A 134,419-nucleotide genomic window follows, 5' to 3' on the forward strand; every position below is an offset into this window, starting at 1 on the left:
CCCGAATCTGAACGGCTTGAGCTAGATGATTCAGCCTCTGCGTGCTTTGCCCGGTCTAAACCGTTCGCCCGATCAACAGTAGCATGACCCGATCCGAAGGTCAGCCGGTCCGGTCCTGAGCCTGTGCACAAACCTGATATGGTTCGGTCCAAGTCAATCCACCATTGACTGAACCGGTCTAGTCTGACCAGACTGATACAGATCTAAATGGTTCAACCACCCTTGAACTTAAGTGGTTTAAATTGGTCTGACCGGTTTTGAACCTAAGTGGTTCGGTCAAACCCGGAATTCGAACATAGTCAAATGGCTTCGCCACTTGTGTAAAAATAACATAAATGTAATGTGATTTGAACCTTCACCACTTATGTAAATAGTAACTATAATAACCACCAAGCTACAACCAACTTATTTGTTAAGAGAGGGAGAGTTTCTTTTTTAAGTCAATAAATATAAGATTAATGGGTTTGGGCGGGTTGGATTGGGTTAAAGCGGGTTTGGGTTGAACCCAACCCATTTAATTTTATATAACTAGGTCATTAATGGGTTGGCGGGTTAGATGGATTGGGTTGAAACTCAACCCAAACCAAACCCAACCCAACCCGCCCAATTGCCACTCCTACCAATGCCTACTAAAGACTAGTTCATGATGGAAGATGCCGGTCCATTGCTAAACCTTGTTTATATCTGGCCTAATTAAGATTACAGAAACCGGTTTTTTGGGCTCAAATAGTTCTCTGATGTAATCTTAGAGGAGAGCTAATATTTGCAGGCTAAATTAGGAATAAAGTCTAGAATGTCATATCCTAAAGCCAATGGTTATTGATCATCACCATGTACTATATATTTTTTACAACGTTGCCCCGTGTACTATATAATTTCTAACCCCTGACGGTGTTAAAGCTGAGCTTTTAAAGCAAAAAATAAACGGAGAAGTACAGATAGGCCAAATGCAGATTTCTGATTTCCACTGCAGAGCTATAAACATTTAAAAGGTCAAAAACCCACACTCTATGCACTCATACCTGCCTGTGTATTGGCATCAATTCCAAGCTGGCACCTACCCCAAATGTACTTTGAGCCTACAAATTCTTACCCTGGGCTGAACCATCATTCTCCAAAAAAAAATAAATAAATAGCTGAGATGGTGAAGTTTGATTTTGGTTGATGGCAAAATCATATGTTTGATAATGGGAAATTCAGTGTTTAAAGTATTGATACACCCAATGCACAAACATGCATATTATGTGTTTCTGTATAATAAAAAACCTTTAATAATAATAATAATAATAATAATAATAATAGTAATAGTAATAATAATAATAACAATAACAACAACAACAATAAACCTTTATTATTAATAAAAAACCTTCATCATTATTATAATTGATAAAAAACCTTAATTATAAACAATGATTCTAATAGGTACATAACTTGTAACTATGTTCATTATTAATAATTAATGAAAATTATTATTATTAATTATTAATAATTAATGATAGTTATTTCTTATTAATCAATTAGAATAACTATTTATAAACTAATTGCATAATTATTAATGAATTAATTGCCAATTACTGAACCAATTAATCATTATTAATTAAAATGAGTAATTAGTTATTAATAAATATTTAGTACATAATATTCTATTTTATGTAATAAAAATTAAATAAGTAAATAATAATTATTCAATAATTTATAATATAAATAATAAATAATCACCAATATAAAATAATTATTTTAATTTATAATGTTTACTAATTATTTATTGTTAATATTTATAGGTATGTTTAATTAATTAAGAATTAATCATTAATATAATCATCTTAATTATTAAAATAATTAAGAGTTTTAATATATTAATTAAATAATTATGTAATTATTATTTTTGTTATTAAATATTAATATACTTTAATAATTTTTAATTTGTTTAATTATTTAAATAATAATTAATGATTAAAAAGGCTATTTTAATTATTAAAAATAACTATTTGAAATATTAAAATTGTTTTAATTATTAAAATAATTAATTTTATAATCCATTATTAAATTAAATTAGACAAAACTATTATTGTTGTTGTTTTTGTTGCTCTTTATTATTATTATTGTTGTTGTTTTTAATTATTAAAAATTTAAAATAAAAGGTTATTGTAATTTGAAAGCTATAGTCCATGTGGGTCACAGGAAATGGGTACCCTTGTGACATGCAGAAGATAGCTAATGGGGCTTCGTTAAATAGTTAAACAAAGTAACAAACTTTTTCATATCTAGCGTTAAAATGCTTAACTGCCTTTGTTCAAAATAGAGCATTCAAATTTCAAAATACCATGTCAAACTTTAAAACCAAGAAAAATTCATAATTCAAATGCATCTCTAAATGTAATTATTATAGTTTTTAAGTCATTCAGATGTCAAATTTCAATGCAAACAAACAAGCCCCTAAACTCAACCACAAACTGTGTAAAACCTAATGACATAACGAGGAGATCACATTGGCACCCAACAGAGGGCGCCCCACATGCACATCCCAGCGGGCATTTGGAAACATCTCCTGGGAGGTGCAGTGGGGCACTTGTGGGGCGCCAATATGATATCAATAACGAGGAACGCATACCAATACAAGGGTGATTGTGTGGTCAGAGGTCATTCTCATGTCATAAAATTCACAAATTCTAGCCTTTACCTTTTCCTTTTGATAGATAAAGAGTTTTTGGAAACAGAGTTGGGTGTGCTCAATTGCAGGGGTAAGGTTGTATACGTGACCCGCATTGGCGGGGCTGCCTTTTATAGAAGAAGAAGTTTATAGTATATAGTTGAAATAAGAAGTTTGGAACCCAGATTTTGATTTGATTCTAGTGTATGGTTGAAATGAGACCTACATCAGATTAAGCATACAGAACTTTGGAATCAACTTACAATCCAAACAGATTCTGATGAAGGAAGATTTGACTCGACCTTGCAATCACGCCACGTGGCAAAAAATAAGTAGCTCGACACTTAAAACAGCATACCCAGGGTGCAAACACCAAAGGGAAGAGACCAGTAGTCTGAACTCCCCTCGAGGAGACCGAACTCCCCTCGAGGAGACCAACTCCCTAAGAGGAGCCCGAACTCCCTACAAGGGGCCCGAACTCCCTAAAAGGAGCCCGAACTCCCTACTAAGAGCTCGAACTCCCTAAAAGGAGCCCGACTTCCCTACTAAGAGCTTGAACTCCCTACTAAGAGCCGAACTCCCTACGAGGAGCCCGAACTCTCCCTTTGGCCCCGAGCCACACAAAGTAGTGACCCGAACTGGCCCATCTCATGGCAGTTCGGGACACCCCCCTATCCGAACTCAAGACTTCGCCTCGCACACCTGTCCAAGCACTTCGCCTCCAGAGCATTGAACTGGACAAACCACACCGTACCTGACACCGAAGGAGTCCGTATCCAGGGGCGGCGCACCTGACTGACTTGGGATCTGACGCTTGACGGCCGCACTTCAACGGCCACCTGCCACCGTCACCTGCCACCGCCATCTCTAGTTACAGAGACGGCTCCGACAAAAAGAGCAGTGATGGTTTTGCCCCAGTAGAGGCAATGACGCCCGAACTGGCAGAAGCACGGAAGTAATCATTCCTGACATGACAGAAGTCTAGGAGTGAGTGCGCGAGGTGGTTATAAAAGGCTCTCCACCCCCTAAAGAGGAGGTATGCAAACTTTGCGCTATCTGGTTTTATCTTGCCTTCGAAGGATTCTAACTTGAGCTTCGGAGCCTTTACACCGGGTTCCCCCGGAGCTTCCTCATCTCCTCCGTTTCAGGTTCCCTGCTACTCAGTTCAGAGGCGTCGTCTGTGGGAATGCTTCAAAAAGCCTCCCTCCAAACTCTCATAACCTCTTTTCTTCAAAAAAACCCAACACTCATGGCTTCTTCCAACAACGCCGGACGTGGCACGGGGACAAACACCACTGGGGAACAACTTCAAGTCCCCGTGGTGTGCGTTGGACAGTTCACCATCCCCCTTTCGGTGGATGGGATCCCCAGCTTGAATGCACCACAAGCAGTGGCACCCGTAAACCTTCCTGCCACGAGCATCCCCTTTCCTCCCCCTATTGAGACAACCTTTACTGAACCAACTGTCGTCCCCCTGGCAGCCAGCCAAAACCAGTTGGACGACCTGATGCAATGCGTGCGGGCAATGCAAGCCCAAATGCAACAGTTCCAGCAACACCAGCTTCATCAACACCAAGTACTGCACAACATCTCCCAGTATCACTATCAACAGCAGTTCCCCCAACTACTGCTGAACCAACCACTACTTCCACCTCGGCACCCTGCTCCGAGGCCAGTTAAGGCCTCCCCGCAAGATGGACGCCCCCACCAAGGAAATGCCTCCCGGCCCCAGAACCCCCCTAACAGCCAGGCCTCGTCCCCAGGCCGAAGAGAGAGAAAAATCATCCCCGCCTCGCAGCTCGTAGGCGGGTCGGGAACCTCGCTTGCAAGATCGGCACCTCGACGCTCCAAGCCCGAGTTTCCGCTCACGGAAAACCGATTCGGCGCCCTGGCAGCAGACTACTAGCATTCCGAGCCCATCGACCTCGGCAACACGGAGGCCAGCAGCGCCAGTACCAGGCCCACTCAACAACGAAGGTGCCAGCGAAGTCGCCGAACTGCCACCCGTGTCTTGTCAGAGCTCAGAGTCAAAGAAGAGACGAGCTCGGACGAGGTAGGAGCTGCCCCGATTCTCTCAGTTCCTTCCCCCCTCGCATCAGAACTCCTGGCGGTCCCCTTGCCTAGAGATTTCAAGCTCCCACCTTTGGACAAGTATGACGGGTCCTTCGACCCCAACGACCATGTGGATGCTTTCCAGTCCCAAATGCACCTCGCCAGGGCCAACGAATCGTGCATGTGCGTGGCCTTCACCACCACCTTCAGGGGGGTAGCCCGCACTTGGTACAGGAACCTGGTCCCCGGGTCGATAAAGTGTTGGGCCCAGTTCGTGCAGGTCTTCAATGCACACTTTGTCACCAGCAAACGGTGCCCCAGAACAGAGGAAAGCATCTTCAGAGTAGTCCAGAGGGAAGGAGAATCCATCCGGGGCTACATCAAGCGATTCAATGAAGCATGCTTGCAGATACCGCGGTTAGACCCCGCGGTGCAACTCGCGGCGGCCAAAAGAGGAGTAACGCACAAAGAGTTCAAATGGCACATGGTAGCTAACCAACCTACAACCGTGGCTGAATTCTTCAAGCTCGTGGACAAGTTCATGAGGACAGAGGAAGAAATCAACCAATGAACCGAAGGTGGGAACGAGAAAAGAAAGAGGGAAGGCGAGCCCTCCAACCCAGTCGACAGGAAAAACCCAGCCCGGGAGCAGAAGCCGAACCATTCGTTTCGATCTCCCCTAGCAGTTTGGACGGATTACACGCCGCTAAAAACGAGGCGGACCGAGATCTTAATGACGATCAAGGACGCCCTATACGTGAAGTGGCCACCTCGCCTAAAGGGAAATCCGAAAGAGAGAAATAAGAATTTGTATTGTGGTTTCCATAGAGACCATGGTCATAGTACCGAGCAGTGTAATAATCTCCGGGACGAGATAGAGGGACTCATCCGTCGTGGATACTTAAGAAATTTTGTACAACATAACAATAATAACAATAAGGCAGATCGGCAAGGGGAGCACGAAAAGGATGCCCCCGAATCTAGCAACAGACCTGCCGAACCGTTGCAGCGACAGCCTCGGGAAGAGAGGCCAGTTCGGGGAACCATCCATGTAATTGTGGGAGGTTTGGTGGTAGCAGGGTGTACCTCAGCAGCAGCCCGGACTTTAGTTCGCGAAGTGGCCCTCGAGGAACGGAACCCCCCAAAAAGGCCAAAGACCGAAGAACCAATCTTCTTCACGGAAGACGACGTGCGAGGAGTCCACTACCCCCACGATGATGCGCTTGTCATTAAACTAAGGATCAGCGACTTCGAGGTCAGACGCGTACTCGTAGATTCGGGCAACTCAGCGGACATCCTCTTCAAATCAGCATTTGACCAGCTACAGTTACAGAGGAGCGAGCTGAAGCCTGTGAAAACTCCTCTGGTGGGTTTCAGTGGAGAGGAAGTCAGGCCCCTCGAAAAAATAACAGTACCTGTGGAAGTCAGCACATGGCCTTGTGCGGTCAGACTCAACCATGATTTCCTAGTGGTCGCGACCCCCTCCCCATACAATGCCATAATAGGGCGGCCAATCACGCATATCCTACGGGCGGTGGTCTCCACCTACTATTTGGCCATGAAGTTCCCTACGGACTTCGGTGTGGGAGTAGTGCGGGGCAACCAGCTCGAGTCCCGTAAGTGTTATGTTGCCGCCCTGAAGGGAAAAACCAAGGTGGCCGACGACCTTGAACTGGAGCGGCCTGCGGAGCAAGGCGAGGAACGAGCTTCGCCCACAGAGGAAACGGTCGTAGTCCCAACTTCGGCTACGGACCTAGCTCGCACACTACAGATCGGTGCTTCCGTTGAGGAACCCTTACGAACCAAACCAGTGAGTTTTTTTACTTCAAAATTTAGATGTTTTTGCCTGGTCCGTGGCCGACATGCCCGGTATTAGCCCTAGCCTGATAACTCACAAACTTAATATTGACCTTGTAGTCAGACCCGTTAGACAGAAGAAACGCAACTTAGCCCCAGGGCGCTGGAGGGCGGTCAACGAGGAGGTCGAGAAGCTCCTCGCAGCAGACTTCATAAGGGAAGTCCATTACCCGAGCTGGGTGGCCAACCCAGTGCTGGTAAAAAAGGTGAACGGCAAGTGGCGCATGTGTGTCGACTACACCGACCTAAACCGAGCATGCCCAAAAGATTGCTTCCCCCTCCCCAAAATTGACCGCCTAGTGGACGCGACCTCGGGACATGAGTTGCTAAGCTTCCTGGATGCCTACTCGGGCTACAACCGAGTTCGGCCTGTACTGCTACAAGGTCATGCCCTTCGGATTAAAAAATGTCGGGGCGACCTTCCAAAGACTTGTAAATAGGCTATTTCGGCCCTTGATTGGCACGAAGATAGAATGTTATGTAGACGACATGGTCATCAAGACACAGTTTTCACAGGAATTAATACAAGACTTAGATTCTATCTTCCAAATCCTGCGTCAATTTAGCATGAACTTGAACCCTAACAAATGTGTCTTCGGCGTCACCTCGGGCAAATTCCTAGGGTACATTGTCAACCGGCGCGGTATTGAGGCCAACCCGGACAAGATAAAAGCCATCCTAGATATGAGACCCCCTCGGAAAGTAAAAGAAGTTCAGAGGCTAAACGGCCGCATAGCCGCTCTAAGCCGCTTCATGTCCAAATCAACAGACCGCTGCCTACCTTTCTTCAAAGTAATCAAAGGCAAAGGGTTCGAATGGACCCAAGGCTGTCAGCTCGCGTTTGACAAGCTAAAAAGTTACCTCACTAGTGTGCCAACCTTAGCCCGGCCCGAGGAGGGCGAAGTCTTAGAACTATACCTCTCGGCAAGCGACGAGGTGGTCAGTTCGGTACTAATAAAAGAAGCAGACCGGGTCTAGCGACCCATCTACTATGTTAGTAAAATTTTGTAGGGAGCAGAGACAAGATACCCGCAGATAGAAAAACTAGCATACGCACTGGTGATAGCAGCTCGGAAACTCCGCCCGTACTTCCAGGCTCACACCGTCATCGTCCTGACTGACAAACCTCTGAGGCAAGTTTTACTCAAACCCGAGGGTTCCAGTCGACTGACGAAATGGGCCATCGAACTCAGCGAGTATGACCTCCAGTACAAGCCAAGAACTACTATTAAGGCCCAAGCCTTGGTAGATTTTATCGCCGAGTGCACGTTTAGCCTCGAAGCCCCTGAGTCGGTCGAGCCCGAGATCCCTAGTTCGGGCAAGCTCAGAGCTCCCAAGCCAATAGAGTCTAAACTCCGTGAAGTAGCAGCCAGTGTAGCATCTCTCCTGGTTAGGCCAAACACGAACTGGGATGAGGAGCCCTGGATCCTTCACTTAGATGGCTCCTCGAACCAGCAGGGCAGCGGGGCTGGAATAATGCTACGCAGCCGAGCGGAACAAAATTGGAATACGCACTACGCTTTGAGTTCGCAGCATCCAACAACGAGGTGGAGTACGAGGCACTGATAGCCGGGCTGAACCTAGCACACAAGGTCGGAGCAAAGCACGTAGTTATCTGCAATGATTCCCAGCTCGTGGTCAACCAAGTTATAGGCGAGTACGAAGCACGCAAGCTCACTATGATTGCATACTTGGCAAAAGTAAAGGAGGTTCTGCTCAACTTCCAGTCACACTTCATCAGGCAAATCCTGAGGTCAGAGAACACTGAGGCCGATGCCCTGTCCCAGTTAGCCAGCACGAGTCACAACACCAAGAGAACTGTGTACATAGAGGACTTACCTCAGCCCAGCATTCTCGATGGGGCAGAAGAGGTCGCTCCCGTCTTTGAAGCAGAGCCGAGCTGGATCGACCCACTCGCGAGCTTCCTGATAGATGGTGCAGTGCCAAGCAGCCAAATACGTCATAATAGACGAACGGTTGTACCGACGATCCTACACGCTCCCCTACCTGCGTTGCTTGCGACCTGCCGAAGCCGAGCTCGTACTCCGCGACACTCATGAAGGCTTGTGCGGCGGACACCTGGGGGGCAGAGCCCTCGCTAAAAAGGCACTTCGACAAGGATACTACTGGCCAACGATGAAGGCAGAAGCCGTCGAGCTCGTCAAAAAATGCGACAGGTGTCAGAAGCTTGCCAATATCCACCATCAGCCAGTTGCCAACCTCAAGTACCTCACCAGTCCATGGCCCTTTGCACAATGGGGCATCGACCTTCTGGGGCCATTCCCGCCAGCAACAGGTGGGAGAAAGTTCCTAGTGGTGGCAGTAGATTACTTCACAAAGTGGATAGAAGCTGAACCTCTGGCAACAGTTACAGCCCGAAACATACAAAACTTCTTTTGGAAGAACATAGTATGTCGCTTCGGGCTACCTCGGGTACTGATCTCCGACAACGGCAAACAGTTTGAGGATATCAAGTTCCAAGAATGGTGTCAAAGTATGGGAATTCGTCAGAACTTCACGTCGGTTGCACACCCGCAGGCAAACGGTCAGACAGAAGTAATGAACAGAGCCATCCTCCACGGACTGAAAGCACGACTAGGCCGAGCTAAAGGGTTGTGAGCGGACGAGCTACCAAGTGTCCTGTGGGCTCACCGAACCACGGAAAAAACCGCTACGGGAGAGACCCCCTTTAACCTCACCAACGGCACCAAAGCGGTAATCCCGGCGGAAATCGAAGTACCTACGCTACGACTAGAAGCATACGACAAGCAGACAAACGGAGACGAGTTACGCACCAACCTCGACCTACTAGACGAGGTAAGAGACCTCGTGCACATCCGAACTGCGGCCTACCAGCAAAAGGTAGCTCGGTACTATAACACCAGAGTAAAGAAGAGGAGCTTCCGCGTCAACGACCTGGTTCTCCGTAAGATCATGGTACCCGAACCCGGCGTGGGAAAACTCGGACCAAATTGGGAAGGACCCTACAGAGTAAAGAAAGCACTCGGGGGGCATACGAGCTCGAAACCTTAGAGGGAAAACAAGTACCCAGAGCATGGAACATCGTCAACCTAAGGCGATACTACCTATAGACCGCCAAGCAAAGTGGATAAAATCACCACCAAAATAGGCCGCGCGAGTGCGGTAGCCCGGACAGGAAATAGATCGGACGTTTGATTAGTTCTGCAAATATGCTCACTTCGGGAGAAAGAACAACCAGCAGTTAACCAAAAGTCATTCCATTTCAAAAGTAAGGTAGTACATAAAAAAAAATTACAAGCCCGAAGCTATTTCTTCATTATCAGAAGGCACTTCAACAATACCCGAAGGCCCCACCTCACCATCGGAGTCTGGCTCACCGTCAGCAGCATTGGCCATCTCCTGAGTTATGCGCGAAGTGGATATGGCACTAATATCGAGCTCGGGGTATGTATTCCGGATCATCCATCGGCTTAGTTTAAAACCCCTCCTGTATGAATCCACCATCAGATCATCAAAGCCCGGCGAAGCAATATACTCATCGACAGCCTTCTTCTTGGCATCTTCGATACCTTGAGAAAAGATCTGCGTCCTCTCCCTGATGTCCTCCTGAAGGTACTCAACCTGATGCTGCAGATCCAGCCTCAAGTCCGCCATGTGCTTCACCACCACTCCCATGGCCTCGGCATCTCTCTGAGACCTCGCTTGCTTGATCCATGAAAAACGAGCAGTCTCTTCGGCAGCACGAGCAGCCTCCTCGGTAGCACGACGAGCCTCTTCGACAGCTCGCGCCTGCCTCGAGCTCCTCTCCACTTGAGCCGCCAAGGCGTGAATAGAAGAATTCACCTACCAAAAGGAACCGAGTGATCAAAAGAACCAACAAAACGAAAGCCAAAGAGCTCTAAAAAAGGGAGAACACTTACCACCATGGCATGGGTAACGGCACGACAGGCCACTTGATGCAGAGGGAGATCAATCCACGCCGCGACCTCCTTGGGGAAAATAGTCTCCTTACTCTTTTGAAGAGCATGGGTCGGCGATAGCACACCCCTGAAATCCCTCGGGGCCCCCGAGCCCGAGGGCCCAGCTCACGTATGAGCAGACCCGGAGTAAGCAGGAGCACCGGAGTATGTAGGAGCCCCTATGTAGGTAGTCTCAGCATAAGGGCCCCCTGCCGGCTCCTGCATTGGAGGAACCATCTCGGGCTCCCTGGGCAAATCTTCTGGCTGATAGTCCAGCACCTCGGGCTCCGCATCCCGGGGCATCTCGGTGTGAGTTCGCTTGGCAACCCGCTTTCTCCTCTTCATGCCTTGGAACAAGTGCCCACCCCGGGTCCCTCGAGAATCCATCACACCTGCGAAAAGAAGTTCACCGTCAGTAAAAAGCAAGAAAGACAGTAAGACAAAATCTCTAAGTGAAGAACCTACCCGAACTCAGGCTGGCCGCAATGAGCTTGGCCTCCGTTAGATACTATTGACACTTCAGCCTAAGCCGCGCCCATTGCCGGAGGCCCTTCGCCGTCTCTTTGTCAAGCGTGACCCCGGAGTCAGGAGCGGCCATCCCCCACCCGGTCTAAAACGGCCACTCCAGCACACTTCGCACCCTGAAATTGTCCCGCTTCCATGCTGGGACTTTGTTGGGGAGCTCATGTAAAAGCTTAAAGCCCGGGCGAGGAGACAAGTAGTATGCCCGCCTACACCCGAGGAGGGGACCCGCTTGCTTCTTAAGCATCAAGATTGAAGAAAAAATCTCCAAGTCCAACGGAAAGCTCTCTTCACAAAATAAGGAGATTGTCCCCACCAAATTTCGAATGGAGTTCGGGTGAAGCTGGCCGATCGTCATGCCGAAGTGGTTCAAAACTTCGACAAGGAGGGGATGGAAAGGCAATCGCAGCCCCGCGGCGAGCTGCTCCCGGAATATCACGATCTCATCACGACCGTGTTCCCAAGGAAAGCTACCTGAAGGTATGAAATAAGCGTACTCCCCGAGAAAGTTATAGTAGGTAATGAGGGATTGGAGCTCCTCAGGCGTCATGGTCGAAGGACCAAACTTGTCTAACATCCGACCCCGACGAGAGGTGGATGCCAAACTACTCGAAGCGCCTCGGCCTACGAGCTCGAACTCTTCCTCGAACTCTACCTCGAGCTCTAACATCCGACCCCTGCTGAAAGGACTATCTGAGCCATCCAAGCTAGACATCGGGGAGTGAGATGGGATCCAGGAAAGTACTCACCCGGAAAAAGGTTGTAGACCACAGGAGCTCGGACGAGCGGAAGACCTTGAGTGCGAACTGAAAAAACCTGGACGCGAACTGGATGCGAGCTGAAACTTGAACGCGAGCTCGAGAGAAATACAGAAGTGACAACAACTGGGGTCCCTCCCGCTATTTATACTCATAGTGACCGAAAAGCGACGGCTTGGATCAAAGCCAATCCGACGGCCTACAACCGCACTGACCGCACGTCCCCTGAGACTGAGACGTGATTGGCGCACGTCTTTCTGAAACTGACAGAGTGCCGGCGCACATCTTTTCGAAACTGACGGAATGCCAGTGCACGTCTCCTCAATAAAAGCGGCAGCGGCATGTCTTTTTCAAATTTGAAAAGATGCCCGCTATCGCGCCTCCCAAGTGGTGCGCTTTTTTTAAATTTCGAAATAAAGCGCGCGCCGCCACATCTATCAGCGTTTAGGCAGGCCGGCGCGCTTCCCGCTTTTTGGACGCTCGAAGAAACCCAAGGAACCCTGACAACGCACCTTGCGCCGTCAGAACCAAGATTCAAAGTGCAGGGAAAATCTACCTGGCACCTTACGAACTCCCCGCGCCAGGGCAAGACCCTTAGCACAAGGAGTGGGGGGGGGCAATTGATGAAGGAAGATTTGGCTCGATTTCGCAATCACGCCACGTGGCAAAGAACAAGTAGCTCGGCACTTAAAGCAGCATGCCTAGGGTGCAAACACCAAAGGGAAGAGACCAGTAGTCCGAACTCCCCTCGAGGAGACCGAACTCCCCTCAAGGAGACCAACTCCCTAAGAGGAGCCCGAACTCCCTACAAGGGGCCCGAACTCCCTAAAAGGAGCCCGACCTCCCTACTAAGAGCTCGAACTCCCTAAATGGAGCCCGACCTCCCTACTAAGAGCTCGAACTCCCTACTAAGAGCCCGAACTCCCTACGAGGAGCCCGAACTCTCCCTTTGGCCCCGAGCCACACAAAGTAGTGACCCGAACTGGCCCGTCTCATGGCAGTTCGGGACACCCCCCCTATTCGAACTTAAAACTTCGCCTCGCACACCGCTCCAAGCACTTCGCCTCCAGAGCATTGAACTGAACAAACCACACTGTACCTGACACCGAAGGAGTCCGTATCCAGGGGCGGCGCACCTGACTGACTTGGGATCTGACACTTGACGGCCGCACTTCAACGGCCACCTGCCATCGTCACCTGCCACCGCCATCTCCAGTTACAGAGACGGCTCCGACAAAAAGAGCAATGACGGTTCTACCCCAACAGAGGCAATGACGCCCGAACTGGCAGAAGCACGGAAGTAATCATTCTCGACCTGACAGAAGTCTAGGAGTGAGTGCGCGAGGTGGTTATAAAAGGCTCTCCACCCCCCTAAAGAGGAGGTATGTAAACTTTGTGCTATCTGGTTTTATCTTGCCTTCGAAGGATTCTAACTTGAGCTTCGGAGCCTTTACACCGGGTTCCCCTAGAGCTTCCTCATCTCCTCCGTTTCAGGTTCCCTGCTACTCAGTTCAGAGGCAAAGTCGTTGACAGCTAAGACCGACCAGATTGCGCATCATCAGATTCCTATGTACATCCTTTTGCTTTGCTTCTACCAAGGACTACTAGATTGCACATCATCACAAATTGCGCATCATCACAGACACCACCAATTCGTCCATTACTCAATTGATCATCAACAAGTCTGAAGCAATGGGCCCTCTATTTTTTTTTTTTTTGTCCTTGAGTGTGTCGGAATAATTTGGGCCAGGGTCTCAATCCTCACTAGAATCCCTCAAAAACTTCTCAACTGTCTATGATCACAAGCCTTCCTTAACAAACAAATAAACAAACATCCATCCCTCACAATGCTCACACACAATTCGATCTCACTTACAGAAAAAAAAAGTTCAGAACTCTCAATCAAATTATAATGCTTTTTTTTTTGTTTCTCTTCTTCCCGTGTATAAACCCAATTACAACAACTTATATCTTTGCTGTATAAATTTTCTTTTATTCTTTTTCACTTCTTTACAGTCTCCCCAGAAGATAAGCAAATTTTTCTCATCTGCTTTCAGTTAGAACCTGGAGAATGCTCCATTTGATACTTAATTAAAATCAATTTATTTGTCCTCTATCGATGATGATGATTTTCATGTAGGAGTTTATTCTGCAGAGTTGTTAATAGGGCATCCCGCTTCTCGGCTCGGCTCTCTTCTCTCATCCTCCTCTGCTCTTCTCTCTCCCTCCATGCCTGTTCCAGAAGCATTCTCTCCCTCTGCTTTCAGTCTGAAGCAATGGGCCCTCTATTTTTTTTTGTCCTTGAGTGAGTCGGAATAATTTGGGCCAGGGTCTCAATCCTCACTAGAATCCCTCAAAAACTTCTCAACTGTCTATGATCACAAGCCTTCCTTAACAAACAAATAAACAAACATCCATCCCTCACAATGCTCACACACAATTCGATCTCACTTACAGAAAAAAAAAGTTCAGAACTCTCAATCAAATTATAATGCTTTTTTTTTTGTTTCTCTTCTTCCTGTGTATAAACCCAATTACAACAACTTATATCTTTGCTGTATAAATTTTCTTTTATTCTTTTTCACTTCTTTACAGTCTCCCCAGAAGATAAGCAAATTTTTCTCATCTGCTTTCAGTTAGAACCTGGAGAATGCTCCATTTGATACTTAATTAAAATCAATTTATTGTCTCTATCGATGATGATGATTTTCATGTAGGAGTTTATTCAGCAGAGTTGTTAATAGGGCATCCCGCTTCTCGGCGCGGCTCTCTTCTCTCATCCTCCTCTGCTCTTCTCTCTCCCTCCATGCCTGTTCCAGAAGCATTCTCTCCCTCTCCAGCTTCGCCATCGACTGCCGCCATTCCTGCTCCAACATCTGTCTCTCTTGTGCCCGCCTCTCCACCATCTCCCTCCATTGCATATCCATCCTCTGCTGCTGCTGAAAGAATTCTTTAAGCATCTCTTGAATGCTACCAGTGTTAGAATTTGACCCTGGTAATGATTTGTCCAACGTAGTCGTCCGCCTATCGGATTTTCTCTTCCGGTTGCTCCTTGAAGGCCGCTCCTCTTCGCTGTGATCTTCATCCGAGTCGTCGTCCTCTGAGAAACCATCGGAGGATTGATCACCACTCAATCTCTTTGTCTTCTTCTTTGCTTGCCTAGCAGACACAGCCTCAGATTCATGGAGTAAGCGCTGCAAGTTCTTTGCTCGTTCTATAAAAACTGCGTGTATCTCCTCAAAGAAGGGGCATTGCCGGCCGTTCTCTGGATCTGATGTTTCTTTACCCTGTTTGTAAATAAATCAAATTAACTAATTAAATCAAATAATTGGGGTCTGAAATCTGGACAAGTTAGAAAACTTACAAGAGAAATTAAAAAAAAAAATCCAGTTATTTTACCCACCGAATTGCTGAAAAAGAATCTTAACTTTCTCTTGTCAACCATTCTCTAATGTAAAAAGTCATCTATTCAAATATCAAGTCTAAATCCCGAAGATTTTCAAAGCTACAATAATGTACTAAAATCCAAATTTGATCAGGTTCTCTTTTATTTGTCTTATTTGATTCAAAGAAGAAGCATGGAAATCGAGATTCAAACAAAAAAGAAGAGCCATTTAAAAGATCTGCGAAACTATTTCCGTTGCAATTTATGCTCTTCAAATGAAATTTAATGCATAGAATACAGACCTTATAGCGATTAACGAGGTTCTTCCATTTGCATTTGCACTGATCAGGGGTCCTTCTATATCCTCTCTCCTTCATCTTCGCCGCGACAATCTCCCAGAGCGTCTTATTCCGCTTAGCAACCGTGAAATCCCTCTCCAACTCAGCGCGAATTGCAATGAAATCTCTGGTTTCTTGATGGCCCCATTGGGGAATTCGGTCCTCCTTCATAGGCATGCTCGGCGTCGAAACCTCGCCGGAGATCGCCGCTCGATTCAGTTGCAACGGCATTACTGACATCATGTTCATCCTACCTAGGGTTTCGTTATCTCCGTCTCTCATCATCATCTTCACCCTCTAGGTTTAGGGTTTCAGTGGAAGCCGATGCCTTGGCGTCTGCCTTCAGTTTTCCCCCTCTCAGAGTCCCCTCTCTCCCTCTCCCTCTCCCTCTCCCCCCGCAAGAGACAACAAAGTCCAATTTCATCGGTCTCTTGACAGTCGTTTATTTATAGGATCCTGTTTTTAAATTGCCAATGGTCTTGGACCAAATTACAGCAATGCCACTGTTACTACCTCTTTATTAATTGGATCGTGAGGTGAGGCATAAACCGACCGACCCAATCATATAGAATGGGCCAGGACCGGGTTTGGTTGTTCTAAACCGATTAAGCCTCCGTTAGGGAGTGTTTATATGCATTTTGAAAAGTGCTTATTGCATTATTTTGGCCTGTTTTAGTCTATTTCATTATTTTTAAAATGAATCGGGATATATTCTTCACAGAGCGCACCTCGCATGGACCTCACAGCCCCATCCCATCATGTACTGGGAACATCTCCCCATGAATAAGAACACAAAAGATGGAATGTTCCCAATATATGGTGGGATGGGACTGTGAGGTCCATTATAATGTTTTATGATACGGATTGATTGGTCACAAAATTTTCAGATATTCAAACCCAAAAACTCATATATCCAATAAGCACTCCCAAAGGGATGCTTAAGACTGAAACCAATATAAATCATATTGCAAAGATACCTTTCTCACAATGTGTAAATCATGTTTTTGAAAACCGGACTGGATGACCTGAGAATTGGTGAAGATTCTCACCTATCTGTTTCTAATTCTCACCCACAAAATCTCTTTATATTTCCTCACTTTCTTTTGAAAGACAAGGACAATGGCGAAGCTTAAAGATGAAACTAGAAATGAGTTATGGTACTTTTGGAATCTGAGAAAGGGCTTCCCCTAAGTTTTAGAAGTTTGGTTGATTCTCTGTTTCTAGGTTTGGGTCAAGTCCGTATTGAAGATTAAAGATTCCAAAATTTTCAATGAGAGATACTCAATTTTCTTTCTCTTCTTGCTTTTGTTTTTCCATACGTGTGAAAGCCATTTTTCTTCATCGTTTAAGATTCCCACACAATTGACTAAATTTTCTTTATGCCTGTGTGAACACCTCTTTCCTAAAACAAAGTTAATTTTTCTGGGTTGAATAAGATTTGGAACTGTATGTGGCTTGACTAAGATGAATAGTGAGTTCGGATCTACTCCTCACACAAACTTGCAGCAGATAGTCCTGCCTCACGCCCACACTCACGAAAGACAAGAGCGCCTACGCCTTGAACTACCAAGCAAGGGATGAACCATCTATCCCACAGCAGGCACTAACACGAAAGAATAAGCAGCCTTAGCGTATCCGGCAGCCAGCCCTATAACATTTCTGCTGTGAGGTTGGTGTGAGATGCGTTCTATGAAAAGCAAATCTGAATTCTCTTAATGGGTGCCCCCAATGTTCAAAGTATCGATACGTATCATATCGAGGGCTTTTTGATACATTCTTACAGGGGGTGTTTTGGGGTCTCAACTGGTTCAGAAGGTGGTCGGACCTTAAATCGATCCCTCTGAACCAGATTTAAAGAAAAAACTAAAAAAAAACAGGTACTGATACACACTAATACACCTCTACCGACATGACGGATGTATCGTGAACCTTGGGTGCCCCATCATAATAATTTGGGCCTTTGGGGCTTATTGTTAGGATTGAATTGGGAGTCTCCGAGATTAGGAAACTCCGCTGAGTTAGGATCGAATTAGGAGTAGGAGTCTCCGTTTTGCTGTGTATGGCTGTGTATATATATCTGAATCTTCAATGAATGAAAACAAGAAAAAAAAGAAGAAACCATAAAAGCTCTGGTTTTACATGGTATTAGAGCCATGGCACTCTGGAGATCAGCGGCAGCAGCAACAATTGTTCAGCGCCGGCAAAGGACCAGTGATTAGCGGCGACACTCCTTTGGTGATCAACGGCAACACTCCTTCTCGTTTCATCGAGGTCGCCTGCACCCGTGGTTTATGAAGTATCATTGTTCATCGTCTCCTTCGGTGAATAGCGGCTGCACTTCGGACCAGTGATCAGCGGCGACACTCCGTCTGGTCCGCTGAACTGCGTTTTCCTCCGAAGGCAGCAGTTGATCCGTTGAATTGCATTTTTCTCTGAAGGCAGACTGAATCCCTATAGCAGAGCCAGATTGGAACCCCCGAAATCTCCACCGATGTTCATGGGTTGATTGAACGATTGGAGGGCTGCCAAGGAAGACAAAAACGACCCCCCACTTGGGTGGTACACGGAAGACGGGTTTGGTACCAACTGAGGCATCGGAGAAGAGATCATCGAGTCTGCGTCTTTGGTCCTCAGATTAGAATTACTACCAGTGGTGGTCATGACAATTGAAGAGGAGGTCGCCGTGGAGCTGAATTGTTGCTGCTGTTATGATTGTTGGGTTACCGACGGGGAGTTGACTCTGTAGATTATCGGCCGGAGAAACTTCCTGTGTTGAGTGCAAAATTATTTCCGTCTGCTTCAGAAATTTTACCTTTCTCGTGAAGAAGAAAGGTTTCATTCTTCAAAAAAAAAAAAAAAACCGGGTTGTCTTCTCGATTTCTTATCGAACAAAAAAGGTTTGATTATGTTCCTTGTCAAATTGACTCGAACAAAGAAAGGTTTGTCTTCTTCGTGTGGCAGGAGAAAAAGGTTTTCATTCTCTGTTCCTGACGAACAGAGAAAAAGGCTTTTGCAGGACAAAAAGTTTGGATTTTTGCCTCACCAGGTAAGAGTAGAGAACTCGGGGGTTCATTCTCGATCAGAACGTCCTGATCTTTAACAGTTCCCGACGAGTCGAAGTTCTGCGGCAGGTATTAAGGAGATTCGGAGATCGGTTCTCTGTCTTTTGTGGCGATTCTGCCGCCGATTGTGGGCTTTTAGACACAATAGTCGGCATGACTGAAAACAGAGAAAAAGGAGCAGGGGCAACAGGAAAAGGTCATGGCGGCCAAGTTAAGGCCAATACAACCAAAGCCTCTATGCAAGGCAATGCATCTCAAGGAGATCCAACCAATATTGGGTTAAATGGACTGAGTAGTGAGCAGTGGAACATGTTGTTCAACCTTTTGAACACATAGAAAGAGGGGAGCCAACGACTAAGTGGTAAGCAAAAATTGTCAGAATGGATAATAGACACAGGGGCCTCTCATCATATGACAGGAAGCCTCCAGTCGATGAGAGACATAAAGAATGTCATTCCATGCTCTGTCGGGCTACCAGACGGTAAAGCGACAATAGCAGAGAAAGAAGGCACAGTTGCACTGGACGATCATCTGAAACTGACTAGTGTTTTATATGTGCCTAATTTGAATTGCAACTTACTTTTTATATCGCAATTGATTGAGGAATCAAATTGTATTGTTCAGTTCACTAATAAATTATGTGTGATATAGGACCGCACTACGAGGATGCTGATTGGAGCGGGTGAGCAGCGAGAGGGACTCTATTATTTCCGAAGCATTGCATCAACAAGAGCAATGAAGACTACAGAGAGCAGGACATGCGATATTTGGCATCAAAGGTTAGGGCATCATTCTTATAGAATTGTTAAGTTTCTGCCTTCTATTAGTACTAAGAATAATAATGATGACAGTATTAAGGGTTGTGATGCATGCTTCTGAGCTAAACAATGTCGAGAAGAGTTTCTTTCTAGTAATAATAAAGCATCCGATATTTTTGAGTTAATTCATTGTGATTTGTGGGGTCCTTATAGAACTGCAGCTTCTTGTGGTACTCATTATTTCTTGACCATAGTAGACGATTTTTCTAGAGGCGTTTGGATTTATCTTCTGGTTGATAAGACGGAAGTGGGACGAGTTCTTCGAAATTTTTTTGCTATGGTTCAAAGGCAATTTAACAAACCTGTAAAGGTGATCTGTACTGATAATGGGACTGAGTTTGTATGCTTGGCTAGTTATTTTGTTGAAAGTGGTATTATTCATCAAACCACTTGTGTCAGGACCTCTCAACAAAGTGGTATAATACCACTCAATGTTGCCCGAGCTTTGCGCTTCCAAGCCAGCTTGCCTATTGATTTTTGGGGGGAATGTGTCCTGATCGCATGTTATTTGATCAATTGAACACTGTCCATTATGTTAAAGGGAAAGACTCCCTATGAAATGTTATTTGGGTGACCTCCTTCTTATGATAATGTGCGAGTCTTTGGTTGCTTAGCATATGCGCACAATCATGGTCATGAAGGGGATAAATTTGTCAGTCGAAGCAGACATTGTATTTTTGTCGGGTATCCTTTTAGGAAGAAATGATGAAGCTTGTATGATTTAGAGTCCGGCATGTTCTTTGCTTCCAGAGATGTTACTTTCTTTGAGCATGAATTCCCGTATGCACACAAAGAGGATGCACAACTGAACAAAGCACAAGATTGTGGAATAAGTGGGACAGATGAGGTGTTGGTACCATCCACTTATTCACCTGGACTAGCAAATGGTGAGATGGAGACTAACCAGCGAGGTGAACTCGCAGAAGAAGGAACCCACGTAGACTCGAATGCCAATACTAGTGAACCCATGCATTCTTTTGACGTCATCACAGAAAATGCAAGCGAAAACAGTCCTGACGTCAAGGGGGGTGGCAATGTTGAGCAACAACAACACTCTGATTCTCATTTGGGGCATGGGCATCGACAGAAACAGCAGTCCACAAGGTTAAGAGACTATATGCTTCACACCACACAGTGCTTGAGTCCCTCTCCGCGTCCCTTTGCAAGCTCACTCGGCCAATCACATCCTGCAGGTAGTCCTTATCCCATAGATAACTATGTGAATTGTAACAGTTTTTCTTGTCGACATCATGCTTTCTTGGCAGCTATTACTGCAGGAGTTGAACCTACTTCTTTTGCTGAGGCCGTAAAGGATGAAAAATGGAGGGATGCAATGCAGAAAGAAATACAGGCACTTAAGAATAATCAGACATAGATCATAGAGCCTTTGCCATCCGGAAAACGAGCCATAGGATGCAAATGGGTATATCGAATCAAGTACAACGTTGATGGGACAGTGGAAAGATACAAAGCCCGTCTCGTGATTTTTGGGAACAAGCAGGTTGAGAGAATTGATTATAATGAAACTTTTGCCCTAGTTGCAAAAATGGTTATTGTCTGTACTTTTCTTGTAGTCGCAGCAATTAGAAATTGGGAGTTTCATTAAATGGACGTACATAACGCACTATTGCACGGTGACCTTCATGAGAAAGTCTACATGAGAATGCCTCCTGGTTTTCAGTCAGATAAACCAGGTATGGTGTGTCGGTTGCGAAAGTCTCTGTATGGCTTGAAACAAGCGCCAAGATGTCGGTTTGCTAAATTAACCGTAGTCTTGATTACATATGGGTTTCAGCAATCAGGTTCTGATTACTCCCTATTCACCTTTCGTCGAGACAGGGTACATGTGCGTGTCCTCGTGTATGTGGACGACATTATCATGTCAGGTAATGATCGTATGGCAATTCAAGTCTTCAAGAAATATTTGAGTGACTATTTCCATATGAAAGACTTGGGACCATTGAAATATTTTTTGGGCATTGAAGTTGCCCGAAACTCAACAGGAATTTTTCTGTCTCAACGAAAGTATGCTTTGGATATTATCACTGAAGTTGGATTACTTGGTGCAAAACCTACTCTTTTTCCTATGGAGCAGAATCACAATCTGGCCTTGACAGATGGGCCTCTCTTATCTGATCCTAAGCGATACAGGCGCTTGGTGGGCAGGCTTATTTATCTCTCAGCAACTCGTCCTGAGTTGTCTTATTGTGTGCATGTTTGTCCCAATTCATGCAACAACCGCAAGAAAGACATTGGGAGGCTGCATTGCGAGTGGTGCGCTATTTGAAAGGAAATTCTGGTCAATGAATTCTCTTGCGTTTAGATTGTGACTTGCAGTTATATGCATGGTGTGATTCAGACTGGGCGAGCTGTCCTTTGTCCCGACGTTCCCTATCTGGGTGGTTTATTCTACTTGGGAAATCGTCGATTTCCTGGAAAACTAAGAAACAACACACTGTGGCTCGTTCTTTAGCAGAAGAAGAGTATCGGTCTATGGCCACGGCCACGTGTGAGTTAAAATGGCTGAAGGGATTGTTATTGGCTCTTGGAGTGACTTATTCGAACCTAATGCGATTATATTGTGATAGTCAGGCAGCCTTGCATATTGCAGCAAACCCAGTGTTTCATGAGCGTACGAAACATATTGAAGTTGATTGCCATTTTGTTCGTGATGAGATTCAAAATGGTTGCATTCATCCTGCTTATGTGTCGACTACCATTCAGCTGGCTGACACTTTTACAAAGGCACTGGGTCGCAGAGAATTTGAGTATTTTCTCCGCAAGTTGGGCATTCACAATCTGCATGCTCCAACTTGAAGGGGGTGTTAAGATTGAATTGGGAGTCTCCGAGATTAGGAGACTCCGCTGATTTAAGATCGAATTAGGAGTAGGAGTCTCCGTTTTACTGTGTATGACTATGTATATATATCTGAATCTTCAATGAATGAAAACAAGAAAAAAAAAAAAAGAAGAAACCAAAAAAGCTCTGATTTTACACTTACTGAGGTGAGGCCAAAGGCCTAAGGACCTCGATGGTCTTTTGTCTTTGTTGCCAAAGGCTTAGGTCTTGAATTGTTAGAGGTTTGGGCTTTTAAATGTCTGGCCCTGTGATATGTAAAGTGTGAGACTTAAATAAGGGACATATTTTGGGGAACATCGTCCATAGAAATTATTGTTAAATTATTAATAGAAATAATAACTTTTTAATTAGTAATTAATCAAAGTTTTGTTAATCTTGGAAATGAGTTAAAAACGTAGAAAACAAGCGCAAGAGTTACCTGATCCAAATAACATCTACTATGTAAGCTAAAACTCAGAAGTCTATAACGAACCAATAGAACTGCGAATCATTTTTTATCAATAATGAAATTGCAAAGAATTAAAAAAATAATAAAAACTCAATAACTTTGGACCACAAGGAGAATAATCAATTCACAGAAAATTAAAAAAGAAAAGAAAAATGATAAATTTGGCACTTTGGACATATATTTTTTTCAATAACATATTGTTAGCTAGCTTGGTCGCTTGATCGAGTCAAATTCAGGTTGGGTTGGAAAATGAAAAAAAAAAAAGAGTTATTTTCCTTCATTCATTTTCTCTAGTAAATATTAGGTACAAAGTTTTTTTTTTAATATTATGCCTCAAAACACACTTTGGCCTAGACCTGGCAATTGGGTTGGGTGGGTCGGGTTCGGTTTGGGTCAAGACATTTCAGGTTGATTTTGGGTTGGGTTGTCATATATTAGACCCTAACCCTAAATTTTCAGGTTAGGATTGACCCATGGATCAATTCGGATCATCTCAAAAACAATAATTGAAATTTAAAAAATAAAGGAAAAATACATGAAAACACCAAAATTAAAGAAATTAACCTTAAAATTCCAAATATAAAACCCTATTTTTTTGGGTTGGCTTGGACAAAATCATTTCCAAATTCAACTAGCTAAATATGAGACCCTAACCCTATTTTTTCAAGTTGGATTGAGTCGGGTTTGCAGATTGGGTCAACTTTTTGCCAGATCTACTTATACCTCATCCCTTTCACACCCAACTGCCTCGTCTCCACTTTTAGCCTTTTAAAACCTTAGTTTGAGACACCTCAATCTATCATACGTGTCCAACATTCATTAAAGTCCTGGACCCATGATTGTCATGATCAGATCATTTGATCATACTGATTTTTGCTGGGCCCTGATTTATACATGGAGCTAAAAGTTGACGAGAGCACCTTATTACTCTTCTTAGCGGAAACAAACAAAGCACATTCTGGGCCTTAGACTTTGTACTAGTAAAAGAACCATCATCTGGGCCTAAACTTAATATTGAATTCTCAAAAATAAATGGGTTAGGCTTTGGCCGAAAATTTGTAATAGCAGACAATGGACTGGGGTTAATTATGAAAGAGCGGTCCAGCTCAAATATCAATTTGACATTGAGGCCTGATTTGGTTGCATGGTTTTCAAAACCGGACCAAACCGGATGGTCGAATCAGAAAAACTGGGAATCGGTCACTTGACCGATTTCGTTTTCCCCCAAAACTGCTTTTTTTCTCAAAACCGTTGATTTTGGTCAGTAAACCGCTGAATCGGTTAATTAATTGTTCGAACGGTTTTGATTGTTTCCAATTTTTTTTGTCAGAACAGGCTGGCCATTCGGGTCAAATGGTCGGACCGTTCGAACCGATAACCGGACCCCTGACCGATTCAATCATCGATTCGTTTTTAAAAACCATATTTGGTTGCAGAGCAATTTCATCTGCACTGATTCAAGAGGAGTGTAGAAGCAAAAGTGATTTGGGTGTCAATTCTGATTTATTTCGGTATCCTATCTTATTTGCAATTTCATGCATTTGTCAGCAAAACAAAATGATAATGTAAACAAATAGAGCCTTAAAGAATGCAAATACAAATATATACAGTACAAATATAAGATTTAAAAATACTATATGAAGTTTTGCATTGAACATATTTGTATTCACACTCTTCCCAAACTGAGCCTAAAAACCTTTTCTCAAGGCGAGAGTGAATCTGAGATGGATGCAACTAAATCCCAAGTCTCATGAGAGAGAGAGCCCATTGATACCCCTGATTAAGATAGAAAAGGATTCTTGCCTTATAGCCATAGCAAAGTTGATGGTCCAGATTTTGTGCTATTAGTTTTTTCTTTTCTCCCCTTTCATCATACTATGCAACATTGATACTAATCCACGTTGGCCAGGCTAGTTATAGATCTGCTACACTAACAATCTCTCCCAATACTATCCCAACCATCAATCGCAGTCGCACATTGGGAACATCTCCCCATGAATTAATAGGGAGATGTTCCCAATGTGTGGATGCAACGATATGTTGGGATTAGGGGTGAATTTGAGCCAAGCCAAGTTGAATATATGGTTATTTGAGCTTGGTTTGTCATTTGATCTAGAGACTTGAGCTCGAATTTGGCTTGAGTCAAAAGCATGTAAGTTCAAGTTCAGCTTGGCTCGGCTCGAGCTCAACTGTGAGCTAAACGTTTTATAAAAATAAAAAATTGTACATATGAAAAAAATATTTTTTATTTGACATATAAAAAATTGAAAATTATAAAAACTAGTTATTATTATATATTTAAAACATAAAATATTATATATATAATATTTTTATTTATACATATATTATTTTTATATGTATTCATATATAAGCTCGATTAGACTTACAAGCCTCACAAGCTGAGTTTTATTGGGCTTGAGCTTGGCTCGAAACCTGGTTTAAACCAAGCCAAATTGACCTTTTCACGAGTCGAGCTTGAATAACTTGTAAAAAGCACGTGTCATGACCACCCCTAGTTGGAACATTGTTGGAAGCATTGTGTTTGGTAGCAGATCCCTACCCCACTTGAACTGCTATGTAGTTTGAAGCGTGGCATTATTATTGGTTCCACAGCCTGTTATATAGTGCATTGAGTTCAGCTAATCTGGTCTCATTTTATGCACCTAAACCAAACCCCCATTCTTATTACTTGCATACAAATATGGACTTTTAGAATTTAGACTATTGGGTTATTTGGGCAAGTGGTGTTAATGGAGCAGTTTTGGATTGGACCCCGTCCAAACCAAAATCAATTTGGACGGAGAGGACTGACCAACAAGACATATTGAGTTTGACCAATCCAGACTTAATGGTCAATATTTATTGGATTGGATTTGACCTGGTCCATCCGTAATGAATTTATATTGGATTGGATTGAGCCAACATCTAGTCCATTGATAGAAGATAAGAATATAAGTGTTAATAGACTAGGTTTGGATTAGAATCAATCTAAATTAAAACAAATTCCAACAGATTGAATGGTCCACACATTGAATTGGACCAATCCCAAATGGTCCAAAATATTCAATGGATTGGATTGAACCTGATCCATTTGTGATAGACTAACATTGGGGCCGGATCGGATTGGACCAAATCCAGTCCAATTGACACCCCTAATTTGGGCTTAAATAGATTATACTTGTAAATCATATGAGAATATGGGTAATTCAATCCATTTGATCGATGGGAAACATACATAAATTGAATATGCATTCAACTGGATGTTTCCATTTCTCCATGACCAAACAGGGGAGGAGGTAATTGAAAATAATTATTGGGCATTACAAGGTATTATTTATCCTCCCCAAAGCAAATGATGGAGAAAATCATGGAAATTCCCCTTCCCAAGGATGATACCATTTTGGGCAAATCGATATGGAGATTTTTCAAATACTAGACTTGACCATCATCTGAATGCCTTTGTGGAAAGCCTATCCCCAGTATAAAGGGTGAATGCCTTTGGGGAAAGCCTATCCCCAGTATAAAGGGCCTGAGTGAGAGGGTTAAAATAAGGATTCAACTAAGCTGATCAACTGCTTTGAAGTTTCCCAATAAGCTATTCAAAGAGGCTGATGTGGACCCAATTTGGGCTCTCTCGATTTTTCACCAAACATAGCTTATAAACTGTTTGTATGGGGCCCACTTTGGGAAGCCTGAATCCAGCCCTTCCAAATAGGCATTAAGACAATTTTTTTGTCTCTACCTTTTCTGGTCTGTTAAGCTGCCTAAATGCAACTTGCACAAGAGTAACATTGTTCAGCAAACAAAATGCTCTTTATGCGAATCTCAGGAAAAAAAGACTAATCAATTAATCATCCTTTTAGGGAATGTTCATTTGCAAAGGACTTGTATAACTTAAATAACTTCCCCCAACATCGAAATCTAGCCCTTAGGCTATGTTTGGTTTGAAGGAAAAGGTAGAGAAGTGAAGGGAAATATGGGGAAATCTATATAAGGTTTGCAAAGATTTTCCTACATTTCCCTTAATTCTTTGCCCTACTTTTTCCTTCAAACCAAACACAGCCTTAAGGATTGGGTTTGGGATAACTTATAACACCCCTACTAAATTAAGAACATTGCACCATATTATGTTGTACAATTTTGGGTTCTATTCAAAGTTTGAAACCAATACATTTTCAGAATCATCAATTGGCAGACCCACTACTAGCACGCTTATTGGGAAAGAATTACAGACATGTCTTAGAAAGCAGTTTGTTGGGTGCCTCCTTCATAGTCCCATAGCTATGGGTCAAGATCAATTCCACGGAACTGCTAAAGGAACTACGGGTTTGGTTGCAAGAAGAGGACTTATTAAAAGGAACACCTCGATAGGCAAACAAAACATGTTCCAACAAAACATGAGACTGGCCAGTTTACAAATGATATGGCAGTCATTGAAGGAATATGGGATCACCTACCAACAAAACATGTTCCAACATTCTACCAACAAGATTTGATACCACACATTTCACCATGAGACTGGGACCCATTATGTGAGAGATGTGTGGTGTCAGATCATGTTGGTAGGGTGTTGGAATGTATTTTATTGGCAGGTGATCTGGACTCAAATATGAAGGCAATAAAGTGTTTCAACATGTCATTTTGAAGCCCAAACTCTCCAATCTAGAAAATGCCCTAATTGAAAAGTCACTCGCATGTTCAATAGAACTTTGGCTCTCACAAACTGAGATTAATTATTAGAATATCTAGATCCAACACCACTATCTATAAAAGTGCTGATGCTAAGTGAAAGTTTTTTTGGACTATAATTACCATTCATTTCATTGTTTGAGAAAGTATATAAAGTCATTTGTTATAGCTTTAATGTTAGTTTTAATGGCTACTAAAATGCCCATATTTGTATATTTAGTCAATTTATAATTGTAAGGGTTGAAAATATAATTTCAATTATTACTTTTCACCTCATTTAATATCCTCTTATTAAGTCTTGTAGTTAAAGTATTACCTCTTATTTTCTCTTATTAAATCCTATACTTAAGTTATTATTCACTAATAAATGCCACTAATTATATCCAAGTCAATATTTTTAACAATATAAATACATATATTTTAAAAATGACTAAAAAATAAAACCATTATTTATCCAAGTGGTGGCTAAGCAATTAAACCATCCAAATCAAATTAATCAACCTATAAAGTCATAGTTAGGCAATAAAATTTTTAAATTCAAAATAAATAAAAAAAATTACAAAAATGTAGAAAAAATTAGACTCATTTATGATATTTTATAAATCAAATTAAAAAAATATGTGTAATAAACAATAATTCTTTTAAAAATAAAATACATAATTTTGAAATGAATTATTTTATTGTTTAACAAATATCAATAGTTCAAATTTTGGGTTAAATGTGTTAACATTTAATGTTATAAATAAATAATAAAAGTTAATAAAATATAAAAATACATAAATTTTTCAAAAAAGAATTCAAGCACATGTACAATATCATATAATTATCATATTAAACAAAAAGTAAGAGTGACATATTAGAATCATTTTTACATACATAAATACAAAAAAAATTATAAAAAAATTGAACACATCTATAATTCTATGTTTACACTATTAAAAATATGGATAAGATTGCGGAACTTTCTTTTGACAAAAATACTCATTTTTGAATTTAGTCACTATTTAATTGTGATGTTTAAATTGTAAAATGAACTACTTCTTTTCATCTCATTCAATTCCCTTTATTTAAATTTTACATCTTTTGATAAATGAACAAAAAAAAAGATACACCAAAAAGATAAAACATTACAAAAAGAAGAGTCTAGCCAAGCAAGTAAGCCTAATCAATGATACTTGAACTTCACAACTTAATCCAGTTATAACATATTTGGATGAAGTGTTTATGTAATCAAATTTGAATTTTGTAATCTACATCTAATTAATAATAAAAACAAAAAAAATAAAAATACTGAGTTTATAGAAATTTTGGATACATTATTATTATTATTATCATTATCATCATCTAGAGTTGCCACGTGCAAAGCACGCACACACACTTAATAGTAGGAAGCAATTAGGTATTCTAAGGGTTCATTTAGTTTGTAGTCAAAATTTGAATCGAAGTTGGAATTAAAATCACAAGGAATCAAAATCGGCATGGTCTATTCCCATAGTCTATTGGTTCAAACATGAATCTAAATTGGAATTGGACTAAGTTGGAATGGGATTTCATTCTCAAGGGAGGATGAGAGAATGGCCATTCCTTAAACTGGGGGAGTGCCACCCGCGAACCAAACAAACCCTAAGTATGTTACAAGAATTTATGCCAATTGTAAGACTCCATTGATCATGGTTTTTCCAATTAATCAGTCGATTAGCCCATTTAACTCATGAAAACTGTCATTTTAATAGGACCAAAAAAGCATTGGTTTTTCATAGTCCAACCATCCAATACCATCATAATCTTTCTACCACTGCTATAGGCTTGTACTTTTTTATTCCCCTCCAATCAATGTTAGGTAGTATCTAATTGTTGATATGTATGGTGCTTCAGTTTTGAGAGCATGTAAAAGTAGGGTTGTTAATGAACTAGTTTTAGGTTGGACTCCATCCAAATCAAAATCAATTTGGATGGATTGGATGGACCAACAAGACATTGAATTGGACTAGTCCAAACTTAATGATTCAAAGTATTTATCGGATTTGATTGGACCTAGTCCATTCATAATAGATTTATATTAGATTGGGTTGGATTGAACCAATATCTAATCCATTGGTGGAAGATAAAAATACATGTGCCAATGGATTGGAAGCAATCTAAATTAAAATCAATTTGAACAGATAAGATGGTCTAGATGTTGAATTTGACTGGCCCAAAGTATCAATCGGATTGGATTGGACCTGGTCCATTTATAATGGGCTCATATTGGACCGGATTGAATTGGACCAAATCTAGTCCAATTGGCACACCTATGTAAAAGATGGTACTGGTTGATAAATTTATCATTTGCACCAGGAAAAAAACACCAATAGTAGCATAATAATGAAAAAGTCTATAATAATATCTTGGTAGTGACCGGGAATTTTGGGTTGGTCTCATCTACATATTTTAGAGTACATTGACCAAAGTGAAAGTGATGGAAACATGATTTCAAGTAACTCATTTCTAGGCACAACAAAATACTAATAGTTCACTTCATTATCATCATTGTCCAAGCCTTTACTCAAGCATACAGTTTGACTATATAAATGTTGTTTCACCATTCCATTTTATTTAAATGTCATATCTATTGTTAAATTACTTTGACTCGTGTCCTTTTTTGGATTTCCCTTGTCCCTTTTAGCCCCTTCAACTTGTAATTCATCACCTTTTCCTATAAGTGCCATAAGTGGTCTTCTATAGACATGACATAACCATTTAAGTCTACTTTTCTCATTTTATCATCCATTAGAACTATTCCTATGCTCTTTCAAATGACTCCATTCTTTGCCCTATAATTTCTTATTTTTTATTCATTCATCTTGATATATGCATTTTCCACACTTACTTTTTGGACATGATACATAACCGTGGAACATTCTCCTCCATACAACATTTTTGACATTACAAGTATTTTATAGAATTTTTGTTTTAATCTAAATTTGCCTATTTCCTAAGACTCTGATGCACTCTTGCATTTTGCAATCCTACTCTAATTTTATGGGTGATATCCTCCTTATTCTTAATCAAGGAGTTACCCATGAGTTTTCTAAAATTTCACCTAAAAGCATGAGGCTATCCAATTCAATGTTCAAAAAATCATCAAATAAATAAAGATAAATATTTCGGGTGAGTTTTTTTTCTCTCAAGAAACTATCACATATCAATTCTCTTTTGGAATATTTTGACAACATGCATATATGTTAGAGGTTATACGGCCAAAATTCCTCTCTTCAAAATATATTGAGGAAAAATGTGGCCTAAACATAAAAGTTAGGGAAATTGATAAGATTTTAAAACACATTTATATTTAAGGTTCAAAGTGGGTTGTGTTAAATGTGGATTGTGTTAAGTAGATAGCTGTTAAGAGTGTTATGTGCAATAACAAACAATAGTTTGGATTAATTGTTTAAAGGAGATGCTTTAGTCTTATGGCTTTCAATATTTATATCTATACTACTATTAAAAGTGTGAAACTTTTGTTTGACTAAAATACCCTAATTTTTGGATTTTGTCCCTCTCATTAATTTGAACTACTACATTTATCTTCATTCAATTCCCTCTCACTAAGTCTCATATTTAGGGTATTAGCTCATATTCTTTCATTGAATCTTATATTAATTAATTATATTAAAAAATATGTGTGATAAAGAATAATTATTTTTATTGATGACAAAAATAAAATAGAAATTTAAAACCAACCCAAACATGGAGTTGTTTTCTTATTTCATGGCAAGTCAACAATTCAACCTTTTGAGTCAAATGTGTTAACGCTTGATGTCATAATTAAATAATAATAAAAATAAAAATATGGAGATACACAAAAGTATAAAATATAAAAAATGTAGAAAGCATTTGGACACATCTCTAATATCATATATTTATCATATTAAACAAAAATAAGTGTGACAAATAAGAATAACTTTTATATACATAGAAGTATAAAAAAATGTAGAAAGATTTGAAAATATATTATTTACTCTCATCATCATCATAAAAAATTGCCATGTGCAACACACATACATATTTACTAGTATAAAGGTATTGTTAAGATTTCTTTCTAAGAGAATTAACAGGCAATGATTTTCTGATGAATTTACCAAAAGAGACCTTTTCGAGAAGAAAAAACTCAATAAAATAATTTAACTAAGCTTTAGAAAATAAATTTATGGAAGATCTTTCAATAGTAAAATATTTCGTAGAGCAAAAAAAAATCCAATACAAATACACTAACTAGTAAAACCAATGATCCAATAACAATTTTAGTTTGAATCATCCACTAACCCACTATTTATAAAAAAAAAAAAAAACTATCAACTTAGTTAACAATTCATTGATCCATATAGTTAAATTATTGACTTAGAATTCTGGTTTTTTATATTCTTTTAAATTTTTGAATTTTTTATAATAATGATTGCTAGTTTACCAGTTGACTTGAACAATTGAACAGCTTACCTGATGACACACACAAAAAAAGTGATTCAACATATGGACTAGGCTTTAAGACAACACTTTTAGGTTGTATTTGGTGCCATTGTTATTTCTACTTGTAATGTTTTAGGTTGATCAATATAAATTCGCATACAATGTTATTTGAGGCTATTTATGACTAAAATAAGCATACCTTAAAAATGCATGTGAGAGGGGATGTTTCTAGGAACACCAAATTGGTGTTTCTTGCTCCAAAGGGTGAACTCTAAGCATTCTAGCTAACGTAATTTTCACATGTAATGTAACAATACATATCTCTCACTAATTTGTATTAATGAACCCAAAACATTTCATGTAAAAACAACAATGGTACCAAATACAACCTTAGGGGGTGTTCAATTACATGGTTTTGTTTTTTAAAATAAAAACAATTGCTACTTTAGAAAAATTATATAATCTTTGTTGATGTGGCAATTGTTTTTGTTTTCAAAAATAAAACCAAACTTGTTGTCGAACACCCCCAATGTATTTTTGAGTGCACAAATAGAACCCCATTTTCTCATACAATCTGAAAAGTGAAACTATGTGTCCTTTACTTGTTCTTTTTTCCCCTCTTCATGTGAATATGTGCATGTACAATAAAACCAAAGATGATTAATTGTGAAAATTTGGATGGATAAAAGTAAAGAGTCAAGAATGATAAAAAGAAATAGAATAAATATATCAACATTGTATACTAGTTTTTTTTTTAATGAAGAAACAGTGGATACAAGTTGTTAGACGCTTTACGTGTTAGGTGGGGGCAATGCTTTGCTGCTTTTTTTTATTACTTGTTAGCTCGAGTTGTATACTTGTATATTAAAATCTCAAATCAATGATTAGGTATAATACATGTAGTGAAGTATTATCATCTAATGAAAAAATTATTAAACTAAAGGCTAAGTTTTGGAGTGCTTAAAAGTAAGTGTTTATTTGAATAAGCACTTATTTTGGGTCAAGACCACACCGATAAGTGCTTATTCATGAGAATAAGTATTTATTTCAAGAAGCCCAAATTTTGGAAAATAAATCCAAATAAGTGCTTATTCTTGAGAATAAATGCTTATTCAAAAAGCCCAACATTTGGACTTGTTTTAAAGTATTTATCGTTGCCTAGTTTCTTAAATCTTTAGGGGGGGGGTTGAATTGAGTATAGCTTAAAACTTTACTCAAATTTTAGAAATCTCTAAGCCCTCTTGAATGGTTGAAACATTGTGCAACGAAATGAAAGCTTGGCATGTGCATTTGTATGCCTTGGTCGTCATAGATAGTTGATCATACATTTTGGGATAATTAACTACATCTCTCATAAACTAACATTCCATGCCTCAACTGCCATAGGTAGCCGACTTTACATTTTATGGTAGTCAATCACATCTCTTACTATGGTGTATTTTGACTATAAGAATGTGCAATAAATAAACAATAGACTCAAATAATATAGTAGGTAGATATAAGTGACAATATATTGCAGTTATCAAAAGGAAATGAACAAGGTACCAAAGTAATAGCTACAAACACGATATCTATGCAAATGTATCACAAGTAATGAAATTCAAAGAATGATAACTATAGTAACTTGAAAGCAATAATAAAGTAAAGAACAAAAACATAAGAAGAGATAATGCAAACAGATCTTTATAGAGGTTTGGTAGAAACCCCTGCTTACATCCTCTACCTCAAACCACCCCTAAGGAGTTACATTAAATCAACCAATTGGACTTTCTGAGCACTAACAAAGCCTTCAAACTGTAGGTTTTTAAAGTCCCAATCACAACTTTGGATAGACTTCTGCCTTGGATAGAATTCTGAGTGCTATCCAAAAATAGTAGCACTTATGGGTGCTTGCTAGACTTAACATGGTAGAACATCAAGGTCTCTACCAAACATTGATTGGTCTTTCAAGTCCCAATCACAACTTTTCCTACTGTTCTTCTCATTCTTGAACACCACTCTTTTATGTTAGGTATTATATTTGAAATCAAATACATGAATATGCCTCTTAATAAATTGATAAAAGAATTAAACTTAAAAACTAACCTAGGTGCAAGATATATTATAAAGAACCGGGGCTCAAATGAGTCAAACCTTCTCTCATAAGCTTTAGGGTTTTCACCTTCTAACCCAAATGAAACATAGAAATTCTATACTCTTAGAGGCACAGGAATCCCTTTGGTTTTCTTGCAAAGAACTCTTCCATCTCCACGTGGTTGCTACACATTCTTCATTTTCTCACACATTTTTATTGGCTCAAGAAATTAGTTATATTTTTACCATTATTTGAATATTGGAGATCATTAACCCTTTGGAGGTATAATTTGAAAATGTTTTCCAACTTGTTTGAACCATGTTCCAGGGAGGATAGAGTTGTTAGAGCTCCAACAGTTGAATAAAAATCATGTGAGAAGTTTTCCTTCGTGTATTGACCAACTTATCAATTGGCTACAATGCTCCCAAACCACTACTATAAATGGTAGTCAATTATAGGTTCATGGGTAGTCGACTATGTAGTAATTGTGCTCTTTGCTGTCAAGGGTAGTTAATTATATATTTCTACATACTCCTATTCACCTTTCATTGCATTTTACTATGCAAAGTAACCTATTACTTTCTCAAAGTAATCTAGTATTTTCTCAAAGTAATCTAGTACTTTCTCATAGTAGTCTACTACTTTGACAATTCCAATCTTAGAATACTTAAAGATTTTTATTCTAAATGCTTATAAATCAACCTCTTAGGTTTGAGAAAGCGTAAGAACCAAACCCAACTTTAGCCATTTGATCCATAAGGTTGGTTAATTAAGCATGATTTAATTTAAGTCCATGTTGTATATCTTGCACTTGGTTTACATCAAATACTAAAAAAATGAAAACAAATTTAGTACTTTGGAGTTTGACGTCTTCTTTTTCTTCTTCCTTTGGTAGCAAAAAATTGTTTTGTAAAATGTGCTTGATGCCTTTATTTTTTCATTTGAAGCATCATCTTCTTTAGAGATTCTTGAAGTGTCACCATCGCATCATTGGAATCAGTAACTCTTATGGTTTTCTTCATCTTTGTTTAGCACAAATGAAGATTGTCAATTGTCCTTTCTTTCTTCATGATGCAAATAATTTCTTCTTCACCCTTGTTAAGTTTAAACTACAATTGGTATTATGCAGCTACACATTTAACCATTAATACCTTCAATGAATTTGCTATCATCAAAACACATAGGGTCAACACTTATTCAAAAAGTGTTTATTTCCTTTTTGGCCTTTCTTGGCCCGTCACTTCATTTTGAAAATACCTATACTATCCCTATTTGAAGTAAATGCTTTTTTTCACCAAACACTAATGAGCGCTTATTAGAATAAACACTTATTTTTAAGAAACTATTCAATAGGAATTTATTTTTCAAATAAGCACTCCTAAGCTCTACCTAAATTGTTGAGATGGTCATTTGCCACCCCTCCAAATAAGAGACAAGAGACATGGTATCAAATCCAAGAAACTACAAACTCTCCATGGTATTAGGGGTGTTCACAATCTAGTTTGGTACAATTTGGAAAATATCTCACACCAAAACGGTAAATTATGGTTTGAGAAATTTTTAGACTAGACCAAACCATTTTAGCATGGAAACTGAATGAAAACGGTTTGGTGCAATTTCTAATACTTTATGGGGACATTGGCCCCTTCTATAATTCTATTGGGTTCAATCCAATTAGAAAGCCCAAATAACACCCAAAGTTAAAAGTTAAAACTTTGATTTTATTATTTTATTATTTTATTATTTTATTATAAGATTAAAGAGCTTATTTTATATTTATAATTTTATACATCCAAATATTACATATATATTAATTTATATGTAATATTATATATTTATATGATTATATATTATATATGCATATATAACTTCAATTTACTGGTTTGATTTATAAAATGCAATAAACCAAATTGAAACTGTAAACTACAATATCAGAAAATGTCAAATCAAGCCAAACTATTTTTAAGTATAAACCAAATCAAACTGCAAATATGATTTAATTTGGTTCAATTTTGTTGTTTGAACCATGCAATAAACACCCCTACATGGTATGATCAATGTGCACCTTGATATGTAATGTTTAAATTCTTCTATCTACATTTAATATTAAAGGGGTCTCAATGATGATGAAATACATGACATGAGCTTAGAGGATCAAATTCTACAAGCTGAACAAGTTATTGTTGTGGAGTCTTCTACTTTGAATAGCCTTTACAAGGACTATGATACAACAACACATGGCAAATTGAAAGCTTTTGGAGACAAAAATCTCACCAAATTTAGCTGCACTTGGGTGATAAAAACACAAATTTTTTCCATAAGAGTACTCTTTTTAGAAGGAGAAGGAATCATATTGAGGGCATCAAGGATGCACAAAATAATTGGATATCTTTCCATAAAGACATTGCCCAAATTTTTGTGGATTTTTTTTCAAATCTTTATATGTCTAAGGATCCACATGAAATTGAGGAATTACCTCATCTAATTAATCCCATTATTAATGAGGAGGAAAACAATATGCTTTTGACAGTTTCATCTGAAGAAGAAGTAAAATTAACACTTTCTAGTATTGGAAGTCTAAATTCTCCGGGTTCGGATGGAATGCCAGCTTTAGTCTTTAAGGAATATTGGGATATGATGGGATCAGAAATAGTAAAGGTAGTCCAAGATTTCTTTCTAAATAAAAAACTACTTCAAAGGCTCAATCACACTTTTATCTGTCTGATCACAAAAAAAAAGTAGATTGTATGAAAGTACAAGACTATCGACCTATCAGTTTATGCAATGTACTACATAAAATCATAGCAAAATTGATAGCTACTAGACTTCGTACTCTTTTAGATAAATGTATTGCTCCAAACCAAGTGGCTTTTGTCCTAGGACATCAAATGGATGATAATTCTATTATCACTCATGAGATGTTCCATTTTCTTAAACACAAAAATTGAGGTGCAGGCTATGTTTCCCTAAAGCTAGCTCTAAAGCCTATGACCGTTTAGAATGGGGTTTCCTCCTAAAAGTCTTATCTCTCCTTAGTTTCTCTAAATATTTTAGTATGATGATAAAAGAATGAATCTCCATGGTCTCCTTTTCAGTTTTAATTAATGGTACTTTGGAAGGACATTTTTGTCCTACTAGAGGCCTACGTCAAGGAGACCCTCTTTCCCCCTATCTGTTCATCTTGGCCATGGAGGGTTTATCCTGCTTAATCTTGCATGTAAAATAGGAAGGAAAATTGCAAGACATCAAACTAAACCCTCCCTCTCCGTCCATCTTCCATGTATTTTGTGTGGATGATATTATGTTGTTTCTTCGTGCCCATAGAGAAGAGTTAGATAATTTGAATAAACTTCTTCTTCAATTTTAATCAGCTTCAGGTCAACTGGTAAATTTTGAAAAGTCAAGCCTCTAGTGTAGTAAGAATATTCATCCAAGACATTAAAGAATGATTAGGTGACAGCTACATATAGGCCCTCTTAATCAAAATTCTAAAAACTTGGGTCTTCCTCTTTTCTGGGCTAGAGATAAACATGCTAAATTAAATTATGTCCTGGAAAATCTAAGTTTCGAAATAAATAAATGGAGAGCTTCGGCTATTAGCCAAGCTAGAAAGAAAGTTTTAATCCAATTTGTTCTTCAAGTTATTCCCCTCCATTCTATGAGTCTTTTAAAATATCCACAAAAAACAATTAATAGTGTTGAAAAGATTATCAGAGATTTTTGGTTGGGTGTCTTTAACTCTCAGAATAATCCTTATCGTTGGTGTTCTTGGCATAAAATCACTTTACCAAAGGTTTTTGGAGGTCTAGAGCTTAAAAATCTGAAATTGGTAAATCTAGCCCTTCTAAAAAAAATTGCTTGGCAGTACCTCAATGAGCAACATAGATTATGGGCTCAAGTTTGAAAATCAAAATATTTAAAACACCACACTCCCATACCTTATTCAACTACTTCCTCAGGCTCCTTTTATTGGAAATCCATAAGCCCAAAGATTATGGAGCTCACTTTGGAATGTGGCCACTTCATTAATGAAAATTCCTCTTTTTTTGTGGACCAAGTCCCTTCGCTTCATTCTCACAACGAATTCTCTTGGATTCCTTTCCCTTTGGCTCCTCATATTAGAAATCTGGATATTTCAAATCTCCTTTCCTCAAGTCAGTGGAATGCCGTTCATAAATTAGGCAAATTCTTAGTAAAAGAGGAGTATAAAAGAAACCAACAATAGTATCACACACCTATTTCCTCCCATCTTAAATTTTGCTTAAATAAAATTTGGAAACTCTCTATTCACCCCAGATAACAGCTATTCTTCTAGAAAGTACTTAACATTTTCATTCCAGTAAAAGACATGATTTGTCTTAATCCTCAAGAAAAACTTTGTGTTCTTTGTCATGAAGCAATAGAATTCTTTTGCATCTATTTATTTATTATCAATATGCTCAAGCTATTTTCTTTGTAGCCCCCTGTTACATCTTAATAATATATTTCAAGGCTCCTGGGTGTCTTGTATAAATAACCTTTATACTTTGATTGTAGACAATCAATTATTTTTACAAATTTTAGGGTGAATTGCTATTGCCTGTTATTATATTTGGTATGTCCGAAATGAGAAACGTTTCAAAAATTGACAAGTACTTTCCCAAACTATCATTACTATAATAAATCAAATAGTCCAACATACTCAGAATAATTCTCATGATGTGCATTCCATAACTCAAAAGTTTTTGCTTCCTATCAACCAATCTACTGATTTAATTATCTTTATTGATGCAGGGAAAATCCGATAGTTGATTGGGAATGAATGAGGTTCCACAAGAAACTCCAATACTTAAAATCACAATTAAAGGAGTGGAATAAGCTGGAGTTTGGAAAATTAGAAGAGAGAAAACAAGTTCTGGTGGAGCAAATCGATGATTTAGACCTGAAGGAAGAGAGAGGTTCCTTTGGAGAGGAAGAAAAGAAGTTGAGATGGGTTTTGAGGAGGCAAATTGAGGACATCTTGGTTAAGGAGTAAATCAGTTGGAGGCAAAAATCCAGGTGTAAGTGGCTAAAAGAGGGAGGCAGAAACACAAGGTTTTTCCATTCAGTGGCAAATGGGAGGAGAAAGACGAATTTCATCTCTAATTTGGAAGTTGATGGAGCAGTGTTGTCCCACTCGGCAGAAATTGAAGAGGCTCTAGTAAACCACTTCAAATCTATTTTTAGAAGGCCTATGAATGGGAGAGTGTGGTTAGAGGGATTGGATTGGTCGACTCTAAGTGTAGAGAAGAGAGAGTGGTTAGAAAAAAGTTTTGATATGGAGGAGGTAAAGGAAGCAGTATTCTCAATGGATATGACAAAAGCTCTGGGTCCAAATGGGTTCACAATGGCCTTCTACCACGACTGTTGGGATATTTTAGAGATGATCTTAAATTAGTTTTTGAGGAGTTCCACAAAAAAGGTGTAATAAATCCGGGCTTGAACTCAACTTTCATTGCTTTGGTCCCAAAGAAGAAAGATGCATCACAACCAAAGGATTTTAGACCTATGAGTCTAGTGACTAGCTTGTATAAAATCATTGCAAATGTGCTGTTTTTCAGGATAAAGAAGGTGCTTCTTCCCTTTATTATTGCACCCAACCAAGGTGCTTTTGTGGAGGGAAGACAGATCACCGATTAGATTCTCATTACAAATGAGAGCTTGGAGAGCTTTAGGAAGTCAAAGAAGAAGGGAGTGGTTTGCAAATTGGATTTGGAGAAGGCTTATGACTTGGTTGATTGGTCTTTCTTGATGGAGGTGTTAAGGAGTTTTGGTTTTGGAGACAGGTGGTATAAGTAGATTTGGAGTTGTGTTAGGACTTGCCATTATTCTATCCTGGTGAACGGGATTGTGTTTGACTTCTTTCCTGCGTTGAGAGGTCTAAGACAAGGAGATCCTCTTTCACCTTTTCTTTTCACCCTGATTGTTGATGTGCTTCGAAGATTGATCCATAGAACAGATTCGAGGAATTTGATAAGAGGGTGGAGAGTAGGAAGGGAGGAGGTTCCCTTAACACTTCTATAGTTTGCAGATGATACTATCCTATTTTGTGAAAGAGGGAATTTCAATTGGATCCGGAATCTAAAGTTGTCAATACAACTCTTTGAGCAGATATCTAACCTCAAGGTGAACTTTGATAAAAGTTGTGTGGCGAGAGTAAATGTGAATGAAAGGGACCTAAGGGAATTTGCAGGTGAACTAGGTCGTGCAATTTCGGACTGGCCCCTAACATACTTGGGCCTCCCTTTAGGAGATAATCCTAAGAGTATTAGCTTTTGACTCCGATAGTGGAAAGGTTTGAGAAGAGGCTAGCGGCTTGGAAGAGAAATTATCTTTCTTTAGGTGGGAGAATCACTCTCATTAGGTCTACCCTAACTAACCTACATGTTTACTATCTGTTAGTGTTTAAGATCCCCTCAATGGTTTCCAATCTTTTGAAAAAATTAATAAGGAAATTTCTGTGGGAGCTTGGAGAGGAGAAGAGATATCATAGGGTGAGTTAGGAGGTGGTCACTAGGTGTAAAAAACTAGGAGGTCTTGGGATTGGTAATTTCAAGAAAAGGAATATGGCTCTATTGGGGAAATGGTTGTGGAGGTTTTCATTGGAAAGGGATAAATTGTGGCTAGCATTCATGGGCTGGAAGACAATGGCTGGGATCCTGGAATCTTGGCAAGGGCCTCAGCTGCTTCTCCTTGGAAATCCATTCACAATCTGCTTCTAGTTTTCTCCCCTTGGATCATGTATGGTCTAAACTCTAATAACCGACTAAAATTCTGGGAACAACTTTGGGTCGGGGATTCTCCTATGAAAGATCAGTTTCCTTCCTTGTATGTTCTATCAAACTTGAAAAATGAACCCATATCTTCTTTCTTGGTCCCTTCAGCCTCCACTTCTGGCTTTGGATGGAACCTAGGCCTGCATAGGGCAATTAGGGATACAGACATGGATAGCTTGGTAACTTTGCTAGCCTCCCTTGAGATTGCCTTCCTAAACCCTGCTAAGGAAGACACTAGATTTTGGACCCCTTCTAGCTCTAGTACATTTTTTTGTGCTTCATTCTTTGAAACCTTAACTCAGCCTCCAATCCCCTTTGGGTTGTCCTTTCCGATTAAGGAAATTTGGAGCATGCCTATTCCTCTTTGGGTTGTTTTTTTTTTGTTGGAAAAGTTTCCTGGAAAGAATCAACACTTTAGACTTACTTCAAAGAAAGAGACCCAACTATTGTCGACTTCCTAATAGATGTGCTCTTTGTAAAGTTGATGGGGAATCTGACTACCACCTCATGGTCTCTTGTAAGGCTGCTAAAACTGTTTGGGAGTGGGTTTTCTCCCACTTTGGGTGTTCTTGGTATCTTCCAGAGACTATCCAAGGTTTGTTTTCTCCTTCTTTTTTTCAGTTGGCCTAAGAAGCGGAGGAAGACTATGTGGAAGTGTATTAGGGTAGCGGTATGCTGGTCATTGTGGGAAGAAAGAAACTCACGCATTTTTTCCGATAAGGAAAGAACATTGGAAGAATTGTTAGATCAAATCCTTTTAAGGGTTGTCAACTGGCTAAAATCTTTGGAGATGTTTTCAGATTTTTCTGTGGATGACTTGCTAAGAAACTGGATAGAGATTGCTTCCAATGCTAGATGCAAGAGGACTTTTTGTTCGTTTTGGTCTCCTGCACCCTCGGGCTTTATAAAGTTGAATTTTGATGGTAACAGTGTAAGGAATCCAGGGCCCTCTGGGATTGGAGGAGTATTTAGGAATGAGGAAGGGATTGTTATTGCTTTATTCTCTGGTCCTATTGGAGAAGGTGACTCTCTTAGGGCTGAGATCCTTGTAGCGCTTGAAGGAATTAGAAGAGCAAAGGAATTAAATATTAATCGTTTGATCCTAAAAGGTGATTTGAAGGTAGTGGTTAGTTGGTTGAAGATAGAGGACAGTGGTTTGTGGAATTTTAACAATGGAAAAAAAAAACAGTTTTTATGGCTGGATAGGGACATTGAGATTCAATACAGCTGGGTGAAGAGCAGTGCCAATTCATTTGCGGATGGATTAACCAAGCAAGGAGTGAATAGGGAGTCTGTTTTTGGGGCTAGTTTTTAATCTTTTCTCTTTGCACTCCCTTTGTTTTCTGTTTTTAGGGAGCTAAGATATTTTATCTCCATATTCACTCTTTTCTTTTAATTTAATAAAGCTGGTGTTATTGATAAAAAAAAATCTTATTCTTTATTCAGTTTTGGCATTATTGTACTATCAAGGAATTTATCATGTTTAAAAATTATAGGAAGCTGAACTTCCACTATTACCTCTATTGATTAAGCTGAAACAGAAATCCAGACATGGAACTGTGAAGATGTCTTTATATGTTCGGATGCACAACAAATAGTTCGAGTCTTAGAGAAGACCAATGATCTACCCTGATCGTGCCATTGACTTTTGTTAAAGACCATAAATTTAGCTATGAACCTTTCAAAACTGAAGTTTTATTTTGTAAATCGAACTTATAATGTCCCTGCCCACGCGGTGTCCCAAATGGCTAAATCGCATTTCATGTGGGGGATTCAGAACCCCTGGTCGGGCTAGGGCTGTCCTCAAGCCGACCTAATCCGGTCCGACTTGTACCCCCTAACCGTGCGGCCGGGGATTCACCAGAGGCAGTCACGGAGTCGGAGTCAACTGAAGGAAGACCAAGATCGCTATATTTTGCCATCTTTGAAAAAGACTGTTTCTGTTTATGGCTTTCGGTTCCGATGTTGTGTTAATAAGGTTATTTTTGTCTTTTCATAAGTGATGAGCTCCGTTTGCGTTTATCCTATAAACGGGAATGTGCCATAAATCAATCAAGAAAAAAGGGGAATGTGCCAATAAAAATTCAAGCTTTACCTGTATAAATTTAATCTTCGCTTCCCTCGCCTTGTCCTTCCGCCTTCTCTCTGGTTTCTTCAATCTAGGGTTTTGCAGCTATTCATTCGCTTCATGTTCCCGCCAAATCTTCTTCTTCAAAATCTCCCCGATAATCTTCTGATGCTTTGAATTCTATTCCTTTGCGCGGCCCTTTCTGCGATTAATCCCCCTTTTCTCATTTGCCGTTCGGAGACTCCATTATGATTATCTTCTTCCCGCTTAGGTTCTCATCGGCCGTTGCTTCGTTCTTGGTTTCTCAAAATCTTCGTGTGTTTGGGCCTGGTTTGAATCCTTTCTCACCATACGGCATGGCTAATCATTCCTTTGCTTCTCGCTAACTGGATTTCCCTTTCTCTTCCTGGATTTTTTCTGGAAACATGTAAAACGTCGAATTCCATCGATCTCCGGTATCCTTGTTTAATTGGAGTTAGTATATTTGTTCATAAGATATCATTTGTTTTCGTCAAGGCTGATAAGGATAAATTCAAGGGTCTAGTTGAATTCGAGGATTTATTTTGCTTTTGAGTTTTATATTTAGACAAAGTTATGCCGCAAGAACAGCCGGGCTCGCTTCGGCGAAGCTTGTCAAGCCGACGATCTTTCAAGTCTTCTGTCGAGAGGGATGATAGAGGTTGGACTCTTCTTCATATTCGTGCTCGAAAAGGTGAACTGAAGGAGGTCAGTGATTTCTGTTCTCTTCTCTTTTTTCTATTTTTTGATTGGTTATTCCCTTTTTCTATTTAGTTAAGCTATTTTGCAGTGTCTAATGATCAAATCATTTACAATGTTAAAATGTCTGTGTGTATCTCTTTATTCTCTTTTTCTTATGTCTTATGGAGAAATCTCCGATGGTAGTGTCATGTACATTTTTTCCAGTCCAGCTCCCTGAGCAGTTTTGTCAATTTATGTTGCTCTTGGTATAGAGGATCTGGATCAGAAAAATTTGTTTAGGTTGCACTTCTGTATTTGCAAGTCGAATAAACGTTATTGAACATTTTTATATGAAAAGAGGTTATTAAACTTGCATTCTACCGTAACACTCCCTTATTGTTACTGAAGTTAAATGTTCTATTTGTGGATCTTTAGACTATCTCCAGCTCAAGGTTAGTTTTTTTTGGAAGATCATTGAACATGTATATGGTTTTGACTATATTATGGAATTACTATTAACGTGGAACCCCAGGTTTTTAGTTTTTTTGGAAGATTAACCATTGAACTTGTATATGGCTTTGATAAGATCTATTGTGAAATTATTATTAATGTGGAGCCCAACTTGTGCAGCCTAGCGATAAAAGTTCTCTGAAACGAACACAAGCATAGAAATGAAAGTAAGAACTTCAGAAAGAGCACCTACTGTTAATGGTTATTGTTTACAACACCGTAGTGGGTTAAATACGAGTATTAGAGTAACTAAATGGACAAAAAATAATGGCAATGATGACAGATCTGAACTTTGCAAACTCTTAAACAAATAATTACTTCATTACTACTCAAAAACTCTAATCTTCAGCTTTGTTTAAAATGCATACTTCAGCCATTTACCATCACAATTTCTTTTTTTTTTTTTTCATTTTTTGATCCCATAATGAAGCCTTGGTTATAGTCCATAAAAGGATGGAAAATAGTAGACAGTTCAGTTTTTTTCACCAAGAAAGGGGTTTTATTATTTGTCATTTCAGTTTGCAAATGATTCCAAATTTATCTATAAGGCAGCAATGGGCATCTTTGTTACTTTAGGTCCAACTGTCCTACTTTAGGCCAGTAATACTATTCAGAGATCAATGGTAGTGTCTTGTCTTGCCCAAAGTGACCTTCCAAGTGCAGCTCCTACATACTCAACAATCGGCATAAACAATTGCCCGGTGCACAGATGGTTGTCTTTGCTACTGTGCTCTCCTCTACTTGTAGCAAAATATATCTTAGATAAATCACTATCATTTGCATTCATATCTCTAAAATAATCAAAGCCAAAGACTTTGATTTGTGTCATGGCAAGTAGAGCTGTTTGCTTACTGAGGGTGTTCGCTTGTCTATTTTTCTCTCCTAACTTATGTCTGATTGTGAAAGTAAATTCTTGTATTCGAGAAAACCATTTTGCATGTTGAGCAATCAGATTTGTTTGAGTTAAGGTACTTTTTAACACCTCATGCCGAGCATTAAGATAGTGCTCAAATGATGGGAAGAAACACAACATTGTAAGTGCTATAGTTGAGTTGAGAGCCTGTGAGCTTCTCACTAATAAAGACTATGGTCCTCCTTAATTGAATTAGGACTTAGGACTGCCCATGTACCTGTTTTAGAGGTGCTGCACTCCAATTTAAACAAAATGTCAAATTGGGTAGTGCCAACATTGGTGCGTTGATGACTTGATAAGTTTCCCCTTGGGGGGTGTTCTTTTTTTGGATTTTGAGAGGGGGAAAGTTGGTCAATGGGATTTTGATTCCCATTGACCAAGAAACCCATGTTCATTTTTCAGATTTATGTGGGGACCAATGAAAGTTTACTTTCCCGGGTACCACTTACCCGGGTAAGTGATACCCATCTCCTAGGTGGGTAAATTAACTTTCCCATCTAGGGGAAGTTGTTAATACTTGGATGGGACAAAAATGCCCCTTTTAATAATGGAATTTTTATGGCTAAGATTGTCATTGCCTTATTTACATGGGAAATAAAGAACATGGGTAAATGCATTTACCCGAGTAAGACTTTCCTGGGAAACACTTACCCAGGTAAGTGCATTTACCCGGGTAAGTGACTTAACGAAAAGCGAACGGGGCATTAATGGTATCAAACGCTTCTTGGGCTTGAGTGGACCATGTGAACCCATTTGGAATGAACTGATGATAGAAAGATGCCACCTGAAATATTGTTCTTGGAGTTGGCCATTCTTTAACACTAAGCACTTTACTGTTGTTCACACGAATGCCATCACCTGAGAGCTCATTTCCTTGAAATATGAGTTTTGTTTGTAAGAATGAACACTTGTTTAGATTACCAAAGAACTCAAATGCTTAGATGGATGAGTGGTAAAACTAGAAAGGACAGGGTTTGGAATGAAGACATACAAAGAACTATAAAAAAATGAAGTCATACAAAGGAACCTAGGAGTAGCTCCAGTTAGTGATTTGAAAGGTGCACCCTTGTATCCCTAGGCCATAGGTGGGGCACTTTTCAAGGTATGCGCCTCACCTAGGCTTAGGCACAGCCCCTTTCAAAAGGGATGCTCCTGGTGCACCTGGCGTGCACCTTGTGCCTCTATTTAATTGTTGCACTTTTTGCAATTTTTTTAAAGAAGTGTCAGATCCCTTGGACCCCTGATCTAACCCCCCTTATGTTAATATCGATCATTCACCTTTTAATACTATAAATTTTTCAAAAGATAAGCAACTATAAATACAATAACAAAACCAGTATTTTTATGTACATCTAAAAAATTTAAGATGCCAACATGGACTTGTTTGGGCTTTGGGGTTGCCTTTGGCTTGGTACAATACAAAGTTGTTTTGTAGAATTAGGAATACATTAGCTATTTAAAGTAAAGTTGTTATTTTTGCCCTCTACCTTCTTTTGGCCAACAAAAAGAGGGAGAAACATGCGGATGTGTCTTAGAGCAGCCACTTTGTGGACCATTTGTGAAGAAAAATATGCAAGAATTTTCCAAGACAAGGTGAGATCCCTTACAGTAGTGAAGGATTGTATCCTAACTAGGGCTTTGGACTCCTTCAGCTCCTTCTCCTTTGATGACTTCTGGAGGAATTGGATTGTTATAGCCCATTCCTTGATTAAGAAAAACAGATCTGTAACAGTTTGGGCACCTCCTCCAGAAGGTTTTACCAAATTGAATTTTGATGGTTCAGGACCATCAGGCAGTGGAGGAGTTCTGAGAAATGAGGAAGGCAACATCATCTCTTTGTTTTCAGGCCTAGTGGGAATAGGGGACTCTACAAGGGCTGAGTTATTGGCTGCTGTACAAGGAATTATGATTGCCAACCAACTTGGAGTAGAGAATCTACTAATTGAAGGGGACTCCGAGGTGATTGTGGGTTGGCTGATGAACCCAGAAGTTATGTGGAATTATAGGGACCTCATAAAAAAAGTCAAATACTTAACAAGACATATAATACTTTGGCTGACTCTTGCTAAACAAGGGTCCTCTAGGGATGTGTTATTTTGGGCAGCTATGTTATCTGTTTTATGATCCTTTGTATTGATTAGGAGAGGCTGCACCTCGTGCCTCTCCAGGGAAGCTTGTAAAGTTCTATTATGCTTGATTAATGATATTAATTTTTCAATTACCAAAAAAAAGAAATAAGGTGATTGAAAGTTCCATTTTTTTGATTTTTTAACAATTGAAAAAATTTGCACCTTGCACCCTGAGTGCAAAAAATAATCCTTTGTGCCTTGCACCCCCTTTTTGATTTTTTTTTTTTTTTTAAATTTTGTGCCTTGTGCCTTGCACTTCAACCACAAAAGCCCCTTGTGCTTTTAAAACAGAGGCTCCAATAGGTGATAAAATGAGAAAATAGATTGAGATGGTTTGATCACATACATGGAAGACCATCAATAGCACCTGTTATAAAAATGATCTGTTACAAGTTAAAAGGCTTGTAGGCTCACAAGGTTCCATTAAGAGTAATACCATCATCTCAATCATATATAGCAGCACATCCTTGTTCAACTTGAAAGGCTTATGGTAGTGAACTAGTGATGCTAAAATTTGGTACATCTTGGATGAATGAAAAATTGTCCACACTTCTTTAAGTGTACTATTACTACTAAATGGTAACAAGTGGAAAACATATAAGCAAGGATCAGTTCTAAATCTATGCTTGGCATGATGAAATGATTCTTACAAAAGAAGGGTACACCACACAATCAGTGAAGATTTACTAAAGATTGGAATCCTCTTTAGAATTTGTTGAATGGAAAGGGACATGGTAATTTCTAATAAGGTCATTACTCGTTAACATTACTTTTAAGCCATTGGTCCTGAATATCAGATGCCCTGAAAACCAAATCCCTGATAATGGAAAGAATTTACAATGCTAGCCAAAACATACACAGACAAAAAACTATCTAGACATGATAAAGCAATAAAATGCAAAAGGGATAGGATGTAGCTGCAGTAAGGAGTGGTTGTCATTGCAATGGGTTCATGGAATATGGCATATGCACCTTAGAGCTCTAATCCTATATTTCAGGTCACCCTGGATTGTAAAAGTATAACTAGAGCATGCTTTTTAAGTACTATACACTATTATTTTCCATATAATAATGATGTTTTCCTGTTATCAATGAAAAAAGAGCATATTTGTTAATGCGATCAGCATGAAAAGTTTATTTACTTCCTGTTTTATTTAAAAACCAAGGAATTGATTATGTGGATGCTTTAAATTGGGAGAATTCTTCAATGGGACAAATCTTTCTTACATGCCAAGGCAGAAAATATGCTTTCACTTGTCCCAACAACTTGCAGCAATAAATGGAAAACCACTATATGCTCTTCCTGAGGTTTTGAATAGATGAGCCTGCACTGTGGGTTCAGTATTGTTGTTGTTGTTGTTAGTTTTTTCTTTTTTCGGTTTTGTGGACTAATTTACTTATCATATTAAATATTTAACTCTGAGGAAACTGAAATATCTCCTCCAAACTGTCCAACTGTGAACTCCCTAATTACTGAAACTATTTCAAATAATTTTGAAGGAGTTAAGGAAGCAGGGAGTAATGGAGTCTACACTAAGGAAAGGTGGCCATCATGTCTCAACAAGTGGACCAAAAGAACTGGGGGTCTTAAGATGGAAGGGCATATTAGGGAAAAGGAAATTAAGTGTGGGTAATTTGAAGAGATCGATGGAAGGGCATGGGTCAAATGAAGGGGTGGGGAGTGAAAGAGACAAGAGATGGATGATAGAAGGTACCATCAATTCCAAGAAAATGAGTTGGGACCAGTGTTTTAAAAAACGTGCCTGAGGCGCGCCTAGGCGCACAACGAGGCACATTTCAGGGTAGGTGCCTCGCGCCTCACCTAGGTCCTAGGCACAACCCTTTCAAAAGGCGCATGCCTGGTGTGCCTAGGCGTGCACCTAGTGTGCCTTGCACCTCAGCCCAGGCATGCGTCTTTTGAAACTTTGACGCTTTTTAGCTTTTTTTTGTGTTTAGCGACTGGGCCAGGAGCTCTGCCCCCAGACCTCGGTGCCATGCCCCTCAAGGCAAGCCCAAACAAGTCCACACTAGGTCTTAAATTCTTAGTTGTTCATTCATTCATTTACTCATCCTAATAAAATGTCTTCTTAAAAAGCAATTAAAACTACAAAATCATTATTTTTTGTGTGAGAACTAAGAATTTAAGACCTAACATGTACTTGTTTGGGCTTGCCTTGAGGGGCGTGGTACAAAGGCGGCTCGTAGAATCAGGAATATAATATGTTTTACATCACATTAGCCACTTGAAGTAATGCAATTGAGAAAAAAAGAGTGTGGATTTTATACAAAAAAATAAAAAAATGTCAAAATTTTCAAAAAAGGCAAACAAATTCGAAAAAATAAAAAATATTAAGCATAATACTAATAAAAAATATAAACTTAAATTTTAAGATAATGTTTTAAAAAAACCTATTATCTAAAATTAAAATACATAAACATAAGATGTAAAACATATTCAAATGAGAATTTAAAAATAAAATCAAACATAAAAAACATTTTCAAGCATGTAAAACCTCTAATCTCTTTTTTCACTCAAGTGCATTACTTCACATAGCTAATGTGATGTAAAACATATTACATTCCTGATTCTACAAGCCGCCTTTGTGCCACGCCCCTCGAGGCAAGCCCAAACAAGTCCACGTTAGGTCTTAAATTCTTAGTTTTCACACAAAAAATAATGATTTTATAGTTTTAATTGCTTTTTAAGAAGACATTTTATTAGGATGAAGGAATGAACAACATTACCAAATTGGGGGTTCTCGGAGCTTCGATGGACGAGCGAAACTAAGAATTTAAGACCTAACATGGACCTGTTTGGGCTTGCCTCGAGGGGCATGACACGGGGGTCTAGGGGCTCCGCTCCTGGCCCAACCGTTATGTTCAAAAAAAGCAAAGAAGCATCAAATTTTCAAAAGGTGCACGCTTGGGCTGAGGCGCAAGGCGCATCAAGCACATGCTTAGGCGCACCAGGCATGGGCCTTTTGAAAGGACTGCACCTAGGACCTAGGCAAGGCACATACCCTGAAATGCACCTAGGCGTGCCTGAAGCACGCCTTTTAAGTCATTGTTTGGGACTGCCATTTTAAGAGGCTGGGCTAAAGTTTTCAAAAAGGGAAATTGGGGCAATAGGTTGAGTGATTAAGAGTTTGGAAAGATGGGATTTAATTCAACCAAAAGAGGCAAATGAAAAGAGTTTGAACCCATAAACGATTGGGTTTGGGTGGTATGAGGTATGAGAACGGGAAGGAAAGTAGAATTTTCAAAAGGAAGGAAGATGAAAGAATTTCCTCCTTGTTCAGTTCAGAAGGATGAGTCATAGCGATCTGAAGGCATTGAAGGTTCAGAAGTGCCAACTTTCAAGGGGGGATCCAATCGAAGAAATCAATCAAGCAACGTCTTCAAGACAGAACTCCAACACCTAGAGTCCATTTGATTAATTCTACAAGTGAGGAAGGAAAAGGTTTATAGGGAAAGTTGAAGGGGATGGTGGAGATTCCGAGAACGGGGGACGAGAAACAAGCGTAATGTCAACTAGAGTGAAATCTTTAGAAATTATAGCTCAATTGAACAATGGGGTAGTTTGGGACTCTGGGTCTTCCACTTCTCCTGCTTCTTTTACTACTTCGGATTTGGAAATTCCTATGAGAGAGGGAGATAATAGAGGAGATGGTTTTGAAGCTACGGACCAAGGGTGAAGTAGAGTGAGAAGAAAAAGATCAGGGGAAGACAAACACAAGGTTTATAACAGAAAACGGATGGTGGGGCAAGGAGGTTAAGGGGTTGGAGTTGAAAGGTTAGAAACGGAGGACTAGAGGGAGAGCGGAGAGGAAGAAGAGGAGTGGGGGTCAAAATTGAAAAAGGATATTGGGGAAGACAATATTGAGAGAGGAAAGGTGAGCCTTGACCAGCTTTGATTGATAGACAGGTGAAGGTTGGGAAAGCCCTAGACCTTTTTCTCCTAGGAGGAGAAGAGGTAGTGAGTAAGGCAATAGAACATTTCAAGAAAATGTAAACTAGAAGCTTTCTTTCCTAGTCAAAGAAATTTGGTTCTCTCCTACTCCCCCTAAAATCAGTGCTTTTTGTTGGGAAGTATTTCATGGTTGTATTAATACCTTTGATGTACTTCAAAGGAAAATACCAAATTGGTGCTTGTCCCCTAACTGGTGTGTCCTGTGTAAGTTGAGTGGTGAGACTACTTTCCACCTTCTAATATCTTGCTCTTTTGTCAGTTTTATTTGGAATTGGTTTACTTCCCTTTTTGGGTTTAGGTGGTCTTCTGCTGACAGGGTGGAAGGTTTGTTCAACCCTAATGGTATCAGTGGCATGAAAAGGAGGGGTAGGATTCTATGAAGGTGTACTAGAGCAGCAACACTTTGGACCGTTTGGGAGGAAAGAAATGATAGAATATTTGAAGGTAAAGAAAAATGCAAGGAAGGTTTAGTTGAAACAATAACATTGAGGGTGTGGCACAAAGCTTGAAGCTGTTTTCAGCTTTCAAGGTTGAAGACTTTTTCAGGGTTTGGGGACTTATTGCTGCCTCATCATCTACGAGACAACAGTTTTTTGAGGCTTGGTCTCCTCCAACAGATGGTTGGAAGAAGCTGAACTTTGATGGGAGTTGTGTGGGTAACCAAGGCCCTTCAGGCATTGGGGGGGGGCATTAGAGATGAAAATGGACTCGTTATTGCTCTGTACTCCGGTCTTGTGGAGGAGGGTGATGTGGCAAGGGCAGAGTTTCTAGCTGCAGCATATGGGGTTGGTAAAGCTAAAGAGTTGGGTATTAATAGACTGATAATTGAGGGAGACTCAAAAACTGTGATAAAATGGTAGCAGAAAGGGGAAGGGGTGACATGGCAGTTGAAGAATGATTTCCGAAGATTTAAATGGATGTCAAGGAACATGTTAATCCAGGTGGGATGGATTAGGAGATCTGCCAACAGTTTGGCAGATAGCTTAGCAAAGCAAGGGGTTCAAAGGACACATGTTTTGGGCACATTTGTATTTCTGTCCTGGGTCAGCTTACTAAGCTGATTTCTTTCACAACTTCTTGTTGTATCCTAAAAGTTTTCTAATTAATGAAATTCTTTCAAAGTTATTGATCAAAAAAAAAAAGAAAATGTAAAGTAGAAGAAAGCAGGGCTGATTTGGAGCTGCATTTCGTTTGCAAGATGTTGGAATTTATGGAAGGAAAGAATTAGAAAAATTTTCAGAGCCAAGGCTTTGGTTTTGGAGAGGACAGTGGCGGCTATCAGCATATCTATTGCTGCCCAGGCTCTAGTTCCAGAATATTGCCAACCATCAATGAAGACATTGGGGATAAGCTTGGGGAAGTGTTGGGGTTTTAAAAGTGTAATCTGGTTTTGCTTTGTTTGATTTGTAATTGAGTTAGTTGGATGGAACTCCTGCCAGGTGGGTGTTGCCTTAACACCCAGACAGGTGTAGCTTTTTATTTTCTAATGAAAATTTATTTTTACTATAAAAATTGATTTAAATATTTAATCTGAGCATCAATGGTCAAAAATAGCCTAGGCAATCCTCACTTGGTGGGATTTCCTCAAAACATAATTTATATTTGAGAGGTTGTTGCTTTCTCTTTCTTTTAGTTGAGGTGTCTCTGATTCATTATATGTATGAGTATGACATGTCACAGCAATTTTTTGATATTTAATTAAAGAAACATCAAAGTATACAATACAGGCAACCCTTATAGAGGAGCTAGGTTTGTCCTCTCACAAAGACTTAAAGTCATACTATAATTGAGCCCAATACAGATATTCCCTATTAACCACCTACTTTACTAAAGTATCAGCCATCCCATTTGCTGATTTTCCAATCCACTGTATCCTTGATGTCATATTGTTAGTTATCCATTTAGGCTTCTTGAGTACATCTCTATAAGCTCAAGCTACAGCCTACGGTTTCTGGGTTCTTCAATTGTCCCACTACCAGCATAGAGTGCCCTTCAATAAACACGTTCTCTATGTTCAACTCTTTTGCAATCTGCAATCCTCGAAAAAATGACCAAGAATTCAGCCCTAATAGAAACCCCAACACCTGTCCCAAGAAAAAAGCATCAACATCAATGACGTGTCACAATGTAAATAAGAGCAGTTGCTTTTCAAAGGAGGGGATCCAAACTTTCTTATGTTTACATGGATTAGGCTGTATGGAGTGACTTATGTAAGGGCATTGTGTATCTTTCATTTTTATTCTAATGGAGAGTTAAATTGTAAATTTCCACATTCACAAATTGGTATTAGAGCACTCTGTAGATAAGGGACCAACCACTACCATCATCATGTCTGGCTGCTAATGTCATTGCCACCAACTGCTGAAGCCAGCAAACCCTATGGTCAGCCCACCCTCCTGTTTATGGAAACCCTTGATTTTTATCAGGCATGTTTTGGTGGAGGTTTTATATCTATTAATGAAGGTTTTGACTTTTTTTCTTTGAATTTTCTCTTGAAAAATTGAAGAAAATCATATCTGGATATCAGATCAATCCACCTATCTGTGGGAGTTTTTATTAGTGTATATGGTATTGTTAGAGCCGTATGATATTTGTGAATGCCCCAGATTTGATTTGAAGATGTTTTCTCTGCTCTATAACCACCACCTAGTAGGTTTTTTACCTTTGTGTGTTTAAGCTCATATCTCTTAGATGTATTTGATTCAAGGAGTATTTGTGCCCCTTAGTGTTTTCTTGGTAACTGGTACTCTGGTGGGTGTTACTGATGGAAACAAATTTTATGGGAACAACTGGATATTTTATGGGAATCAATGATAACCCAAATATCCAGATTATGACAGTGAAACTTGATGGGAACATTGCTAGAATGGTCCTAATTCATGAAGAGGTATGTTGTAGGTTGTAGAATGATGTGGTACCTAACAGTGACCGAAAACAACTCTCATCCAATGACCCTAATCATTCCAGATGGGAACAAGAGAACCTTATAATCCTTGTGGCTGGTTTTTTTCTATGCAGCGCATATAGCCAGGAAACTACATGTTCTTATCGATGTCTAACGACATTTGGGAGAGGGTTTTAGTCATATATTCTAAAGTTTACAATACTGCCAAGGGCTATCAATTGCACAGAGAAGCCAGTAATCCCAATCTTTAATCTACCAGGTGCACAGAGAAGCCAGCTCACATAGCAAGTAACTAGATGTTCTTATTGGCAGCCAAGGACATCTTATATTCTTTTTCTTTTTTCTAAATCCTGTGTGATCATCATTTCTGCTTTTCAATTATAACAGCAGAGGGGCATTGAACTATTATGGTAGAAGGTTGCCCCTTAAACCTTTTCCTTTGCATTTAATATACAGGTGCATTCTATTATCTATATATTTGTAACTTTTAAAATAACAAACATTCCACTGAGTAACTTTTACTTGAGTTTTAGGAGATCACTGGCAATTGGTAAGTCTTTTTTTTTCAAAATAAAACTGCTTCATTAGCAAAAAACAATATTTTATTTTGAAAATAAAATCATGCATATTGGCAAAACACACCTTGGGTGATAAAAAGGGTTTAATCCTTGTTTTTTTCGTTTACTTGTATTTTTCTTTTATAATTTCACACACACACTATCTCTGTCCCTCCTGTATTAAGAGAATAGAGTTCCATTCTCTACTTTTAGTGTTTGATTCTTTTATGTTAGGTTAAGAGGATAGGGAAATAAAGAAAAAATAACCCAATTCTAGTTCCAGGTCAAGGTTGAACACCTGGCATTTTGTCAGTGTCTCTCAATTTCAGTTTGGGATCTGACACGAGTTTGGATGTGGTTAGATTGGATTACTCTTGTGAAAGTTTGGATGTTCTCTCTGGCGGTAGAAGATCCAATTTTTTATTTTTTTTATTAATGAATGGCATTTTATTAATTAGAGATAGAAATAGTACAAGCATGAAGCACCCTAAGGGGAGGCACAAGTTGTTACCTCCCCTTAAAGGTTGATCCAAACCCAACTCTTTTCAGATTACAGTTACAAAATAGCCAAAAATAGAGAATCCCTTGAAACCCCTTGTTTAGCTAAAGGATCTTCCAAAGCATTTGCTGATCTACTAACCCACTGAAATCTAATTGACATGGTTCTCATGCCATTTGACTTTTTTGATGATATCCCTATATCCCCAAACAACAGTTTTTGGGTCCGACATCCAATCCCACTATCACCTTGGAGTCTCCTTCAACTATCAAATTAGTCACTCCAAGTTGGTTGGAAATCTGTAGTCCTTGTACCACAGCTAATATCTCAGCCCTTGTGGAGTCTCCATAACCCACTGGACCTGAGAATAAGGACAAAATGTTGCCATATTCCTCAAGATCCCTCCTGTACCCGTCCTAGATTGCCTTGACTGCTCCCATCAAAGTTCAACTTTACAACCCCTTTCGGAGGGGGTAACCAACTTGCTTGTGTTTTATTTTTCTTGGATGAGGTGGAGGCCACTACTGCCCAACTCCTTCGAAGGTCATCACTAGAGTAATCCGCAAAGAGATTGGTGGTTTTTAGCCAAAGGATTGCCTTTGCTGGTATACAATCCTTTATTTCAGCAATGCTTCTCTCCTAGAAAATTCTAGCCATTTCTTTCCTCCCAAATGGTTCATAAGAGGGCTGCCCTAATATATTTCCACGTTACTTTCTTTCTCTTCATTGGTCAACCAAAAAAAGACGGATCAAAAAGCAGATTTACTTTAGGAGGTAAGTTCCACCTGTGCCCAAACAGCATAAAAACCCAATTCCAAATATTTACTGTAAAAGAGCAAGAAATCAGTAGGTGATAACAGCCCTTCATTCTGCACTTTACATAAGATGCACCAATTAGGGGACAAGCATGAATAAGGTCTCTTTTTTTTGTACAATGTCCACAATATTAATTTTACCATAATACACTTCCAACAAAAATCAGCAATTTTAGGTGGAATTGGCCTTGACCAAACTTCTTTAACTAGGAACAACAAAGGGGAAGGAATAGAGCATAGGGACTTAAAGAAGGAAGAACAAGAGAAGGAGCAACTCAAGGTCAAAGACCAAATTCTTCTATCTGGTTTAGGAGGATCCAAACAAACAAAATCAGGTAAAAGTAATAGCTCAAAGGCAGAAACCGATTCCTCATCCCTCAACCCTCTACGGAACCCAAAATCCCAGTTAGAGACAACAGGAGAAGGGGGGGAGAAAGAAACCTCGAAATAGACCCCTTTTTATAGAGGGAAATAGAAAAAAGGGAGGGATAGAGGTCTTTTAAGGGTTGGTTGCCCACCCAAACATCTTCCTAGAAAAGCACAGAATTATCATTGCAGACATCATACCTTACGAACTTGAAATTGCTAGCAGATTTCTATGATGCATGTATTAAATCCTAGCATCATGGGATCTCACAGCACAAGGGATAGGGGATGAGGCAGAGGCAGATCTGATAAGTTATCTTTTGATTGTCCTCCTGAATCTAGGGTGTGATTGGTGTTTTGAAGCTGTTGAGGCCTGATGTATGCTTTTGTTTTGTTAGCTTGATGGGCTGTGCTTTACAGTTTTGGGGTGTGACTGGTTGTATTTGGCTGGGCCTAATTTTGATTCTTTGTGGGATTGAGAACCCTTTTTTTTTGGATCTCTAGTTTAGAGGCATCATCTGCTTGACTTCCATTGTATACCTTTTATTCCTTTAATAATTATTACCTAACCAATTTAAAAAAACAATTTTTATATAAAAAATCATTGCTTAGGTGATACCTGGTAGGCAACAAGGGACTATTGTTGCTCAGACTTGACCTTGACAACCATGGGTGTATTAGTCATGATATGCTAAAAGGCTCATACACATGGTTTACTTGGATGACTGGTAATTGTGGTGGTGCTTATCATGATTATGTGAATATAAAAACAGTTTTGAGTTGGGATTGTGTTCATTAACATGGATTTCTGTCATTTCAAAGAATAAAATCCATCTCAAAAGCTTCAAAAAGCTTGTCAAACCTTGTGTTCTGAAATTGCAGGAAATCCAAAATTGAAATATTCCCTTGATTTAAAAGTAAAGCTTCCTCAATCTGAAAACCAATGTCCATCTTTGTGGGTCTAACTGTTGATGTTTTGCTGCTGTGATGTGGGACCTGCTTGAGAAAGAAAGGAGAATTGGTTCACCGAATCAAATTGAAGAATGCAGAGGTTTTATCTTTGCATGATATCAATTTCATAAATAACAACTTTCTGGAATTTAGCATGGGTCCTGGATTTTGTAAAATCATGCCCCAGAAAATTAGTTCAAGTTGGGGAAGATCACCTTAATGGTTGTAGGGATCAAAATTCATGCTTGGTAGATTGCCTGTGTGGCTCAGTTTGGAAGGAATACAAATGCAAGTATGTACAGTACAAATACATACAAAATACAAGGATTTGCACTCTACATATTTGTATCTGTACTCCATACAAACTGAACCTATATATTGGAATAATTTTGATGGCAGTTCTCTATTACCCCCTATGTGCAATGCTGATTGATTCCTAAACGTATATTTTTGGCTTGCAGGTGAAGCGGCTACTGGATGAAGGCATGGATGTTAATGCCCCAGCATGGGGCCACAAGTCACAAGGTTTGACTCCTCTCCACCTTGCTGCACAGGGTGGCCATCTGAAAGTCATGGATGAATTGCTTGAGCGTGGTGCTAACATCGATGCAAGAACAAAGGGCGCATGTGGCTGTAAGTATTACTTAGATGAACCTGCATTGTAGCTTTATACATCTAGGAGTGTTTGCTTGTGGTTGTGGTTCATCAGTTGAATTTGCAACTCATTGGTTCTGTGCCAGTGTTGGTGATCAAAGAAATTAATAGGGGCATCTATCACCTTCATTTGGTTATCTTTTATTTATAGGTTTCTTTGTTTGGTTCATTTGCATTGAAGCCCCCAACCAAAATAAAATCTTACTAGCCATCAGCGCTGCCGACAAAGGGAGCCTAGTTATTGGTCATATCTCCAAGATCTGAACGGTTTACACTTTACACGTGGTTGGCACAGAGGCAGTATTCAATACGAGATTCATTGAATGTAGTGGTGCACAACTTGTCTCGTTGCCCTTTTTGGGTACAGAAGAGTAAAGACATGTATCCATCTCATCATGTTTGGTTAGCTGTTTTAAAGTGGATATTGACTTTTAAGGCTAAAGACCAAAAAATATTGGATGCCCTGGGGTCGTTTTCCGGTTACTGGCCATGCTAAGCTCGTAGGGCCTCCCGGTTTGGTCTGCACGATTGTTAAGTTGAACCATCTAACTTTTGACGTAGATTGATGGTTGGTGCTCCTGTTCAAAGGAAGAACAACAATTTACCACCTGAAGACTTGGCTGTTGCATGTGCAACCGCATATGCTTGAAGGAGTCAATTAGTTTTTCCTGTGAACAACTTATTAAATTTTCATCTGAGAAAATGATTCTTTTATGCTTTTCTTTTCTGAATTAATTCTCATTTTTATTGGTGATATTAACGATATGTGCTGCCCATTTTATCAAAACCTAGGGACACCTCTGCACAGTGCAGCTAAAGAAAGGAAAAGGGAAGCAATTAGATTCCTGGTTGAGAATGGAGCATTCCTGCCACCCGACATCAATGACAACAGGTTTAATCCTCCACTTCATTACTGCCCTGGTCTTGAATGGGCCTACGAGGAGATGAAGCGCCTGCAAGAGGAAAGCCTCTCTTCCCCCGGCGAAGGTTCCTGCTGCTCCGAAAGCTAGACGCTACTTCACCAAATACAATTAGCAGTGTTGATTATCATTTGTTCTCTCTCCTATTTACAGCTTAGCTTGACTTACGGACTTCTTGTGCTTGTTTTAGCCCTGGCCTGGCTTACTGTACTTACTCTACTCTCAACTAAAAGTTTAAAGCAATTATGTGATTGTGTTACTTTACAGCTTGTTTACCCTGTCATCACCTTTCTTTGCGTGTGGACACGCTGGATTTGTAACTTTTAAGTAACCATTCAAGTGTCTTTTTCCCTGTTGGCTGCTTTGTATCATAATTTTGGGTTCTTTCAATGTCTTGATTGTTGCTACCACATTTCTCATCTCAAAAAGATATTAGCTGAAAAAAACACGCAATGACTGTTATTTCAGTGGGCTGTGAACCAATCATTCAAATGATAACCCCCACACGCCAGTTCCATAGCAACCATCGCATCCGCGTTCCATAACCCCCACACGCCAGCTCCAACGGGATGAGGTTGAATCAACCAAAAGACTAGAAAAAGTGTTTCTTTGTCTTTACGTTCAGAGTTCAATGTCAAGGAGACGAGAGACAAGTTTTTTTTTTTGGGGGGGGGGCATTTAAGGCAAGAAAAGATTTGACTGGGATGACAATGGAAATGTCATCATACGATTAACAAACTCGAATTTAAAAACAAAATCAAAAAGAAAAGTGACTTCTCGCCCGGGGAGAACATTCTGCTGTCCGCTGGTGAAGGGGGGGCTTGACTTTGAATGATTAAATGAATCAGGAATCCGGTTCCGGCCTACTAATCGTCGTCCTCGGCAAGATATGAACAGCGAGAGCGTGTAACGCTGACGGTGGATCCACAACCCACAGTCGCGGCGGCCTGGCGACTACATCCACCACGGCAATGGCACTTTGGTGTGCACGAATAGCGCAAACTCTACCCCCGCCAGCTGCAATTTGAACCGCCCCTTTTAGATGGACTGACTCAATGAGCTCCTCCCAGCAATCTCCACAAGGGTTGTATCTGCCAAGTACCCCTTTCATCTCATCAACCACATACAGCACATCTTCGTCCATCGACGCCGCCGGCCCGTTCCAGCCTACCAGCATCCCTTCCGGCATCTCCTCCCACTGGTCCTTGTCCACGTCGTAAACTGCTCCTTCTTTGAGTGCACTCCCGTTGACGTTCACCATACAAAGCTTCCCTCTCCACCCCACAGCCTCCACTGCCTCCCGACTAAACCTCCCGTGCTTGAGTGCAGCCACCTTCTCCCAATCCCAACACGAGTATGAGTATCTCGTCCTGTTCTTCAAGTCCCACCGCTCTGCAGATCGGGCCACCTCTCCATTGTAATGCGACCCTAAGCCACTCACTACATAGACTGCGCCCTCAGCAGAGCCCGTGGCGCACCAGCGGCGAGGGGTGGAGATTGTGGGGCCCAGTCTCCATCGGTTGGAGCCCGGGTCAAAGACCAGAGGGCGAGGGAGGGCTGGGAGGAGGTGGTGTGTGGTGGCTGCCAGCAGGACGAGATTGCCCGAGACAGCAACAGATTGGATGGGGAAGTTTCGGGCTATGAAGGACGGGTGGCGGAGGAGAAGCGGTAGGAGGGAGGGATCCCTTGGAGGCGGGGGGAGTCGATCCCACGTTGATGAGATGGGGTCGAACGAGAAGAATTCGATTGAATTGGATTGGTCTTGGTTAACAGAGGATTGGGTGGTGGTTGGGGTGGGTCTAGAAAGGAGAGCGTAGAGACAGAGAAATGGAGGGAAGGAAGAAGAGTAGATAAAACGTCGCCATGAGCGGCAGACGGAGTAGAGCAACGCAGGAGGAACGAGCGAGAGACAGAGCTGCGCAAGGTGGTCCGGAAGTCCTGGTATTAGAGGGTCGTAACCGGTCTGATCTTCTAGCTTCCACCGCTTTGCGGAGGCGACGGTGGTGGCGTTCGCCATGGTTGGTCACTCCGTGGCCGTGTTGTTAATAAGTCTTTCTCTGCTTCTCTTGGCCTTTCTCTCCTACTGACTGGCCTCCTTCGTGTTCTTATCTTCTTCTTGGTTTGGAAAAAAGGGCAATAGCCTTTATCTTGATGTGAATTTACGAAACTGACATTCTTTGTGAATTCACGGTTTCTTCTCTTAATATCACAAAAACACCATGTTGTCATGAAGCCAAAAAAAGAAAAAGACCATGCTGTCCTTCCGCGTTGAGAGTTGAGACCAATGGACTTCGTTTGGGGCTGGAGGAGTCTTCTTCTGTAAAAGTAGAAATGAATTGAAGTCTTGGGGCCGGGATGATATTGATGGCAATACCAGCTGGTCAGGTATGGTGTTAGATTCCAGTTTGATGGTTGATGATCTGGGTATTTCGGTAAAAACAGAAATGGAACCATCCAAAATGGATAAAGAAAATTCTTATCCAACTGCTCTGTTTCCATTCAATCAGAATCTAAATGCCATAAGCAGAGATCAGATGCCTAGTTTCAAATTTGATTCGTCAATTGTTGGATTTGAATATTGTGCATCATTAATTAATAAATCAGCTAATTAATCAGAAAATATTATATGTTGATTAACGAAATTGAAAATGATTTGATAATGTATAATGACCAAAACTGATTTCAAAATAGCTTATGAGACTTGGTTCATAAGTCTTTTTAAGTTAACATACAACACCCGAACCAACTTTAGAAATAACTTTATGAAGATATAAGCATATATCTTAGGAGTAGAAAGGATATGATCAGAAATGTAGTCATTCCTAGGAACTTAGTAAATCCTTCTTACCCCAAAAAATGGAGCAATTCTAATATGTGATAAAATAAGAGAAAGTAGACTAAGATGATTTGGTGATATGCATAGGACCGTCAATGGGCTGGGTTGATCTAATGGACTTAAACCGATTGGGTCAGTTCTGGTTTTAAAACTAGAACCGATGGGCAAGTTTCGGTTCCTCATATATTGTCTTAATTCTTATCTGTTTGGAATCGGTTTCACTCACTCCCGAACTGATTCAGACCTGACCCAAGCTATATATATATATATATATATAATTTAATATATATTATATATATAATATATTAAATAAAATAATATTATATATAATACTTTTAGGAGGTTTATTATAATTGGCTCTATTGGATTATAATGTATAATCGGTTTGATTCTGGGTCTAAAATTACACAACCTATAGGGTTTGGTTCAATTCTGATTCTAATTGGACCTGACTTAGACCCTACCTGTTGACAACCCTATGCACAGATGGCATTAATAGCACTCGTAAGAAGTGATTTGTCACAAATTGAAAGGGCTAAAAGGGTAAAGAATAGACCAAAAAAGACATGGGTAGTAGTAAAAATGATTTTAGCACCTATAATTGGTTGAATGGATATGATGATGATTAAGCATATATATTGGATCAAATTGGAATAGTTTTATATTAGATCTACTTATAAAATGTTTGAATTCAGATGGCCCTATATATCAGATCCGATTCTAATTCAATCAAATGGGTACCATTTCCAACTCAAGAGTCAAGAGGAAAAAAAGGTTAAAAACTTTGTAGCTAATGCTGCATTTGGAAACAATGCAAATATGTAGACTGTAAAATGATTCATATAAATTACAAAATTGGGCTAATTTTGCACTGACAAATTTACCTTCTTACCAAACAGACTTTTAGCTGTAATGGATGCAAACATGAATTCCAATATATATATATATATATATATCAAAAGCCCGCTTGAATGCAAATTTACTTCTTTTTTATTGATGTGCTTTTACATCTTATTGTCAATGTAAATATGCATTGGTCTGTCATTTGTCAATACATAAATGTAATGTTGCCAAATACAAGCAAAAATGAACTAGAGTGTAAATTTACCCTGAATTAGAATTTATACTCTATTTGTATTGTTTTCAGACGCAGCCTAAGGTTATATTTGATACCATTGCTATTTATACCTGAAATGCTTTAGATTGATCAATACAAATTAGCATACAACTATTATTTGAGGTTGTTTATAGTTGAAGAGGCATACCTTCAAAATGTATGTGCAGGTTGTTGTCTATGAAAATGCCAAATTGACGTTTCTTTCTCCAGGGGATGAAGTATAACCATTCTAGCTAAAGTGACACTCATGTATGATGTGACTAAACGAATTAGAGTTCGAATGAGATAAAATAACTCAACTCTTGTTATTGTTATGTGTTATGTATATATTAAGATGAGTACAAGATAGAATGTGGAAGTTGTACACGTTTGAATTCAAAATTATGTTACAACAACTAAAAGAATTATCCTATCAACCCATTGTACACATATGCATAGCTCATGGAATGTGGAGATAAGTCGTTATCTCCTAAAAAGTGACAACACATATCTCTCACCAATTTGTATTGATCAATCCAAAATGTTTCAGGTAGAAAGGACAATGATGCGAAATACAACCTAAATTATGAGGGATTTTCAAAAGCATAGTTTAAGGAAGGGCATTTTACATCTATATGCCCTTCTTTGTGCTAATTCCCTTGTGTTTCTTGCTTTGTATCTCTTTGTAGCGAGTACTTTTGCCATAAAAGTATGAAAAATAAACCCTTGTTTTCATTGTTTCAGGCAAAAATGTTATCTCTCACATTTGTATTAATCTTCCCCAAATGAACACTTATTTGGCAATTAAGATAAATGGATCAGAGATCCAACAAAAAGAGAATAAAAACTTGTCCAATTGTAATATAGATAAAGTCTTTCTCTTTTCTTATACAAATCCGTTCTTAAACCCTTAAAACATAGTTAAAGTTCTATCAATTGACTTCTAAGCTATTGTTTTAAGTCAAAAAGAGTTGCATACAATTTATATGGCAGTAATAGTCTTGAAATTAACTAGAGCTGCCAATGGAATATGGTTTGAAACAGGGTAGACCAGTGCTGAACCAATTACTAATTAGTTATATCAAATAGACCTATAATCAAACCACTCATTAATTAGGATAATTGGGTCTGACCTGATTAATATTGAGATCTATAATTTACCTATCATAGAAACAACTTGGATTTTCTTTTTTGATAATATAACCTTAATAAAAAGAGTAAATCCTTTAAACCTATCCTAGGTTTTCTAAAAAGGTCTTAAACCTTTCAACTTTGCCCTTAAAAATCCCCTTGGCCTTTGGGGATAAAGGGACTTATGCACCCCTTCCGTTATTTTATCTTTAGAAATCTAATAGCAACTGTTGATGTCATGGATTTAAACATATTATAATGCCAATTTTTCCTTATTGTAAAATCATTAAATGGTTGATGACTGAAATACCCTTAAATCTCTCTTTACCAAAAAATGGGTTTGTTTATGCAATAAAAAATAAAAATGAAATACTAAAATACATTTACTCATATTAACAATGTAAGGGTAAAGCAAGGTTCAAAATATCGATACAAGGCGATACACTGGTAGGGCGTATCGGCCTGTATTGGTATTGGTTTTTTTTTTTTTTTCTAATTTTTTTCGAATCTAGTTCAGATGGACCCATTTACCTCCTAAACCACTCACCAACCCGAAACACCCTTTGTAGGGGTGTATCAGGAAGGCTCCGATATAATACATATCGGTCGATACGAGCCAATACATGACAAAATTTTGAATATTGGGATAAAGTTTGAATTGGAAAAAACCTACTAACTTGATAAGAGGAATTAACATGGTATAATAGACATTTAATTTCTTTGTCCACTTAAAAGTAATGAAAGGGATCCTTAAATTCCTTTATCTAGGGTGGAAACGAATCAAGTCTTTCATGAGGTATTTGGGCTCAGCTTATGACTCAATTTGATTCAATTTAAATTGAGCTTTGAATTGAACTCAACCCTAATATAACTTGGCTCGTAAGGCTTGCAAACCTAATCGAGCACATATATATAATAAAATAATTTTGTAATTTTATAAAAGGCTTGACTCGTTCGAATTCAAAAATTTCTAACGAACCGAGCTCGAACAATTCAACTCGACTCAAATCCAAATAGGAAGAAGAATTTTTAATCAAAATCATCTTTTATAATGTCTGTGAAATATATACTGTCTAAGCTAACAGGGAGAGGAATACCGTTTTACAGTCCGAATAATCATAGTGTACAATTTACAAAGAAGGGCCGTGGGGATAATATTGTCATTGCAGTGAAAAACTTAGGGCTGCTAGTGCCACAAATGTGCTATTTTAAGCTGAAAGGCAGCATTACACGTGTCATATATAGAAATCCCGAGAAATGGCAATTCCGTAAATTTGACTTGAAAAAGGGAAAATTATGAAACTTCCGAGACTTCAATAAGGCCCATACGAGAGAGAGAGAGAGAATATAAATCCATAAATGAGAAAAGGCAAGACTGTAACAGCAGATATTGAGTGGTTCATAAAAGCAGCCTTCATCGGGACGCATTCAGCATACTTCCCTCATTCCCCCAACCGAACGCTTTGAAAAATAAAAGGTATCAAGAATATCCTTTCCCGGTTTCTCTTTTCATTTTCTCGTATTCTTTCCTTGACTTTTTGCTTTCATTTCTACCTTTTCCTCTTGTCAATTTTCTTTGTTTTTTATGTAAGAAGATTGATCCTTTTTATCACTGTTTTCAAAATCGGATCAGATCGGACGGTCGGACCGAAAAACGTGAACCGGTCACGATTCTGTTTTCTTCTAAAAGCATTGATTTTGGTCAGCAAACTGCTGAATTGACCGGTTAACCATTTGAACCGTTTTCCAATTTTTTAATTTTTTTTTTGTCAAAACAGGCCGGCTGTTCAGGTCGAACAGTCAGACCATTCGAACCAGTAACCGGACCTCTAACCGGTTCAATCACCGGTTCGTTTTCAAAAACCATGCTTTTTATTAAAACTTAGACTCCGTTTGGTTCACAAGAATAGGGGTTTGGAATCAAAATTGGAATAGATTATTCCAATTCCAACTATTTGATTGGACGGAATTAGAATCCCATTTTCATTTCTGCTGAAATGACATTCCCCCATTTAATGGAATGGCCATTCCCTACCCCTTTCTAGAGAATGAAAATTTCAATTCCCATTTTCATTCATGTCTGAATCAAATAAACTATGAAAATAGATCATTCTGATTTCGATTCTGATTCCAAAAGATTTTGATTTCGATTCCTATTGCAAACCAAATAAACCCTTACATTGTTTTCACAGTTACTGCTTAAAAGAAAACCTTATCCCATTTTAGAACTACCAAATTAATTGTGTTAGAAAAGATTCATGTAAATGAAAGATATAATAGGATACAAATGGGTTGAAAGTTACATAAAGCAAATCTTCACTTTTTGAAATCCTTATCCTACAAATCAATAATGGTTGATAGATAGATGATGATTAAACAGTGTTTTCGACCCACTGTTGACCTATCTGGTCGTATTGGTCAACCCATCACTCTGGTCAGGAATTTGAGTCTTTCATTCTCTGACCATTTATTTAGAAAATAATGTTGACTGTCAACCTGGTGATTCAATCAGTTGAGCCATCAAAGCATTCGACCCAGTATTTAGAATATTCTTTATTTTTAGGAACTCTCATTCGTTGGTGATAATAATAACTCAACATTTGATACATCCGATATCCAAACATGAGTATTAGTGTATATCAATATCAATGATAATTTAGTTTTTCATTTTATTTTATTTTAAATAAATGTACGAGGGAGGGATGCTTTTTATGCCCAACTTTCGTAACTCCCAACCTTATCTGTAACGATGTATCCATGTGTTTCCATGGCGACCGATACGGATATGTGAGTGTCATATTGATATTTTGATCCTTGACCATAGGTTTGATCCAAGGTGGTGGACATTCATGATGGAATCAAACTTCATTGGTATCAATAAGAAAAACCAACATGTTTAGGTAGCCCCATTATTGAATGAGATCACTGTGATGCAAACTTGTTGAACATATCCAACACAATTCTTCTTTGTTTTCCCATATAAAAGTTTATAGTGGGAGATGATAAGTTTTGAGGGCACAATCCTTCTTCTCAGCCTCAAAAATCTTAGTTTTCAATGCATTTTAATTTGATAGCTTGAAATATGATGATTCCTTAATTGGGTTCCAGGGTAAGGGCAAGACTGAGTATCATTGATGAATTAAAAATCACAAGTTATTGAGTTGTTTCCATTGAAGTCCATGTAACAACTACCATTGTTGTTATTCAATGTAATAGATTCAATATGTTTTAATTAGGGCCACTCCTTCCAATAACCCAAATGTACCTAACTCACCCACCAAGCACAAAAGGAAGGGGGTGACATTAGTAATTAGGTTTAGGTCTCTCTCTCTTAAGAACTCTGATCACATTTGTAACCAAGGTAATTAAGAGGTTGAGGTTCCACTAGGCACTAGCCATGGTTGTTGGCATGTCTTTCTGGTGTCTTGTGTATAAGTCAATCAATATATGGTACCATGCACCATGTTAAGGTAACAACCATGAGATGGGTTGTTATGAAGCATAACCAGCCAATCAATTACCAACCCTACCAGAGCTAAGCGGTTTCTTTGTGACGTTAAAGCAAAAGGATGAAGTGCATTAGAAGAAATCAGCCACAAACAAACAAACAAAGAGAAAGGCTTTTGGGATTAACTTGGGCAAATCCCTGTTCAACAGAAGCCGTGTTCGATCAACCAATCAATCCTCATTTTCTCGCGAGATCTAAAAGAGCAATTAATTGGGTAGGCCTCTCAAATCTCAATCAACGAAAAGAGAAAGAGAGAAAGTCAGTAACCGACTTAAAAAGTAGAACAGAGACTGACTTTTCATTATGACAAGGACGGGTATGCATCATGTTGTCTGCAAAAAGGGTTTTTTGTCGTTATGTACGGCCAAAAGAAAAGGTGAATCATAAACGTATTCTTCCTTCCTTCTCATTTCACCTCTCACGCGCCGTCGCTCCCGCTCCACCCTTCAACCGCGTGGGGAAACCGGATCTTCTTCTTACAAAACGCTCCTGACCAGTCGGATCATCCATTGCTTGAGAAAAAGGTTCAAATTTTTTTTATATCATATGCTCCGTATTGGGCGTATCATATCATATTTATAGATTATTCATACATAATTTTTAAATTTTGCGGAGTATAGTTTTTAAAAATGACCTAATTTTTGGATCGATGATTTGATCGTCCGATTCAAATAAATGGCTTATTTTAACAAAAAGTATTAAAAAATAATTAAAAATAACCAAAAATTGTTAAATAGATCAATGGTTCAACTATCTGAATTAACGGATCATTGACCGATTCGATGATTTTTGGCCAGGGGCTAGGTTTGGGGTAAAATGGAACTGGTTGCTTGGATGGTTCCTGAGCCAAATGGTCCGACCATCCGGATCAATGGCAGTTTGAAAACTATGCCCTGAAGTTAAAATTCGTTTAAGGGGTGCCATGATTTAGACCAATGCTTACACGCTTTTAAAAAAAGAGTTCACTTTTGCTAAGACATTGGGTTATTGAAAAAAAAAAAAAAGAAAATGGAAAATGAAGGATGGGGTTCAAAGTATGATACACCCCTTCCTTCCAACCTTATGGGGTGTATAATTTGAACCATTGTTGAAAACAATGTTTTAAAAAACGGCCTAGAAATGGAATCATTCTGACCACTTGTTTCTAGGTCGACGGTCTAACCGTCTGATTCGAACAGATGATCCATTCTGACAAACAAATTAAAAAATAAAAAACAGTCAAAAACCATTGAACGAATCAATGGTTTGATCACTCGAATCAACAGATTATTAACTTTTTTAATGATTTTTGACCAAAAATCAGGTTTTGAGTAAAACGGAACCAACTGCCTGGATGGTTCCCTGGGCCAAACGGTCCATCCGTCCGAACCAACGCAGTTAAAAAACCTTGGTTAAAAATATTCATCTTAAAAGGCACCATCTAATAAGATTATTTAGGTGGTTAAAGATGAAAGATTCAAAAAGATTGTGGCGTGCCTTTCTATGCAGGAGCGGAGTCAGAAATTTTGTAAGGGCTCAAAACCTAGAGTGGGTCAGGAAAGGGAGGCGGGATTTACATGGAAAGTTATGATGTTATTAATGGAAGAATTGTGGACCATGGGTGGGCCATGGTCCCCCTTGCTCTGCCCTTATTTCTATGTGGTCTTTTGGGCTTTAACCAGCTCAAAAGACTGATTTTCGGTCTTTTTATATTTGGTCTCAGAAAGTTGAGAAAATCAAATAAATAATAAAATCACTGAATTCTTAGGAAATTTCAAATGAAACTTTTAAATTTTTTTGTGCGATAAATAACCTTTTAATGCATTTTTAAAGTTTGATAGATCAAGATACTTATCAAATGATCTTTATCTTAAAAAAAGACCCCAAAAATTCAATATACATTTTAATCGATTATGATTCATTTAAAAAAAAAAGAAAAAAAAATGATTAAACAACACCTAAAACATTGAAAATTCAGGATCCATAACCATAAGAAGAATTTGATAAAAGTTTTAATTCTGACTTCTTCCCTAATGGCCTGAGAGTGAGTGTGTAAAATTGCATCTTCGTAGTTTTTGTTGGCATTGTGGTTTTGACTTGTGAGCATAGCCAAAGGCAACCTCACTTTATTTATTTATTTAAATTTATGGCTGCAATGCTCAAAGTCACTTGTTATCTTGCAAATACGTCTGTATATAGTGCTGGATCACTTATAACAAACACATGAACCACAACCATATTTTTTCTAACATGATGATGGGACTCACATGACGTTACTTGTTAAGCATACACAGGATATATATATATATATATATATATATTTTATGGACACAAATAATATTTCTTTTATATGTAGTTCCATACAACATTAATATTATATTGCTTCTTGCCTCCTCTCATCCCCACCCACCCCACTTGGGCTATCTCTTGATTTTCCTTTCCAGTTTTCTTATCTGGGTTTTACTTCAAGCATCTAAAAGATCTTTTGTCTCTTTGACCTCTCAAGGGTCAAGAATGCAACAGTTGTCTAATTAATTCAAATATTTAAGATTGTGTTTAGAATCGGTATAAATCAAGAACGGTGTAAAAGTTTAATTATATCGGTTTGATTTTGCCTGTGTTTGGAAGGAGAGTATAATTATAATTGATGAAAAATTCTATTCCACTTCAGTTTTATATATATTTGTATGGAGTGGAGTTTTAAGTCCACAATCGATATAAAACCTATTAAACGTAAAGCTTTGCATTGATTATCGATGTAAATATTACATCAATTTTATTGATGTAAAACTTTACACTCTTCTATCTATCATGTTTTTCAAAAAGCAACGATCACTTTCACAGTTCAGTATAAAATGTTATCCATGTATTTTTACACCAATGACGTTTTACATTGATTCCAAATACAAAAGGATTTGAACCGATTGTCACTAGTAAGTTCTTTTAATTTGACTCTTTTCCAAATAAAGGAAGAAGCCCTACGCATAGAGAAGGCAAGATATGTGATGTTTGAACATCGAACCACTATTGGATATTATTGCCTCTTGAGTTGAATACCACACGGCTTGCCACCATTACAGTTTGTCTTATCAGATTGGGATCACATGGATATCAATTGCAGAAGATGCCAACAGCATGGAGCCCAGTTGATAAGGTGTTTGATTGGTTGTAGTTAGAGTTGTCGATTGGACTGGATTTAGTCCAATCCGATTAAGTCAAATCCTGAGTCCATTATAAATGAATCAGGTCCAATCCAATTCAATGAATATTTTTGAACCATTTGGGACAGGTCAAGACTGTCTAATCTGTTCAAATTTGTTTTGATTTAGAATGGTTTCAATCCAAACCTGGTCTATTAACATCTATATTCTTATCTTATATCAATGGGTCAGATATTAGCTTAATCTAACATAATCCAACACCTCAACTTTCTTGAATAGAAGAGGCAAGGATTTAAGATTGTTCATTTTTTGTCAACATTTGGGTAGTTGATAAAGAAAATTATATAGCACTTGAAGGATATTTATGTATTTTCAAATACCACTTAACGGCAGGCACTGGATTGGCACGTTTTGAAAGTGCGAGTACTGAATTGTCGCATTTTAAAGTTTGGGGACCAAAATAACACGAAGCCCAAAGTAAAGAGTACTAATCAGGAACTTTCCCATCATTTTAATCATCTCTATGTGTCATCCATCAAGTGGTAATTACCTCTTGTCCTGATACGCCTATGGCTTCATGCCACATTAAATGCCACTTAATTAATGAAAGTCCGGACCATCTGCCTACACAAATTCTGCCCACATTAACTTGCATAACATCACAGCCACACATGAAGAACATCTCATCCTCCTACATAGTATTATGCAGGGGGAGATGTTCACAGTTCACGGGGGTAATGTATTGTAGGTAGATGTTGGCAGAGTTATCGTAAATAGAAGATCCGGAGTCAATTAATGAGGCTTTCTCTCTCAAGACCGGATCTGCTCCTTACAGAATACACCTCACAAGCACATTCCACCATGTAACAGGAAAATCTCTTGTAGTTATATGTTATTATTTATAGGAAATGTTCCTAATACGCGGGTTGATGTGCCTGTTGGGTTGGCGTGATGAGCATATCCTAATTCCTTGCTCTCACCCAAGTTCACTAAATATTTTGTCAGTGAGGCAGCCACATGGTATGTTAGGAAATACTTTCCCAACATCCAAACCGTACCCTTACCTCTTTGAATTTTTCAAGATGATCGGCAGTACATATTTTGCCTAATCACAAGAAGATACTTTGAACAGTCCAAAGCTTGAATGTAAAACAATTACTATCTGTGCCTATCGCCCCTATGGATCGCACAATACACTTTTTTTTGTTCTTTTTGTAAAAATACAATATACATTTTTTTGGGGTATCACACATGATACTTTGAACTATATGTGAAAGTCTCAAAGGGGAAGATGGAAGAGAAAGAGATTCAAAGCCTCTGTTATCATACCCAGACTAATTGGAGCAGATGGTCAAACTCTATACAATAGTTGTGCCCAAAAAAATAAAAAATAAAAAAGCAATAGCTAGCCAAAATGGTTTTTAGGATGCATGAATTTTTTAAAAATGTTGGCTTGATCAAAATTACCCTAAATACATGTTTTAACTAGGTCTTACAACTTGTAGTAATTATTGTTTTAAGCTTATGATTTGATGTAAAATAGATTTAAATGATAATCTAGAACCATGTAAGCTCTGTATAATTACAAGAAATGAATGATTTAACCTCTAAAAGGAGGTTTGTATAGAGAGAGAGAGACAACAAATAATACATGGGAAACAGTTTTGTTTTCGTTGGGCAAGTATTACATCTCTAACACTAGGGGCGGTTCCCAAAATCTTCATCAGACCCACTGCAACCCCAAGTTAAAACACGGTGGACATCATACTTCTTTGACTATTCAAAACGTTAAATCATCTGTATTTTCCTTAATTTTTTATTTTTATTGTTTAGATTTTGAAAAATCCCAAAAGTAATTTCATTCAACTTAATCAGAAATATAAGTAATTCGAATTAGCTGAACTTGTTGGCTGTGGAGCCAATGACAAATACATGGGCCCTACGGTGAGAGATTGGATAGTTGTGAGCCCATTAAGAAGCCACTGCATTTAATTAATCCGATCTCAAAAGTCAAAATAGTCCTTCAGAGTTAAGAACAGTAGAGTGTATGAAATCAAGTACATCTTACAAAAAGAGAGGCTCGTTTTGATGCGTCTCTTTACGTGGGCAGAATGTGTTTTGGCCTTTTCCTGTTTAATTGAGAAAAGATCTAGTCACAGCCTCCAAAAGATGTGAGAAGCCTATTTCAAGAAACTCCAAATGAAGTTTTTTATCTTTTTTCAATTCATTTTCGTATGAACAGACATGCTTTAACCAAACGGTCTTTAAGTTATTAAGATTTTGATGCAAAAACTCACATCATCTTTTGACTGTCAGAATTTTCAAAAGATCTTTAAAAAAAGACTTACCTCACAACCCCAAAATATACTTTGAGACAACAAATATGCATTATTTGCACTTGTAGAGGCATTTGATATTTAATAGATTACATGGGGTGTTATCATTGGTTCCACATCTCAATAAACAGCCATTTAATTTAGCTAATCTGATCTCGAAATATAGTTCCTTAGAACAGTAGAACTTAAGAAATTAAGTGAAGTAGATGGCGACTGCAGTCTTACAAAAGGCAAAGCATACTTCACAACAACATGTGCCGCATTAGTTGAACTTCTAGATACATTTGACATTTAATAGATGGTTCATTTCATTGGTTCCACAGCTCAATAAGCAGTCATTGCGTTCAGCTAATCCAATCTCGAAATATAGTTCCTTAGAACAGTACAACTTAAGAAATTAGGTAAATTAAGTAGACCACCTCTGCAATCATACAAAAGACAAAGCATTATTTGTACTTCTAGAGACATTCGATATTTGATAGAGCAAGAGAGAAGGTAATGAAGTAAACTTCTGCAATTGGCCCGAAAATAGCACCAAGTCAGAGTGGAGCAAAAGACTCCACCAAGAAGAGGTTAATGATAGCTTAGGCGTCATCCCTCATCAGTTCTACACTTCTACCTCTGATTATCACAAACTTCCATTGCCTGTTCAGCCATACAATAACTGAAAAATAGTGAAGATTTTTTAACAGTATTTTAGAGGATTTAGAATCATCATTGAATGATCCTGACTATTGTTATTGATCAGGCCTAAGATCAGCATGAAAGCAATTTGATAATTATCATGCAATAAATATTTAAGGATATAGTAATCAACCAGATATGCCATTCAAGCATTAAAGAACTCAAAACCTACTTAATGAATGATTTACTAAAAGATAAAATAATAAAATCATTCAGTAAAGCCATTTTTTCCATTTCCAAACAGTTCCTTAGAGGGGTTTTACTTTATTTGGTTTATCTGTATTATGGATGAAATAAAAAATAATTAAAAAAAAAACCTGAAGTAAAAGTGTGCCAAAAGTGGTCCCATTTGGAAAGAGTTCAAATGTGATACATATATGTGCTCTACTTCAGTAACATACATTTAATAAGAATGCATACATGTGTACTGAAAATGACAGTTATCACAAGTTTCAAGACATGTTTGTATTCAAAATAAGAACGCATATATGTGTACTGAAAATGACAGTTACCAGTGCGATAAAAACCATGCCGCGAGGAAAAAAGACTTTTAAGCATTCTGCTTTGATCCATTATGAATCGTTGATCACTAAGATAATAAGTTTGATTTAGAATATCCCTATTCACCATATGATAGAGGTGAAATCAATTATTCTTTAGCCAGTGAAACTTAGTTTGGAAGGAGTACGAATATAAATATGTAGAGTGCAAAACCTTATATTTTGTATTGTATTTGTATTCCTTCCAAACTGAACTTAATGGTAAAACTAGAAAAAACAGTTTATGTTTCCTTGCTTCAAATTGGAAGGACTCTACTTCCAATTATTTAAATTCTGAAGGAAATTGACTTCCAAATAAGCGATATTATTCAACTACAAAAAACCACAGAGGTGTTTATGAGGAAAAAAATCTTGATAAAAAGAAATGAACACAGAAGATCATTAATCATGGGCCGGGTAGCCTGGCTGGTCTGGCCCAATCTAAGTCGGGCTTGGACAGGATTTCAAGCCCACTTACTCGGGCTTGGGCCTAAGACATTGGGCCCAACATTTTTACGGATCGGGCTTGGGCTTTCTCAAAACAAGTCCGGTCTGAGCCCGAGCCTGACTTGTTAATGTATTATATAATAAAAAAATATTTTATCTAATAAAAAATATATATAATCATTTGTAGACCTGTTCATGGGCCGGGTAGCCTGGCTGGTCTGGCCCAATCTAAGTCGGGCTTGGACAGGATTTCAAGCCCACTTACTCGGGCTTGGGCCCAACATTTTTACGGATCGGGCTTGGGCTTTCTCAAAACAAGTCCGGTCTGAGCCCGAACCTGACTTGTTAATGTATTATATAATAAAAAAATATTTTATCTAATAAAAAATATATAATATATATTTTTTATTATTCTTCTCTTTTTTCAGGTAATAGTGACTAGTGAGATCTTTTATTTTTTTTTAGATTTTGAGGTAATTTTTAATTGATTAAAAAAGGAAAAGTATTTTTTTCTAAATTTCTGATCGAGCTCGAGCTCGGGCCTGGGCTTCAAACTTTATATGAGGGTCGGACTTGGGCTCAAGACCTAAGCCCAATATTCGGGCCGAGCTCAGACTCGAACCTAGACATTTTTTTTTGTTAATATAAAGGCAAAGCCCAACAACCCCGGCCCATGAACAGGTCTAATCATTAGGGTTTATGAGCTTATTGATAAACTCATAAACCCTTGTTGACAAAATCCTCAGGTTGGATTGGATTTGGATTTTCTAAATTATAAATGGCAATGATTACGCCTGTTTCAATTATAAATAGACTCAAATAATAAATATACGTCAATTTATAGTAATCAACCCAAAACGTTTTAGGAACAGATGATACCAAACACAACCCAAACCCAAAGGATAATGGTATTGTTCATAGAGGATGGGTTAGGACGTTAAGTTCGATAATCCTATTCTAAAGAGTCAGGTTCAACACATTCCTAACCCAAGCCATTTACATCCTACACATGGATGATGGACCCCACAAATTAGGCTGACATGTATTTTGAAATGATTGGGCCAACGCCTGACAAGGTTATAGGATTTTCCAGCTAACATACAAATCACGAACTGTGAAGCTAGCATGAAATAATGAATTAGAGGGAGGAATTTCAGCAGTGGCCACTGGCCAGTACAGTAAATAGGTCAGTCAGACCTCAGACGTTCCTGAGTTCAGCAATGCTTTAAAAGATCACATCTTTGGCGGAACACATCACAATCAAATTGTGGATCAGAAACTCACCACATGATCAGATGCATTGCTTCCGGTTCAGGTGGGAATTTCGTCAATTTCCACCACATCAAAGATGCATCTGATATCACAAAATGCCATTAGTACTATGATAAACCATACATGTTAAGGAATTTTTCTCTTCTCATTACTAAGCATACAGACACATTATCCACTGAGGTTCAATCGCCCCAACTTCGTTGTTACCTCGTGTTCAAATCGAACTCCCCAACTTCCCTCCATTCATCTTGCATTCCTGTCTCTCCATTTTCAGGCTCATTCTCGTCATTGAGAAAATCTTCAGACGGTTCTTCATCTTCTCTCTGAGTATTTCCCCATCCATGCATCATCTCATCCACGTTACCCTGTTCCTGCCCAACCATGTCATGGCCAACTGAACCCTCGTCCACTTGAGACCCTGCAGCACTTCCCCGCATTGGACCACGTGCCATCATCTCAGCATGGGCTTGTGCCTCCACACGAGCTTGCTCTGCCTGAGCCATTGCTGCCATCCGCAGCTTCGCTTCTGCAGCTTCTCGACCAGCCTTCTCCCTGGATTCAATTTCTGCCCTTAACTCTAGCAGGGCTTGTTTCTCATCTTGAAGGAGAGCCTGCTCAATCATCAGCCTCTCCTCTGAACGGAACTCCCCTAAAGCCCGTTTCCGAGATATTATATTGAACGCAAGGACTTGTTTCTCAAAAGTGTTTGTGAACTCTGCAACCTTTGTTGCAATGTTGTAGTCCCACTGCTGCGATCGTGAGGGCATCTGACCTGTTGTGTCAGAATCAAGGATCCTGTCATCTTCTTCAGCTTCATAATCTGCCACAACATGGTAAGGTAGTAGCCTGCATAAATGTATGAAACAAATGAGTAAACAGCTAGATGAGTATATTAATATGAATGTGCAAATTACTGCAACATGCTATGAAGCGTTTCAGACCATGAAAAATACAAAGAATGGGCGGTTGTAAAAATAATCATAATCATACTCCAGAGTTTATCCATGCAATCAATGCCAAATCAAGAGAGGTAGGGTAAAATGATGCAGTTAGACATCCAAGTAGGTTTCTGCGGACGCCGGATCTTCTAAACTTGGGTGTGCACTACAAATCAAAAGTAGAAATATCTTCCACACAGGAAATCAGGAGAACAAACCAAACGTACAAGCGGATGGATCTTCCATTAAGCATTCCATTCGGCCACCCCTCTTTTTTTTTAATTTTCATTTTTTATTTTAAACTTCAGTGAAACAAATTGAGAGAAGAAATAAAGAGAAATCCTTAATCAACCAAACATTTATCCCTCTCATCCCTTTTCTCAGAGATGCCACTGCATCCCCCACCAACACCATTCTTGTGTTTGTCAACACTGGAGCTGAAGAAGACAATTCTTCAGCCATTTTCTTCTTCAGATTGCTGCATCTCCCATCATGGTATTCCTCCTCCCTTGAGTGAATGCTAGCATGAATGTAAGCCTAAATCAACACCATTCTCCTCACCAAATAGTTACCCAAACCCGACGCCCACCATAGTAGAGCATTATCTTGTGGTTAGGTTGTAGGCACAGAAAAGCTATCCTTCTATGGGGGTGATTAAATATTGATACAAATTATGGAATGCAGAGAGGTTTCCTTCCACCAGTTTGTATGTCAATTAGATTCTTTTAGACTTCAGTAGATTGTAAAAAGAAGGGTTTAAGGGGGACAAGTTACAATTTATTACTATATTCTACAATCACGTGTTCATAGTCATTTTGATATTCTCTACATTCTAATATCTGGCTCATGTACCTCATTGTTGTTGAAGCAGGGAAACAGACAATATTTGCCTTTTTTCAGCAACAAATTGTACAAGTGATGACTTATTTACACAATATACAGGCAGGATGTTTTGCAGAAGCTTCTCAACATTTTCAAATTGCATTCTGGTAGAAGAAGAAAACATGCAGGCCATAGTTGTCAAGGCAACGCGTACGCCTAGAAGAAAAAAACTCGCCTCACCCAACCGCCAAGCAGTTTTGTGTACTGTGTTATAAAATACTTTAATATTTTTTATTTTTTGACATTATAATTATAAAATATACATGGTTCAAAGTATCGATATACCTCTGTATCAGCAGAGGTGTATCGGTACTTATAATGATCCTCCCCCTATTTTTTTATTCTTTTGGTTTTCAGTTTCACATTTAAATATAACTATATATATTATTTAAAAAAATGGGTTCCCGAAAACACCTATAAAACAGGTGCATCGGGACCCCAAAGATACAATACAATACGCCCGTTACGGGGTGTATCTTATCGAAATTTTCTTGATTGAACCCTCAAAATTTTAAAAACCTGAACCAATAAGCAAGGGAAGAAATTAAAATTGTCTAATCAACACATTTTCTTCTTCCACATCTTCTTCCACCTTTTCTTTTCTTCTTTTCCTATAACAAAAGTAGGGATTCAGCGCCTATATTTTTTTTTTTTAATTTTCTTTCCTTTCTTTTTTTTTTCTTCTCATAAAATGTTGATTTTCTAGACTTAACATGAAATGTGTACTTCTCTTATGAAAACTACGGATAATTATTTAGGGAAGATGGTTATGAAACCCAGGGAAATACCTTAGGATATATGGTTTTACTTAAAAAAAATCCATCGCCTAGGTGACAAGGCACCCCCGTCACCTAGCCTCGCCTTTGCGCCTTGAAAACTATGATGCAGGCAAAAAAACACCAAGGCATCTACAAGAAAAAGTAAAAAAGATTGAAAGTATAAAATTAAAAAAGAGGGACAGAGGACTTAACGGCCCTTCCATCCACTCATACATTTAGCCTTCTGATTTCATGTATAGAGGATGTGGCCGGTTTTTATTGGTAGTACACACCCAAGTATATGAGCATAAGTGTAGGAGATCCAGGCTCATTTCTGCCAATGTTTTAAGCAACAGAAGACATGCCACCATCCTGAGGCATGAGGTGTAAACCAGAACACAAGAGGCATAAGCCTCCTGACCATATCTTTTTTAATTGATAAATAATTAAAAATAAAATAAGATACAGAGGCAAAAGAATATATGAGTTCAACCATGAATACTTTCACTTCCTACAAGGTAATTCACAAATAAAAAAATTGCATGGTCAGAATTTTCACAAATTTGCAAAACAGAAAATTAGCACAATTTTGAGGCAAAGGACAATGACAATTAGCATGTTTTTTAATGGCAAGTAACTTTAAGTAATTTACATAACAGCATGTAATTTTATGCAGTTAGCAAATTTTTTAAAGCAGTTACCAAATAATAACAAGCATCCCAAGCAGTTGGATGCAGTTTGAGTAATCCTGAACTATCAGGTATAACTATCAAGCCCACCTCTTTTTCTTTTGATAAATAACAATAATATTTCATTAAAATTTAACTCCTCACTTCCCATCAAGGTGGCAGAAAATCTAAAGAGTACAAAGCAGGCTCCAAAAAACATGGAGCTTAAAGACATAAATACAGATCTTTACAAATCACAACCTAGACATCCGACTGCATTTATTCCCTTGCAACCCCTGCCCTTGCGAATGAGTCTGCCAAAGCAATTGCACTTCTAAGTAGCTATTTGAAAGATCCATTCAAGTTGGTACCAAGAATTTGTACCTGTCAAACCATCGGCCTGAATTTCCAGGGATCTCCTCTTGTGTTCTTACCCAGCAGATTATGGTTTTGCATCTCCCACGCATGCACTTGGCCCAGGTGAGGTGCAAGCCCTGAAATGCGCCTAGGCGCATCTTTTAAATCATTGTCCCACGCAGCCAATTTTCTCCCAAACCTCTCTACAATCCATCATCATCATCTAAGCAGTCCTAGTTGGTAAGATCGCCGCTTTGATGTAGCGGAGACCCAGGGATCAAATCCTATTGCCACCAAGGTTGGGAGGTTAAAGGGGATAGGGATGGGCTACCCCCACCGCAAGTTGTGTAGCCCCATTAAAAAAACACTATATAGGGTCAACTACCTGAATCTTGTTTCACCATTACGTTCTGTTTAGAACGAAAATACAAATTAAAGATCCATGACTATGGGAGTTTTACAAAAGTTTTAGTGCCAATTGCCAACCTAAGGCAACCCTCCTTTTTTATCTAGGTTAGGGACTGATGCTGTAAGACAAGAAGTTCACACTAGCAGAGTTGCATCTCTCAACAAGTACCTCCCGTCCTAAGATGAAAGCTCTCTTGGATTGCCTTCTAGTGGTAACCCTAACTACTTAATGGGCCACTCTTTAATCTCAAATCCCAATATACAAGCACACCAGTGTTTTAAAAGCACAAGGCGCAAGGGCCAATTTGCACCCAAGGCGCAAAGGCGCAAAAATACAAAAAATTGCTAAAAAATAAAAAAATGTCAGAAAATTCAACAAAATGCAAAAAATAAAAAATGTTAACCATAATATTAATAAGAAATATAAACTTAAATTTTCAAATTAATGGTTTAAAAAACCTATTATCTAAAATTAAAATACATATACATAACATGTAAAGCATATTCAAATGAAAAATTAAAAATAAAATCAAACATATAAAACATTTTCAAGCATGTAAAGCCCATAATCTCTTTTTTTCCACAATTGCATTACTTCAAGTAGCTAATGTGATGTAAAACATATTACACTCCTAATTCTACGAGTCGCCTTTGTGCCACGCCCCTCGAGGCAAGCCCAAACAAGTCCATGTTAGGGTCTTAAATTCTTAATTCTCACACAAAAAATAATGATTTCATAATTTTAATTGCCTTTTAAGAAGATATTTTATTAAGATGAATGAATGAACAACATTAGCAAATAGGGGGCTCTCGGAGCGTACAATTTTCAAAAGGCGTTTGATTCAAAAAAAGCAAAAAAGCGTACAATTTTCAAAAGGCGCACGCTTGGGCCAAGGCACAAGGCACATCAGGCGCAAGCCTAGGCACACTAGGCAAGCGCCTTTTGAAAATGTTGCACCTAGGACCTGAGTGAGGCGCCTACCCTCAAATGTGCCTCGCATGTGCACCTAGGCACGCCTTTTAAATCATTGAAGCACAATCCTCTAACTTTTTTCCATTGGAAATGGTAACTTCATTAATACCACTTAAGAATAACTTTCCATAATTAAGTACAAGTGTCAAGTCCTAAACAGGTGTTGAGTCCCTATTAATCTTTCTTACAAAACTGCCCAGAACATTCTCTCCCTCACAATCCCTTTTTTAGCCCATGTATCAGCTAAACCATTTTTTTTATAAATAAACTAAACCATTAGCTGATTTCCTTGTCCATTTGAAGCACACACCAATCTCCCTTGTTGTATTGAGGATTTCCGTAATGGGTTGGTTGTCTATACATCTAGGCTAGGCTCCCAACACCAGATTGCAGCTGCTCAATCAACAATTTAGAGTCTCCCTCTATCTCAATTTGGTGTAACCCCAACTGTTTGGCATATCTTACACCTTGAAGCAAGGCCATCACCTCCGCTCTCGATGAGTCCTCCACTACTATTGGCCCCAAAAACATAGCCATAATTCTACCATTTTCATCTCTGAATACTCCCCCTATACCTGAAGGGCCCAGGTTACCTCTAGAGCTCCCATCACAGTTAAATTTCACTCTTTGTTGTATTGGTGGGGACCACAATTCCTAAACAATATGTTTTATGGAAGTTGTAGCTGCCACCACTCCCCAATTCCTATAAATATATTCAGCTGGGAAGTCTTTAAACAAATCCAAAGTTTTCAACCATTGAATAGTCATAATGGTTATTGTTTTTACAATTTCCTCGGATTTCTCCACTCCTTTAAAAGATCCTATTGTTCCTTTGTTCCCAAGTTGACCATAAGATAGCAGCTCTAGTGACTCTCCACATTAATTTTCAACGTCTCTTCGGTTGCCTAAAAAAGCTTGGGCCAAAAAGGCTTGCCACATACAAGGGAGGTGTCCACTTGCAACCAGAGATAGAAGAGAACCAAGCCCAAATAAAGCACACAAATGGACAAGAAATTAATAGGTGTATGATCGCCTCGCCGCCCAAGCAAAGGATACAAACATGGGGTGATAGGCATAAATTTGGCCTTTTTCTTTACAACATATCTAAAGTATTGATTTTTTTGGAAAACCACCTACAAACAAAAGGCCCGAATTTTTGGGGGTACAGGCCGACACCAAACCTCCTTTGAAGGAAAGCACCTTGCAGGGTTTGTTGACTGAAAGTGGACGTCAAAGAGGAAAAGGTGAACATGCCAGATGGGGAAGGTTCCAAATTCTACTATCCAAAGAACTCTTACATCATGTACCCCTCTAAACTCTGCCAAGATTACCATGCCATTAGCAAACTAAAATTGAGAAACCACAAAGTTCTGCCTACACACTTTTCCTAGGGATACAACTTGGGTGGCCCAATCTGAGCCCACCCAAACAAATACATGTATGCATGCATTTTATTTATATAAAAATATCTTTTTAATTATATATACATGCACGTGCATAAAATATGTATAGGCCATAAAGCTCAATAAAAGATGGCTATACAAAAATATATTCATAAATTTTTGAAACCCAACCAAGCTGACCCAACTTGAGCTCGTGTCAAACCTGAGTTGGGTAAAGCTTGGGTTGGACTTGAGTTGATGAAAATGAGTTTGACCACGGGTGGGTCAGGTCTGAGCTTGAGGTTTGCACCTTTATTGTTGGATCTCAATTGACCCTCAACCCAACCCACCTCCCCACACACTTTAAAAAACAAGTTTCTGAATTGAATCTGAATGGTAACAAAACTTGATACAGCTTAAATGGACCCAACCATAGAACCTAAATGGATGTAAGAACCATTTGCATCAAAATAACCCTGGTGCTCAGTTAATATAAATTTACACTTTTCTTTTCTCAAAAAGAGTGGGAGGACAAATATATAGATTAATTTGATTAGTTGTCTTCCAGAGGAAGCTCAACTATTTATGCTAATAATAAATAGTGGAATAAAATAGATATATATATATATATACACACGAGGGCTAAAGGATGAGGATTATTTGAGATTAAGGGAAAATAACGGCTAGAGATAGGATTGTCCCTGTACATAGCCATTCACAAAATTCTTTGGGATTTTAGAAGCAATGATGGTAACTAAAATACTTTCATGAAGTAATCCATAATTTTCTTCCTATTTTTTCATTTATATGTTAACTAAAAAAAGGCAGCCCAGTGCACAATAATTCCACCAATGTGGGGTCTGGGAAGGGACAGATGTACACAACCTTACCCCTACACATACAAGAGGTTGTTTCCAAGATTTGAACCCTGGTCAGATCCTGACCAAAACTAAGTTACTTTAATGTTAACTATAATTATTAATTTTCATTTATATGTTAATTATAATTATTAATTTAACTTAACCCCCCAGCAAACAATGAATAAGGTCCCTATGCACAAACTTGACCATAAACTAAGTTAATTGGCAAGTTTAATGACATGGAAACCCCTCATACAAGTAACATCTGTTATAGGAAAAACAAGGCAGGCTCCAAAAAGAAAGGCCCTAATAAAGTGTATGTGTTGGATAAACGAGAGAGATGATTTTAAGAAGATGAAAATAGATTGTGCCTTTACAAGAGAGGGGGAGGAAAAAGAGGAGACACAGGGGCAAGCTCTCATAACCATAATTTACTAATAACTTTTATTCATTAAATAAACACTAAATTTCAATGACTATTTATAGACTCAAACATAAAGGCTTGGATCCCATTTTATAGATTCCAATTTAGACTCAAAAATTAACTAAGTGCAATCCCTAATTGCTTTATTAATACCAACAATAACAGAATCGTAAAATCTATCTTACCTTACCTAGATACAGCAAGGACACAAATTGACAAGATGTTGGATCTAAACTTTAGATAAAAATTGAAGCATATGGCATGATATGACACCTATGTTCAACCAACCAGCTATCATTAATTAGAACCTCTAACAACCTTCTCATAACCCTACTACAACTAAACAAATCAAAAACTACTTCAAGATAGAATCCAAAAATAACAAAATCCCATCAAAGATTTGTACTCAAATCAATAAAGCAGCCACTAACTCCCTCTCAAAACAAATTGGACTTATAGGATTATGGTCTCATTGGGTAAAGAACTTAATAACCTATCTAATGACACCAAAATCAAGTAAAACTGACAAGTTATGACCTCTGAAATTTAGCCTAAAAGAGAAATAGCATGAACAAAACTTCAACATAACCCACTAACCCTATTGCTGCAAAGCCAAAAAATTAGAAAATAGATTTCAAAAACTCAAATTGACCAAAATTCAAATCACTCAAAATCATGAAATCGCCACTGATGCAGGAATTTGAAGATATTTGATTTCTTATACAATCTCTTTCCCTTTTCCATCTCTGCATCAGCTTATTCATTTCCCAATCATATATATTACAGTGATAAATCAGATCCAAAAGAAATGCATATATGTAATTTTAACACTAGTATCTACGCATATATGTATATACTAACACTAACATGATTAACGGGATTTACTAAATAGAAAATAAAAATAACTCCTCACCCCTTCAAGGAGGGCAAGAGAGTGTAGTCCAGACTCACAAACCAGAAAAGGCTGGATTAAAATAATATATAATGCTACCCTAAATTAGAAAGACCCAAGTAGAAGGTTTGTCTATTGACTTCCTCTCTTGTTAACTGATCTTGGGATCCACCAGAATAAGAATTCAGCCTTGTGAGAGCAGACAATAGGCCAAAGTTAGGATGCCCTTTGGGTCAGATGATTAAAATAATATACAATGCTACCCCGAATTAGAAATACCCAAGTAGAAAGTTTGCCTATTGACTTCCTCTCTTGTTATCTGACCTTGGGATCCACCAGAATAACAATTCAGCCTTGTGAGAGCAGACAATAAGCCAAAGTTGATGCCCTTTGGGTTGGACGATGAGAGGTAATTGTAGGTTTGACTGAAGGAATGTTCAATGGAATCAAGCTTCTTGGAAAGTGTTTGGTTGGACAGTTTGTTAACTCTGATCCAGATGTGGAAGAGGTGAGGTCTTGGGCATGACTGAATGGAAGCCATGTAGGTCCTTTCAGGTAAGAAAACTCAATACAGGTTTCTTTCTTTTCTGTTTTGGAAGTGAGGATGAAGCATTGGGCATTCTTAGTCGTGAACAAAATCAATCTTAATGCCCAGAACTTAGTTTGGGGAGTTGGAATCCATTAGTTGGGGCGTCAAGAAATTTGGGACCCTCAAGTTCGGTGTAGATAAATGTTTTCGGTATTCCCTTGTATGCCTGGTGTTTCCAGACATTTTTTGCTGTGGGATGCATGTGGGAGATTCAGGTCCATTGATCAAAGGACAATGTCATGGAAGAACCTTGTTGTGCGTATCCGGTAGAGGTGAAGGAAATTTACCAAGTGCCAACTTCTCTGTTGTTTCAGTTTGGTGGAGAACATCATGATTTGAGGTTAGTGGTTGAAGCACCATATCCAGCAAACTGACTTGAGGTGAAGACTTTGTCCAGTCGCAACGCAGGTAAGAGAAGATCTAGAAGAACAACCAAATGAGTATGGGAGATCCATAAATACGAGAGGTTTGGAACATATCCAGCAAGCTGGCTTGGAACATTGCAGTGTTCATGATTCAGATTTATCTTTGGTTGTTTATGACCAAAGGGCATCTAATAAAGCATCGGCTCAGGTGAGGGTCTGCAACTTGGGTGTGCCTTTGGATGTTGACACAGGGAGGGTTGATATGGAGGTGGTGGATGGGATGGGGAACATTGTGGTTAGATTAGAAGGATTAGTGGAAAAAGGTGAAATTTCAAGCGAAGTTGACACTGAAGTGGATATGCCAGTGAATGTGGAAGAAGTCTGCCAGTCTCAAAGTCCAGAGTCAAGTTTTATTCATTTCGATGTTGAGCAAGTGTTGACCGGAAGGATAGGAGTCTGGGCCGTAGGAAGAGGGAGGTAGAGGATGAGACAAGGCTGATTGTGGCACTGTCAGCACGATTGCTAAGAAATCTCGTGGATCATATAACTCTCATATAGTGCATGTGACTAAAGTCTTCTCACGATTGAAGGATTAGTGGGGGAAGGCCCTACGAACAAGTATAAAAGGATTTTTAAGAGGAGGGGGAAAAAGCCAAAGGTATTGATGTCTGAGGGAAGATGTAGGGAGGATCAAGTTCCTCCTAAAGCAAAAACTAACTCAGGGGCTTCTGCTTCAAAGGAGGAAAAAAAAAGGTAGATGGGCTTAATTCTGAGATGTTGAAGATCTTGTTAACAGAGATGTTGAGGTGGATAAGGGGCTTGGGTTGTTTTTTTGGGGAGAAGCGGAGTTTTCCAGGAAAGCTTTTAAGGAGTTTGAAAAGAGTAGGGAAGAGAGGTCAAAGAATTGATAGTCGGAGGTAGAGAAAGTTGGAATGAGGATGATTCAAGGCAGGAGGAAGTGTTTGAAAGGGAGGATTAGGGTGTCAAAGACAAGGGTTCGCAAGTTTCTTTTGCTGAAGTTTCACTTTGTGTTTTTAGTCTTGAAGATTCTATGCCATAGTGCTTGGTGTAACTGAATCTCTGTTTATTTTTAATTGGTTTTATTGCAGGGGTTTGTGGTTGGTAGACTTTCTTGTCATTAGTTTGGGTGGTCTTTGGTCATTTGTTTCTTCTCTCGGGTGATTTCTCATCACCTTCCTCTTGTACTTTCTTTTTTTGATTAATGAAATCATTTCTCTTTTATCCTTCAAAAAAAATGATCTCCAGTCCTTCCCTAATAAGATGCTTAATAATCCATGGGCCTTAGGTTGAGATGGCATCCAACTGATTACTGTTTAGAGTCCCCTTCTACATGAATTTTGTCCATTCCCAATGCAAAGCCAACCATCAGACTCTGCACTATAGATGTAATTTCTGCTCAAGAAGTTTTTAATCATCATCCTCTTTTTCCAATAATAGATACTATATGCATTATGAATTAAAGAAGGTAGGTAACAATCCAAGCTGATTGATCCTTGTGGGCGTAGTAGAAGTGCTAGTGTGCTGCCATACTAGAATCTTCAAGTTGCATTGTTTGAAAATTGAAGCGTCAGAAGATCACTTTATTTGATAAGAAAAGAACAAACTAAAACAAAAAAGGAATTACAACAAAGAAGGGAAGAGATATCATCAACAGCTCCATGTACTCAAAGGGTGGTGTTTGGAACTGTAGTGTTGTGTTTCTGTTTAGACTCCACATAAGCACCATGTGGGTGGTTTGACTTTTAACATACAAAAATCATATCTGGTTGGATAGATTTAACTTCAAATAGTTGTATCACTATTTGCATTGAGTTATGTGCGTGAGGGTGTTGGAGGAATGTCAAAAAGGCCTTTCTCCTAACAGGGGGGCATTTGCAATTTGATTGTCCTGTGTGACACCTAATGGCACCTATGTGTTCAAAATTACAATAAACTATCATGCATTGTGTTGTGTGCTAAAACATCTCATTTCCCCATTTACAATGTAATGATTTTTTGATTGATGATTTACAATGTAATGGTTCAAGTACAAACATTAAGACGTAAAACAATACTGTACCAAACACCATGTAATTATGTAAATTAGCCCAATCCAATAAACACCCTCATCATAATACCTCCCCTCAAAACGGATCCTTCCAATCAAATTCCTTTTCTATCCAGAACAAGACCATAATTCCTTGCTAATCAACTACCCTAGAAGAACAGTTGGGTACTTAATACCAAGATCACACCATTTCTCTCAAGGCATGCTAATTGGTGCTAGCTTGAGGGGGTGTTGGAATATTAATGATGGCATTAATGTAATTCCTTGAGCTACAGGAGTATCTTAGTGAATGTGTCATTAAAGCTCATCTTAACTAGTCCTTGGGATAGGGGCTTCATTCCTGCTGAACCAGGTATACTTTTGGATGGAAAAACTGCTCACCATTTTCCATTCATGATGGTTGAACCAATATATCCACAGATTGTTTATAGAACCTTTTTACATTTCCATTAGATCTGAATCCCTCTATCAGAATAAACACATGGGCAAGGTAATGAATCACTTGAATGCCACAAGACCATAGTTTTTTTCTTGAAGAAGAAGACCATAGCTTAAAGTTCTCCTTCCATAGGACCAGATGCCTAATACTTGTTTCAAGGGGCCAACACAAAATTCAAGGAAATTATCATCATCATCATCCAAGCCTTGTCATGGGGTTGGCTTATATATATAGATCAATAACCATGAATTTCATTAAGATTAAAGAAAAGGTATACATACAAGCAGAGGAAGGTAAGGTATCTTAACTCCCTTGCAAACAACAAAAAAATTACAGGATTAGAAATGAACCCAAAATCAAGAACCCCTGATCACCCCTTTGCTTTGCTAACCCATCCACAAATGAACTATGGTCTGTACCAACCATGAACTATGATATTAAGATCATGGTCAATGGACAAAAATATTCAGACATATGATATGAGTTTGAGACAGGCCAGACTTTTTTTTTTATATTTGAAAATGAATAGATTTTATTAGCAAAAGAAAGAAACTGTTACAAGCATACCAAGAGAGGCGCGAGGTGTAACCTCTCCCATTACAACTCTCAAAAAACTAGGAATTACAGCGCAGCCCAGTAAAGATGTTCCCTAGAAGCCCCTTGTTTGGTTAGGAAATCAGTCATTGCATTTTCCGACCTTCCCGCCCATTGTATTCTAATTGTCATATTCCTTGTTAGCCACTTGACTTTCTTTAAAAAGTCCCTGTAACACCAAGTAACCACCCCACTAGGCCACCACCACCTTGGAGTCTCCTATTATTATGTTGTCCACACCAAGTTGGTCTGCAACTTGGATCCCTTGGACAGCCACTAGCAACTCAACTCTAGTAGCATCTCCTATTCCTACAGGGCCAGAGAACAAAGAGATAATGTTACTGCCCTTATTTTTCAAAACCCCACCTATTACCAGACGAGCCTGGATTACCCTGACTACTTCCATCAAAATTCAGCTTTATGAATCCTTAAAGCTACATTAACCTTGTTCCTCCCAGTGGCACTATTACCAATGTATTACCCTTGTCAGTATACACTAAATTTCTAAGAGACTTCTTTTCTTTTTGGAAAAATCTGACACTCCTTTCTTTCCAAATAGTCCACAGAATAGCTGCTCTAAAGCACTTCCACATAATTCTCTCCCTTTTTCTGTAGGCCATATGCAAAGGTAGTTGGATTAAACAGCAGACTTACTTCCGTTGGCAGATTTCATCTGCACCCAAATAAAGCAAGAATCCAATTCCAAATAGCTACAGAAAAAGGACAAGATATTAATAAGTGATAGCAGTCCTCACCACTAGCTTTGCAAAGGATACACCAGGTAGAGGAAAGGCACAAGAAAGGTTGTTTCTTCTGCAAGTTATCCAAGGTGTTAACTTTCCCATAGAACACTCCTAACATAACACAAAAATTTTGGGGGGGATTGGCTTAACCAAACTTCCTTGACCAAGAAAACCCAAGGGGCAAAGTGTAAGCAAAGGGATTTAACAAAAGAAGCACAAGAGAAGGAACCCTTGTTATTATTTTGTTTTTGGATTAATAACTGGAACTTTTCATAAAGAAATATGCTTTAGATACAGAGGAGGGGAGCTACTATCTTAACTCCCCACGGGTGCCAAAAGCCACCCAAAAATTAAGTAAAAAATAGTTACAAATGAGCCCAGAAAACAGAATTCCTATTCACCCCTTGTCTAGCTAACCATCGGTAAATGAGTTTGCACTTCTCTTTACCCAAGTTCATTTTACTTCAATGCCCTTTGTTAGCCACTTAAACTTTCTCTTTTCATTGTTGTAATTACAAGGCCCACTCTAGTCTTCCTTCAACCAGCCCACAACTACCTCAGAATCTCCTTCTATGATCAGCTTACTGATATTCAGGTCTTTTGCTCTCTTTACCCCTTCCAAAGCTGCCAGAACCTCGCCCTAAGAGAGTCACCTACTCCAATTGGGCCTAAAAACAGAGCTATTACAATCCTTGCTCATTCTTTAATACTCCCCCAATTCTAGAGGGCCTTGGATTTCCAATACTACTACCATCAAAATTTAGCTTGATAAAGCAACTAGGAGGAGGAGTCCATAAAGAACTTGATGCCTTCTTAAACTGAACTTGCAACCTCTTTCCATTTTCTTAGCAAATCATCCACTGATAAATCTGTGAACAAATCTAGAGATTTCAGTCAGTGTACCACCCTTGTGTGGATCACTTCTAGCACATTTTCTAAGCTTCTTACCCTTCTTTTATCAATAACAGAACCAAATTCATTAATTAAAAAGGGGTATAATGGGTACAAGAACAGAAAGGGGAGAGAGATAAACTCTCTCAGCCCTCCCCAATAAAAGAGACTATTACAACATAGCCCAAAACAAACTATCCCTTCCCACCCCTTGTTTAGCAAGTGTGTCAGCAAATACAAGCTTCCCACCCTTATACAGGCAAGGATTTTTTTTTTTTTGAAACAGGTAAAGTATTGTATTGCATTAAAATATGAGAAAAATCAAGAAGCATCAGTCCATGTACAATGAGAGCCTGTACATTGGGAATATACAAAAAGATTCAACAAAAGAAAGGTCCAGCTTGTAAAAAAGAGAAAAGCTAGACACCCATGAACACCCTTTGTATACTTGACCAGGAACACAAAAAGTCTACAACCTTGTTTCTAACTGAAGTTACATCAGAATAATTGTTATCAAAGATTTGGTTGTTTCTTTCCTTCCAGAGAGCCCACAGGATGGCAGATGGAAAAATCCTCCAAAGCAGTTTGCCCCTAGCAATCAAACCCTTGAGGGACCACCCTTGCAGAAGTTGAAGAACTGATTCAGGTAAGCAGGATAAAAAGGTTATTGGAGGATTCAGAAGTCTCATTGCACAAGGGGCACAAGATATTAGAAAGAACCATCCCCCTTTTGAGCAGTCGATCAGTGGTAAGGCATTTACCAAGCACCGCAGTCCAAACCAGGAAGGCAACCTTGGATGGGGCATGTGAATTCCAGATCAAAGCCCAAGGGAAATCAATGTCCTCGCAAGACACCAAGTTGTTGTAGGACTAAGAAGAAAACTTGCCTGAGGAGCTCCAAGACCAGAATCTTTCATCTTCAGTCTGATGATTAGGCACAATGCTTTGAACAAGGCTTAACAGCTTAGTTAATGGGTCGATTTGCCAATCATCGAGATTTCCTCGAAAAGTGGAGCCCCAAACAACCTCCCCATTCATAGAGTCAAAACAGTCTTCAACCACAGCATCCTTATCAAGTGCAATATCAAAAAGATAAGGGAATCTCTCCTGTAGAGCCAGCTTCCCACACCACCGATCATGCCAGAATTTGAGGTGATTGATTACCTTTACCAACCTTGCACCTGATGCCCTTCAAGACATCAGGGAGAATAGAGGCTACATTGCTCCATAGAGCAAACCCCTTCGGGGATAGACCATGGCCTGAATCCCAACCAAGGTTTGTGAGCCCATATTTGTCTTCAATAATCCTTCTCCATAGGCTGTATCTCTCTTTGCTGAATCTCCAAAACCATTTACCCAGAAGAGCCTTATTAACCAATTTAATACTTCTGATGCCAAGGCCTCCAGATTTTCTAGGTTGTATCTCTCCAACACCATTTACCCAGAAGAGTCTTATTCACCAGATTGAATTTAAAATTGTTCCTCCATCCAGCCCACAGAAAGGCCCTCATTTCCTTCTCTAATATCCTTGCAACAGTTGTAGGAATTTGGAATAAAGACAAATAATAGATAGGGAGTGAGGACAAGACACTTTGGATCAAGGTCAGCTTACCTCCTTTCGACAGGTATTTAGATTTCCACGGGGACAATTTCTTGTCAAATCTTTCAAAAACAGGGTCCCAGATCCTCTTAGAACTGCACCTAGCACCCAGAGGTTGGCCAAGATAAGTGGAGGGCAGCTTCCTTAACTTGCAGCCTAGAATGTTAACCAAAATGGGATCAGGGAAACCTTCTTCAGTCTTCATTAGCTCACTCTTGGAGAGGTTGATCTTGAGGCCTGAGACAGCTTCAAACCATCTTAGAATGTAAACCAAAATGGGATAATGGAATCCTTCTTCAGTCTTCATTATTAGCTCACTCTTGGAGAGGCTGATCTTGAGGCCTAGGACAGCATCAAACCATCTTAGAACAGAGCCTAGAGAAATCAACTGATCAGCTGAAGAGTCACAAAAGAAGATGGTATCATCAACAAACTGGAGCAAGGGGTTTGATCTCTTCCCACCCTAGCTTTAAACCCTTGAATAAGACCTCTAGCTGCTGTTTGACAAGTGAGCTTACTTAGGCTTCCATAATTATATTGAAGAGGAAAGGGGACAGAGGATCCCCTTGCCTTAAACCTCTTGAATGTTTGAACTTTCCACAAGAGACCCTATTGAGAAGGATGGAAAAAGCGGGAGTAGTAACGCATACCTTGATCCAGCTCCTCCATTTTGAGCTAAAATTCATTCTCTTCAGCATGTGGTCTAAGAAACTCCAACTTACATGATCAAAAGCTTCTTCTAAATCCACCTCAAGGGTTTGCCCATCTCTACCTTCCCTCCTCCATGAGTCAACCAATTCATTGGCAATGAGAACACCATCGAGAATTTGTCTCCCCTCAACAAAAGCTCCTTGGGAAGGGGAGATAATCTGACCCATCACCCTTTTCAATCTTGAAGCTAAAACTTTTGCAAGGATTTTATAGACACTTCCCAGGAAACTAATAGGTCTGAATTCCTTAAACTCTAAAGCCTCTTCCTTCTTGGGAATCAGTGTGATGAAAGTAGAATTGAGACACCTTTCCAGAGCAGCCTTTGAGTGGAATTCCTCAAAAACCTTCAAGAGATCCTGTTTGATAAAAGACCAGCTCAGCTTATAGAACTTTATTGTGAAACCATTAGGGCCTTGTCCCCTTGTCCCCTTCCAAATGGAAAATAGCTTCCCTGATTTCATCCTTAGAGAATGGATTTTCTAGGTCCAAAGCAGCCTCATTACAACTATTATAGTCCAACCCATCAAGTCAACAATAGCATTTTTAATATGGTTTTCATCCTCCAGCACCTGCCCATTAACTTTTAAAGCCTTAATGTTATTAATGTGCCTCTTGTGAGGAAAAAAAAGCAGTATTGTTATCACCTTCTTTTAACCATAAGCTCTGGGATCTCTGCCTCCATTTTACCTAATCTTGAAAGGTAATTTTATCATAGTTCATCTTAGCCTGAAGCCTCTTTTTCCGGTTGTTCTCACTCAAAGGACCCCTCTCTTCCTCCAAATCTAGTTCAACAATTTGCTGTAAGTAGCCTGCCTTTTTAGCTTTTACTCCCTTGAAAACTTCTTTGTTCCAGATTTTGATCTTTTTTTTAACTCCTTCAATTTCAAGTGGAAGATGTGACTTGCTGAACCTGTGAAACTCACACTTTCCTACCAATACTGCAACTGCTCAAGGAAGCCTTCCTCATTCAACCACATGTTCAAACCTAAAAGGCCCGCAAGCACAAGGCCCCCCTCCACTATGTAAGAGAAAGGGCATATGGTCTGAGAGGGGTCTGGGGGGAGCAGATTGGAATAAATTGGGGAAACTATCCTCCCAATCCGGAGAGATTAGGAAATAATCCAGTTTGACCAAGGTAGGGGTAGCCTGGTTGTTTGTAAGGTTAGCGCCAGCAAGAAGCATATCCATCAGGCCCCACCGCTGCACAAAATTTGCAAATCCTCTCATACCTCAATCACCTCTAGCCAATCCAATTTTCTCTGAAGGAAACCTAAAAGTGTTAAAATCCCCACCAATACACCAAAGGGTGGTGTCTCCCTCCCTGACTCCATTAAGCTCATCCCAAAATCTTGGTTGATCACCAGCCTCAATTGGCCCATAGACTATAGTCAGAAAACTTTGAATCCCCCATTTACCACCTTAAAATTCAAAGAAGCCAAAAATTCCTTGATCCAACTATTAGAAACCTCAATGGTGTCAAAATCCCAAATTACCAAGATTCTACCCGTTGTACCAATAGCTGGAAGAAAAAGCCAATCACACTGCCTCTGACCCCAAATGCTTCGAACAATAGAAGCATCCACTTGCTGAAGCTTTTGATTCTTGCAAGTATAGCACATTCAGCTGCCATTTATTCAAGAAGGACCAAATAAGACAAAATTATTTCTGCCTCCTACTCCCTGTAGCCTTGCCACTAGAAACACCCGCCATGTCATTGAGCCTCCATGCAAGCCAAAAAAGCTCCCAGTCAGTTCTCCTTCCCTTCCTACCTTTCTCCTCAATCAATCTCTTTTCAATTTCCATCAGAAGATCAACTGTCTCCCTTTCCATACCCTTGAAGGATATACCAAAGAATTCCCCAAAAGATAAGAGAGCTTCAACAGCACCCACAGAGACATGTCTTCATCCAAAGAGTTTGAAGCATAGTCAGGGGATGGAGCTCTTACCTCTAGGTCACAGTTAGGTCTCACCACTACTAACGGGAAGACATCAGGCATGTCTTCTTCTGCAGGGGCTTCAAGACAAAGCATAGCTATCACCATATCCACGGATGAGGGGGGACCCGGGGCCTAAGGAACCAGAGGTGGGAAAGTTTGCGCTGCTTGTTGGACTTCTTGCTCACCGCCAGAAAAGGTTGAGCAAGGGATGGACAACCAGGTCAGGGGGTCCCTGGGTTAGTGGGGAGGGGGGTTGTCGGTTGCTCTGCAAATCCCTTTATGCCACTGGTCTACTGCTCTTAGGTTGATCTCATCAAGTTCCCCTGAGTGAGGCACCACTTGTAATTACAGGTGGACTTGGGCAGCTTCTTCTGCCACTTGTTCAAATGACTGGCCACCTGTTTTTCAATCTTTGAGAATTCAGAAGAGTTTCAAAATTTGAAGCTCGTGGTCCCTGGTCTTATCCACAGTCAGGGCCACATAGCACAACTCAAAGATCAAACGGCCCATGTCGGATTTCTCTTTGACACAGCCCTCATCTTCAGACACATGTATCTAGGGGGGAGGGAGGGTGTCCCTAATCTCCAACCAAAAAAGCCTCCTCAGTAGCCATCCTCTATAGGCAAGATATTGTTATTGATATTTCAAACATTTTTTTATCAGCAAAAATGAGAATTTTATTCAATTAAGAGAATTAATACAAAGTTACAGCAGATAAAACACAGACAATTCAACAAAAACAATTACAATAAAGCCCAAAAAAGTCGTTGCCTTTGAACTCCCTGTTTAGCTAGAGAATCAACCATTCCATTTGCAGTTCTCCTAACCCATGTAAATGAGGCATTAAGTTCCCTTGCTATGGTTACTATCTCCCTTAACTGATTTTTGTAGTACCAAGGAACATTACTGCTTGAATTGGTCCAAGATATCACTGTTTTTGAGTCCCCTTCTGTCTCCAAGTTCTTAAAATCAGCTTGCTTGGCAATCTTTAGCCCTTGATGTAGAGCTAACAGTTCATCTTTTAAGGAGTCACCTTCCCCTAAAGGTCCCGAGTATATAGCCAACACTTTGTTTGAGGAGTCTCTGATCACACCACCAATGTCTGTCATACCCGGATTTCCTAGAGAGCTCCCGTCAATGTTTATCTTTAACTTATTGGGGCCTGGTGGCTTCCACTCCATCACTTTTCTTTCCTTCATCTCTGCAGTGTGTGCCACTTCATTCCACACTCTTACAATATTCGTAATTGAGATGTTTTGGAAGAAATGGGGTGATTTAACCCAATGTGCAACTCTTATCTTTATGGCCTCCACAATGGCCTCTTTTGGCCTATGCTTTTCATTGAAAATTCTTGCATTCCTTTCCTCCCATATTAACCACACCATTGCTGCCATTGCTGATTTCCACATCACCCTCCCTCTTTTTGTTGGTTGCCTTAGAAAATTTGGATCAAAGAGGCTTATTACATCTTGGGGAGCACTCAACCTACAACCAATGAGAGAGCAAAGAGATTTTCATACAAACGGTACAAAGGAGCAATGGATCAATAAATGTGGTAGGGATTCACCATCTGCAAAGCAAAGAGAGCACACATGAGAGGAAAGGCATTTATTTGGCCTCCTTTTTTGAAGCATGTCACAAGTATTTACCTTCCCTAAAAACACCTCCCAACACAAAGCTTGAATGTTTGGTGGAAAGGGATTGCTCCAAATCTCTTTCACCGGGAAATTATCACCCCCAACAGTAATTTGAACAAGGGTATTAAAGAAAGAAGAACACGTAAAGGTGCCATCAAAGGAAGCAGACCATACTCTAGTGTCCTCCAAGGATTGAACGAAGAAAACTAACTTGAGAGCATCAAGCAAGTGTATAAGAGACTCACACTCATTGTCCCTCAAACCTCTTCTGAAACCAAAATCCCAACTCAACCCAAAGTGAGAAAAAGTGACAAAATTTGAAATGGGTTTTAACTTGTAGTTAGAGATTGAATATAGATCAGTGAAAATGGAGCAGAAATGAGTATCACCCAGCCAAAGATCTTCCCAAAAAAGCACCCTAGAGACACAACCCACATCAAATCTAATGAGATTAAGAAAGATAGGATATACCTCTTGTATTGCTTTCCACAGAGAACTCTAGGAAGATGTCGGTTGATTTAACTCCTAACCTCCTGGTTTCTTCCAAGAAATCAAGAACATACATTCTCTGGGAGACAAAGATGCCATGCTTAGATCTAGCTACCTCAATTGCCAAGAAGTAGCGTAGTTCCCCAAAATCTTTTACTTAAAACTCTTGGTGAAGAAGTTGCTTATGGGAGTCAATCTGACCAATGTCATTTCCTATCACAACAATATCATCAACATAGATAGCAAGCAAAGTCAAAGAGGAGTCTGTTTTCTTAAAGAAGAGAGTGATCTGATTGAGCTTGAACATAGCCAAATTTCTCTAAAGCCAGTTTAAATTTATCAAACCAAGCTCTTGGAGACTGCTTCAGCCCATATAAAGCCTTCTTCAGTCGATACACCTTTCCTGTCTCTACACTAAAAAAACCAAGGGCAACTACATATACACCTCCTCTTGTAGATCTCCATTGAGGAAAGCATTCTTAACATCCATCTGAACTAGTGGCCATGAGAAATTTGCAGCAATGGGCAATAAGACTCTGATATCATTTTGGCTACTGGTGCAAATGTCTCCAAATAATCTATGCCATAAGTTTGTATGAACCCCTTTGCAACCAATCTGGCCTTGTATCTTTCTACGGAGCCAGCATTATATTTCATTGTAAACAACCATCTACACCCAACAGGTTTCTTCCCCTCAAGCTGGTCAACCAACTCCCATGTATTGTTTTTAACAAGAGCATCAATTTCTACCTTCATTGCATCTTTCCACTCAGGTATCAATAAAGCTTCCTGCATTGTTCTGGGAATAGAAATAGTAGCAATAAAGGCTAGGAAAGATCTATAGGATTGTGAAAGACAATCATAATAGAGAAATTGAGAGATACAATGAGCAGTGGATGAAGTACAACGATGCTTCCCTTTACGAACTACAATTGGGAGATCAATATCATCTGAAGATAGGAGCTGAGGCTCAACAGTGTTAGGTATACTATCTACAGCAATGGGCTCAGTGGGCTCAGCAGTGAAGGTAGTACCTGGATTAGGATCTATAGAAAGAACTAGGATCGGCCTAGACTACTGAGGACCAAAATCAACCTACCTCCACCGTATGTGATACACCCTCAATTCCTTGCACTTTTGACAACCTTCTACACCACTCTCCCCTTCAATGATTGGAATAGGTAACGAAACTTCAGGGGCTGAATTACCCACCTCACTACTCTCCCCCTAAGAAGAGACCCTATGATAGTAGGGCACATCCTCAAAGAATGTCACATCCATAGACACAAACCGTTTACCAGCAACAAGCTCATAACAACAATACCCCTTTTGATTTTGTGCATACCCAAGGAAGATACATTTGGTAGTTTTCGGGTCAAATTTAGAGCGATGAAGTCCAAGGATTTGAACAAAACAAGTACACCCAAAGGTTTTAAGAGGGATAGTGAATAAATCCTTGTCTAGATACAAGAGGTTAAATGGTGTTTTCATGTCTAGAACCCATAAAGGAATTTTGTTAATGAGGTATGCAATTGTACGGATGGCATCCCCCCAAAACCATATGGGAACATTAGAGTTTAGCATGATGCTTCTAGCTACCTCCAAGATATGTCGGTTTTTACTCTCAACAACCCCATTTTGTTGAGGTGTACGAGGACAAGTGCTCTGATGACTAACCCCATAATCAATGAGATATGAAGCCAAGGGTTTTGCAAAATACTCCTTGGTAATATCAGATCTGAGAATTTTGATCCTGATTCCAAATTGGGTTAATACTATCTGATGGAAAGACGGAGTCAAAGTAGGGGCCTCATCTCGAGAGTGCATAAGGTAAACCCACAAGAAACGAGTACAATCATCAACAAACAAGTATTTGTCCCCCCCATAGTAGTAGTATGATATGGTCCCCAAACATCTACATCCACAATTTCAAAAGGAATGCTGCTTCTTTTATTTTTTTTATTTTTTTGATCAATAAAAATTTCATTGAAACAACATAAGAATAATTACAACAAGGAACACAGACACTCTTATCTTCCAAATACAACTTAAGCCCTCAAGAAAAGAAAAGGAAAGGAAAGGAAGGAACAGTTAAATTACAACTTGGCCCAAAACATTGATTTCCTTTCTACCCCTTGTTTAGCTAATTCATCAGCTACAGAATTAGCTGATCTTTTAACCCAACTCATCTTGATTTCCATCTCCCGCACCAGCCACTTAAATTTCCTCCTATCATTGCTATAATTCCATAAACCACTATTGTCTTTATTCAACCACCCTATCACCACCTCCTCCAAGTCCCCTTCAATTATGAGTTTTTTGATATTCATCTCCTTAGCTTTCTGGACTCCTTCCATAACTGCCAATATCTCAACTCTAAGGGAGTCACCCACTCCAATTGGGCCTGAGAACAACACAGAAATGACCCCATTCTTATCCCTAAAAACACCCTCAATCCCTAATTGTCCAAGATTCCCCCTACTACTCCCATCAAAGTTTAGTTTTAAGAAACCAGCAGGTGGGGTGGGGTGGGGGGGTCCAAGACACACTCATTACTGATTTGGTCTGTGTACAGTTTGCAATCTCACCCCACTTCCTCAACATGTCATCCACTGTATAATCTGTGAATAGCTCTAAAGATTTCAGCCACTGTACAACCCTTATATGGATTATAGCTCTCAATTCTTCAGCCCCTCTCTCAACTTCTAAGAAGATCCTGGAATTTATTTCTTCCCATAATGACCAACATACTGCAGCCCTCAATCCTCTCCACATAGTCCTTCCCCTTTTTATACACCACCTGAAAAAAGAAGGGGAGAAAAGACTCTGCATGTCTGATGGAGGGTTCCAACTGCACCCAAAGAGAGAAAAAACCCACTCCCAAATTGACTTTGCAAATTGGCAAGACACCAGTAAGTGAAAACCAATCTCCCCATCCGCTTTGTAAAGAACACACCAATGAGGTGACAAGCAAGTATTGGGTCTCTTCTTTTGGTGCAGATCGCCAGTGTTGAATCTTTCCAAATAGGCTTCCCAACAAAAACTACCAACCCTAAGAGGAATTGGTTTGCACCAAACCTCATTTACCGGGAAAGGGGAGGTTGTAGGACTGGTGGACTGGCTTAAGACTTTGAAGTATGAAGCACGAGAAAAAGAGCAAGTGGGGGTAGGGGTCCAAATTCTAGAGTCCACCTTAGAGGGGTCTAAGAAAACATTATCAAGAAGTTCGAGGAGGCTCGAGATACTGTCGAGGTTTGAGTCCCTTACAGCCCTTCTCAGACCCAGGTTCCACCCAAGCCCAGAACTAGAAAAGGAAGGGTGATGAAAGAAGAAACTGGCTCATTTTTTAAATCAGAAAGAGCGTACAAGGAAGGAAACTAGTCCTTTAGAGGAACATTCCCCACCCAAGTTTGTACCCAGAATTTTATGGAATTACCTAAATTCAAATCATACCTGACAAGAGGGGAGAATACTGGTAGCAATTCATGAATGGCTTTCCAAGGTGAAGTGCTTGTGGTCCAAGCTTTGATTCCAACATCCCATCCATTTTGCTCCAGCCCATGTATGCTTGCCACTATTCTAGCCCATAGCTTCTCCTGCTCCAAAGGAAACCTCCACAACCACTTCCCCAAAAGGGCCATATTCCTTTTTCTGATGTTTCCAAGCCCCAAACCACCATAGGTTTTACTCCTGGTCACCACCTCCCAGCTAACTCTATGATCCCTCTTCTCCTCTCCCGGCTCCCAAAGGAAATCTCTCATCATCCTCTCCAACCTGTTAGAAACCTTCACTAGAATTTTGAACACTAATAGGAAATAAATGGGTAAATTTGCTAATGTGGCCTTAATCAGTGTAGTCCTTCCACCAAGAGAAAGGTAATTCTTTTTCCAAGAGACAAGTCTTTTTTCAAATCTTTCCATCACCGGGTTCCAGAAGCTCTCTCTCTCTTAGGATTATCACCTAAAGGCAACCCTAGATAAATCAATGGCCAACCTGAGACTTCACACCCTAGCACTTCTGCACTCTCCCTAATCTCTCCCTCCTCCATATTCACACCCACTACACAACTTTTCCCAAAGTTCACCTTCAAGTTTGACATTTGCTCAAAGAGTTGAATCACCAGTTTCAAGTTCCTGGTGAAACTCACATTACCTCCTTCACAAAACAAAAACGTATCATCAACAAACTGTAAGTGAGTGAGAGGGGTGTCCTCCCTTCCAACTCTCCAACCTCTAATCAGGCCCCTAGAGTCTTCACTGTGAATCAATTTCCCCAGAACATCAGCAACTAGTAAGAACAATAAAAGAGATAGGGGTCTCTTATACCCCTAATGACTGGAAAGAAATCTACAACTATCCCATTCACTAGCACTGAATAATGATCCATTTGCACCATCTAGCCCCAAACCCAAATTTGGTTGTAACTTTCCTCAAAAATTCCCAGTTCACCAAGTCATAAGCCTTTTTCAGATCCAACACCACTCCTTTTTATCCTTCTTGAAATTCTCCACTCTCATTAGAAATGATGTCTGGCAGTACCTCCTTCAATCTCAAAGATAACACCTTTGCAATAATCTTGTACAGGCTATTTACCAAATTGATTGGCCTAAAGTCCCTTGGGTGGTAAGCTTCTTTCTTTTTGGGAACCAAAGCTATAAAAGTGGAATTCACACCCGAATTAACAATTCCTCTCGTATGAAACTGTTCAAAAACCAACAGAAGGTCATCTTTCAAAATATCCCAACAATCCTGATAAAAAGCGAACCCATTCGGCCCTAGAGCTTTTGTTCTATCCATAGAAAACACAACCTCCTTAATCTCTTCCAAGACAAACCTTCTTTCCAACCTTCTCCTGTTATCCCCCCCCCCCTACATCTGGCCAGTCAAATCCTTCTACCCACACCCCTCCACTTACAGGCCTTCTTAGTATGGATTTAAAATGTTCTACACATGCCCTAGCTATCTCCTCTTGTTGAATTAACTCAACTCCATCCACTACCAATTTGGAAATGAAGTTTCTCCTTCTCCTTCCATCTACCAAAGAATGAAAATACCTGGTATTTCTATCTCCCTCTTGCAACCATTTACACCAAGATTTTTGCCTCCAACTTATTTCCTCCTTATGTAGGCAGTCCTCTAACTGTCTTCTCAAACCTCTTCTAAATTCATTGTCTTCCTCTCCAAAATCTCCCCTTTCTTATTTAAAGTCAAGGCTTTCAAGTTGGTCCATCAGAGCTCTCTTTCTTTATTTTAGCCTCCCAAACTCCAAAAGATTCCACTCCTTGATCTTTGCTTTCAAAAATTATAGTTTCTTATGGAATCTCATCCCCTCCCATTCCACCATTGGGTTACACTCACTCCACCACTCTCTTACCCTATTGGTAAACCCGGGATGGAGTAACCACATATTTTAAAATCTAAAGGGGCAGGTCCTCCACTCCTTCTTTCATCCTTGCACATCACTATGGGCTAATGATCAAAGGTCACCCTAGGTAGGATAAGTTGATCTACAATGCTTTGCAAGTTCACAACTCTCACACCTCAAACTAGACACTTGGACTGACTTAAACAAATTAGGAAATAAACTCTTCAAAGACCCAAAAGACAAATGACCCAACCTATTATGCCAAAGCATAATCTGACTTACAGACTAGGAAACAAATAACTTCTCAACTTCAATATCCTTCCCCTGTGGATGCTTAAGCAAATAGACTCCATTCGTTTCACAGTCAATCCCAATCACCTTCCTTGTCTCCAGATCCTGAAAAACACGTCGATCAAGAAAAAAAAGTCACTGAACGATTCTAATTCTTAGTAATACTACCAAGTGAAACTTTTCTTTGCTTTCCCTGAGCTTTCTGATTTTTGGGGAGCTAAGTTATTTTATCTCCCTTTGTATTCCTTTCGCTCTATTCTCTTAATTTAATGAAATTGATGTTATTGATCAAAAAAAAATACTACTAACTGAAAGTAGGTTAGCACTAAGCCTAGGAACATGCAGAACTGAGGACAAGGAAATGGCATTAGAGAATCTAATGTCTCCCTTGCTAGAGATAGGCACAACAGAGCCATCAACAATAGATATTTTGTCTGCGCAAGAGGATAGACAATAAGTAGTAAGTAAGGTCGGAAAACTAGTCATATGATCAGAAGCACCGGAATCTATTACCTAGAGAGGTCTAGGATTACCTAGGACTGATGCATGATATGCTGTAGCTCTTGTACCTGAGTGAGAAAAGGCTGAAGTGGGAGTAACAAATGTAGTAGCTTGTGGCTGAGATGAGAGTCCAAAAGTACCAGCTTCACTTTCCAACTGTGTTAAGGCAGCTCGGACAGCAACTAGAGCATCTAAGGATGTGGTCCTTGTGCTGGAAGACAATGCACTATCAGTAGTAACTGCCACATTAGCATTTCCCTTCTTATTTCTGAGTCTAACTGGAAAAAAATGGGGATACAATTTCCAACATGTGTCCCTAGTATGTTTCAGCTTCTTACAATGATCACAAAATATCTCCCTTTTATCTTCCTTCTTCATTTCCCTTTCCTATCTCCCCTAGATTTTGGTTTTGTTGCTACTAAGGCTGATTGCATAGGCTGAAACAATAACATCACCTTTCTCCTACTCTCTTCACTGTGCACTAGTGAATAGGCCTGAAACAATGTCACACTCTCCCTAGTAAGTAGTTGTTGTCTTACAATATCAAATTCTGAATTCAGACCGGCTAGGAACTAAAACACTCTGTTTGTTTCAATCAGCTTGCTATAAGTTGTTGCATCTCTCTAACTTTCCCACTCAATTGTCTCCAAGTGGTCAATTTCATGCCACAAAGATTTCAAAGCAACAAAGTAAACAGAGACTAGCTTCTCCCCCTGCTTGAGATTACTCACTTCACACTTAAGTTCATAAGCCCTAGCAACAAAAAGGGGTTGGGAGTATGTCTCTTTCATATTGTCCCAAATCTCCTTGGCTGTTTTTGCCCATAAATAATTTCGGCTGATGTGCGGTTGCATTGAATTGCATAGCCAAGCCATCACCAAATAGTTCTCTTAAACCCATTTGGCATGTGATGTGTCTTCCTTGGCTGGCTTCTTTATATCCCCAGTCACATAGCCTAATTTGCCTCTACCTCCAATGGCCATCATAGCTGATTGGGCCCATTCCAAGTAATTGGTCCCATCAAACCTAACTATTGTAATCTGAAAAGAATTCTCAGTCATGCTTCCAGCCCCTAAAAAAACTTCCCCTTGAGTCTTTTAACTCACTTCCAGCCTTCTCCATTTGTAGAAAATATTAACAGGTCACTATTTTAAGAAGTAAACCCCTGAACTGCCCCTTTTTTATGCAGAAAATCCTAGCTGATTGAAATCAGCCACCCAGAAATCACTCACAATTAACTATAATCACCCAGAAATTATCCACAGCCAATAAGCAAGTCTGGGAGCAAAGAATTGATTGTAGGGTTTGAAGAAACCCTAGAGAAAAGAACAGGGAAAACAGAGATCTGTCAAAACCCTAAAGAAACGAACAGGGAAGGCAGAAATCTGTCAACCACTGCTTCTAGAGTGGTTCAAATTGCTCTTATTCAAGGTCGGTTTCAACAAAAAGAGGTTCTTTCTCAAAAAGAAACTGATTCTCACCTTCAATTTCCAATTTAAACCCTAATCTTGGACTTGCCTACTTTCTCTGATCCTTCCTGGTCACTGGGCACTCTCCAAAGGTCATGCAATCCTTGGGCAGCAACTAAAGACTCCAGGCTCCAGCAACCTCCAAGAACAAGGAAATGATGCAGAACTTCCAGTCCTAGAAAGTTCTCATGCAGCCAACTGGATTAGGCTCACATGAGAACCCCAATCTGTCCTAGGTTGGCTCTGATACCAACTTGGATAAAAGAAACCTGAAACTATTTGTTTTCTGATATAAGGTCAGTAGAAGAATCAGAGAAAAGAAGATCACAAACAGAAGAAGAAAGAGAAGAAGAAGAAGAGAAGGAGAAAAGGGTGTGGTTCTAATGATCTTGCCGCCCCATCAGATTGGTATTTATATGTTTTGACTTAACATTAGTGGAGTTACATTAATAACCCTGCTGAAATAGAAATAAATATAAAATAACTATATCTGGCCTAACTACCATAACTACCATGAAATAAATATAAAGATGATATCAGTGGGACCACACACTAACAACTAACACCTATCTCTACAGTTTCATTTATCCTTTTTTTCAATCAATAAAGAGAAGTTATTAAAAGAAAAGAATCAAGAGACTACAGTTGGGAAAATCATAAGAACATGGCAAGTTTAGGAGTGTCTCCCTCTGGTCTTTGTAGTTCCCCCCGCCCTTCCAATGTAGCTGGTTCCTCAAACAACTGCATTCCCAAATAAACTCTCTTTACTCTCACCCTCCCCTATCACTTGCCTGCTCACTATATTCAATAATCTCAGTGGCATACTGTGACATGCTGCAGAATATGTTATCAAGAGACTTTTTTGGGTAGAAATTATCAAGAAACTCACCAACAAGGCAGTTAGCATAAATAAAATTCAAATAATCAGTACCTTCACTTGGAGGCAACATATTTCCAAAGGCTATGAAAAACTAAAGAGCTACAAAATCATTGAAGTTTGTAGAACCAGTTGACCCTGAAAAGACATCTTAGAAATCATTATTTCATCTCTTCATGTATGCCACCCATAGGTTTCCCACCTTTGGAGTTCTCCACCATTTAATCCATGTGACACCCTTGGACCACTTCAAAGTACTATTAGAAAAACGTCATTACCCAATGGGCAGAAGTGATATTGTGGTACATACATTTAGTTTGCAGATGCAAGGTTAAAAGCATCGATACGATACGAGTTTCGGTCGTATCGTATCGGTACTTAGAAATGGCCGAAACTTTATTTTTTTTTAGTTTTTTTTTACATTTTGGTTTTTTGGAAAGCTTTTAACATGTTTTTTATTATTACAAAAAATGGAGGTCCGAAACACCTGGAAACAGGCGTTTCGGACCGTATCTTTTTCAAAAGATACGATATGATACGCCCCGTATCGGGCGTATCGTATCGATACTTTGAACCATGTGCAGATGATATTATATTATTCTGTGGGGGCATAGGGGAGGAAGAAGTCATGAATTTTAAGATGTCAATGACACTCTTTGAGAGAATTTCAAATCTCAAGATCAATTTTGATAAGAGTTATTGCAGGAGAGAATTTGGAGCATGGTAAGTTTTAAGAGGATTGCATCATTGATGGGTTGTGCTAGGACAAAGTGGCCTTTTAGATACCTAGGTCTTCAGTTAAGTGGAAATCACAAATCCCACCTTTTTCTGGACTAAGAAACTGGCAACGTAAAAGAAAAATTACATTGCCTTAGGGGGTAGGATCACCTTGATCAAATCAACCTTGGCCAACCTACTTGCCAACAAATTGTTGCATAATTTGGAGCATCCATGAAGCAGACTCAAATGGGTGGGATGCTGGATTAAATGTGAGATCAACTCTCTCTCTAGTCCCTAGAAAGCCATTGCCTGTTGGTCACATCCTCTTTCTCAAGCACATCAAATATGATTTATGTTTTGGGGACAGAATAACATTTTGGACAAATCTGTGGTAGGACACTCAACATTTGAAAGATAGCTTTCCTGACCTTTAGCTTTATGTTTTTCCCTTTTCAAATCAAAAGCTGTTTCTACATTTGTGTCCCCATCCAACTCATGTTTGAACTAGGACTTTGGTTTCAGGAGAGGCTTAAGAGTTTCCAAGATTTCTTCTTTGGTTGGCTTGCTTTTTATCCAAGGTGTTCCTTGATACTTTTAAGCTTGGTTGGAGAGTTGGACACCTTACTCCTTCAGAGAGCTTTTCATGTGCTTCTTTCTTTCTTGTCCTTTCTCCATCACCCAACCCTACTAGGACTTCTCTTGTCTATGAGGTCTAGTATAGTCTGGTGCCACCTAACGTGATTGCTTTTTGTTGGGAAGCTTCTCATTAAAAAATTAATACTTGCAAGACCCTAAAGAGGAGAAGATTCAATTGATGCATCTTTCCACATGTGTTTTTCCTTTGTAAAGCCAACGGGGAAGCTTCTTACCATCATAAGTAGACCCCTTCGAGTAATGTGGAAAGCTTATTCAGCCCATCTTTCTTCAAGGCTCTTAGAGAGGCAATATGCTTTGGGGGTGCACAAGGGCAGCCACCCTTTAGAATAGTTGAGAACAAAAGAAGAGTAGGATTTTTAATGGCAATAAGAGAGCAAGAATTCCATCATCCAATGCCACTCAATTAGAGTATCTTATTGGGTGCATGAGACAAAACTTTTCCACAACTTTACTCTAGATGATATCATAAGAGGGTGGTAGTAGGTAATCAATTCCTCCTTAGCCACCAGCATTGCTACAAGAAGGTGTGTACCTCCTTAATTGAAGACTTTTAAGCTGAATTGAAGACTTTCAAGTATTGGGTCCCTATTTAGGGATTGGAATGGAGTAGTTACAGCCATATTACTGGCCCAACTGGACACATAAGCTCTACAAAAGCAACGTTGTCAGCAGCTGTACAGGATCTGAAATTGGCAAAAAAAAATCCTAAAATGCGGGAACTTGGAACTTGGAAGTGGAAGGAGATTCAGAAGTAGTGATGACTGACCAGATGCTAAGGCAAATGGATTTAGTGTTGCAGTACAGGGACATGGTGAAAGACATAAAGTTATTACGCATGGATATCAATACCAAGAACAGGTGCAAAAATAAGCAAATGTTTTGGCTGATGCATTGGCAAACAGGGATTTAACAGAGAGCATTTCTTTTGGGCCTATTGTAGCATATTTGGATAGTAGAGTTGTGACTTAGGCAATTTGTTGACCTGGATACCTCTTGTAATTATGATTCCTTTTCATATCTAATAAACCTTCAAGTTATCTAGCAAAAAAAAAATGGTGGAAAAGTTCTTTTATTTGTTCTGCGTCAATAGCCCCTTCTAGCTCTCCAGAAAAGGTCAGAAACTACAAGGGTCCCATTGTTGAATAGGCTCCTTTAGAAAGCCATATCAGTAAATTCCCGACCCAAAAATAAACAGATAAGTAAAACCAAAAGAGTAGTTCTACACCAAAAACAAAATGGCTGGAACATGAAATGAAAACATCTTTTAGAAGAGGCTTTCCACAAACAAGCCTGATGGCCTTGATCATAGCAAACCTTATCAACAGCATAGGCAACAGAAGTCCTCATAATTGAATGAAAGATCCCTTCAGACCCCAATTCCAGAGGGTTGTACCAGCCTACTGAAATCCCAAACAAGAGGACACCATACTTGATAGAAATGATTCTTCTCCAAAGCTCAGATTCATGTAGAAATATTAATGCTTTGAAACATCCTACTGCACATTCCCCAAAACCCTCTATGGTCTTACACAACATGTTCCATTTCAGTAGATGATAGGGGATGTACCTTCTTCCAAGTGGCATGTTCCTCCTCAGTCTCCACCCCTTAATTCCAAAAAGTAAAAAAAAAAAAAAATATATATATATATATATATATCTCTTTTATCAAGAACATAAATGCTGAAAACCAAATAAATTTTGATCTAGAGGAGGCAGCAAGCTGCAATAAGAACTTAGCAGCTTATATGCTTCACACTCAACACCAAGTGCCTCTTCTAGTCACAAAGTTGTGTCCCTGTAATGTCAACTCAGAGCTACAATACCTCGAAAAAGAGCATGGGCTAAATCTATATCAAGGTCAACTTCACACATCAGGAAAACCAGGCCCAATAGGGATTCTGAATGCCTTGGTATCAAAAGCACAATGGTATATTTCCATACACTAACTAACAGCAATCCAGATAAGCAGGCTGGAAAGCGAAGATGGAATTGGTGTTTTAATATAATAAAAAATACAACAACAAAGTGCAAGGGTTTCCTAGAGCTTGAGGTACAAAGCAAGGCATGTGCCTGAACAAACACCAGTTTTGGGGAAACCTAAATTCTTAAAGAAATTATGTATTTCAAAAAATTGATTAGAGCGTCATCTTATTGGCACAAAAGTCATAGCCTTGTACATTGCCCACCTAGGTTCAAGTGAGGCGCACCCAATAAAATGAGCCTCATCTGTGACTACGAGCCCAAAACACGCAAAGATAGAGGTTCATAACATGATACAAGTAAATCAACAAACAGATGGAACGCTTCATAGCATCTAATTCACTTTATTTAAGGATATCCAGATGCAAGTCTCCCTCCCTCTGTCTCTCTCTCCTGTAACTTTTTTTTTTTTTTTGCATTTGCGTTCCTTTTTTTTTTCTTTTTGTTTCATTTTTGTTATTTCTCGAACGACAGTTGAAACTTTCCAATTAAATAACTCTTCCAAGAAGGCTAACAAAAGCTACCAACTGACAATCTTCTCTATGAACCTCCTTAAGATAATGCAAATGGAGAGATCCATTTCTTGTTTAAATTCCACCTCAAAAACGCTAGCCCGCGTTTCCAATCGAAGATATATATACAATACAAATCACATAAACATAAAAAACAAAAAAACAAAAAAAAAAAATCCAGATAAAGAACGAAGAAATCTCAAGAAACCCTAAAGACAGAACACACCTCTCGCATGCGTCTTCAAGGGAAGAGAAAGGGCGCTTAATGTCGGGATGGCAGACACGCCAGGCGTCCTGGTAGGCCATTTCGAGCTCCGCCTGATGCCCCTGTCGATTAACCTTCTGTTGTTGCTGTTGTTGCTGCTGCTGATGAAGCTGATTTTGTTGTTGCTGCTGATGAAGCTGATTTTGTTGTTGCTGCTGATGAAGCTGATTCTGTTGTTGCTGCTGATGAAGCTGATTCTGTTGTTGCTGCTGCTGTTGCTGTTGATTTTGTTGTTGTTGCTGCTGCTGCTGTTGGTTAGGGATTTGTTGCTGGTGAATAGGGCTAGGATTAGGGTTCTGATGTTGTTGTTGTTGCTGTTGTTGTTGTTGCTGCTGTTGTTGAAGATTTATCGAACGGTGAATGCCTGGAGGTCGTAAATGGGCGTCGATGTTGGAAGGGAAACGAGCGATCGCTTGTTGCTGCTGCTGTTGATGTTGCTGCTGTTTGTATTGTTGTAAGAGAAGGAGCTGTTGTTGGTGCTGCTGCAGCAACAGCTGCTGCTGATGCTGAGCCAAGGCGTTCGCCTCTTCCATCTCTCTCTGTTTCTCTCTGGCCGGAGCCGGATTGGGATTGGTGTTCGATGTTTGAACTGACGTTGAATTTTTCGCCTGTGCCATCAATTCTGGCCATTAAGGTTAAACTTGAAACTGGAGATTACAACGGATCCGGAATTCCGGTTCAGTACGGGGTTTCTACCAAATTGGATCGGATTCAAAGGAACATCGCCCCGAATGCTGGGCCAGCCCCCAACTACTCCATCGAATTCGAAAGGGGGCTTCAAGCCTTCAATTGGAGTGTCAACTGTTAAGATTGCGTAGGAACCATCTAGCTGGAGACATGGTTTTCGAACCACTGTTGACCCGGACGGTCGGACCGTTCGGCCCAGGAACCATCTAGCCAACCAGTTCCGCTTTATTGCAAACCTAGTTCCTAGTCAAAAACTTTTGAATCGGTCGATGACTTGTTGACCTAGGTGGTCGAACCGTTGACTCATTCAATGGTTTCTGGTCATTTTAAAATTTTAATTATTTTTATTTCTTTAATTTATTTTATTAGAACGGGCCATCTATTCGAACCGCATGATCAAACCATCAACCCAAAAACCGGTGGCTAAAACGGTTCCAGTTTCAGATCGTTTTTTAAAACATTGGTTGTAACCATATAAAACCATCTTACACCATACATCTAGAACAATTTGTCGGGCCAGTTGTATGGCCAATGGTATTGTAGGAAAACTAGAGAATCCAGATTTGCTTAACGCAGACATCTCACACCATACTTTGATTTAACACAATGTTTGTAGCATCTTCCCTCCCCAATTAAATTCCTCTTTTCCTCTTAAATCTCTTTTAACATCTTTTTACTTTATTGAAGCAGGGGTGTTAATTAGATGGATTAGGTTAGGTTAACGGTCAATCTAAATATTAACCTTAGCTCTTACCCAAACTAATGTCACAACCCAATTTTGCCCACCAATACATTGGGTGAACCAATTTTTTTCTTATATAAAAGTCTAAAGAAGAATAAGTCTAAACTAGGAATGGCAATAGGGTGGATTCGGGGTGAGGATCATACTCCCCGTCCCCACTCCCGATTCTGAAATTAACCCCCATCCCCGTCCCCGATCCCTATCGAGGATAAAATTTGTCTTCCATTTCCGATCCCCGACAAGGATGGGTTCCCCACAAGGACCTGAATTCCTGAAATTTTGTAGATAATATTATTTATTGAAAAATAAATAAAAATTTTAAATTATAAATAATGTTCTAAATATATTTTGATATATATAAAAATAATATAAAACACTTAAATATATAAATATAAATATATAATCAGGGTCAAGGCGGGGTGGGGACCTCAATCCCCACCCTCGACCTTGACCCCGATTGGGGATTCATATTAATCCTGTCCCCGTCCCCGCCTCGCCAAAACAATCCCCATCCCTGACCCCATCGGGTCGGGGAAGTCAGGTCCCCGTCGGGGATGGGGAAAATTTCCATCCCTAGTATGAACTTATTTTTTTAACTTGATTATTGATTTCATATTAAGCACATTTTTTGGCTATATAAAAATGAATAAATTGAAGCTCAATAACTAAAAAGGAAAAGAGAAATATTTATATGTAAAGAACTAGAAAAATATAAAACTTCAGCAAAGCATTATGTGCTCGTATTGGCCATGAAACGCAAGGATGTAGAATTCAATATCGTCTCTGATAAGGGGTGATTTGGCCCGACCTCATAATTGGGTGACACGTGTACGTGATTCGACATAAACGACAACTTGACATGAGCAGGTCGGCACGTGGACATGGCTCAACGCAGGTGACAACTCAGCAAGTATCAGTTCGCTACAGAACGAGCTCGAATACACTAATGTCCTGAGCTAAAGGTACTTCGGGTTGAGTTCATCCCAGTTCGCGAATTAAAACAACAGCACCAAGCACTCAGCAGTCCGAACCCGAGCAAGTGGGCCACCTTGAAGACGACTTGCCTCGGGCAGAATCACCTTGGTACACCACCAGTACCTGCCAACCTTGACAGGACCGTACTTGCCAACCCTGAAGACTGCACCCACGTCCCTTGTCTGGCGGCACATTATCTGCCAACTCTGAGAGCTACACTCATGTCTATCGCCTAGCGGCATCGTGCCTGCCAACCCCGGAGGTTGTCTCCTGCCTGGCGGGACCGTACCCTACAACAGTCGCATTAGCCCACCTGCTCCCCAGTCCTGACGATAACAGCCAGTCACTCCGGAACATTACCTGACAACAGATCGTCGCGACAGAGATTCGGGATCAATCCCACCAAACTTGTCAGGATGCCAATATATAAAGACTTCAACCCCCCCCCCCCCAGGGGCCAAGGTATCGCATAATCATCACTCTCTAGCTTTCCCATCTTCGTGCAAACTTGTTCTCTTCCAACTCGCAACCGAGTACTAACTTAAGCATCGGAGTTCTCCCACTGGGTGAGTAACCCCGGGTTCCCTCATCTCTCTTCACGCAGGTATCTCTTGCCCATCGCCAGCTAGGAGCTTAGTCACTTCCAGCTAGGAGTGGCCGGATTACGCATCATCAATTGGTGTCGTCTGTGGGAAGCACTACAAAAAGCCTTCTCTACCAAACTTTCTCCAGCATCAATGGCATCTTCTAGCAACGCGGGGCAGAACAATGAAATGAACACTCCTAGGGGGCAACTTCAGGTTCCCACTGTGTGTATCGGTCAGTTTACTGTACCTCTTAGCACTTTTGGGGTCCCCACGCTGAACCTCTCCCTGGCCACCGAGGCGGTGAACACCCCACTCCCACCAGCGGTGAACACCACCTTCACTGAACCCTCTGTGGTTCCGCCTGCAGTGGGGCAAACACCAGCTGGGTGACCTGGTACAGTGCGTATGGGCCATTCAAGCCCAGATGCAGCAAGTCTAGCAGCTTCAGCACTACCAGCAGCAAGTCATGTGTCATTTATACCAGCAGTAGTTCCCAACGCTGCAGCAAAGCTGACAGCCAGCTCCACCGCGGTGCCCAATAACGCCACATAACCAGCAGCCACTCAACCGCCGCCGAAGTAGCCGCCCTCCTCACAGAGGAGAGACCTCCCAAGCCTCATCCCGTAGCAAGAGAGAGCCAGCAGCTCCCATTGCCTCGTGACAACAAGGCGGATCCGAAGACATTCGCCCCGCCAAGGCCGGTCCACCCCAGCACGCGCAATCGGAAACCTCACTGACAGGCAACCGATTCAAAGTCCTGGTCGCGAGCTCTGAACAAGATCCTTCGGTTCGCGGAAGCCAGTATCAGCCTGATTCTCACCAGGCCAAGACCCGGCCTGACAGTACTAAAGCAAGTAGCACCAACATGGATCCCTCCAAGAAGCAGTGTGTTGCTTTCTCCACGACCTTCAGAGGAGTAGCGCGCACGTGGTATAGAAACCTCCCATCCAGAACAATCCAGAGTTGGGCGCAGTTCATACAAGCATTCACCTCGCATTTCATTACTAGCAAGAAGTGTCTGAGGTCGCAGGAAAGCCTTCTTAGCATAGTCCAAAAAGAGGGAGAGCCTATCCGGAGCTACATCAAGCGCTTCAATGACACCTGCCTTCTGATCCCGGACCTAGACCCCACTGTGAGACTCGCCGCAGCAAAGAGAGGAGTCACTCACCAGGAGTTCAAGTGGCACGTAGTGGTGAATAAGCCCAAGGACATCACCACATTCCTCAAGCTCGCTGACCAATTCATCGAGACTGAAGAGGAAATGAATCAAAAATCCGAAGCTCCAGCAGAGAAGAGGAGGAGAGACGATGACAGGACGCACCATGGAAGCGGCAAGAGGAAGAAGAGCAAGTCCCCGACCAGGAGAGACAGCAAGTCAGGTTGGTACCCCCGAACTCCTCCAGATGAGAGGACGAGTTACACCCCCCTCAACGCAAGGCAAGGGGAAATTCTTATGACAATTAAAGACGCATCGTTTGTAAAGTGGCCACCCCGGATGAAGGGGGACCCCGTTACTAGGAATAAGAATGTATATTGTCATTTCCATAGAGATCACGGTCATAGTACCAAAAATTATAAAAGCCTCCGCGACGAGATTGAGGAACTCATCCGTCGCGGATACTTAAAAAATTTTGTACAAAAAAGTAATAAAAATCAGATAGATCGACAAGGGGAGCAGAGGAGAGATGCTCCTGAGTCTAGTAGCAGACAGAATGAGCAGGGACAACCGCCCGAGGAAAGACCAGTCCGAGTTGTGATCAACACGATTATCGGCGGTCCATCGTCGCAGGCTGCACCTCAGCAGCAGGGAAGACCTCAGTCTGCGAACTGGATCATGAAAGATAGAACCCGCCGAAACGCCCACAGCCCGCAGACCCCATATCTTTTACCGAGGATGATGCGCAAGGAGTCCAGTATCCTCACGATGACGCGCTGGTCATAATGATGAAGATCAATGACTTTGAAGTCAGACGCGTCTTGGTGGATTCGGGAAGTTCGGCCGACATATTGTTCAGGAGCACCTTCGACAAGCTGCAGGTCCGAGAGAGCGACCTCGAGCCCGCAAATTTCCCTCTAGTGGGCTTCAGTGGAGAAGAATTTAGCCCCCTTGGTCAGATCTCGTTAGCTGTAGAGGTCGGAACGTGGCCCAGCATTGCGAGGTTTGAACACGCCTTCCTAGTAGTTGCAACGCCTTCCCTATACAATGCCATTATAGGACAACCCATCACCCACGCGCTTCACGTGGTGGTATCAACATACTACCTGACAATGAAGTTCCCCACGAATTTCGGGATAGGGGTAGCCCGGGGCGACCAACTCGAGTCCCGGAAGTGTTATGTTGCGGCCCTCAAAGGGAAAGCCAAGTTAGCGGAAAGCATTGAGCTCGAACGACCCGTAGAGTATTCTGAAGAGCGAGCTACACTGACCGAGGGAACGGTCCTCGTCCCGACTTCAGAAGATGATCCGACCAAGAAACTCCAGATCGGGACAGCAGTCGAGGAACCTCTTCGAACTCAACTGGTAAGTTTCCTACTCAAGAATTTATACATATTTGCATGGCCTGCGGCAGAAATGCCCGGCATAGACTCAAAGATAATAACTCACAAGCTAAACACTGATCCCCTAGTCAGGCCCATTAGACAAAAGAAACGCAACCTCGCCCCGAAGCGCTGAAGGATAGTCGACGAGGAGGTCGGGAAACTTCTCGCAGCCGATTTCATCAGGGTGGTCCATTACCCGAGATGGGTAGCTAACCCCGTTCTGGTAAAAAAGGCCAACGGTAAATGTCACATGTGTGTCGACTATACCGACCTGAATCGGGCTTGCCCAAAGGACTGTTTTCCGCTCCCCAAGATTGATCGTCTAGTGGACACGACCTCAAGGCACGAGTTTTTGAGTTTCTGGATGCATACTCGGGCTACAACCAAATCAAGATGGATCTCACTGATGAAGAGAAAATGACCTTCATTACCTAATTGGACCTGTATTGTTATAAGGTCATGCCCTTTGGATTGAAAAATGTCGGGGCAACTTACCAAAGACTTGTGAACCGAATTTTTGAGCAGTTGATCAGTGACAAGGTTGAATGCTATGTAGACGACATGGTCGTCAAAACCCAATTCTCGAACTGTTTAATAAGTGACTTGTAATGTGTGTTTGAAATCCTATGTAAGTATAATATGAAGCTAAACCCTAACAAATGTGTCTTTGGTGTCACCTCGGGAAAATTTATGGGTTACATAGTTAGCCGATGTGGCATCGAAGCCAACCCTGAAAAGATAAAGGCTATCTTGGACATGAAGCCCCCTCGCAAGATAAAAGAGGTTCAGAGGTTGAACGGCCATATGGCTGCCCTAAGCCCCTTCATGTCCCTCCTGTTAGCAGATCGTTGCCTGCCCTTTTTCCAGGCAATTAAGAAAAGCAAAGACTTTGAATGGACTGAAGAATGCCAGTTCGCTTTCGACGAATTGAAGAAACACCTAACTAGCATCCCGGTTTTGACCCGACCCGAGGAGGGTGATGTTTTGAAGTTGTACCTCTCCGCGAGCGATGAGGTGGTCAGCTCGGTACTAATAAAGGAAGTAGATCGGGTCCAACGACCTATCTACTATGTGAGCAAAGTTTTGCAGGGTGCCGAAACTAGATACCCAGAGATTGAGAAGTTGGCGTATGCGCTGATCACAGCAGCTCGGAAGCTCCAGCCGTACTTTCAAGCCCACGCAGTCATCGTTCTTACCAACCAACCCCTGAGGCAAGTCCTACTCAAGCCCGAGGTATCTGGAAGACTGCCTAAGTGGGCTATAGAGCTCAGCAAGTATGACATCCGGTACGAGCCCCGAACAGCAATTAAGGCCCAAGCCTTGGCCGACTTCGTGGCAGAATGCACTTTCAACACTACAGCCTCCGAATTAATAGAGATCAAGCACACGAAAGAAGCCTCAACCAGTGCGGAACCAGTCCCGATTAGAACGAAGTCAACCTGGGACGAGGAACCTTGGATCCTTCACATAGACGATTCATCGAATCAACAAGGAAGCGGAGCCAAAGTCATCCTGTACGGGTCAGGCGGAGCGAAATTGGAATACGCACTCCGGTTCGAGTTCACAACATCCAACAACGAGGCAGAATACGAAGCACTGATAGCTGGACTCTTGTTAGCAAACGAATTACAAGCGAAGCACCTCGTCATTTGTAGCGACTCCCAACTGGTGGTCAACCAGGTAACCGGCAATTACGAAGCTCGCAACCCCACCATGGCCGCCTGTCCAGCCAAGGCCAGGGAAGTTCTACGCGGCTTCCAATCGTACTTCATCAAGAAAATTCCAAGATCTGAGAAGACTGAGGCCGACGCATTATCCCGGTTAGTCAGCACGAGCAGTAACTCCATGTGGACCGTGTTTATAGAGAACCTACCTCGGCCTAGCATTCTCGGGGGGGGGGGGGGGGGCAGAAGAGGTGGCTCCTATTGCACAAGAAGAGCCAAGCTGGATTGACCCACTCGCGAGCTACCTACTTCACGGGGCCCTCCCTGTAGATCGCAACACAGCTAGAAGGGTAGAGCGACAGACAACCAAGTACGTCTTTATATACGGACGACTGTACCGAAGATCCTACTCGCTCCCTTACTTGCGCTACTTACGACCCTTAGAGGCTGAGTTTGTCTTCCATGACACTCATGAAGGGTTGTGCGGTGGACAGTTGGGGGGCAGGGCCCTCGCCTAGAAAGCGCTACGACAATGATATTATTGGCCCACGATGAAAGCAGATGCGCTCGACCTCGTCGAGAAATGTGACAAATGCCAGAGGCACGCCAATATCCATCATCAACCCGTTGCCGACCTGAAGTACCTCACCAGCCCATGGCCCTTATCATAGTGGGGAATTGACATTCTTGGACCATTCCCACCAGCGACGGGACAAAGGAAATTCCTTGTGGTAGCAGTGGATTACTTCACAAAATGGGTTAGCAACAATCATAGCTCTAACTGTACAAAACTTTTTCTGGAAGAACATAGTATGCCGCTTCAGACTACCCCGAGTACTTATCTCTGACAATGGCAAACATTTCGAAGATATCAAGTTTCAAGACTAGTGTGCCGAGATGGGGATACAACAGAACTTTACTTTGGTGGCACACCCTCAAGCAAATGGGCAAGCAGAAGTCACGAACAGAGCTATACTCCATAGACTGAAAGCCCGCCTAGCTCGGGCAAAAGGACTATGGGTAGACGAGCTGCCCAGCGTATTATGGGCCTATCGAACTATCGTCAAGACCGCCACAGGTGAAACCCCCTTTAACCTCACCTACGACACAGAGGCAGTAATTCCAGCCGAACTCGAGGTACCTACATTACGCTTGGAGGCATACGACAGAGAAGCAAACATTGACGAACTCCGCACCAACCTCGACTTGATAGAAGAGGTATAGGACCTCGTGTATATCCGGACCGTAGCCTATTAGCAAAAATTAGCTCAGTACTATAATAACCGGGTCAGGAAGCGGCACTTCTGTGTCGGTGACCTGGTCCTTCGGAAAGTAATGATCCTTGAACCCGGTGTGGGTAAGCTCGGACCAAACTGGGAAGGTCCCTACCGAGTAAAACGGGTACTCGGGGAAGGTACGTACGAGCTCGAAACGTCAGAAGGAAAGCAAGTACCTCGAGCTTGGAACATCAACAATCTAAGGCAATACTACTTGTGATCGTTGAACCAGGGGAGCGGACTCCGAGTCGCTCCTAGAGCCTAAGGGATAAAGTGTCGAACGGGCAAAGACCTCGGCACCGCATAAGCCCTAATCGCCTCTTCGGCATGGGCAAACTTTAGAAGTGGACTCCGAGTCGCTCCCAGAGCCTAAGGGCTAAAGTGCCGAACTGGCAAAGACCTCGGCACCGCATAAGCCCCAGTCGCCTCTTCGGCATGGGCAAACTTTAGGAGTGGACTCCGAGTCGCTCCTAGAGCCTAAGGGCTAAAGTGCCGAACTAGCAAAGACCTCGGCACCGCATAAGCCCCAGTCGCCTCTTCGGCATGGGCAAACTTTAGGAGTGGACTCCGAGTTGCTCCCAGAGCCTAAGGGCTAAAGTGCCGAACTGGCAAAGACCTTGGCACTGCATAAGCCCCAGTCGCCTCTTCGGCATGGGCAAAGTTTAGGAGTGGACTCCGAGTCGCTCCTAGAGCCTTAGGGCTAAAAATACTGAACTGACGGAAACACATAAGACCTCGTTGCCTTGCTACTAGAACCGAAAGTATAGACAACTCGGGCATGAACCCTACAATGTCTATACCACCTCGATGGCAATTGTAGTCCAGATCTGTCAGAGGACCAATGCTTAAACAGGGGGCTCATATACAAACAGCTTGAAGTGACAAACACTCAGAAAAATTTCGCCGTGGTTACCCGCACTCGTTACCAAGCCCGGTAGCCTGATAGTTCGGGGTGACTCCCGCAGATTGGAGTGACGATCCGTACTTTGGTTACCCTCGCTTGTTGCCAACTCGATAGCTCGATGGCTCGAGTAACCTATACATGTGTCATCTAGATCGAAAAAGAACCCTTTAGGTTGAAACAATATTCTTTCATTAACAAAAGCTCTTAAGTATAAGAATTTTTACTAAAACCTGAGCTCAACAGCCCAGGAGAATACATCCACAGTTCAAAAAAAAAAACAAGAGATAGAGCAAGGAGCCATTATGCGGAAAGATCCACCTCTTCAACCTTGTTATCACTCTCCTCTTCTGACGAGTCGGGCTCCTCGTTCGCTGCATCGGCTGCCTCCAGAGCCAGGCCCTTCATCGTGATAGCATCGAGGTCAAGATCGGGGAACTCCCGCCGAACCAGATGTCTGCAGAGCTTGAACCCGGAGTGGTAGGAGCTTGAACCGTACTTGACCTGAAGAGCGTGGAATTCCGAACTCTTTGAAGCGTTCAATGAACTTGGTCCTCTCCTCCGACCGTGCCTCCTCGACAGCGGTATCAAGGGTCTGAGTTCGCTCTTGGAGATTTTGGATTTCTCGTTGAAACTGCACTTTCTCCTTAGTCATTTTCGCAGTCAGCTCCTCTTCCTTCGCAGCCATTGCGAAGATATACTCCTTAAGCTTAGCGCTCTCCTCGCTCAGCAAAGAGATTCGCTCTTCCTGGTCCAAAATCAACTGCCTCTGGCTCTCACCTCCCTTCTTTGCCCGAAGTACCTCACCTCGGGCCAAGTTCAGCTCGCGATGGAGCTTCCGCATCTCCACCCTAGCATCCTGAACCTGCTTCGAGTGAGTCGCAGACTGGCACGCCAACGCGTGAAGGGCGGAGTTCACTTGTCAAAAGAAAATTGAGGTAAAAAAAAGGAAGAACGGGGCCAAAGGCAGAATGCTTACCACCATGCAGTGAGTAGCAGCTAGCCCCAGAAGCCGCCTCGGAAGTATCTCCGACCACTGCGCGACCTCATTCGGGAAGATTGTGTCCCGGCTCTTTCGCACCGCGAGCACGTGGTTCATGATCCTCTCCTCTCCCGAAGCAGGAGAGAGCTCTGACTCAGTAGCAGGCCCCTCTGAAGCTGGCGCAGGCGCATCCTCCGACTCCTGCAGATGGGCCTCCTCGTCACCGCCCTCGATTATCTCCACCTCGGGGTCCGCAGGTTGGGCCTCCTCTGCGGGGAGCTCGGTAGAGACCGGCTCCACGACCTGGGCTTCGGGTGCCCTAGACGACGAAGCCTCGTCCAGACGCCGCCTCTTCGCCGCCTTCTTTTTCCCCTTTCAGGAACTCATCAGGAGGCTTCGTGCATCAACCTCTGGCATTGTAACTGCAAAAGGCAAAAATAAGGTTAGCACGAGCTATCAAAACCTTAAAAAGGAAAAACCCAAAGCGACCTACCAGGACTTAAGCCGGCTTGCACGAGCTTATCTTCGGCAAGGTAGTCTGCATAGATAAAGCTGAGCTCTACCCAGGATTGAAGTGCCTCCCTCGTCTTCAGGTCTAGCCTAACACCAAAATCCTGAATGGCAGCCCTCCAGTGGGTTGGAAAAGGCCACCCCTCGGGGTTGCGGACCACGAAGTAGTCCCGTTTCCAGGTCGGGATCTTATTGGGTAGCTTGTGAAGAAGCTTGTAGCCCGGGCGGGGGGACAGATAGTAAGACCGCTTGTGCGTAGGAGCGCCGTGGGAAGCATTTTTTATAGACAAAATCGAAGAGAAGATTTCGAGGGTGAGAGGGAGACAATACTCGTAGAAAAGCGAAATAGTCCCTACTACGTTATGGACAGAATTCGGGTGTAATTGATCTATGGTAACGCTAAAATGTTTCAAGACCTCTACGACCAACGGGTGCAAGGGAAGATGGTGGCCAGCCATGAGCTGTTCCCCAAAAATCACGATCTTGTTGTGATCGTGCTCCCAAGGAAAATTGCCCCCGGGGAGACTATAGGAAAGCTCCCTCGAGAGGTTGTGCCGAAGTACCAGAGCCCGAAGCCTGTCCGGGGTCATTGAGGAAGGACCAAAGTTGTCTGGCACCCGACCTCGAAGAGACGTGGATGCCAGGTTACCAGAGGACTCTCGAGCCTCTAGGGGAGACTACCCCTCGGGAATACCATGGGCTACCCTTGAGCCCGAAGTAGCCTCGTCTCGGCTACTGACCCGGGCCGAGGTACCCACCTTGACCTCATCTAAAAGACTACCAAAACTGGAAGACATAACTGAACCGAATTGAAGGGAAGCGAAGGGACTCACCAAAGAAAGACGACCGAACTGGAGAAAAAACGCGAACTAGGAAGACCCGAGCTAACGGAGCTAGAGCGTGACCTCAAGTCGAAGGCAAGACAGCTTTTGATGTGAAAAAGGAGTCTCAGGACCCCCTATTTATAGCCACTGTACTGAAGAGGCAACGGTCCAGATCAAAGCAATCTGACGGCTCATAAGAGAACTGGTTGCACGACCCTCGAGATCGAAGACAGTTTAGCGCATTTTTTGGCGTCTGCGGGACTTATAGTTCGTGTGATGTCTGCGTGTAATCCACACGCGATCTGACGGGGCGGCCTAAACTCCGCCGAGCCAAATCCACTTGTCACATCATGAACTCCCCACACCAGGTCAAGACCCCTAGCTCGAGGAGTGGGGGGCAATTGATAAGGGGTGATTTGGCCCGACCTCATAATTGGGTGACACGTGTACGTGACTCGACATGAGTAGGTCGGCACGTGGACATGGCTCAACGCAGGTGACAACTCAGCAAGTATCAACTCGCTACAGAACGAGCTCGAATACACTAATGCCCCGAGCTAAAGGTACTTCGGGTTGAGTTCATCCCAGTTCGCGAACTAAAACAACAGCACCAAGCTCTCAGCAGTCCGAACCCGAGCAAGTGGGCCACCTCGAAGATGACTTGCCTCGGGCAGAATCACCTCGGTACGCCACCAGTAGCTCGTCATGGGTATCTCGCAGCACAGTATCTGCCAACTTTGAGGACTGCACTCATGTCTCTCGCCTGGCGGCGTCGTGCCTGTCAACCCAAGAGGTTGTCTCCTGCCTGGCGGGACCGTACCCTACAACAGTCGCATTTGCCTTTTTGCTCCCTAGTCCTGACGATAACAGCCAGTCACTTCGGAACGTTACCTGACAACAGATCGCTGCGACAAAGATTTGGGATCAACCCCACCAAACTTGTCAGGATACCAGTATATAAAGACTTCAACCCCCCAGGGGCAAAGGTATCACATATTCACCACTCTCTAGCTTTCCCATCTTCTTGCAAACTCATTCTCTTCCATCTCGCAACCGAGTACTAACTTAAGCATTGGAGTGCTCCCGCCAGGTGAGTAACCCCGAGTTCCCTCATCTCTCTTCACGCAGGTATCTCTTGCCCGTCACCAAGGAGCTCAGTCAGTTCCAATTAGGAGTGGCCGGATTGCGCATCATCAGTCTCCATTCAGCCATTGATACTTGTTCTGATGAAACAATCAAAGGGAAGCTCAAGGCGTTAGATACCACTCGAGTTACAGAAAGTATCCGCAGTCCCCAGGCTTGGAAAGCCCAAGCAAAGAAGGCCAGGGGCGGTGCCGGCGGTACCGGAGAGACTTCACCGAATCACTATCCGGCGAACTCTGATCGTAACAGTCATGAGAGTGAAAAGTCAAAGAGTCAGATAAACGTTTTGATGGAGGGCGGTTTTTTCTCCAATAAAGTTGGTAATGATGATGATAAATCAGGCAAGAACTCTACCTCTCCAAACGTACTACCTAATCATGGCAATTCAATTTTGGAAGGTAATAACCCCTCAACTTCCTCTGTGATGCCAATAGTACTGAAACGTGCATGAACATGGATTTGGGGCATTTTGTGGGTCCCAGTGTATCTACTGCAGGTCTTAATGAAAATAAATCTTTCCATCTCCAAAATTTGACTCAGAGACCCATGCCCTCTCTCCATGGACTTAATACCGTCGGTTATAACCAATCTTGTACGATGGAGATTATTTCAGACAGAAATTTAAAGAGAAAATCTGCCAGCGAAGATTCTACTGTTCTCTCTCTCTCTCTCTCTCTCATGTCCAAAAACTTGGATCATGGTAATTTGAAGAAAAAGGCCCGCCCTCGACGCGAACTTCATCAATCAAAAGATTTGATCTCTAATCCTTCGACTGCATTGGCTGAGGTGGTAGGCCAAAATGATTGTTCTATCTTGGAATTGCAGGGGCGGGGGGAGCACCTCGGCAGTTCGACACTTTAATCATCTCCTCAGGAAATTCAAGCCAAAATTTTTCTTCAGATCAGAAACTCGTTGCAATCAAAGAAAGTTATCTAAAATTTTGTCAAAATGTCACCATTATAATTTCTTCTCAGTCGAAGCAGATGGAAATTCAGGGGGTCTTTGGTTTGGGTGGTACAAAAATATCAATCTGACTATCAATTATTCTTCAAAGAATATCATTCATGCCATCATTCTCAACATGCCCACCCATATTCATTGGGACTTCGTTGGTTTCTATGGCCATCCAAATAAAGATCGCAGAGAAGATGTATGGAATGAAGTTCGAACAATTTATAGCAATATTTCTCATCCTTGGTGCCTTATTGGTGATCTCAATGCTGTTATTCGTGAAAGTGAAAAAGCTGGAGGCAGAAGAGTTGATAAAAGACAAATTCATTTATTTAATCAGCTTACAGAAGACTGTGGAGTGTGGACTAATTGATCTGGGATTTCAGGGTCCTCCATTCACTTAGTCGAACAGAAGGAATGGGAATTTAATTTTGGAGAGACTTGATTGTGCTCTTGTTTCAGTTGACTGGTTGGAAAAATTCCCTCACTCCCATCTTAAACACCTTACTGCGGGCTGAAGTGATCATAGACCCATTGCTCTATACACTAAGCTTCATAAGCGCTCTCACTTCAAAATTCCAAAGTTTGAAGCCATATGGACCAAAATGGATGACTTTAAATCAACTGTTAATGTTTCTCTCTCCAGGTGGGCTAAGGGAAAGTCGGGGAATTTTAATAGTAGAATTTCTGAAATCGAGAAAGCTCTGTCTACTATTCAGCATGATGTCAATGAGGAAACGAAACTCAGAAGTGAAATAAATGGAACACCTCTTGGAGGTCCAAGAATTATATTGGAAGCAGAGGGCTAAAGTTGAGTGGAGTGGCTGCAGAATGGCGACAGGCAAACCAAGTTCTTCCATCTGATTGCAACCAACAGAAAGAGAAATAACTATATTGGGTGGTTGAAAGACAATATCATGGGAACTGGACATTGGATGATAAAGAAATTAATGATTTGATTAATTCTTATTTTGTCAATCTCTTCACTTCTGATTGTCCGGATTTCAGCAGTCTTGATGCCCATCTTATTCCAGCTCATATCACAGAGTCGATGAATCAAACTCTCTGCAATATCCCATCTTATAATGAAGTCAGAGCAGCTTTATTCTCAATCAGCCCTCTCAAAGCACCAGGACTGGATGGAGTTCATGCTCTCTTCTTTCAATCCTGTTGGGACATTGTGGGAAATGATCTTGTCCACTTTGTTCAAGAAGTTTTCAGATCACCGGATCTTACTGCTGAAGTTAATGATACTACCCTTGTGCCCATCCCAAAAATAGAGAATGTGGAATTTGTTACTGACCTCCGTCCAATTGGTTTGACTAATGTCCCCTACAAGGAAATTGCCAAGATTATAGCATCACATTTGAAACATATTATGGATACTCTCATTACACCGTATCAGAATGCATTCTCCCCTAGGAGACAAATTCATGATAATAAAATTTTGGCTTCAGAAATCATCCATACTATGCAAAAACAAAAGGACAGGGTTGGTAGTTTCTTGTTGAAAGTGCACACTTAGCCAAAGCATATGATAGAGTTGAGTGGGATTTTCTTCTGTGGAGTCTTCTTCAACGGGGATTCTCTCAAAAATTCATCTCTCTTATTCGTGCTTGCATCATAACTGCTTCTTACTCTATCTTGATTAATGGCAAAATGGGGAACTCCTTCAGGCCTGAAAGAGGTTTAAGACAAGGATGTCCTTTATCTCCATATCTCTTCATCTTATATATGAATATTCTTTCTCGTATGCTTCTACATAATTTCAAGCTTGCAAGGAATTGTCCAAAACTAAATCATATTTTCTTTGCAGATGATATCCTTATTGTTGGGAAATGTACCATCTCAGAAATTTCAAATATACGAGATATTCTTCTCAGATTTGGAGTTGCCTCAAGACAAAGAAATAATTTTGAGAAGTCGGCTATCTACTTCAGTAAAAATGTCCACAGACGTAGAAGATCTGAAATTTCTGAATTTCTTAAGGTTCCCGCTATGAAGAATCATGGCTCCTATCTTGGCGTTCCATTGCTTAAACATGGAGACCAAAAGAGCACTTGGAACTTTGTTGTTGATAAATGTAAACAAAAGCTAAGTAAGTGGAAGACTGATTGTTTATCACATGCAGGAAGAGAGGTGCTTATTAAATCAACAATCACTTCTATTCCTTCTTACTCCATGGCTTCAAACCCCCTCCCTCACTCAATGTGTTCTCAAATCAATTCTGTTGCAAGGGATTTTTGGTGGGGATTTAAAAGCGGGCAGGCTCATATTTATCTACAAGGGTGGAAAAATTCACAAAGCCAAAATTCAGTGGGGGACTTGGAATTCATGATATTTTCCTAAAAAATCGTGTGGCTGCCATGAAACTTGCTTGGCGATTTCTGTTTGAACAAGACAGGCTGTGGGCCAAACAATTGAAACTAAAGTATTTGTTCTCTGGAGAATCTTTCTGGAGTGCCAAGCCTAAAAGTTCATCATCCCACATCTGGAAGTTTCTACTTAATTCAAGGGAGGATTTAAGAAAGGGAACACGAATGCTGATCTCAAACGGATGGGATACGAACATCTTCAATGATCCTTGGATTCCAAACTTCATTCTAAACAGAGATGATTATCAATCAAATGAAAAAGTTGCAGATCTCATCGACTTTGACACTAGTAAGTGGAGATCGGAGCCGATTCTCTCGAAATTTGATCCTATCATTGCTCAAAGCATTCTCAAGATTGAGATTCCAGCTAATCCCCTTGACCACCAGGATAGGATCACTTGGACTGTCACCCCCAATGGTTGTTTCACCAGCTCTTCGGCCTATAGACTACTGAATGGGGAGTATGCTGATTCCTCTTATAATCTGAATGCAACCCCAAACATTTCTTGGAAAGATTTCTGGGATTTTAAAGAGCTTCCACCACGTATTCATATCTTTGTTTGGAGAGTACTTCGTCAAATTCTTCCTCTGAAAGGAGTCCTCTCTAAATAATGCTGAAACTTTGGTATGAAGGATTGAAGGCCTTTACTTCAATGCTAATTTTTTCTTTCTCTCTAAATATAATCAACAAGTACACAACCCTCTCAGTGCACCTTTTCACTACCTTACATTCACTTTATGCTAGTGTTCAATAATTCTCAAATCCATGTCATGTAACAGATATCAAGTGCTTCAAACTGTTCTGACTATCAAAGCAGGCGGTTGGGCATCCGGTTCCGCCCTTCATCTGAAACATCAACTGGTCCTGAAAAGGGAAAGACCAACATTCCAACACAATTTGTGCACACCCGCGGATGGTCATCTGTTTGTTAGAGAATTTCCAGAAAGAAGATGGATCTGTTATTACTCCTGAGCCATTAAAACCCTTCATGGGTGGGCTTGATCTGATCAGACCTAAGTCAAAATGAGAAGGATGATAATAATATTTATATTCAAATTTTGGACTCGATCTGTTGACTTGTTATCCAGAACTTAGTATGGCTCTGGCTTCAACTGCAAAAGATAAAGGGGAGAAATTGGAACAAAGAAAATTTAGCGTACACTCGTGCAGGATTTATTTGAGGAAGTTTCCAGCTTCAATCCTTCAACTAATGGAAACAGAGGTTTTGATTTCCTTCATTTAGATTTATTCATTATGAAAAATATGGGCTTTCTGTATGCTCCATGGAAGTTGTTAATGGTAGTACTGGTATGCTTTGTTTGTTTTGAAGTTTCCTTGATCCCATAATTTAATTGAAAAGGAAAACTGGTTATGGCCATTACAAGACCCAATACAATAACAAAAAATCAGAAGACTCAAAGACGGATAATTTTAATTACTTGTTTGATGCACTGTAGTCTGTACATCTGCTATCTCTTACCGGTATGGCAATTTTTTTTTTGTCTTTCCACTTGTTCAATGAACTAAGGTTAGTTTTATTACTTTGACGGTGACTTTCCAAGGTTTAAAATTTTGCAAAGTATTAGGTCAATACGTGTCGTTTCAAAAGAGTTCCGATAGGCAGAACATATACAATTACATAGTTTCGTAGTTTTCCGTTCGTATGGGACTAATATGGGTCCGGCCTCGTATCAGATTGTTTTGGGAATGTATCAGCCAATACAATTCCAAAACGGGCCAATACGCATTATGTATCAGCCTAATTTAATTTTCTTCTTTTTTAAATTCATCTCTTCTCTCTCTCATTTATATCAATTTTAATTAAGTCTTTAAATTTGAGATGTTAGTAAATACTCGTTTGAGTTACCTTTAATTAAGTCATTTAATATATCATTAAATGTTGTTTAAGTCAAATAATTTGTTAAAAATCATTTACTGAAGGTAACAAGTTTCAAACCCTAGTCATTTGCTTATAACAATAATTAATTAATCACTATGTCAACCTTAATTACTTATCATAATAGCATATTTTTTGTGCTTAAAATAATCTTTCTTGCCTTGGTGGATGTTTTCCAACAAATGCTAAAATTTGGTTATTAAAATTTATATAATAATAAGATTAATATAAATTATATTTATTTATTAAAAATTAAGATATATATATATATATATATATATATATATATATATATATATATATAAACTTGTATACATAATAAATATTAACTAATAAGTGGCTCCAAAAATATTAACTAATAAATATTAGTATATATGCACGAACATGCATTTTAGTGTTTCTATTATTTTTCAATAGTTAGTAATTATGTCCCGATATTTTATATAGATCATTAAAATATGGTTTTTATGTTTAAATAAATTAGTTATAAACTTATAATCACATAAAACTCATTTTTATTGTTGTTAATATTTTTTAATGATTCTTTTTTATTTTCTAGCATATTTATGTGTATCTTGATTTTTCATCCGTATTTATGTATTTCCAAAATGTATCTCGATGCATCTCTTAAAATTACCTTTCCGATACACCTTAATAGCAAAAACGTGATTATAGCATTTCCTGTACCCCCATGAAATTTTTGGGCCTTTTATCAAGAAGAATTGAAAGACTGACGACTGATTTGGGTCAAATGAGAATCTGATTCATCTTAAAATAATAACACGCATGATATATGTTTTTTTAATGACTCGATCCTTAGCGTATGATTTGCACTAATACATTGCATATTTTGAACTATCAAACGACTTTGTTGCATCCATCTATTCCTGACAACGAAAATTTCTCCCTTTTCTCTGTTTCACCTGAGGGAGCCTTGAAAACAATTTGTTTAGAAGTTAGTGTGCACATCCTTATGTCCTGTATTAAAATTCCTCGTAAATGGATCGAATTTTCATTAATAAATCTATGATACCAGAAGAGTCAAAGCACTCCCGTGAATTTTGTTAGAACACTCATACTTTTTATAATAGTATAGATTATTACATATTAACTATTAAGCATGAGAAATATGTGCAAAAACATCAAGAAGTATTTTTGACTTTGTGTCATTTGCTAATTGCTAATTATGGTTGTGTTTGGTACTGTTGCTACTTCTACAATTCTATTTGCAATGTTTTATGTTGATCAATATAAATTTTTGAGAAATTGTCTTTGTCACACATCACACCGGATAAGCTTCCACTAAAAAAATATAAACATTGGATTGGATGTTGGCATTTATAGCAAAAACACCAAATTTGATGTTTCTTGAAGAAATGCCAATGGTACCAAATGTTGTATTAATAACTCAAAATTTGTTGTAGAAAAAAATATATTCTCATAAAATTTGTATGGACCAATTTAAAATATTGCAGCTAGAAATGGTATCGTATTTATATCAGTGGCCTTATTGTAAAATCAATCTTGGCCTTATTGTAATTGGAACTTGATAGTAGATACAGGCCTTGTGTGGTAGAGCTATGTTAGCCCAGACTACTAACAACTTGAGGGCCAAGGATTAAAATATTGATATGAAAAGGGATATCGTATTTATATCAGTGAACCTAGATATGGAAGGATACATTGATACACAACTATTTACAACATTTAAAACCTTCGGATAGGCTATCCCATCCCTCTAATATTTATAAAAGAAACAAAGTAAAAAAAAAAAAAAAATAGTATTGGCCATATTGACTCGCACCAATACCCAACTTTGAGTAGAAGCCTACCAGGAGATTTATTGATATTTTAAGGCTGCAACTTGAGCAGGCTTGGGTTGAGCATTTGCTAAAATTTGAAAGAGCACTGGCCCAATGCTATGCAAACCCTTCAAGTTGGTTACTGGATTTTCACCCCTGAATGTAGTATAATCAGCAGGCACAAGGCTCAGTTTAGGAAGAGTATAAATACAAACGTGTATAGTGAAATACAAGGTTTACAAATATGGTATACAAGGGACTGTACATATTTGTATCTTTATTGGGCTAAGTTTGGGAAAGAGTACAAATACAAATATGTACAGTGCAAAACCTTGTATATTGTATTTTTAAACCTTGTATTTGCACTTACAGCTCAGTTGGAAAAGAATATAAATACAAATATGTACAGTACAAATACATAAAAATAATACAAAATACAAGGTTTTATACTCTACAGATTTGTATTTGTATTCACACTGAAGCCTATATATTTGTATTTGTACTCTAAACTAAGCCTAAAGAAGAGAGAGAGAGAGAGAGAGCAATGTGAAGTTTATAGGTTTGTTTTGCATGTTCTACAAATGCGTAGTACGCCACACATCTGGAATATTATGTCATTCCAACTCAGTTCCCAAGTATCAGTATGGTTAAAAATATGCTGTAAGATGGTATTATAAGGCTTCCAAGAAAAAAAAAAAAACGAATGCCTCTCAGAAAAAAAAGAAAAAGAAAAAAGTTGCATGCTTAAAATCTTTTTGGAAAGAAAAAACCAAATACTACTGGTTTTCCGTGCAGTTCAAAGTAGCCTTCTGGATTAACCACAAGTATAGTGTCCTTGTACAAGTAACATATCTTTCACATTTCATCTACTAAAACTACATGCCAAAATGGTGTACAAGCATATATTACAAATTTTCTTCTTACCAGAATTACCGATCTAAGGAAAGGATACAAGTTGTAATGTAAGGCTGATAACTATGTAACTCCACAAACCTGGAGACCAAAACATACCATCTCAAAATTGGAAATAAAATTCTATCTCACACTATTGAAATGAAAAATGTTCCTCCAAAACACTGAGCCTCCAAAGGTAAATAAATGTTGTGACTAGGAATCAACTGTGCTGAGTTGGTGTTCTTCTCTTTTATCAGCTCCTTGCTTCTATAACTTGAGTTTGCTTAAATCAACTTTTTGAACAGGATATGTATAGGCTTCATAGTTAATTTTTTGCCCCAGGCAACTAAGTTTCGTTAGGGTAGTTATAAGGTCAACCTGACATGGCACATCAGAAAGACTATTTGTCAATATTGGTAATAAGAACCAAAAGGTTTTTTAATATGCACGAGGAATACAGCATATGTAGTACCATTTCTGTTAAAGCGCAAGAATGAGGAGAGAGAGAGAGAGAGAGTCGTGTGATTAAAACATATTAATACCATTTGAAGACTGGACATGTTATACAGGACAAAGTATCCAGAAATTATGGAATGGCATACATGTAGGATAAATTAGAAACTAATACAGCTACATGAACCAAAAGGGCCCCTTTGAGTGACAATCTAAAGACAAATTGAAGTGGTTTAATAATGTGCAGCAAAGACCCATGACTGCACCTGAATTAACAAGCATCTTGGTACAAGTTGAAAGGTTCAAAAGGGAAAAGGTAGGCCACAAACATAATAAAAAATAGTTACAACACTGGAACACTTATGATTTTACAAAAGATATGGCCTCACTGGAAAAGTAGAATTTTTCTAACCAATTCCAGACAATTGTGGTACACCTTTGTTGAATTTTGAGTACCAGATGACAGAAGCAGGGTTTATCTAACGAACTCGAGATAATTGTGATGAGAATAAATTTTTCTTGAGTGCCTAACCTGAGAGTGACAAAACATAAGTCTAACCTGACATATTCCAAGCCATAATAGGTAACCTATGGCCAGTGTCTGTCAAGCTCTTTCATTAGGAAGGTGCAGGGTTAGGATTACCCTTGCTTACCCTGGCCAAGCCCCTTTTCCTTATTAGCATTATACCACAAGAAAAATATTCATGACAGGTTTTCTTTTATTACCATTGAATCTTTTTCTTGTCTACTGTTTTGCACTGTATCTGAAAGGACACAAATAATAGTCCTTACCTCATAGTCAGTCTGAGACACTGTTTCTCGGCTACGTTGGTATTTCTGAATCCACGGTAAAACATCAGGATCTGAAGCTAATAAACTCTCTGTTTTGCTCTGATCAGGACCCAGGAATGCAGACATAACAGCTAACTAACCAACACACACACACACACGCACAAAAAAAAAATAATAAATAAAAAATAAAAACAGCTATTAGGGATAATCATCAAAAACTGAAAAACCGAACTGACAAAACGGAATAAAAAATCCTGGTTAACCAAACTGGTCAATTATAGATGCCAACTATATGAGCAAACATATGAAAGTCTGTTAAAAGAACAAGATAATTTCAAATATATAGTGTTGAAGATTAATTAGTTTTATGATGTTTTTTTGAGTAGATGTTTTATGTTAGTTGTTAAATACGAGGTGGGGACCAGAGTAGTTATGTGAGTCCAAATTTTATCATGTTTTTTGAGTGTTATATATGCTGTTTTACGTTTTGCCGCCCTATAAGGGCATAGTTGTCTTTGTATTGTTCTATTATTTTAGTATAAATAATAAGTGAAGGGGGCGGCCAAATTATTGCTCTCTTTTCTTTCAACTTCTCTTCTTCTCTTCTTCTCTTCTCCTTCTCTCTTCAAGAAACTACTTTCTTTCATATTTTTTAATTCAGCAGATTTCTACTTGGTATCAGAGCATCGGCTAGGGTTTCTTGAAGCATTCTCATGCAGCTCTAGATCAGCCAACTGCATGTAGTAAAGGGCTGATCGATCTGCTATAGATTGCCTAGTTCTTGGAGTTTTTGGTGGGATCTAGACATCAGGAAGGTGATCTACTGTTCGGCATCAAAATCAGGAAGAACTGGAGTATGGGGAAGAGTCCCAGAAAAGTTGGACTCTTTGTTTTTTATCTGATATTGGGCATCCAGGTATTGTTAGTTTTCTTTTGATTTTCTGAAGAGGGTAGTTTGATTTCTGAAATTTTCTAGGCCTCCCGGAGTGATCGATTCACTTTTCTCTCTGTTGGGAGGTGTGGAGAGGAGAGAGATTTCCCTCTAGCTAGGGTTTTCTTCTTCCGGAAGGGTTGGTTTCTGTGTGTGTGGTATTAAATTATTTTTTGAAGGTCTCCAATCTATTTTTTTCTTACTGTTGAACTGTTTGAAGTAAAATGGAGAGTTGGAATACCGAGATGAAATCTACCGGTACTATGGGACTGGGTGTTGGAGGTAGTAGTGATATTTTTGGGTCTGGGATCATTACTACAGTAAAACTTGATGGTACAAATTATTTGGAGTGGGCACAATCAGCTAAGATGGCTATTGGTGCCCGTGGAAAATTAGGGTATCTCACTAGGAGGAGAAGAAACCTGATACAGACTCTTCCCGATGGGTGCAAGAGAATTACATGGTAATGTCTTGGCTGTGTAATTCTATGTTACCTCATATTGCAAAAAATTTCCTATGGGCTAATACTACTAAGGAGATTTGGGATGGAGTGACTGAAACCTACTCTCAGAAGCAAAATGAAGCCAGAGCCTATCAGTTAAGAAATCAGGAAATAAGTATGAAACAAGGAGAACAACCTCTTGCTGTGTATTTCTCCATGCTGAAAACCCTATGGCAAGAAATAGATCATTTAGAAACTGTGGTATGGGAAAATGTAAATGTTGTAGCAACTTATCACAAACTGGTAGAGAGGAATAGGGTTTTTGAGTTCTTGGCAGGGTGAACCCTGAATTTGGCATTGCTAGGCAGCATATTCTTTCTAGGGAGGGTGTGACACTCTCTCAAGCCTATGCTTTTGTCTCTGGAGAGGAGAGTAGGAGGAATGTAATGCTGAGACAGCCTGGGATTGACCAGTCGGCTATGGTTGGTACAACAAAACCTAAGCCGAATGGAAACAGGGGGAGAAGTGAGACTAGAAAGGAAGATAAGAAGGACTTGGTGTGTGATTACTGCAAGAAGCCTAAGCATACCAGGGACACTTGTTGGAAGCTTCATCCAAATCTTATGCCTGCTCGGATAAGAAACAAGAAGGGAAATGCAAATGTAGCCACTACAGGAGACTCTTCAACCCCTCTCTCCCAAACTGATTGGGAATCCATTGCAGTAGCAGCGGTGAGAACAAAATTGGAGAGGTTTAGACAGCTTATGAGTAAGAAAGATTCACCTAGCTCTAGCCTTCCAGATGGACAGCAAAATGCAGGAGCCAACTACACCACTTCCTTTACACATACAGGTAGTTCATATGCAACTGCGAATCTTGCATCCACTTCAGGTAAGGAGAGACCTCCCTGGATTATAGACTCAGGAGCATCTGAGCATATGACTAATGCCCTTACCATTTTCAGTTCCTATGATATAACTTTGTCCTCTACAGCAGATGGTTCACATATGACCATTGCTGGGAAGGGGACAGTTAGAGTGACCAATGATATAACTCTGTCCTCTGTTTTACATGTCCCTAGACTTCATACCAACCTACTGTTTGTTAGTTCTTTGACAAAAAATTTGAATTGTTCTGTAACCTTTCTTCCTGGTAATTGTGTTTTGCAAGATCTGGAGTCAAAGAAGATGATTGGGAGTGGTCGTGAGGTGAATGGAGTCTACCTTCTGGATGAGATTCCAAGCTTTGGCACAATCGCTTGGGACATCTTTCTTTTAATTCTTTGAAATGTCTTTTCCCAAAGTTGTTTGAGTCTGTTCAATTATCTACTTTGGACTGTGAGAGTTGTTAGTTAGGAAAGCATTGTAGACAGTCTTTTAAACCAAGTAATAAAAGAAGTACTTCTGCTTTTAATATTGTTCACACTGATGTATGGGGGCCATATCAAATCCCTCCGATGGGAGGATTCCGTTATTTTCTCTTGTTTGTGGATGATTATACACGATATTCTTGGATATATTTGATGAGATCATGTGATGAGGTTCCTAACTTAGTACGACAATTCCACTAGATGGTTCTCACACAATTTGGAGTGAGAACTAAGGTTTTTAGATCAGATAATGCCAGAGAGTACTTTGAGAAGGACCTAATATCTCTTAGAACATGGTGTAGTTCATTAGAGCAGTTGTGCATATACACCACAATAGAATGGAGTTGTTGAGAGGAAAAACAGACACATTGTGGAGGTGGCAAGGAGTCTTATGGTGTGTGCTTTAGTTCCTGTGCAGTTCTGGGGAGATGTAGTTCTTATAGCCGTACATGTGATTAACCGTGTTCCTTCACGGACTTTGGGGTTTAAGGTGCCATTTAGCATCATTTTTCCAGATGGAGAGATATTTCATATACCTCTGAGGGTTTTTGGCTGTGTTTCTTTTGTTCACATTCTTGGCCCTCATCGCAAGAAATTGGATCCTAAGGCCAAGAAATGTGTTTTTATTGGGTATGCTCAGAACCAAAAGGGGTATTGCTATTATGACCCAATGTCGAGGAGCAGATTTGTCACCATGGATGTTACCTTTTCTGAATCCACATTCTTCTTCTCGAGTGGTTCTCCTCAGGGGGGAGAGTTTTGGGGAGGAGAACTCACAATCTGTTCCTCTTCCTGTTTCT

At 40.0% G+C, this 134,419-nt stretch overlaps 5 protein-coding genes and 1 pseudogene across 8 annotated transcripts in view; 1 reads left to right on the plus strand and 5 right to left on the minus strand.

Annotated features, from left to right (window-relative positions):
• Positions 1–9,792: 9,792 nt before the first annotated feature.
• LOC148801160 (uncharacterized) lies at positions 9,793–13,433 on the minus strand. Its single transcript, XM_088900003.1, has 2 exons — positions 10,462–13,433; positions 9,793–10,384 (listed from the first exon to the last, which is right to left on the minus strand). The coding sequence occupies exons 1-2, from the start codon at positions 10,465–10,467 to the stop codon at positions 9,833–9,835; spliced, it is 558 nt and encodes a 185-aa protein (XP_088756129.1). The 5' UTR covers positions 10,468–13,433; the 3' UTR covers positions 9,793–9,832.
• Positions 13,434–14,122: 689 nt separating this feature from the next.
• LOC104612912 (trihelix transcription factor GT-3b-like) lies at positions 14,123–15,919 on the minus strand. Its single transcript, XM_010280573.3, has 2 exons — positions 15,468–15,919; positions 14,123–15,067 (listed from the first exon to the last, which is right to left on the minus strand). Exons 1-2 carry the CDS (start codon positions 15,789–15,791, stop codon positions 14,471–14,473), a joined length of 921 nt encoding a protein of 306 aa, XP_010278875.1. The 5' UTR covers positions 15,792–15,919; the 3' UTR covers positions 14,123–14,470.
• A 26,823-nt stretch (positions 15,920–42,742) lies between these two features.
• LOC104612910 (phytochrome-interacting ankyrin-repeat protein 1) lies at positions 42,743–59,024 on the plus strand. Its single transcript, XM_010280571.3, has 3 exons — positions 42,743–43,488; positions 57,538–57,709; positions 58,523–59,024. The coding sequence occupies exons 1-3, from the start codon at positions 43,357–43,359 to the stop codon at positions 58,738–58,740; spliced, it is 522 nt and encodes a 173-aa protein (XP_010278873.1). The 5' UTR covers positions 42,743–43,356; the 3' UTR covers positions 58,741–59,024.
• A 58-nt stretch (positions 59,025–59,082) lies between these two features.
• Positions 59,083–61,159, minus strand: LOC104612909 (F-box/kelch-repeat protein SKIP25 pseudogene; annotated as a pseudogene). Its single transcript, XR_016084136.1, has one exon. The product of XR_016084136.1 is annotated as an F-box/kelch-repeat protein SKIP25 pseudogene (transcript).
• Positions 61,160–75,477: 14,318 nt separating this feature from the next.
• On the minus strand, positions 75,478–109,659 carry LOC104612908 (mediator of RNA polymerase II transcription subunit-like protein). The gene is made up of 2 exons (XM_010280569.3): positions 108,842–109,659; positions 75,478–76,485 (listed from the first exon to the last, which is right to left on the minus strand). The coding sequence occupies exons 1-2, from the start codon at positions 109,495–109,497 to the stop codon at positions 75,843–75,845; spliced, it is 1,299 nt and encodes a 432-aa protein (XP_010278871.1). The 5' UTR covers positions 109,498–109,659; the 3' UTR covers positions 75,478–75,842.
• A 19,914-nt stretch (positions 109,660–129,573) lies between these two features.
• TL29 (ascorbate peroxidase 4) overlaps positions 129,574–134,419 on the minus strand; it is a 13,857-nt gene continuing 9,011 nt past the window's right edge. For 2 of the 3 annotated variants that reach the window (XM_019200391.2, XM_010280562.3), the window contains exons 11-12: positions 130,878–131,012; positions 129,574–130,010 (exon numbers count right to left, since the gene is read on the minus strand). In XM_019200391.2, coding sequence (XP_019055936.1) covers positions 129,900–130,010; positions 130,878–131,012 — 246 coding nt within the window. In that variant the 3' untranslated portion in view covers positions 129,574–129,899. The remainder of the gene's footprint in view (positions 130,011–130,877; positions 131,013–134,419) is intronic. The other variant, XR_016083859.1, reaches the window with a different exon arrangement.

The sequence above is a fragment of the Nelumbo nucifera genome, chromosome 3, assembly GCF_055504915.1.
Source record: "Nelumbo nucifera cultivar China Antique chromosome 3, China Antique-T2T, whole genome shotgun sequence".
Lineage (NCBI taxonomy): Eukaryota > Viridiplantae > Streptophyta > Magnoliopsida > Proteales > Nelumbonaceae > Nelumbo > Nelumbo nucifera.

Coding starts and splice junctions, on each gene's coding strand:
- LOC104612912 (XM_010280573.3), bottom strand. CDS start 15,791: ATGATGATGAGAGACGGAGATAACGAAACCCTAGGTAGGATGAACATG. Junction 15,068..15,467: donor ACCTCGTTAATCGCTATAAG/GTCTGTATTCTA, acceptor ATTTACAAACAG/GGTAAAGAAACATCAGATCC.
- LOC104612910 (XM_010280571.3), top strand. CDS start 43,357: ATGCCGCAAGAACAGCCGGGCTCGCTTCGGCGAAGCTTGTCAAGCCGA. Junction 43,489..57,537: donor GAAAAGGTGAACTGAAGGAG/GTCAGTGATTTC, acceptor TTTGGCTTGCAG/GTGAAGCGGCTACTGGATGA. Junction 57,710..58,522: donor AACAAAGGGCGCATGTGGCT/GTAAGTATTACT, acceptor ATCAAAACCTAG/GGACACCTCTGCACAGTGCA.
- LOC104612908 (XM_010280569.3), bottom strand. CDS start 109,497: ATGGCACAGGCGAAAAATTCAACGTCAGTTCAAACATCGAACACCAAT. Junction 76,486..108,841: donor CTTGAAGACGCATGCGAGAG/GTGTGTTCTGTC, acceptor ACATTTATGCAG/GCTACTACCTTACCATGTTG.